Raw genomic sequence first — 144,179 nt, 5'->3', positions numbered from 1 at the left:
GATCGGCTAATTCAATTTGCAAAATTAACAAAATCCTAGACGAAAAAAACTAGACACATTTTGAATCTTCGCAGCTATAAACAGAAAACTGGAATAGAACGGAATACGAAAGGATTGGGAAAACCATTTAGAAAAAAATCCAATCCAAAAAATTAAAAAAGCAGTAAGAAATCAAAGTGAAATTGGCGCATTTGAACAAAAAACCACTAGCGAGAAAGCGAATTTTTCTTCAAACACTTTTTTATCACTCAACTTTAAAATTAGACTGAAAAAAATTCACGTCTCAAAACCACTCGCTTTTTCGCTCCACGTCCTGTTTCGGCGTGACCAAAAGAACTACTCCAATTTGCCTTCAAAATTCAAGAAAATGACTCGATCTTAAAAAAAGACAGCGCCCCAATACAATTCAAATTCTTTGAATTTGAACAAAAACAATTTTGTTGAAAATATTTCCACACATCTTTGTAAAAAAAAGTAATCAATCTTTAAAGCAATGGCAGATGTAGGCTGCCGAGCAGCACACACAAAATTTATATAACTTGAAAACAACGAAAAGTTTATTTACCTTTCTATTCAATGTGTCTTCAATTTCTTTCTGCCTTGTTTTTGATCGGCTAATTCAATTTGCAAAATTAACAAAATCCTAGACGAAAAAAACTAGACACATTTTGAATCTTCGCAGCTATAAACAGAAAACTGGAATAGAACGGAATACGAAAGGATTGGGAAAACCATTTAGAAAAAAATCCAATCCAAAAAATTAAAAAAGCAGTAAGAAATCAAAGTGAAATTGGCGCATTTGAACAAAAAACCACTAGCGAGAAAGCGAATTTTTCTTCAAACACTTTTTTATCACTCAACTTTAAAATTAGACTGAAAAAAATTCACGTCTCAAAACCACTCGCTATTTCGATCCACGTCCTGTTTCGGCGTGACCAAAAGAACTACTCCAATTTGCCTTCAAAATTCAAGAAAATGACTCGATCTTAAAAAAAGACAGCGCCCCAATACAATTCAAATTCTTTGAATTTGAACAAAAACCATTTTGTTGAAAATATTTCCACACATCTTTGTAAAAAAAAGTAATCAATCTTTAAAGCAATGGCAGATGTAGGCTGCCGAGCAGCACACACAAAATTTAGATAACTTGAAAACAACGAAAAGTTTATTTACCTTTCTATTCAATGTGTCTTCACTTTCTTTCTGCCTTGTTTTTGATCGGCTAATTCAATTTGCAAAATTAACAAAATCCTAGACGAAAAAAAACTAGACACATTTTGAATCTTCGCAGCTATAAACAGAAAACTGGAATAGAACGGAATACGAAAGGATTGGGAAAACCATTTAGAAAAAAATCCAATCCAAAAATTGAAAAAGCAGTAAGAACTCAAAGTGAAATTGGCGCATTTGAACACAAAACAACTAGCGAGAAAGCGAATTTTTCGTCAAACACCGTTTTCTCACTCTACCAGAGTTAAAAAAAATTTTACGCCGCAAAACCACTCGCTTTTTCGCTCCACTTCTGTTTCGGCGTGACCAAAATTACTACTGCAATTTGGCTTCAAAAATCAAGAAAATGTGTGAACAGATCTTAAAAAAAGACAGCGCCCCAATACAAATCAAATTCTTTGAATTGTAAAAAACCAAGACCACCGCTTAAAACTTCGCAGCTATAAACAAAAAACTGGAATAGAACGGAATACGAAAGGATTGGGAAAACCATTTAGAAAAAAATCCAACCCAAAAAATTGAAAAAGCAGTAAGAACTCAAAGTGAAATTGGCGCATTTGAACAAAAAACAACTAGCGAGAAAGCCAATTTTTCTTCAAACAGCTTTTTATCATTCAACTTTAAAATTAGACTGAAAAAAATTCACATCTCAAAACCACTCGCTTTTTCGCTCCACTTCCTGTTTCGGCGTGACCAAAAGAACTACTCCAATTTGCCTTCAAAATTCAAGAAAATGACTCGATCTTAAAAAAAGACAGCGCCCCAATACAATTAAAATTCTTTGAATTTGAACAAAAACCATTTTGTTGAAAATATTTCCACACATCTTTGTAAAAAAAGTAATCAATCTTTAAAGCAATGGCAGATGTAGGCTGCCGAACAGCACACAAAAAAGCTTATTTACCTTTCTATTCAGTGTGTCTTCATTTCTTTCTGCCTTGTTTTTGATCGGCTAATTCAATTTGCAAAATTAACAAAATCCTAGACACAAAAAACTAGACACATTTTGAATCTTCGCAGCTATAAACAGAAAACTGGAATAGAACGGAATACAAAAGGATTGGGAAAACCATTTAGAAAAAAATCCAATCCAAAAAATTAAAAAAGCAGTAAGAAATCAAAGTGAAATTGGCGCATTTGAACAAAAAACAACTAGCGAGAAAGCGAATTTTTCTTCAAACACTTTTTTATCACTCAACTTCAAAATTAGACTGAAAAAAATTCACGTCTCAAAACCACTCGCTTTTTCGCTCCACGTCCTGTTTCGGCGTGACCAAAAGAACTACTCCAATTTGCCTTCAAAATTCAAGAAAATGACTCGATCTTAAAAAAAGACAGCGCCCCAATACAATTCAAATTCTTTGAATTTGAACAAAAACCATTTTGTTGAAAATATTTCCACACATCTTTGTAAAAAAAAGTAATCAATCTTTAAAGCAATGGCAGATGTAGGCTGCCGAACAGCACACAAAAAGTTTATATAACTTGAAAACAACGAAAAGTTTATTTACCTTTCTATTCAATGTGTCTTCAATTTCTTTCTGCCTTGTTTTTGATCGGCTAATTCAATTTGCAAAATTAACAAAATCCTAGACGAAAAAAACTAGACACATTTTGAATCTTCGCAGCTATAAACAGTAAACTGGAATAGAACGAAATACGAAAGGATTGGGAAAACCATTTAGAAAAAAATCCAATCCAAAAAATTAAAAAAGCAGTAAGAAATCAAAGTGAAATTGGCGCATTTGAACAAAAAACCACTAGCGAGAAAGCGAATTTTTCTTCAAACACTTTTTTATCACTCAACTTTAAAATTAGACTGAAAAAAATTCACGTCTCAAAACCACTCGCTTTTTCGCTCCACGTCCTGTTTCGGCGTGACCAAAAGAACTACTCCAATTTGCCTTCAAAATTCAAGAAAATGACTCGATCTTAAAAAAAGACAGCGCCCCAATACAATTCAAATTCTTTGAATTTCAACAAAAACCATTTTGTTGAAAATATTTCCACACATCTTTGTATAAAAAGTAGTCAATCTTTAAAGCAATGGCGGATGTAGGCTGGCGAACAGCACACAAAAAATTTAGATAACTTGAAAACAACGCAAAGTTTATTTACCTTTCTATTCAATGTGTCTTCACTTTCTTTCTGCCTTGTTTTTGATCGGCTAATTCAATTTGCAAATTTACCAAAATCTAAGACGAAATAAACTAGACACATTTTGAATCATATCTCAAATCCAAGGTCAAAAGTTGGAGAGCATTAAATAAAACTTTCTGCATCTTTCAAAAACTGAGCGATGAACCATTGAAGGAATCTCATGAAACAATTTTGTTCAAGTGTGGCATTCCAGTGAAACCTAAAATCGTCAAGGAAAATAAGAAACCAATCAACAAAATTTCAAAAACGTGCACAATCTATAAAATAGCTCAATTTTCAGAAAACAGGTCGTGTCGAAGTCGTGATAAACGTTCGATATAAATACAAGTGATTGAGAACCGCCGAATATGACTCATTAAAGATTAAATATATCTAATGATGCTGAGACCATGAGATTGCGCCTAATTGGAGAGCCAGTGAAATCAATCATAAATGAGACTAAGCGACAGAACAACCAAAAAGTCTAAAAAGAGGCAAAATGTTTCGGTAATATTTTTGAAACAAGGAGTGTCAATTTCGAAACAACCATTATATATGAATCAAACAGCTCCAAATAGCAGCAACTGACAAAAAACAAAAAAAATAGCAAGAGCAACTAGTCGTTATTACAACACACTTACCGCCTTTTGAAAGTAGATGTGCAGAAAACGACGAGAAAAACAGCAAAATACAAGTCAAACTCGCATGTAAAACAAAAACTGCTCTGAAAAACCTGCATTAATCGACTGCAGCGAGGTTAAGAAGGAGGTTTTGTTCAAGTGTGGCATTCCAGTTAAACCTAAACTCCTAGTAATCTAAAAAAGCCAAATGTTCAAATTAGTTTTTCAACTTACTAGAAGACGGCTTTGAATTTTTTGACGAAATTCTCATTTTACACATATTAGTTGTCGTTTTCGGATTGCGAGTTGTCTGATTTTTTTGGTTCAGATTTCACGAAATACGTTAGTTTTATAGAAAATGTTAGTTTTATAGACTCGCTCATGAAATAGATTTCAAAAAAAAAAATTTTCCGTTCTTTATAGTTTCTCAAAAAATATTTACGCACCTACTTTTGTCTTTCATGTTTCAAATTAGGGAAAATTTAAAAGTTAATGGGTAGATTTATTTAATTTCTAAGATTTACTTAATAAAGCGTTATTTTGCCCCGGTACCACGCGGGGATCGATGCATTTTATCCTTTTGAATATTTCCTTCAAAACTGATTCCCTGCCCAAAGTTAACTGCAAGATGGACTTTTTTATATGAATCAAGACTAGACTCTAAGCGCTACAAAATGACGTTTCTAGTTTTTCTCCACATGCAAAAACAAAATTTTTGGAAAAACTGTTGGAGAAACTAGGAAAATAACACACCGAATGCAAATTTCTTGCATCTTATCCCACCCACTCACTTCCAAAATTTTTCCTATGCTTTTTAACTATGCACATGCGTATTGAATTTGCAAAAAATTGCACCAAATAAGATGAGGGGAATTAAGGGAATAATTCTATTAATCCAGAAACGTCTGAAACAGGCATGATCCAGTACTCACCCCATCAACGATGGCAACGACTCGAAAATAATAACGACTCGAACCGGAAAAGAATAACGTCCTGAGAACGAATAATTCACCGGCAATGCAAGAGAAAAAATCTTGATAATAATAAATCTATTTCGAAGCTAGCATATTTAAAACGGGGTTGAAACAGATTTCTTGCATGCAATAACATTGTTGACATCAATAACACAAAAGTAGTTGAATAAATATTCAAATCTCGAGTTTGATCCACCGAAAGTTGTAGCTTGGCTTGATTTTTAAATAAAAACTGATTGCACATTTAACGACTAAAGTCTTCATTACAACTTGAGTTACACACGGAATGACATTTACAAACAGATTCAACAATAAATAATTTTTATGTAAAAAATTGCAGTAAAATTGAATATTACTTCCGAAATTGAAAACTGCAGCATAATTAGCTAACTGCTAATTGTAACTTTTTGTAAATATAAAACCGATTTATACTATACTGCACAGTCTGATTGCAACTAACTAAACTGCTAAATTATAGGGAACTTAACCCCTCAGAGAAAAGGAACAGTTCCAATTATAGGACAAGTAAAGATCAAATCTCCACAGGCAAATCGGTCATTTGATATAATCGGCTTATTGTTTACTTGAAAAGCAGTCTCGCTCTTGATGAGAAAAAAACAAAATTTCGTAAATTCATAGATAACCTCGGTTTCAAATATCCTCTTAATCAGTCAAAAGTTCATCCTCAACTCATTTCACTATGAAACAAGTTTTATGAAGACAAGATATGGTCTGTCTTCAAATCGGCGCTCCAAATTTCAGGGCTCCGCTTACATGGTAAAAATTAGGCCGAGATTTTGAGGTGGTGTACCTTGACCAAATCTACTGACCGATTACTTATCAACCTCAATCAGATCTTTCAGTTTTGATGAGAACGATCAACTGACTTTTTTCACGATGGAGACAACCAAATCGACTACACATATTCCGTATCTTGCTGTATCGCTTTCAACACACAGCATGAAATCAGAAACTGAGCAACGTGCGTGACCAAAAGTGACAAGTACGACACTTGCAGCACAACCAACTGTGCATCGATAGCTTCCATTGTTGCGTCCAGACATCCGGTCATGTACAGTCCCGTTGGTGCACAGACACCAGGGGCAGTGTATCGTCGGCAGCAGGATGCAGGGGGTGTGAATGTGTGTGGTACCCAGTCAAGAGGTGCGACCACACCACAACATTCCATTTTGGACTGGTATTCGTCCCACATAAGAGCCACTGTCTTGTCAGATTTGTATCTAAATAATGAAAATTTTGACGGTTGAGAGCTTCACCTAATGAAATTTTGCATATAAGATAAGCTTGCATATCATGACAAGATGCCCTACTTGTTCAACGTATATTTGGCTAGATAGATTAAGCTTCGACGAAGGAAGAACAAAAGAAATGATTAAAGAATTCCAACCAAGGTCAAAATTCTATGAAAGCCATGAGGGCAAATCCTTTCTGAAAATTCAAAAAGCATTATAGTTTGGAAAAAAGATGAATATGACCGAACTTTCTACCAGCCAACTCAACGACACACTATAGGCCTATCAAAAAATTTTGAGTTATTGATAAGACCACAAAACTGTTTGTGACCCATTTGTAAAATGATCACATCGACGTAAAATTACAATATTTCCATCAAGTAAATGCTTTTGTGATCATCCACTCCTGTCTATCATTACTTACTAGACAAGTTTTTTTTAGGCAAATATATACATATACTAGCACATTTCACTATTCTGCTCTATAAACCTTAACGTGTTAAATATACCCGGAAGATTGCCGGAGTATAGCCCCAAATGATTCCCATAACCCAGGTTGACGATTGAAAGAAAATAAAACCAACTGAAACTGATTATAGTTCAGAAACATTTCAAAGTGCGAGCCAGTTTGATTTGATTTCGTATTCCACAGTTAGACATACTCCTTTTTCTCAATGAGAGGATATAGGGATTGATATCAATACATAAACAATCTACTTGATAAACAAAAACCTGATACTAAATAAGACGAATTAGAAGAGAGTGCAAAAATAACCCAGGTCCTCATGGTTTTAGCCCGTTTCTATATTTGAATAAGTTTTCCAAAACTGATTCTGCGCATTTTAAGCGGCTTTGCTGTTTTAATGTTGCTTAATAGAACTTCGAGCAGAATGAGCGAAGAATGAAACTAGCCTAAACAAGTCAAAGATTTCACGCAAAATGTTGAACAAGCTATAAACCAAAGTAAAGTGAAACATTGACGAATTAAAAAAAGAGCAGGAGAAGTCCTGAAATAGAATACAAAAAATGAAGGAAAAACCTTGCAATCACTGATTTGACAAGCAGGACAATAGAAAATTACAAGCGAAACAAAATGTTCTACAATATTTAAAAGAATATCAAGATCACCATTCAAATTGGTGATATAGTTTGTAAAACAACGTATTGAAAACCAATGTTTCTTATTCAAAGTAGAACTCATGACTAGACGGTTGAATTGCCAACATAAATATTTCTTGACAAGGAAGCAAACAGGAAAGAATAAGAAAAATATAAACTGCAACATAAAATACCAAAAAACTTGAAGCTAATATCACCTGAAAGCCAATGTCTTCAAAAGCAATATTTTGCGTTGATGAAAAAAGCGCCACAAAAATTCAAACTAAAAACATTCTCTTCAAAATTTCTTTGACAATGTCCTCAATTCATAGGTAAAAATGTCTTCAAATTCAACTCGTTTTCACAAAAAACCTACATAATCTATTTTGAAATTAGGCATTCCAAATATATTCAGAACACTAAGTGCTTGAAAAACTACAATCGCCGGCAACGTGACTCTAATGCAAATTAATTCCCTCTGGGATTCACTACTTTATCCCTTATTGAAAACTCAAAGTCATCAAAAAAAGCGTGGCCCCATTTTATTCAAAGTATTGATATCAAAAAAGAAGGAGTAACAAAAAAATGAAGTGCCTTATAATATTTAAAATGTTTTCAGAAAACGTAGATAGAATTCTTAATTTAGAGGTGTCAGTGGGAGGGAGAGGGTATGCAGGTATGGGGGTGGGGGTTAGATAGGTAGGAGTAGGTGTTTGAGCGTGTGAGTTATGCTTGGAATGAGGTAGCGGAGGGTGTAGATAGGTAGGCGCAGCGGTGGAGGGGGTTTGCAGTTTGAACAGGGAGGAGAGACAGTTATGGAACAAATATTTCTCAAAATGACCTGAAGCTGTTTATCTGGGGTCTCTCCTATAATCCTAGGACAAGCTGGTTGAATAGTTAGTACCCAATGCTACCAAATAAGCAGTCTCGGATACTGAAAACTGTTACGGAAGATTGTGTCAGGTAAACACGACTAGAAAAATTGGTAACTAACCGACAAACAGAAAAAATTCCTAACTTTGTTCGAGATCAATTACTAAGTGTAAAACATACGGGTAAAACGGCTAGATGCAGCTTAATTGAACAAGTGTGGGTTGAGGGCGTCGGGGGTCAAACTCTAAGAACCGCCCTTCGCTATCGTTCAGCGGCTTAAAACTGTGAACCAATTTAGATTACAGAAATTAGTTTATATATATACACTAGAACATTTGACTATTCTGCCTGACAAGTTTTAACGTGCTAAATATACCCGCAAAATTTCCGGAATATAGCCCCCAATGATTCGCATAACCCAGGTTGGCGATTGAAAGAACAGAAAGCCAACTGAAATTGATTGTAGTTCAGAAACATTTCAAAATGCGAGCCATTTTGATTTGATTTCGTATTCAGTACTTAGAAATACTGCTTTTTCTCTATGAGAGAATATATGGATTGACATCAATACATAAAAAATCTACTTGATAAACAATAACCCTGATACTAAATAAGACTAAAAGGAACAGATTTTAAATCTAACCCAGGTCCTTATGATTTTATCCGTTTCTGTTTCTATATTTGAAAGCGTTTTCCAATACTGATTCTGCTCATTTTAGGCAGCTTTGCTGTTTTAGTGTTGCTTAAGAGCATTTCGAGCAAAGTGAGCGAAGAATGAAACTAGCCTAAACATGTCAAAGATTTAAGGGAGGAGGGACTATTATGCGACAAATATTTCTCACAATGACCTTAAGATGTTGCTCTAGGGTCTCTCCTATAATCCTAGGACAAGCTGTTCGAGTAGTTAGTACTGAATGATACCAAGTCAGCAGGCTTGAATACTGAAAACTGGTGCGGAAGATTGTGTCAGGTAAACAAGACTAGAATAAAAATTGGTAAAACTAAAAGACCAACAGTAATGAAATAATTGCGAAGTTTCTTTGAGATCAATTACTAAGTGTAAAACATACGGGTAAGGAGGCTAAATGTAGCTTAATTGAAGAGGTGTGGGGTGAGCGCGTCGGGGGTCAAACTCTAAGAACCGCCCTTCGCTATCGTTCAGCTGCTTAAAAGTGTGAATCAGTTCAGATTACAGAAAATAGTTTAGATCCCATTGGTCAAGCGAAAACTTGCTTTAAGACACATAATATCACATATCGGTTGGGATCAATTAATTTCAACTTTGTAGTGCAATGAAGACTGCGATAACGGTTAACGCAGGACTTCGTTCACTTATATCTGTTTTGGCTACCCAATGTTTTTATGACTGAACATTCACATTTCCAGCGACGAAAAATGATTCAAGACACAACCGCTGAACCAACCCTATTAACGACCAGCTCATCTGTTAAAACACACTTAAATGTGCGCGAATTTTGTGTTTTGTTGCCCCATACCGTGTTATCAACAAAGTATTTGTAGGGTTGATAAAGCCATATTCAACAGAAAACTAAGATCTTCAGACAGGCTGGAATAACCGTTAGCACATGGTGTTTTGTATTTTCTAAAACGACCGGCGAGCGGTTGGCTTCGTCAGTAGCTAGCCACAGTTTAGTGAGGCTAGCTTAAGCTTAAGTGAAGGGGCGTGAGGTGACCGCAGCGGGGGGGGGCAACAGTGTGTGTGTGTGTGTGTGTGTGTGTGTGTGTGTGTGTGTGTGTGTGTGGGGGGGGGGGGGGGGGGGACAGTGGGATGGATATGGGGGGGGGGGTTGGAAGTTAGTGAGCTTAAAGGAAAGGCTCTAAAGAACCTAATGTCCTTAATTACTCAACTATTTATTGAAATCTATATATTAATTCTAACTCGAATGCTATGTCACCATGTTTAAGCTCCTAATCTTCACGTTTTACCGTCCCTTAAACATGCAGCCCAGCGTTTTGCATGCATTTTGAGCGCTGCGAGGTGGATTCGAACCGGGGTCTGTTGAATTCGATCAGGGTATAAAAACTTTTGCTAACCACTGAGCTAAATCCCTTGCTGTGAAGCAGAGCTATATCACCACCTTTAAGCTCCTAGTCTTCACATGTTGTCAGGCCCCTGAGACATGCACCACATCATTTTGCATGCATTTTGATAAAGGTCAATGACCGAAAATTTGCCATTGCCAGAATAGTCTTTGACCGAAAGGTTACCTATGCCGTAATGGTCAATGACTGATTAGCCGTGGATGCAAAAATTGGTCATTGAACGAAAAGCTGCCAATGTCCGAAAAGCTGCCTGTGCCAAAAAGTTCAACGACCGAAAAACGATGCAAGAATAGGTCAATGACTGAAAAGCTACCTATGCCGTAAAGGTCAATGAATGATTAGCCGTGGATGCAAAAATAGGGCATTGACCGAAAAGCCACCAATGTCCGAAAACCCGCCTGTGCCAAAAAGCTCAATGACCGAAAAACTGCGGATGCAAAAATAGGTCAATGACTGAAAACCTGCTTATAAAAAAATATTCCATCGCCGAAATATTTGTCACACGAAAACAGTCCTTGACATATGCGATGCATCACAGATATTGACAGAATAAAGATTATTTAAGTAGAAGTCACAAGTGTAATCGGAGATAAAAAATTGTCCACTGATAACAAAAATGATAAAGAAATTTAAATCACCTAGATAGAAATGCAACACTGTCAAGATTTTGTGTAGCGTTTTTAAATTCTCAACCAAGGTTGCGATTTCTTTTCTCTTTCTTCTGTCTTTTTCTGTATATCTTCTCTCTTTCGTTTTTCTTTTTCTTTCTGTATTTCGCTCTTTTTTTCTCCGCCCTCTGTTTGGCTTTTCTTTTTCTTTTCTGTCTTCCTTTTCTGTCTTTTCTCTCTTTTGTCTTTTTCTTTTCTATCTTTTTTCTCGCTCTTTCTTTTCTGTTCTTTTTATCTGTCGTTCTTTTTCATTCTTTTTTTCTCTTTGTGCCTCTTCCGCTTGTCTGTAGTTTATCATGTCTTTTTTCCTTTCTGTTTTTTTTTGCTTTTCTGATTCTTTTCTGTCGTTCCTTTCTCTGTTTTATTTTCTGTCGTTTTTTTCTCTTGCTTTTGTTTTTCTTTTCTGAATTTTTCTCCCTTCTGTTTCTTTCTTTTCTTTTTCTATTTCTTTTTTCTATTTTTGTCTTTCTGTCTACCTCTTGCTTTTCTCTCATGCTTTTTTTCTTTTCTGTTTTTCCTGTATGTGTTTTTTGACTTTCTTTCCCTTTCTTTTGTTTTTCTCTCTTCCGTCTCTCTTTTCTTGCTTTCTTTTATGTCTTTCGTTTCTTTCTTTCTTTTCTCCCTTCTGTTGCTTTCTTTTCTCACTCTATTCGCTTTTTTTGTTTTCTTCTGTTTGTCTGTTCTCTTATTTCTTTTCGCTCTTTCGTTTATCTCTTGCTTTTCTCTCTTGCTATTTCTCTTTTCTGTATTTCCTGTCTGTTTTTTTTCTCTTTTCCCTTTCTTTTGTTTTTTCTCTTCCGTCTTTCTTTTCTTGCTTTCTTTTCTGTCTTTCGTTTCGTTCTTTCTTTTCTACCTCCTGCTGCTCTCTTTTCTCTCTCTATTCGCTTTTTCTCCGTTTTCTTCTGTCTGTCTGTTCTCTTCTTTCTTTTCTCTCTTTCGTTTTCTCTTTCTTTTCTCTCTTTCGCTTTTCTTTCTTTTGTCTTTTTCTGTATATCTTTTCTCTCTGTCCGTTTTTCTTTTTTCTGTATCTCGTTTCTCTCTTTCGCTCGTTTTGTTTATTTCTTTTCTGTCTTCTATTTTTTGTTTTTTTAAATATTTCTTTTCTGTTGTCTTTCTTTTCTCCTTTCTTTTTCTTTCTTCTCTCTTTTTTTCCAGTTTTCTCCTGTCTGTCTTTTCTCTCTTTCGTTTATCTCCTGCTTTTCTGTCTTGCTTCTCTCTCTTTTCAGTATTTCCTGTCTGTCTTTTTTGGTCTTTGCTTTGTTTATTTTCTTCCGTCCTTCTTTGCTCGCTTTCTTTTCTGTTCTTTTTTCTGCCTTTTTCATTCTTTTCGCCCTCTTTTGTTCTTCTCTCTCGTTCCTCTCTTCAGTTTCTGGTTCTTTCTCATTTTTCTCCCTTCTCTCGCTTTCTTTTTTTGTTTTTCTTTTCTGTCTTTCTTTTTCTCTCTTTTTTCTGTCTTTCTTTTCTGCCTTTCCTCTTTTTGTTTCTTTTGCTATCTTTCTTTTGTCTTTCTTTTCCGTCTTTAGTCTCTTTTCTGATCTCTTTTTTTCTCTTCTTCTGCCTCCTTTTATCTCTTGTTTTTTCTCGCTCTCATTTCTGTTTTTCTATTTTTTGTGCCTTTCCTCTGCTTTTTCTTTTCTTGTTTTTTTCTTTTTTCTTTATCTTTTGTTTCTTTTTCTTTTCTCTGTCTTTTCTGGATTTTTTTTCTTTCCTTTTGCATCCTGCTTTTCTCTTCTTTTTTCCTTCTTTTCTGATTTGCTCGGTTTCTTTTATCTCCTCATCTTCTTTTTTTAGTTTCTGTCTTTTCTCTCTTTTCTGTCTTGTTCTGTATTTTTTCTCTCCTCTCTCATTCCTTTCTCTCTTTATTATCTGTCTCTCTTCTCTTTGGCTTCTTTCTTTCTTTTCGCTTTCTTTTCTCTTTCCTTACTGTCTATCTCTTTATCTCTTTCCTTTCTCTTCCTCTCTTTTCTCTATTGTTTCTTTTCTCTTTTCTGTTTCTTTTTCTGCCTTTCTTCTCTCTTTGGTTTCTTTGTTTTTTCCTTTTTTTCTTTTTTCTATTCTTTTTTGCCCTTTTTTATAATCCTTCTCTCTTGTTCTTTCTCTTGCTTTTCTCTTCCTGTTCTGACTTTCTTCTGCCTTTTTCATTTCCCTTTCTTCTTTATCTTTCGTTTCTGTCTCTTTTCTCTGTATCGTTTCCTTTTCTGTTTGTTTTCTGTCTTTTTTTCTCTTTTTTCTTTCTTTTCTCTTTCTATTCTCTTTTTTCAGTTTTATGTCTATCTTTTCTCAGTTTTCTTTTCTGTCTTTCGTTTATCTCTTGCTTTTCTGTCTTGCTTGTCTCTTTTCTGTATTTTCTGTCTGTCTTTCTTTTGTCTTGTTCTCTTCCGTTTTTCTTTTCTCGCTTTGTTTTCTGTTCTTTTTTCTGCCTTTGTCATTCTTTTTGCCCTCTTTTGTTCTTCTCTCTCGTTTCTCGCTTCAGTTTCTCGTTCTTTCTCATTTTTCTTGCTCTTCTCTCTCGCTTCTCTCTTTCTTTTCTGTCTTTCGTTACTGTCTTTCTTTTGGTCTTTCTCTTTTTTCCTGTCCTTCTTTTCCGCTTTTCCTTTCTTTTGTTTCTTTCTTTTCTCTCTTGCTTTTCCTTCTTTTCTGTCTTTTGTATCTTTCTGTTCTCTTTTTCTCTTCTACCTTTCTTTTATCTCTTTCTTCTCTTTTTTCTCGCTCTCATTTGTTTTTCTCCTTTATTCTGCCGTTCTGCTTTTTGTTTTCTCGCTTTTCTCTTCGTTCACTATCTTTCGTTTCTTTCTCTTTTCTCTATTGTTTCTTTTTCTCTTTCTTTTCTGTCTTTTTTCTCGCCATTTGTATCCTTATTTTCTCTTCTTTTTCTTTTCTCCTTTTCTGATTTGCTTTTTTTGCTTTGTTTTCTCTCCTGATCTTCTTTGTATTTTTTTTTAGTTTCTGACTTCTCTTTTCTGTTTTCTTTATGTGTTTTTTCTCTCCTCTCTCTCTCAAACCTTTCTCGTTCTTTTCTGTCTCTTCGCTTTTGCTTCTTTCTTTTTTTTCGCTTTTTCTCTTTGCTCTCTGTCTTTCTCTTTATCTCTTTCTTCTCTCTTTTTTTCTCTTTTGTTTCTTTTCTCTTTCTGTTCTTTTTTCTGCCTCTCTTCTCTCGTTTGTTTCTTTATTTTTTCTTTCTTTTTATTTTTTTAACTCTCTTTCTAATCCTTCTCTCTTTTTGTTCTTCTCTTCCATTTTCTTCTTCAGTTTTTCGTTCTTTTTGCTTTCCTTTCCCTTTGTTCGTTTTCTTGCTTTTCTCTTTCTGTTCTGAATTTCTTCGGCCGTTTCTTTTCTCTTTCTTCTTTCTCTATTCTCTTCATTTCTCATTTGCTTTTCTCGCTTTCTTTACCCTCTTTAACTTTATATTTTCTTTCGTTTCGCTGCTTTTCTATTTTTTCTGTCTTTTTTCTCTCGTTTTCTCTTTTTCCGTTTTCTTTTCTCTTTCGTTTTTGTCTATCTTTTTACCTTTTTCTTTGCTCTTTCTTTGCTGTCTTTCTATTCTCTTTCTTTTCTCTCTTGCGTTTCTCTTTCTTTTCTGCCCTTCTTCTTCGTTTTCTCTCTTTTCTGTCTTGCTTTTCAATTTCTTTTCTGTCCTTCGTTTCCGTCCTTGTTTTCTTTTTCTTTTTTTGTTCTTTTAAGCTTTTCTTTTTGTTTGTTTCCCTCTTTTCTCCATATCTCTTTCTTTTCTGCCTCTTTTTCTTTTCTTTCTTTCACTTCTCTCCTGCTTTTCTCTTTTTTCTTTTCAGATTTGCTTTTGCTTTCATTTCTCCGTTTCTCCTCATTTTTGTATTTTCTTTTTCACTCCTTGTCTGCCTTTTCTTTTCTGTCTTTTTCTGTCCTTTTCTCTCACGTTTTTTCTCTTTCCTTTCGGTCTTTCTTTTCCGTTTCTTTTCTATTTTGTTTCTCTACTTCTTTTTGCTTTCTTTTCTCTTTTCTTTCTTTCTCTTTATCTCTTGCTTTTCTTTCATTTCTGTCTTTCTTCTCTCTCTCTCTCTCTCTTTTGCTTTTCTTTCATCGTTTTTCTCTTTTGTGTCTTTTTTTCTGTCTTCTTTTTTCCCTCTCACTTTTCTGCTCTTTTCTCCTTACTTTTTTCTTTTGTTTCTTCTCTCTTTTTTCTTTTCTTTTTTCTGCCTTTCCCTTTTTTTGTTTCTTTTTCTCATTTTTTCATTCCTCTCTTTTTTCTTCTGTTCTTTTTTGCCTTTCTCTTTGATTCTTCTCTCTTTTGTTCCTCTCATTGGTACCTCTCTTTCACTCTTTCATTTTTTCTTTAGATTTTTGTTCTTTTCTCTTTCTGTTTTTTGTCGTTTCTCTCACGTTTTTTCTTTTCTGCTTTTATTCTTTCTTTTCTCGCTTTGTTTTTTGTCTTGCTTTCCTTTCTATCGTTTTCGTCTCTTTTGTCTCTCTATCTCTTTTCTCTTTTCTTTCTGTTCTTCTTTTCTGCTTTTCTTTTTTCTGTTATTTCTTTTTTCTCTTCTTTTCTCTTCTTTTTCTGCCTTCCATTTTCTTTCTTTCTTTTTTCTTTAGTTTCTTTCTCTTCTCTGTATCGTTTCTTTTCTGTTTTCCTATATTTTTTATCTCCTGATCTTCATTGTGTTTTTTAAGTTTCTGTCTACTCTTTTCTGTTTTTTTCTGTGTTTTTCTTCTCTGTTTTATTCCTGCTCTTTTCTGTTTTTTTTTCTGTGTTTTTTCTCTCCTCTCTCTCTCTCGGTCCTTTCTCGTTCTTTTCTGTCCCTCTTTGCTTTTGCTTCTTTCTTTTCCTTTTTTTTCTCTTTGCTTTCTGTCTTTCTCTTTATCTCTTTCTTTTCTCTTCTTTTCCTTTTGTTTCTTCTTTTCTGTTCTTTTTTCTGCCTTTCTTGTCTCTTTTGTTTCTTTGTTTTTTTCTTTTTCTTCTATTCTTTTTTTCTTTTTTTTGCCTCTCTTTCTAATCCTTCTCTCTTTTTGTTCTTCTCTTCCATTTTCTCCTTCAGTTTTTTGTTCTTTTTGCTTTCTTTTCCCTTCTTTCTTTCTCTTGCTTTTCTCTTTCTGTTCTGAGTTTCTTCTGCGGCTCTTTCTTTTCTCTTTCTCTATCTCTCGTTTCTGTCTCTTTTCTCTGTATCGTTTCGTTTTCTCATTCTTTTCTGTCTTTTATCTCTTTTATCTTTCTTCTTTCTCTATTCTCTTCACTTCTCAGTTGCTTTTCTCGCTTTCTTTACCCTCTTTATCTTTATATTTTCTTTAGTTTTCTATATTTTCTGTCTTTTTTCTCTCCTTTTCTCTTTTTTCGCTTTCTTTTCTCTTTTGTTTTCGTCTATCGTTTTATCTTTTTCTTTGCTCTTTCTTTGCTGTCTTTCTTTTTTCTTTTTTTTTCTCTTTTGCTTTCCGCTTTCTTTTCTGTCCTTCGTTTTTTCTTTTTCTTTTTTTGTTCGTTTAAGCCTTTCTTTTTTCTCTTGTTTCCTTCTTTTCTCTTCTTTTTTCTGTTCTTTTCAGAATTGCTTTCGCTTTCATTTCTCCGTTTCTCCTCATTTTTGTAATTTCTTTTTCATTCTTTGTCTGCCTTTTCTTTTCTGTCTTTTTTCTTTCCTTTTTTCTCTTGTTTTTTCTCTTTTCTTTCGGTCTTTCTTTTCGGGTTTCTTCTCTTTTTCGTTTCTCTACTTCTTTTCGCTTTCTTTTCTCTTTTCTTTCTTTTTTTATCTCTTGCTTTTCTCTTTCATTTCTTTTTCTCTCTATCTCTCTCTCTCTCTTGCTTTTCTTTCATCGTTTTTCTCTTTTGTGTCTTTTTTTCTGTCTTCTTTTTTCCCTCTCACTTTTCTGCTCTTTTCTCCTTACTTTTTTCTTTTGTTTCTTCTCTTTCTTTTTTCTGCCTTTCCCTTTTTTTGTTTCTTTTTCTCATTTTTTCATTCCTCTCTTTTTTCTTCTGTTCTTTTTTGCCTTTCTCTTTGATTCTTCTCTCTTTTGTTCCTCTCATTGGTACCTCTCTTTCACTCTTTCATTTTTTCTTTAGATTTTTGTTCTTTTCTCTTTCTGTTTTTTGTCGTTTCTCTCACGTTTTTTCTTTTCTGCTTTTATTCTTTCTTTTCTCGCTTTGTTTTTTGTCTTGCTTTCCTTTCTATCGTTTTCGTCTCTTTTGTCTCTCTATCTCTTTTCTCTTTTCTTTCTGTTCTTCTTTTCTGCTTTTCTTTTTTCTGTTATTTCTTTTTTCTCTTCTTTTCTCTTCTTTTTCTGCCTTCCATTTTCTTTCTTTCTTTTTTCTTTAGTTTCTTTCTCTTCTCTGTATCGTTTCTTTTCTGTTTTCCTATATTTTTTATCTCCTGATCTTCATTGTGTTTTTTAAGTTTCTGTCTACTCTTTTCTGTTTTTTTCTGTGTTTTTCTTCTCTGTTTTATTCCTGCTCTTTTCTGTTTTTTTTTCTGTGTTTTTTCTCTCCTCTCTCTCTCTCGGTCCTTTCTCGTTCTTTTCTGTCCCTCTTTGCTTTTGCTTCTTTCTTTTCCTTTTTTTTCTCTTTGCTTTCTGTCTTTCTCTTTATCTCTTTCTTTTCTCTTCTTTTCCTTTTGTTTCTTCTTTTCTGTTCTTTTTTCTGCCTTTCTTGTCTCTTTTGTTTCTTTGTTTTTTTCTTTTTCTTCTATTCTTTTTTTCTTTTTTTTGCCTCTCTTTCTAATCCTTCTCTCTTTTTGTTCTTCTCTTCCATTTTCTCCTTCAGTTTTTTGTTCTTTTTGCTTTCTTTTCCCTTCTTTCTTTCTCTTGCTTTTCTCTTTCTGTTCTGAGTTTCTTCTGCGGCTCTTTCTTTTCTCTTTCTCTATCTCTCGTTTCTGTCTCTTTTCTCTGTATCGTTTCGTTTTCTCATTCTTTTCTGTCTTTTATCTCTTTTATCTTTCTTCTTTCTCTATTCTCTTCACTTCTCAGTTGCTTTTCTCGCTTTCTTTACCCTCTTTATCTTTATATTTTCTTTAGTTTTCTATATTTTCTGTCTTTTTTCTCTCCTTTTCTCTTTTTTCGCTTTCTTTTCTCTTTTGTTTTCGTCTATCGTTTTATCTTTTTCTTTGCTCTTTCTTTGCTGTCTTTCTTTTTTCTTTTTTTTTCTCTTTTGCTTTCCGCTTTCTTTTCTGTCCTTCGTTTTTTCTTTTTCTTTTTTTGTTCAATTAAGCCTTTCTTTTTTCTCTTGTTTCCTTCTTTTCTCTTCTTTTTTCTGTTCTTTTCAGAATTGCTTTCGCTTTCATTTCTCCGTTTCTCCTCATTTTTGTAATTTCTTTTTCATTCTTTGTCTGCCTTTTCTTTTCTGTCTTTTTTCTTTCCTTTTTTCTCTTGTTTTTTCTCTTTTCTTTCGGTCTTTCTTTTCGGGTTTCTTCTCTTTTTCGTTTCTCTACTTCTTTTCGCTTTCTTTTCTCTTTTCTTTCTTTTTTTATCTCTTGCTTTTCTCTTTCATTTCTTTTTCTCTCTATCTCTCTCTCTCTTGCTTTTCTTTCATCGTTTTTCTCTTTTGTGTCTTTTTTTCTGTCTTCTTTTTTCTCCTCTCTCTTTTCTGCTATTTTTTCCTTACTTTTTTCTTTCGTTTCTTCTCTTTCTTTTTTCTGCCTTTCTTTTTTGTTTCTTTCTCATTTTTTTTATTCTTCTCTTTTTCTCTTCTGTTTTTTTGCCTTTCTTTCTGATTCTTCTCTCTTTTGTTCCTCTCATTGGTTCCTCTCTTTGACTCTTTCATTTTTTCTTTAGATTTTTGTTCTTTTCTCTTTCCTTTCTGTTTTTTGTCGTTTCTCTCACGTTTTTTTCTTTTCTGCTTTTATTCTTTCTTTTCTCGCTTTGTTTTTTGTCTTGCTTTTCTATCTATCGTTTTCGTCTCTTTTGTCTCTCTATATTTTTTCTCTTTTCTTTCTGTTCTTCTGTTCTGCTTTTCTTTTTTCTGTTGTTTCTTTTTTCTTTTCTTTTTCTTCTGCCTTCCGTTTTCTTCCTTTCTTTCATTAGTTTCTTTCTCTTTTTTCTGTATCGTTTCTTTTCTGTTTTTCTATTTTTTTCTCTCTTTTTTCTCTTTTCTCTCTTTCTTCTCTCTTTTCTTTGTTTTTCTCTTTTTTTCTTTATTGCTTTTGTCTGTGTCTTTTCTCTCTTTTGTTTTTCTATTTCTTTTCCTGTTCTTTTTCCGCATTTCGTTTTTTCTGTCTTCTTTCCTTTTCTCTCGCTTTTCTCTATTTTCTCTTTTGCTTTTCTCTGTTTTTGCTTTTCTTTTCTTTCATTTCTGTCTTTCGTTTCTCGAGTTCTTTTCTCTCTTTCTGTACTCTTTTTTTTCTGTCTTGGTTTTCTTTTGTTTTCGTTTCTTTTTCTCTTTTCCCACTTTCATTTGACTTTTCTGTGTTTCGTTTCTATCTTTTCTCTTCTGTTCTGTTTTGTTATCTATTTCTTCTCCCCTTTTCTTTCTTTTGTTTATCTATTTCCTGTTCCTTTTTTTCTGCGTTCGTTTTCTCTCTTTCCTCTGTCTTTTCTTTTGTTTCTTCTCTTTTTTTCTTTCGCATGTTTAAGCTCCTTATCATCGCATGTTATAGATGCTCCTTAAACATGCAGCCTTATGTAGAACATGAGTTACACTATGCCACCATGTAGAATATCTGTACAAGTCTTAGCGCTCCTTAAATATGCAAAATGGTAAAGCAGAAAACGTGAATGGACAAAAAATTGTTGATACATAGGGTAATATACACAAACCAAACACATCGGTAACGAAACGTAATATCTATTGCTTTTGAACGAGGGGCATAGCTTCCAGCCCCAGGTGGTGCAAAATAACTGATTTTTTAACCTTCTATCATTTCTTCTAAATGATTTCCTTGTGAAGCTTTTGCGGGCCTGCTAGTTTAAATTAAATCAAAACCGCGAGCTATCATAAGTAAAGTTGATTAGTAATGTTTTATCTCTTTAGGCAGTTAACCACTTAGAGTTTCTCAACGTCAAGCCCTCCTCCGCTTTCTTAAACGTTCCTCGACACCTTTGACGAATGGTTTAATCAAAGCCTACGAAATCTCGAAGAGATCTGCTCAGAAAGTCAACTTAAATCGGTCAAGCGAGCGAAAGAATGTGCTATCTTAAAAGTCGTAACGGTCAAACAAAAATTTAGCATAAAAACAAAAAGACACACGTTTTATAATTGGTTCAAGCTTCGTTCGACAAAAATTAAAAACTGAAGACAGGAAAAAGATAAGTTCCTACATAAAACTGCTTTTCAATTCAGACAAAATTACTTTTATTCAGAACTAACCTCTCCATAGAATCGCGCATCAACTCCCCGCCAACATCCTTGACTTCCCCATTTGTGTAATATCTGAAGAGAACATAGCCAGTTGCCAACTCGAACGTAATTGTCACAGCCAAAAACGACATGTAGAGAAACATGCACTGTTTGCTGGACTTCCAAGCGCCACAAAACCCAAACAAAGCTGCCAAAATCACAACCAACAGGAACCCGAGCAGAATGTAGACCAGGTAGTTTTGGGTTGATGGTGATGCCAGCCAATCCAGCTCATTTCTGTTCGAGTAGACAATGATACCCACTATGGCGACAAATATTGCTGTCAGGGTCAGTAAGAGGCAGTTTGTACATATTAGTAGTTGACGCAAAAGGTGCATGATCTAAATCTAAAGAAAGTCACCTTGATCGACATTGACACCTTTCATGCCATTTGGTTGAACTCACAATGATCAACACGTGATCAAGTCACAATGAAAACAATGATCAAGTCCAAATATTGACCTCTTAATAAAAATTAGAGAAAAGCAAAGGCCGTGAAATTGAAATTTGCAGCAGTTTAGATCGAAGTTGAAATCAAACATCTTAAGGATCAGTAAAATGAAAACAAGAAAAAACGGTTCAAGAAGGATATATACGAAAATTTTACAGCTAATTAATATGCAGGATTAATTGTTTGAACTTAAATTCGAGGATGAATATCAAAAGTAAATTCAAAAAAAGAATTCAGAAGTTTTATTAATGCTCGAAAGCCCATCATTAGCCTGATAACTCACGCAATTGAGAACATAGCCTGAAGACTCCTGAAACATTCTACGGGTTCTTAATAAGCAAAAAAAACTTACTTGTGCCCAACATTGATGGTCAAAAGACGATACGAATAAACTATTTGTGAATCCATGATTGAAGTTGCCAGTTGCACAATTATTGTAACAAAGCTAACAAATATCATTGAGCGTACAATTGACTTAAAAATTGAAGACTTCATTTGAGGTATCATACGTTGACATTCAACAAAACTTGAGATAGTAAAGTAAGAGTCAGTGTTTCAAACATAAATCGACCAACTTCGGGCGAATTGCTCTCAAACGAGCAGCTGGCTTCGCCTTGTTTGAGAGCAATTATTTGAAGATACGCCCATTCAACTGAAGTCGTTGGCCCTTAACACGTGAGCAAAAACGATTGTTTGATGCTAACTGGTTATTAGAACTTATATAGGCCCCATTTAGTAGTAAACTTCCACAAACGGAGTTCAACTGCTTTAAATTGTGAATGAGAGAGAAATGAATGAGAAGAAAATTTCTAGAATAAGAAATGTTTACAACATTCGAATGAAAAATTTGCATAAAAAAAGACCGACACCACTACAATAACTGCTCCAAATTTTGTCCGAAAGAAATTAAACAATTTTTGCTGGTTTTTGAACTAGCCACGGGTCCTCATGTAACAACTTTACTCAACTCAACTCAATACTTTGAAATCGACACAAGCAGCGATGATGTGTCATTTCGACAAATTTCAGCAATGAAAAACAACCAGCATTATAAAAATTTTAACATCAAGCAAAACGAAACTAAAACATAGCCGGCAGATTGCCGAAAATAGCCGCCGTTGACACGCTTGATGCACATCGGGATTTAAACAGAAAAGCAGATAAAAATTGACAGACTTCCTAAGTGTCAAAAAAGTGTTCTGATTGGGTGTGCAGTTTCAGTTAGATTCTAAAACTGTACATAATTCAGCTAATAAGCTGAATATCAATGTTAGGTAGCGAACACTCTAATGAACTTTGATAACCTATTTCTCAATGACTTACAGACCGGGCTTTATCTGCTTATCCCATCTCTTTTGATTTGGCTCTTTTGACCTTCACTGTATTCACTATCTTGCGTAATTCATTGAGTGAATGGATTTAAAAACCATTCAGTTGAAACAGTGCGTGAGGTAAGTCAGAAGTCAAACGTGAAAGTCATTACTTATGTAAAACGAAGAACGTGATGAAAAGGTAAAGCGAATAACAAAACATAGAACGACAAGTCCTGATGTACAATTCAAAGAATTCTCATTGACTAAACAAACAAACAACTAGACCTAGAACGGACTATGAGTGAATTGGGAAAACCATTTCAAAAAAATCTGGTAAAAAATAAAAACAAAATCAACGTCAAAATGCCGCATGTGAACAAAAAAGCACTAGCAAGAAATGGAAATTCGGTTCAAACAATAAATTAGGCCTAGAATGAACTATGAATGGATTTGGAAAAACCATTTAGAAACAAATAGGATACTTTAAAATTAAACCGAAAAAATTTCACACCGCAAAACCACTTGCTTTTTCGTTCCACTTCCTGTTTCGGCGTGACCAAAAACACTACTTCAATTTGACTTCAAAAATCATGAAAATGTGTGAACAGATCTTAAAAAAAGACAGCGCCCCAATACAATTCAAATTCTTTGAATTGTAAAAAAGGAGAGCTTCTAAATAATAGAGGCTGACGGCGGCTATTGAACAAACGACAAACAAAAGTGAAGGATAACCACGTACTTTTTAGTCTAGTCTGTAGGAATCATCCTTTCACACCTTGAGTTTATGTCTCATCGACAGTTTCAGTGAATCACAAACATAGAGACTGGTAAATCGTAAAACTCTAGGAGAACTAAATGCCCTGGGCTTTACCTGTCTATCCCGTTTTTGAGGACGCAAAGCAAGATGGTCAGACAAAAAAAAACTACACGATAAAAAGTCGGCAGTACGAAAAATCGTAAAAAGACCATGAGGACTAATAAAATCACTGCAAATTTTGTTGGAGAGCAATTAAATACAAACTATACATATGAAAAGGAAGAAAATAGAATCACTAATTCTAAATTACTGAATAGCATAGCTCTATCGCACAATTTGTAGTAACTGTTTAATTGTCAATCGAGGGAAGGATTGATTATTATTGTACATTAGAATGGAAAATAAACATTCCTCATTTTCATTGACATATAATAATATACTTCTATGTTGCTACTAAGTAAGATGCGCTTATTCTATCAAATAGATATTTTACAGTCTTTTACATTAGGAGTGGATGAACTAACAACACTGACATGTCAGGGAGAGAAAATGGCTTGATTAGTATTCATTTGCAAACAAAAATAGCTTCTCTATGTCATAGCGGACCCACACACCCTATAGAGTCAAAATAGTTACCTTTTGAATGAATATATTTACTTACATAATGGACTGGCTAAAATTTGAGAGCTCAAAGACTTACTTGGTATTAAAAAATTCGAAGTAAGAGTTGAAGAACAAGAGCCCATCTGCAATCAAGAATGCCCAAAATACAGGGCTATGATTTAATTCACCAGTCGACATTTTAAACCATTTGGGATGGAAGTTGGCTATGACGAGGAAAAAATAGCCGCTGAAACAAATCGAAGAGTCCTGTTTCCCCATAATTTTTATTTTGATCAATTTTTGCGGAGAAGTTGTAACGTTCTACTATGGCTTCAATGCTCTTTCTACATTTTCAATAGGATTAAAAACGCAAATGCGTTCTTTTAATTTGAAATACTATCAAAAATAACTGGGGAGGAAACAGCAAAGCTGCAACGCAACACAATGGCGCAAATATAATCGAATTTCACAGCAAAACTAAGCTAGTTAAAATTACAGTCAAGTGATATCATGATGATGGCTATTATGAGCATTGGGTGTTGAGCTATTCGGAACAGAATTGCGAGACAAGAAATTTGGCGTTCTTTTCAACAGCCATTGGGCCGCTGAAGACGCGCTCTGATTGGCCGACGCGCTCATAGCCGACACCATTTGTTTCAATTCGGCAACTTCGTGTTCTAATTGCTGATTGTGGCTCTGTTCTTCGACTAAACGCAACTTTGTCAGAGCCAGTTCCTGTTCCATAGCTAAAGAATCTGATTCTGATGTTTGAGAGGCGTCTGGGTTCTGAGAGTGGCTTTGGGCTGAGTTGGTAGATCCATTTGCTACGTGGGAGGATCGTGATTCTTGTGACGAGATTAGATCGTTGCACGAGTCTTTACAACTTTGGCACTGTGACAGCGTTTCCTGTAAACATACATTTGACTTCTTCAAGGGTACTAGTATAGGTTACGCCACTCTGATTAAATCATTGAAAACTTCTGCCATTAATTGAGAACAGCGTACAGATAAGAGATGTTAAGGAAGAACCTCACAGTAACTTCTGTAGAGCCATGTATTATTGTTTGAAAAACGAACTTGCGATTCTGAAAATGACGAAAGTTCATGGAGTGAGCTATATAGAAACTTCTGGCATTTTATCGCCACAGAGTACCGATCGCCATCTAGAAGTATTCGAGGCGGTCGATGACAACCGGAGGGGGGCTATAACTGAATAGACCGCAATTTTTGCCTAAACCACGGCACACAACAACTGGTTGCTCTTTCCCTTCACAGGCCCGCCTCAAAAAAAGCCACAGAACTGAAGTAAATTTGCGGTAGGTAATTAGCGGCGCACAAAAAAAGGCAAGTCAGTTAGGGGGCTATAATGTGAACGAACCTCCTAAAAACATCGACAGACTACGACGTAAATTGTTGTATTTCTAAGACAAAAAACTTTTGTTGGTTTGCTTACTTTCAGTTTGGCAACCAGATCAGTCTGGGTATCTCTCTCCTGTTCAAGTCGTGAACACAACTTCCTGTACTCTGCCACAATGTCCCTCTGTTGGTTAGTATCATTTGACTTACTCGTCACAAGCTGCTTCAACTGAAATAACACAACAGTGGTCCATGGTGCTAACTTACTTCCAAAAACTCTTAATACTTGATTTTTTGGAACTAATTCCTAACCACCTCCCTTCCCCTTAGGGTGGAATATGACCTTATATTCTTTGTTAACTTTGTTACTCTGTTAACTTGTATTTTAAGCCTTTTTAATGGTATATGAAAAATGCTACGGATAGTCCCAATTCTTATGAGGTCATTATAAGAGCAAAATACCCAGACTGCTGAAGGAAAAAAAATTGAGCACGGGGTCCCATCTGCAGAATATCATAACTGAATAATTTCAAATCTTAACCCAAAACATAACCGACTAGACGTCGGAAGAATTGCTCTCGAACGACTAGCGGGAGCTCTAATGGATTGCAGGCTAAATGGAGAGGGAGCCTAAATGGGACTAAAAACTTCAATAGTTGGCTTCAAATAACTACGTTAGAGGTTAACATATACCACTATTAGGATTTAATATAAAAAATGGCACCAGTTTCGGCGCACTTTTCATTTGACTTTTAGTATTAAATTGCCGCCAATTGAGTTCAGCTGCTTGAAATTGTGATTGAGAGAGAATTTTAGATCAAGCGAAACGCAAAAATTCAAGCGCGTAAAAGTCACTCGAAAAGTCAAAACTGTCAAGCGAAAATTTTGCATAAAAAAAGACACACGTTTACAATAATTGCTATGAACTTCGTTCAAGAGCAATTAATCACAATTTCTCATCACATCACAACAGATCTGCTTCATGTTTCATTTTCACAAAGTGCAAAGATTTTTTGAAACTGTACCCGCTCACCTGTAGCATATAGCCAGTTGTCACTACATTTTCAAAACCTCGAAATCAAATACTAGTGCAAAAAGGTTAGAGTCAGCTCTTATTAGGCTATAAAAACCGTTGTGGAAACTACAAACAAGAAGGCTCAGTAAAGTGCGCACGCTCGCAAAACCTTTCAACCCCGCGCATCGCCGTTCTTGGACAAACTAAGAAACAAGCACAGATAAAGATCTTTATTTCATTATTTTTATTTCAAATAAGATTATTTCTTCACATCAGTATAAAAAAATAACTGGACCTACACCTTTAAAGCCAGACATCTTTTGGCCGAAAAAACAGAAATCAACTTTAATACATTCTTAAAAGCAGAACCAAACAAACTTCAAGTATATCCCTACTTTCAGAAACAAAAAAGAACTAAAAAAATTTAAGACAAACTTTGCTAGTGTCAATTTAATTTCATAAACAAAACTCGTTTAATCGTCACGTTTTAACTTCTTGGGCAAATCATTCAAAATGATTATTGAGCTCCAACGTGTTTGTTGTATATTGTTCATCGCATCATTGGAGAAAAACGCAAAAAAAAATTGTGCCAGCGATTTCCAAAAACAAGATCTTTCTTCCTGCATTTTCAGTATTCCTGCCTTTATCAAATTGCCTTTATTTGCTGAACATTCATGGTTAACTACTTTCTAACTTCTGCTCAACTCTTATAAGACGCGCTTGACGCAAATCGGGATTGAAACAGAAAAAGAAAGAAGATATAAAAATTGAAGGACTTTTTTCCCTCAGTTTTAAAAAATATCGTATTGGGCGGGCAGTTTCAGATAGATTCTAAAATTATACCTAATTCGGCTTCTGAACTGAAAGCCACTAAGCTTAATAATAATTTCAGCTAGCAATCGCTCTGATGAACTTTGACAACATAATGCACTATGACTAAATGACCGGGCTTTATAGGTTTTTCCCGTTTCTTTTGATTTTGCTATTCTGACTTTGACCCTATTCACTATATCGCGTAATTCAATACATGAAAGAATTTAAAATCCATTCAGTTGAAACAGTGAGTGAAGTAAGCCAGAAGTCAAACGTGAAAATCGTGACTTCTGTAAAACCAAATATGCGATCAAAAGGTAAAGAGAATTTTGAAAAAAAAACATAGCAGGACAAGTCCTGAAAAACAATCTAAAGAATTGAATGAAAAAATTAGAAGTACTTTACCTGATCAGCAGATCAATTGAACAATGCCAGTCGAAACACAAACAAAATCATCAAAAAGTTGAGAAACTAAAACAATCGAACAACAAAAATATACTCATTGCTAAAACTCTTGACGCGTTTACCCCGAAGGCAAAAATTAATCCCTTTAAATACCTATTTCAAAAAAATGTTTAAAACCAATTTTTAGCTTTTCGGCCAAGTATTATATCTGCAAGAAGTGAAAAAAATAATTGGCCATTGAAGATCGATGAACTCAGAAAATGCTAACCGTGATATTAATACCTTCAGAATCATTTCTGTGATTCTAGAGTCTATACAGTAACCCATTTCCAAGCCTTAAAAAATTCATTGGCTCGAAGATCGCGAGGCAAAAATTTTTGAAATTTCAAATTCCAAAAAATAGAAATTCGGTCTATTAAAATGTTGCCATTCTACTGCCCCCCGTGAAACTATGCACTGACATACTTTCAAACCCTGGAGGACGACACCTGGCTACTGAGGCAAGAAAATCTTATGACAATATTTTCAAAAAACTTGCAAGGTTTTATCAAAAAATTTCCAAAACTCGACATGTTACATTGTTGAAAACAATTCCATGGACACTAACGAACATGCAGTATTTCCTTATCAAATCGTGGAATAGGTTTTCTGGCACTTCAGACTGGACAAAATTCGGAAATTGACAAAAATTTTAGAAACTTAAAATTGCAGATTTCATAAAAAAAATGCTATTGTTACTAGAAACTATATAGTGTCCTATTATCAAACCTTAAAGGAGATTCTCTGGCCCCTGAGGCTGGGAAAAGTCAAAAAATGACAAACACTTTTTTTTTAAAAAAAACTTGAAAAAAATTGTGAAAATTAGTATCATTTTGCGTGTTTGTGTTTGTAGTACCAAACTTATAGCTCATAAAATGGTCATAACAAATAATTTTCGTCTCGCAAAAGATCTCATCAACGTTTAAAAGCTTCAACCTAAGACTAATCAAACAAAAAATTCAAAATCACAAAAAAAAACATGAAAAATTCCACATTTTTGAGCCTAAAAACTCCTAAAAATGGCCTTTTAACCTTAAATTAAGGCCATCCCAGCAGCTGCACCACTCTAAGCACCTGAAGGACTATTAAAGCTAACTTTGTGCCTCTAATAAAACAGCGCCCCATTACATATCAAATTCTTTGAATTGAAAAAAAATGAGACGCCTAAATAATAGCCGTTTGAGAGGCTGACGGCGGCTATTATTAATCATGGACGAGAGTTTATATTAACTTTTGTCTCGTAACCTAGCTGAGCACAAATTCACGCCAATCTCAATACAGCCAATCTTTTATGATGACAATAACGTGGGCCAAACATTTGAATTCAACTTACGTAATTTAACCTATTACAAGATGAATTCAAAAGTTCGACCTCGAATAGTGTCATCATATAAATACCCGCACGACTTACATCAGTATTGCATTAAATATTGAAAGAAGCAAACCACAGCCAGCAAAAGCTTGATAAAGCGGGGGTGATTTAACCCAAATAACCTATTTAAAACCCCACCATAAAACACAGTTTACATTATAATCAGAATGTTTAACTCTACATTACCAAAGTTAACTAAACATAGAATGAAATCATTTTCCCAACTTTGGTTTCTCAATTGAGACAATGTTGAATTACAGCTGCACCGAAAGCATATTTTCTCATGTTTTTAGACATCGTTGTAAAAAAAACAGCTAATTGGTGGTAAACAGATTTTAACACTAGACAGATTAGAAGCCAGTTAGGTTTGAACAAAAACAACAGCAAATGTTTTATTGTTTAATTACGCTCACTGATGAAATCGACACCTTCTTTTGCCGCTTCAGTCGGCTTTTCTTCTGAAATAGCGATTCCATTTCAAACAATGAAAAGCATGGCAACAAACACATCTGCATGATGGTTACTATCTAAATTTAAGTAACAATCTGAACAGAAGCCACTACTATGGATATATGGACCAAAAACAGATGAAAATGTCCTCATTTTCGTATATCAGCTTATCCCATTTTTACATATGAGCTTATTTCCTAAGCCCACTATGCCCGTTTTTTTTTTTTAAAAAAAAGCAGCAATTAACGTTTTGGTCTTACATTACCTGCACTCTGTAGACTTTCAGTTGGAGTCAAAATCTTGAACCTCAATGGTCTCAAGAAACGTAGATTGCATTAAAAAACAATATTCCTCACCTCGCTAAAAGTCTACAAAATAAGAAAGTCAAGTTAGTCGTCCAAAGTGGTATCACAGACGACTAAGACAACAATTCTTGAAACGTCAACAATTTTTTGCTGGCTTTTGCTCCAATAAAACCGTCATTATATACAAAAAGCTATAAACTAACGCTCCTGCTGTTCAGAAGCAAAAACAAACAGACAAAACTACTTAAAAAATCGTTCTCGGCAACGTTCTAAAATCTGTGCAAACTCGCAATACGCAGCCGAAAAAATTTTATTTTAAGTTTGAGGCGATGTCGTGGACTATTTCAAATTAATCTCCTGGGTTTCATAGGTAATTAGGCATAATGGATTTATATGGGATCAAAAAATAGAAAAAACCTTTTCACCTTGAATTTTAACAACTAAGCTGCTGCTAAAGCTCAACGTTAAAAAACAAATCAACACGCAGAAAACGAGGTTAATGTAGGAAAACATGTGTAATACAAATACTCCTCTTCTAGTCGAAGAAACAACAATCCAAACAATTGTATTAACTGATGAACCCAATATAAGCATTTGTGCAGCAGCATCAAACTTTGACAGAAAACAAAGCATAGGACACTAGATACAGAAAAATAAACAAAAATTATCTGACTAAATTTATCTGAAAATTAATTAAAACAATTTCATTCTCAAAGCTAATGATTAATACAAAAAATAGATAACTAGAGATACAACGCATGTTTCTTAGAATGCACACACTAACTTTACAGAAACCAATGAGAAACAGAATGAAAAAATTGTCAAAAATCAGAATCGATTTGAAAATGAGTACTGTCAACATTAAAAAAGCACCAAACAATAAACTAAAATCTTTACAACAGTATACCATACAGTTTTGGAATTCATACAACATCATCGAAAAAAAAGACCGACAGGACTAATTTAATTGCTACAAACTTAGACAGTTCTTAAAAAATACCTGTTGAGAGGCTAATAACAATTAAAAGCAACTGCAGGAGTGTGCGGGTTAACTAGAATAATTCAAGTGCTTTCTATTGGACACAACTCTACAACAATAGAAATTCTCATCACTTTGGAGCATTCTATTGGATGTACAACAGTAAACTACCACTGATTAACTAAAGCTGCATGAAACTAAGTCTGAATAGAACAAATTAACACACAGAAATGAAGAAGCCTAGAAAGAAAGTCTCAAAAAATTGGAAGTACAGGAAACCGCAGAAAAAGACCACCAGGAATAAATAAAATTGCTGAACGAAGTAAGGAGACCAGTTCTTAAAAGCAAAAAAAATGTTCAAATCGCGTTCAACGATCTTTTCCGTTTGCGCCCCCTCTATGTTTTGCAATTTATTTATATTGCTATCATTTACTAGCAATATCAGTTCATAGAACAACATAGCCGACAGATTTCCGGTAAAGAGCCACCGTTGACGCGCTTGCCGCACATCGGGATTGAAAGAGAAAAGAATAAGGAGATCGAAAATGACAGAAATTTTCTCTAAGTTTCAAAAAGTGTTCTAATTCGATGCAGTTTCTGTTACATTCTAAAAGCATACTTAATTCAACTTCTAAGCTGAAAGCTATAGAGCTTAAAACTAATGTTGACTAGCGATCGCTTTAATGAACTTTGATAACCTAATGCATTATGACTTAAGTAACGGCCTTTAAATGTTTATCCGGTTTCTTTTTAATTTGCTCTTTTGACAAAAACCGTATTCAGATTTCGTTAAATGCGCGCTCAAAATTAAAATCTAGAAAGTTGAAACGTAAAATGAGGTAAATCACGCGTCAAACGTGGACATCGACTGTAAAACGAAAAACGTGATCAAAAAGTAAATCCACATTAAAAAAAGGAGAGTACCTATATAATAGCCGTTGAGAAGCTGACAGCTTCTATTATTAAGGTGACTGGATTCGACGAAATCATTTTCGCAGAAATTACATCACAATATAAAACATACCCGGCAGATTGCTGGAAAATAGCTGCCATTGATTCCCATAATAAAGATTGGGATTGAAAGAAGAGAAAAAACAAGTGAAAAATGATTTTTGTAAACAATTTTAAAGTGCCAACTACTTTGATGTCATTTTGGAGCTGAACGTACTCCTGTTGCGTAGTGAGATCACACGGGTGCTAGTATCAAAACCAATAAGCATTAGAGATGGAAACTAAGCACAAAGTTTGAGTAAAGGGCATCTAAAATATGGGTTTATCCCATTTCTATTTCGGATTTAGTTTTTTGATACTGATTCTGTTCATTTTGAATTTCAATGCTTCGCAACTGCTGTCCAAAAACACTATTAGCAGAATGAGGGAAGAGTGAAACTAGCCAAGATAAGTCAAAAAGATTTCACGCAAAATGTTGAACAAGCTGTGAACTAATGTGAAAAGAAAAATTTTTATTCAACGATTTAAAAAACAACCGACTAACGTCGGGCGAATTGCTCTCAAACGACCGGCGAGCGGTTGGCTTTGTCAGTAGCTAGCCACGGTTTAGTGAGGCTAACTTTAGCTTGATTTGACTTTTCAACTTTTAGTTTTCTTTCCTTGTTAGTGAATAAATCAAAAAACTGATATTTAAAAAATTTGAAAAATATTGCAAAATTTAAAAGAAAAGCTTCAAGAAAATGTTCAAAACTACTTTTTGTCTCTGGAGTTATGTCAAAAACCAATCTGAAAGACTTGAAAAGCGTCGATGGCCAGTAATTATCGTTAAACTCAAAAAAGGACAAAATTAATCTTCATAATAAAATCCTCAAAACCATTTCATTATCTCAAGAGACTAACCAGTATCCCTATTTCAAGATTTAAATAATTTCACTGGCTCATAAAGATCCATAAACATAAAAGCTTTCCGAAAATTTGAAAAAAATTAAATTTTACCAAAACATTGGTGAAGCTGGAGTCATTAAAATACCGAAAAAATTCCATTAACTATAAAAACTACGCGACAGCTTACCATCAAACCTTGAAGGAGGTCCCAAGGACCCTGGTGCCGGAGAAAATGATTAAAAAAATTCAAAAAGATTAAAAAAAACCTGAAAAACTTGAGAAATTTTTTTTTTAAATTGCTGATATTAAAATCTTGAAGAACATTCCATTACATCTAGAAGCTATGCAGTAACCTATAATCGAACCCTAGAGGACGTTAAGTGGAACTTGAGACTGATAATACATAAAAAATGACCAAAAATATCATAAAACTTAAAAAGTTGAGAGTTGCATTAATAACAGCTAAAATTTGTGATAAAAGTTGAAAACTAATCCAGGGGCAAAGAACATTTTCTTACAACTTATTATCAAACCCTAACGGAGATTTTCTGTTAGGCTGAAAAACCTGAAGAAAGGCAATAAATATTTAATAATTTTTTTAAAAAATTGCAAATATTCTAAAAAAAATGCTTAAATTCATGGTATTGAAATCTTGAGAAACATTCCATTAGATTCAGAAACTGTACAGTAACCTATGGTCTTCGGTTCTTGAGGCGGGAGAAAACTAAAAACCGACGAAAAATTTTCACAAAAAACTTGAAAAAAAATTGAAAATGTTATCAAAAAATTGCTTAAATTTATGACAATAAAACTTAGAACTATTCAATGTACATTGAAGATTTTGCAGTGACTTATTATTAAACCCTTAAGAAGGTTTTCTGGCCAATGGGTCTGTAAAAACTTGAAATCAAATGTCAAAAAAAATAAAAAAAATTTGTCAAAAAAAGCTAAAATTCGTGATGTTAAAATGTTGAAACCATTCCACTACCACTAGAAACTATGCAGTAACCTATTATAAAAACCTAGATGAGTCTCCTTGACAGCTAGGGCTAAAAAACTCAAAAATGACAAACATTGTCAGAAAGCTTGAAAAAAAATTGTTAAAATTAGTATAAAATTGCGTGTTTTTAGCAATCGGTTGTTCGAACGGGTGCAACGGGGGGGGGGGGGGGGGCTGACGGAGAGGGAGGGGGTGGGCGACAGTAGAATGGGGGGCAACAGCGCGGTTGGGGCAATAGTTGCGGGGGGGTCAACAGTGGGGGTCTCTTCAACCTCTCTTCCGCCCTTCACACCATAAGTATAAGTATCCGAAACAGTTTGAGCCGAATTAGAGCTAAAAAGCTCAATGAGCACTTAATGCCCGCTGGACGCTACCTGTTTAACCAGTTTCTGAGGACGAAAAGTCAAAAGCGTCAGACGAAAAATTGCATAAAAAAGACCGACAGGACTAATATAATTGCTTTAATTCGTTTGAGAGCAATTAAAAATTAGGAGCGCTATAATAGCCGACAGAGAAGCTGAGGTGGCCATTAAAAACCATCTACAATTTGATTAGTAAATGCTAGATCTGATTCTGTCCACGTATGCATTTCAAGTTTTCAATGACAAAAAATCATACCGTAATGAAATTTCAGGAACCGGATTCCGGTTACACTGCGCGCAAAAAATCGAAAGTTGAATAATTTCGCTTTGAGATATTTGACAGCAATACTTCATGCATCAGCATACACAAGAATATATTTGCAGGAGATAAAAGCAAATAAATTTCGCTTCAATCTTCTGATGCTATTTTTTGGTAATTTTTGACTACTCTATCGTCTGAACTCAGATTTTGAAGCGTGTAACTATATCCTCTCAAATATGTTTTTTCTATCAAAAAGTCAAAACAACGCATTTGGGTATCGTACGGTAATCGGGCGTGAACATACTCATTTGTTAATTAAAATTCCCTAAGAAAGTTTATCTTGCAAAATGTAAGAAAAAAATACCATGCAGAATTTTGGAAGATTAAATTTTAAAATTGGCTACTGTGAATAAAATACAGATTCACTCTGTCTACTTGTTCAAACACAAGACAGGGCCGTAGCTGGCAAAATTATCTGAATACTTCAGATAATTTTTTAAAACGAGGACAAAAACGGTCAACCACTTGATAAGAAACTCGTTAATGCAGTTAGAGATTTTGCTAAATGGCTAAAAGAATAGTTAGGCAACTCCGAGGCGAAGCCGAGTTGTTGAAAACTTCAACAGTGCGCTAACAACCGTGTAGTAATGCGGGCGTAGGATAATAAGCGAAAGCTCGATTAGGCAGCGCCAATTATTGTAGCCATTTGGCAAAAAATTTCAATTTTTGTGGAAATTAGGCGAAAACCACTTAGAACACTTGGGAAATTAGGCGAAAACCACTTAAAACACTTGAAGAAAGTAGTTCAAAATCCGCATGATGCTATTAAGTACTCAAGTGTCAATTAAAATTGTCGTAACATAAGAGATGATGAAATTTATGTAAAATTATGTTATTTTCACACCATTCGGAATTATCCGAGAAGAGGAAAATTTCCTATGGAAAGAGACCACAAATTATTTCTTTTTCAAAAACAATTGCTTAATTCTTAAGTTTACAGCTATGTGACGAATGTAACTTCGAGAAAAAAGTTGGCACAGCTGTGGGATAGAAATAAATCGAAATTCTGCAAATTTTTAATATTTAAAAACATTTTTCTGTGTTTTGAAAGCCATTATCAAGTTAACAAAATTGTTAGGTACACTGGAGTACTTTGTAGCGTCAGCCAAATTTTGAAGTACCATCCATAAGAGTTTTCACCTAATTTCCACACAAAAAGTTAGTTTGAAAATTTTTGCCTGATGGCTACAAAAATTGGCTTTCCCCTAATATCCCATCCCCCATAATGATTGATGTTTGAATCCACTCTCGTTGCGATTACATCAGTGTCAGAACTTTATCGCACTGTTCCCGCGACTAGTTATTACTCTTTTTCGCCACTGTTTATATAGGTACAGTGCTGGTAAAAAGTGTGATAAACTCGCAGTCTAATTAAGCAGATTTCGTAGTTTTAATTAGATGGGCGTTAACGTGTTATTTCAACGACAAGATATGCATCCGTTGTTGTCGCAACGAGCGTAGATTAAATCAGATTCATGCTCGCATTCAAAATATCCTCAAACAAGTTCGAACTACTGAACTGAAAGGCTGACGCCCCCAGTTGAGCTTCTTCGACAACTTCTACTACTGCTCACATTATTGAACTCATCTTAAAGTCAAGTGAGATAACCCTCTGGCATATGAGCATAAAATAACATAGCCGGCAGATTGCCGGAATAGCTGCGAAAAAAGACCTGCGTGCCATATAATAGAGATGAAACAGATACAGATCTAAATTGAAAAATAAATCGAGTGTAACTTTGCTATTTTTTGAACTACGACATTTTCGCAATTTATCGAGCTTGGATTCGAATTCAATCGGGTAGACCACGGTTGCGTATCTTAATTGGGTCCTCTATTTATAGCTTTTAAAACCCCAAAAGGAAGCTTAGATTTCATTGAAGCTTGTGGTCAATTGGTCAAGCATACATACCCAGACCGATATCCCAAACCAAAATAAAAGCACCTGAGTAATGTCAAGCATTCAAAAAACACGAATGAACGCAGGGAAGTCGGGTAGAGAAAAAAAATATATTTTAACATAGCCGGCAGATTGCCGGAATAGCTGCGAAAGAATAGACCTGCGTGCCATATAATAGAGATAAAAACAGATACCGATCTAAATTGAAAAAATCGACGCCGCTCAAAAAACTAGGTGAAAAACATTCAGCGATAAATTAAAAAAGCTTGTTAAAATTTCATTCCGCAGAAGCCTCTTATTAGGGACCTTTACTGCACATAGGAGTTCCTTTGACCTTAAACAAATTCAAATTAAACTTAAGTTTTAAAGTGCAAAAGTCATTTTATTGAGTGAGGTAAGTCGAGTATGATCAAAATCTAATCACGCAAATAACCTAAACACTTTTGCTAAAGCGAGTGAGAAATGACGTCATGCGCGCAAATGCCGTTAGTGAGAGGAAGAAGTAATTCAGAAAATTTGACTTTCAGCTTTGCTGTATGTTGTTGTAATGTACATGTTGTTGTAATGTTGATGAACAAATGTAAAACGAAAAAGAGCGTCAGACGACGAAACAAGAAAAAACATAGCAGGACAAGTCCTGACGTACAATTCAAAGCATTTTCATTGACTAAAAAAACTAGACCTAAAACGGACTATAAATGGATTGGAAAAACCATTTCGAAAATCCGATCCAAAAAAAATAGAAAAAACTGTAAAAATCAAAGTGAAATTGCCGCATGTGAAAAAACCATTAGCGAGAAAGCCAATTTTTGTTCAAACACCGTTTTCTCACTCTACTTTAAATTTAGAGCGAAAAAATTTCACGCCGCAACACCACTCGCTTTTTCGCCCCATTTCCTGTTTCGGCGTGACCAAAATCACTACTCCAATTTGACTTCAAAAATCATGAAAATTTGTGAACAGATCTTAAAAAAAAAAAACATAGCGGGAAGAATTCCGGAAACGACTCGAAGTGAAACTCCAGTTAAACAGCCATCCAACTACTCATCAAACAAAACGTGCCTTCACTAATTTATGATTATCTTGAAACAAAGTCATGAAACAAAAAAGTAAAAACAATAAAATCAAATCTGTTAAAATATGATAAAAAATCTGATCAAATTTTGTTATAAATTGCGATCCCGAAAAAACTATCTCTGCCAAAATAACTTCATCAAAACAACTGGTACTTACAAAAACCACATATGTAAAACTTTAGGATAAATTATGAAAAAAGCTCTTAAAAACAACTTTCACTGAAAAACTGGAAAATGTTACTAAATTTTTTAATATTTCAAAAACCATATAAATCCAAAGAAAAATTCTCTTCAGCCAATAGGGTACCCAGATGTTCGCAAAACAATAGGCAAGTCACAATAGGCAAAGAAACTTAGCTAAAAACAGAAAAAAAACGAAAAACTGCAAAAAATTAAGAAAAATAGTTCCAATTTTCGCCATTTTTTTGTCATATTTCTCAACAAAAAAAAAGATTCTTAACACAAAACTGCAATTAAATGTTATCATAAATTTTCTCAAGTAGAAGGGGTTTCTTCAATACCCATTTGAGCCAGTAAAACAAAATAATCGTAAAAAAAGCAAAAATTAGCCCGAAAATCAGCAAAATACATTAAAAACCTCCGAATTATCATAAAATTCATATGAATTTCCAGAAACCTTCACACAACTACTGAAACCAGCCTAAAATTAAAACAAAATCATAACCAAACCTCTTAACCGAAATAAATGAAATAAAACTGCTTTAAAATGCCGCACGTGAACAAAAAAATTTCGCTCGCTTAGAGAAAATTTTTTCACACATCAATTTCTCGCTCTCTCAAAAACAGAGGTATGAACAAAAACCACTCTCTTTTCGCTCCGCTCTTCTTTTTTGTTCAGCACCAAAATCACTCCAAATTTTTTCACGCGTTTCATTTCCCGCTTCGAAAATCACTCCAATAAAATTGATTTTAAAAAAGGACTTCTCCAATACTCCTCTTCGAGTCGTAAAAAGACAGCGCCCCAATACAATTCAGATTCTTTGAATTGTAAAAAAAACCAAGAGCACCGCAATATAGCTACGCTCAGCTTACAGCTTCGCAGCTATAAAAAATGTTGGGAGAAAAATGCCTGTGTGTTAACGTGCAACAACCAACCTCTTCAACTTGTGCCTCTAAGTTTTGTTTCTGCTCTTGCATCTCAGCCAACTCGTGGTGTGTTTTTTCGAACATAGCCTGAATGTGGACCACTTTCTCCTCGACTGTCTCTAGTTTGCGCTGTGAGTCCATCTTGGCATTGACCAACTCGTTCGCCAAGTTCACTGCCTCTGCCTCTAATGCCATGATTTTAGAGTGACTTTCCTGCTGCTCCAGCTGAAATGACCCAACGTGATCTCTCATAAAACTCGAAGTTTAGATCGATTCTGTTTTCATGGCGCCCGTTACGAAATATGAAATGTCATAAAATGTTATGGCACTATGTAACACAGATAGCACATTCCCACACTACACTGTGTTCATCTCGCCCTTTCAGAGATATTCGACCACTCTGCTTGACCTCGGATTTCGATAAATTCTCGATAGCGACAAAAAGTGTGTGGTAATTTCAATACAGTATCAAGAATATAAATTAGCCAGGCACCAAAATCTCGAGGCAGCTCAACTTTCTTTTTGTAAATACACTTAGTTTGCAATGAACTCAGTGAAAAGCACGTGAAAATCGCCTACCCAATAGGAGTATGCTTTTCCCCCCGCCTATTTGAAGTTTTTTCATTTCTTAGTTGCTCTCCTTAGTTTCCCGTTCAACTTCAGTTTTTGACTTGTTCGATTAATAACAGAACGTCTGAATTGATTCTCTTAATAAGTTAGAACATAAATCCTAGTCCGCCTCACGCCTTGTAACAAGGCTTCGTGTGTAACCCCCCCCCCTCGCGTCATTTTACTAAATCTTTGAGGTGAAGGTTAATGTTAATCGATTATTGTAATGTTATATTTATATTCGGTTGCAAATATGGCCGAAATTTTTATCAAACTTGTACTTACTTTAAGTCTCTCCATTGGATCTTTGAGTCTCTCTTCTCTCTGCACCAGTTCATGGTACTCTTTTGCATACAGGGACAGTTTCTTCGGGTTGATCTAAACAATTTTTATACATACAGAGGGAGTTCTGACTAATCACCGAGACAGGCGTTTTCAGTCTTTCCGACAGAGTAAAATTTTGTTGTAAACAGCCGGTAAAATCGTTTTAAAATAGATAGAATTCCTTCAGATCCGGTGGTATGGAAAACAAATACGAAGAAAAGATGCAAGTTGATTGCCTTCCTTTCGATTGAAACGCCTCTCTCATAGAGGATGATGCCGGCAAATAAATTTTGCTCTATCATTTGCAGCAAAATTTACAATTGACCTCTAATGAAGCCCATAGAACAAAAATCGGGTCAAGATAGCGGAGAAATCAAAATCGACCACATGCATACAAGTTTGAGAAATCCCGTTGTAAATACAAACACACCAATGGACAATCTATCGAAGTGAAACTGCAAATATGAACACATAAAAGATGACAAAATAACTCTCCGTTATATCCGCTATTGAAAAATCGCTGACAAAAAATGGAACAATTTTGGACCTACAGAAAGAAACAACGATTTTTACAACCGACTTTTACTAATTTGCGAAAATGACAAACTGAAAGCAACTTTGACACACTTTTCATGTGACATTTAGCAGTAAAAAGCAGCCAATTGGACATCAACTGCTAAGATAATGAATGAGAGCACTTTAGATCACGCAAAACTCAAAAACTTCAAACATCAAAAAGTCAAAACAGCCAAGCAAAAACGTTGCCTAAAAAGACACCCGACTACAATAAGTACTTTAAACGGTCTGCTAGTAGTTAAAAAGCAGTCAACCTCGGGTACAGAATATAAGCATTTATTTAGAAGAAGGTTATTTAGAAGGTTTCTGGTTATTTAGAAGAATTTTAAATGCCGTTAATGGTCCAGATATGCGATGAGAAAGTCGTGGTTACCGGGTCTTATTTTAGTGAAAATAAAAGTGTGTATGAATACTTGTATTTTTTTCCTCTTAGTTGATGTCGCATTTGCAGATATATTTTAATTTTTTTTGGACTGAATTTTTTTTTATGTTTAAATGTACTTGAAACCAGTCTTAGAATATGTTTGCCAAGTGTCTTTTTGCCGTAAGATATTATTATTTTTTTAATGCAAGATTAAATTGTCATAAACTTAATTTGTTTATATGCAACGTTAGGATTTTTTTTTCATCTGCAGTAAATTGTTGTATTTAATTTAAATGTCTTTAAATGATCAATATTAATCATAATTCTCTTAGGGCAGGTTTTTTTTGCTGGCCTGACGGCCTCGTTGCCTGTCCCTTCTGGTGCTGAGTTTATTTTTACTTAATTCAATATTATTGTTTAACATAAGCTCACATCAGATAAATTTTAAAAAAAAGCAGCAAAAAAATGTAACAAACATAATTAACGATCGTTAACTTTTAAATATGACAGACTAACGCCGGACCAATTGCTCTAAACTAGACGGCGACTCTCTTCGGTAGTGGCCAGCGGGCGACTCTCTTCGGTAGAATTAGGGGGAGGGAGCAGAGTGGCCCTCTCAGGGGGCGTGACTAAGAAGGTAAACTAAGAAGATTAAGAACAAACCGCTTATCGCAACATGAATCTATATGTCATCAGAAGTTTTAGTGAATCGCATACTTGAGTTACATTTTTTCGGAGACTACTAATGCGTAGGTCTCTAAGATATCTGCTCAGTCACTTAATGCCCACCGATCGCTACCTGTTTATCCCCATTTTGAGGACCAAAAATAAAAGCGTCAGAAAGATCGGTCAAGCGAAGAATCGCATAAAAAAGACCACAGGAATAATATAATTGCTGAAACTTCGTTTGAGAGTAATTAATAAGAGCACTGATTACTGCAGTTTAACCTAAGTCTTCCAATTAAGGTCAGATGCAGCCATTTGCGACGCAGTTGCCACGTAAGAACGAAAAGACTAACAATAATAAGCAAAGTGTTGAGAGCAGAAGATACAGAAACTAGACAATACTTCCCCGATTTAGAGACCAAGCTTTCAGTAATTTCCTAATGCACATGTGAACGCTTGGCAAAACAATGATTAAATAAGAACTAACAGATAGAGCTGAAACTTGTAAATAGGTCGTGTGGGAAAAAAAACAAAACAGAAGACAGCTAAATACTAAACTTCACTTTCATCGTGAATTTAAAAAAGCTAAAAATTTAAATAAGCCATTTTGACACTGCAACACCACAGCACATTAGAACGAACACCGTTTCCTCACTCTACTTTAAAATCAGAGTGAAAAAATGTCACGCCGCAAAACCAATCCTTTTTTCGCTCCACTTCCTGTTTCGGTGTGCCCAAAACCAATACTCCAAATTGACTTCCGAAATCATGAAAATGTGTGAACAGATCTTAAAAAAAACAAAACCGGACAAGTCTCAAATAACTGCTCTCAAATAACCACAAGTAAATAAAAGTCAATTTCAAAGTGAGGAAGTTATTTTTGAGAGTGAGGTAAGTCAAAGGTGACCAAAAATTTAATCACGCGCATGAACAAAAAAAACTCGCTCCACTAAGAGCGAAAAATTACGTCACACACGCAATTCAATTGAAATTGCATGAACGAATGAACAAAAAGCAAATTTCAAGTGGTTGTGACGTCATATGGTTGTAACAAAAATCGCGACAACGAAATAAAAAAACATTGCAGGACAAGTCCCAACGTACAATTCAAAGAATTCTCATCGACTGAACAGAAAACTAGACCTAGAACGGACTATGAATGGATTGGGAAAACCGTTTAGAAAAACTATCCAAAAAATTGAAAAAACAGTAAAATCAAAGTGAAATTGCCGCATGTGAACAAAAACATACACGGCAGATTGCCGGAAAATAGCCGCCGTTGATTCCAATAAGCATGATATGGATTGAAAGAATAAAAGATAGTGAAAAAAAAGATTTTTGAAGGCGGCTATTAAAAACCACTAGCGAGAAAGAGAATTTTTGTTCAAACACCGTTTTCTCACTCTACTTTAAAAGTAGAGCGAAAAAAATTCACGCCGCAAAACCACTTGCTTTTTCGCTCCATTTCCTGTTTCGGTGTGACCAAAATCACTACTCCAATTTGACTTCGAAAATCATGAAAATGTGTGCACAGATCTTTAACAAAACATAGCCGGGAGAATTCCGGAAACGACTCGAATGAGAAAATCCAGTTAAACAGCCATCCAACTACTCATCAAACAAAACGTGCCTTCACTAATTTATGATTATCTTGAAACAAAGTCATGAAACAAAAAAGTAAAAACAATAAAATCAAATCTGTTAAAATATGATAAAAAATCTGATCAAATTTTGTTATAAATTGAGATCCCGAAAAAACTATTTCTGCCAAAATAACTTCATCAAAACAACTGGTACTTACAAAAACCACATATGTAAAACTTTAAATTTTCTCAAGTAGAAGGGGTTTCTTCAATACCCATTTGAGCCAGTAAAACAAAAAAATCGTCAAAAAACGCAAAAATCAGCCCGAAAATCAGCAAAATACATTAAAAACCTCCGACTTATCATAAAATTCATATTAATTTCCAAATACCAATGAATACCAACAAAACTGCAACCACTTGGTATCTCAGAACACCATAACTAATATGCGTCTATTCAAATCCCATACATAGCAGTATAAAAAAAAACAAAATGCAAAAAAAATTAAAATAAGCCTGCAAAATGGTATAAAACTAATATCATTGACCAGAAACCTAAAAACCCTTATCAAAACAACCCTAAAAATAGTACAATATCATAATCAAACTTCTAAACCAGAAAATAAACAAAAAATGTTTTTAAAAAGCCGCACGTGAACTCAAAATTTCTGTCGCTCACAGAAATTTTTTCACACCTCAATTTCTGGCTCTCTCGAAAATAGCGGAATGAACAAAAAACCACTCTCTTTTTGCTCCACTCTTCTATTTTGTTCAGCACCCAAACCACTCAAAATTTTTCACGCGTTTCATTTCCTGCTTCAAATTTTTTTCCAACTACACTGATTAAAAAAAAAGACTCCTCCAAAACTCGAGTCGTAAAAAGACAGCGCCCCCATACAATTCAAATTCTTTGAATTGTAAAAAATAGGCGCGCTATAATAGCCGGCTACGAAGCTGAGGCGGCTATTAAACATCTAATATAGTAGATAGAGTAGAAGAGCTAACCTTCATCTGCAAGGCCTTGCGGATGAGCTCTTCAGCAGCGGGTGGTTCTCTGTACTTTCTTGGGATGTTAGCCTTGATGTAAGTGTTGCACTCTTCAAATGATTTCCGACACAGCTCATCGCTCGCCTCTCTCAAAAGAGCGAGAGCAATGTTTAACAGGAATGCTAGGCCCTGAAACGCATTTATAATTGATTCGTCATTAACAGCAATTTTTTTAAGCGCCGCAGAAACAATTTCTTGATATTTTAGATAAATCGATATACACTTGATTTTTTATCTTAACTTCACTAACGAACATAAACCGACTTGACTTTCGGATGATTTGCTCTCGAACGATAGGCCCGTGTCAGCTTAATTTAGAGGGGGTGTAATTTAGAAATGTTTTATGGGTCAAAGGATGTTCTAGAACAAAAGCGCAAAAAGTGTCAAGTAAAAGTTTTGCATTAAAAAAGACCAACGTGTTTACAATAATTGCTTCAAACTTCGTTCGAGCGCAATTACAATTAATGACAACAATATTGCTTCTTTTAATGCTTACTATGACTTCGCAACAATCACGTTAGGGTTCTGGCTAGCACTGCGCATTTTAGAATAGCATTTGTTTTAAAGACCTTGTCAAGCTATCTCAAGCTTATCTCATGCGCAAATTACATTTTCTTTTCTAGAACTTCTCCATGTATATAGGAGTCGCTTTGTGGCCCCCGATCTGACCACCTAACCTTAATAAGAGGGACTTTTCACTTTTGCTTTTGACATTCTAACAATAATCGCAATTTTTACAGACAATTTTCACAATTTTTAATCGTAATTATACACAATTTTACGGCATATGATGTTGCAGTCCGAACAGGAATTGCAAAAAATTAGAATTTTATATCTCAAACAGCATTAACTCGCATTAAAGGAGCAATACGTGCCTATTCGGGAGCATTCCTGACAAAATTTTCAATTTTTTTAAACTAGTTTCCACGGTTAACGTAGGGCTTTTTCACCACGAAAGTCATGCTAAACGGATATTAATGACACGGATAATAAACGGATATTAATTAAGTATTGCCACTTCTGTCCCGAAAAGGCCTAAAATCCTTTAAAAACGGAGCAAATATTACTTTGCTTCAGATCAATTAACCACCCGTACCTATCTCTCAGCCGAATTCAGTACTGAGTCAGATTCTAATTCAGGTCACATTTTGCACTGAATTTGTCTGATTCAGAGCTATTTCAGCTATTCATTCTGAATTATCTTCTAATTTAGAAGAAAACAGAATATTTTCTCTGAATTTTTCTCTGTTTCAAAGAAACTCAGAAAGAACTTCACAGTTGGTTCTGAAATCCTTCTGAATCAGTACAAAAACTTCAAATTTCTCTGAAATTGCTCTGAATCATTACTGTTTGTCACTGAACTCTAGGTACCGGCAATCAGTATTCCCTATTATAATGTAATTTTTGTCAGACATACTTCACTGAATATGATGTCGTATATCCTGTAGACAAGGTAGAGAGGGAACTTGGCTGTGTATAGAGTGAGGAACCACTGGGATGAGAACATGTGTGACTTGAGTCCGATTGACTGGAAGTGGTAATACAGAGTGGGAATGTGGTCCTTCACTAAATTGTCCAGCTGGTACCATTTCAGCTTCAACTCATAGAAGTCCTGTTAACAAATACATCTTTTTTGTGGATTAATTTTTGATTTATTCTGCTCCGTTCCAAAGATGCTCCTTACGATTAGAAGGTGGTCGTATTGGCTATCAACCTGTTACTTTTTATATAAAGACTCGTTGTACAGCTCTATAGCATGTTGGTGTCGGAGTAGTAGTGCATACAAGCTCCACACAAGTGTAGGTGGCCGAAATACAACAAATGAGAAGTCTTTACAGTGTTTGTCCTCTTCGCATACACTTTTTGTCAATCAACCTATTCTCCATAAATCAATCAGTTTGTCAATCAACCTGATAATTTTTATTAAATTCTCCAAACTAGTCAAATTTTGTCTATCGGCACCGTATTTTTCATAAATCAGTGAGTTTATCCTTAGATTGCTCACCTGTTTGTACAATTCGCGTAGCTTGAATAGTCCCATGAGTCTGACAAAGACACAGAATGCCTGTTCTTCTGGCATGTGGAGTAACAGCACTGCTGCTATGTAAGTGAAGCCCTGACAGTATCCAATCTCTTGGTCATACTGTGCGTACGCCTGCAAACACCATCATTCTGATCTCACAATTGCACTACAAGGGCGTAAATAATCAATTCGAGGACTAGTAAGACAATAATGCATAACATAACCGACTAACGTCGGGCGAACTGCTCTCAAACAACCGGCGAGCGGTTGGCTTCGTCAGTAACTAGCAACGGTTTAGTGAAGCCAGCTTTAGATTAATTGAAGGGGCGTAAGGTGAGCGCAGCGGGGGTGCAAAAGTGGATTGGGGGCGGTGGGTGGGTGGGGGCGGTGGATGTGGGTGGGGGTGTGGGATCAATTTCTAAGAACCGCCCTTCACAACAGAGAACTCTAAGAGAACTTTATTCAAATTGGGCGCTACATCTTTATCCCGTTTATTAAGACGAAAATCAAATGGGTCAGACGAAAAATCGGCCAACTGAAAAATTGCAAAAAAGAGACCAACAGGATCATTATATTTGCTACAAATTGCATTTGAGAGCAATTAACAACGACTTCCTCAAAATTGCTGTTAAGTCATTTATGATACAAATATTTCTACTATAACTTATTGTTAATGAGGATCAGAGATGATGACATTACGCCACATAACAGCAGCATCAACAAAGAGAGAGAGAGAGAGAGAGAGAGAGAGAGAGAGAGAGAAAGATAACGTTAGAGAGAGAGAGAGAGGAAAAATGAAACGTGAACGAGAAAGAGCAGGAAAGAAAACGTAACCTACCAAGAGAGAAAGAGAGATAGGAATAGTTTTCATGATGGGATTTGACGCTGCGACTTCTAGTTTTCTAGCCTTGTTAGTAAATAAATCATATAGAATATAGAAAACTGAAAAAAGGCAAAATTAAAAACAAAAATTTACATCTTCGCAGTAAAACAGGTTCAAAAACAAGCTCTATCAGGTAACCCATCTCCAAGACCTAAAACGTTTCGTTGGCGGCCAGTAATGGTCGTTAAACTCAGAAAAGGAATAAAAATATTGAAAAATTTTGGAAACAATTGTAAATTTTAACCAAATCTTGCTAGAAATCAAGATATTAACATCTTAAGATCCATTTCATTATCCTAAGAGACTATCCAGTACTCCTGTTCTAAGCTTGCAATAGTTTCACTGCCTCATAAAGATCCATGCACTTGGAACATGATAAAATTTTCCCAAAATTTGAAATTTAAAATTTTTAAAATCCAAAAATTCCTAAAACTTAAGTTAAAAAAATTGATCACCATTCCATTATCTTTAGAAACTATGCAGTAGCTTATTATCAAACCTTAGAGGAGGTCCCAGGGCCCCGGTGTCGGAAAAAATTCAAACAAGAAGAAATGAAAATACATAAAATTGCTTAAATTCGTGATATTAATCATGAAAAACATTCCAGTACTTCTATAAACTATGCAGTAACATATTATCAAACCCTAGAAAAAGTTCGTTGGCTCTTGAGGCTAGAGAAATCTAAAAAAATGACAAAATTTCAAAAAACTTAAAAATGCAAGTTTTATAAAAAAAAATTGCTAAAACTTGTGATATTAAAAAGTTTAAAAACTAATCCATGGCCAAAAAATTTTGTCAGTTAACTTTTTATTAAACCCCTTAGGAGGTTTTTTGGCCCCTCGGTCTGGAAAGACCTGAAACAGAAAAAAAAAATTGCACGTTTTGTAAAAAAACGCTAAAATTGATGTTAAAATGTTGAAACCATTCCATTACCACTAGAAACAATGCAGTGTCCTATTATTAAAAAATAGAGGAGGTTCCCTGACACCTAGGGCTAATAAAAATCAAAAGAGGTTAAAAATTTTCAAAAAGCCTAAAAAGATTGTGCAACATAGTATAAATTTACGTGTTTTTAGCGAGCGGTTGTTCGTTAGCAGTTAGAAACGGGGGGGGAGGGGGTGTCACAGCGGGCGTGGAGGGGTCTTCAACCTATAAGAACCGCCCTTCATACCATAAGAATAAGTCTCCAAAACAGTTTGAGCTAACACAGAGCTGAAAGGCTCTCAAGAGAACTTAATGCCCGCTGGGCGCTACCTGTTTATCCCGTTTTTAAGGAAGAAAATGCAAAAAGCATGAGACGAAAAATTGGTCAAGCGAAAAATCGCATGAAAAAGACCGACAGGACTAACATAATTGCTACAAACTTCGTTTGAGAACAATTAAAAAGACCACTTTTACTCGCAATTCACTTAGGGACGGTCATTTTGATTGATGATATCTGCAATCCCTCGTGGACCTACTTAGCATAGTCCTAAAAACTTTATCATGAACTACAAAATGTATTGCAAAACTGTAACAACGCTTCTGATCAAAAATGTGCCAGAAAAGTATAAAATACCACCAGAAATCGAACAGCTAAACAAACTTCCGCTGAATTGCTCTTGAACGACTGGCGAGTCCAGGAAATTAACCTCTACGCCACACGCCTTTTCAAATTTCATCGCTCACAGTCGTTTTTATTTTGGCGTGACTTAATTTCTGAATGCACGCAATTCAAACACTCAGAGCTCACAAGATAAAGCGCGAAAAAATCACTAACGAAGTGAAATCGAAAGAAGTTTCTCAAAGAAAACGATCAAGAGAAATTTTGCAATAAAAAACGCACCCGACAGATTACCGGATAATAGCTGCCATTGATGCCAATAACCCTGATGCAGATTGACAGAAAAAGGAAAAATTGATAGATGTACCAGAAAAATTTTAAAAAGCGAACTATTTTGATGTCATTCAACTGCTGTTAGACATACTCCTGCTTTTTGTTGAGATGATACAAGGATTACTATCAAAACCAATAGGCATTAGAGATGGTAACTAAGACTTATAAGAAAAAAGTTCAAGTAGCGTGCATCTGGAATTGGGCATAAAAGGTTTATCCCGTTTCCAAGGGTTCATCCCGTTAACTGCTGTCAAAAAACACTTTGAGCAGAATGAGCGGAGAAAGAAACTATTCTGTAGAAGTCAAAAACATTTCCTGCAGTGTCGAAAAAACGACAAACTGAGGTAAAGCGAAACAAACTTTTGTTCAATGATGTAAAAAAAATAGCAGGACAAGTCCTGAAACAATTCAAAGACTAGAAACAATTCACTGACTAAAAAAAACTAGACCAAGAATGAACTACGAATGGATTGGCAAAACCATTTTTTGGGGAAAAATTAAAAATTGAAAAACATTAAAAATGAAAGTCAAATTGCAGCATCTTAGCAAAAAATAACCAAACGAGAGAAAGCAACTTTTTGTTCAAACAACGCTTCCTCACTCTAATTTAAAAACATACCCGGCAAGCATGATAGGGGTTGAAAGAATAGAAGGTATTGAAAAAAAAAAGATTTTTGTACAAAAACATTTTTTAAGTCCGATTTATTTCGATGGCATTTCGTAATTGAACATGATTCTGTTTATTAGAGAGCGGCTACAGGGGCTACTATCAATACCAATAAGCATTAGAGATGGTAACTAAGACTTTCAGGAACGAGGTTCAAATAGCGGGCATCTAAAATAGGGCTTTATGGGTTTATCCCGTTTCTATTTCTGACTTCAATTTTTCATACTGACTGTTCATTTTGAATTGCTTTGCTGAGCAACTGATGTTTAAAATAATCACTTTTAGCAGAATGAGAGAAGAGAGACACTAGCCTAGAGAATTCAAAAAGATTTCCCGCAAAATGTTGAAAAAGCGGCAAAATGAGGTAAAGCGAAACATTTTTTTGTTCGACGAAGTAAAAAAAAACATAGCAGGACAAGTCCTGACGTACAATTCAAAGCATTTTCATTGACTAAACAAAAAATTAGACCTAGAACGCACTATGAGTGAATTGGGAAAACCATTTTTTAAAAATCAGATAAAACAAAAAAACAGAAAATCAATGTCAAAATGCCGCTAGTGAGAACAAAAAACCACTAGCGAGAAATGTAAATTTCATTCTAACAAAACTCTAGGCCTAGAATGAACTATGAATGGATTGGGAAAATCATTTAGAAAAAACTCCGATCCAGAAAACTGAAAAAAAAACAGTAAAAACCAAAGCGAAATTGCTGCATGTGAACCAAAAACCACTAGCGGGAAAGCGAATTTTTGTTCAAACACCGTTTTCTCACTCTACGTTAAACTTAGAGCGAAAAATTTTCACACCGCAAAACCACTCGCTTTTTCGCTCCATTTCCTGTTTCGGCGTGTCCAAAATCACTATTCCAATTTGACTTCAAAAATCATGAAAATGTGTAAACAGATCTTTTAAAAAAGACAGCTCCCCCAATACAATTCAAATTCTCTGAATTGTTAAAAAAATAAGGAGCGCTATAATAGCCGGCTGAGAAGATGAGGTCGGCTGTTAATAAGAGTGAAAAAATTTCACGCCGCAAAGCCTGTTCACTCCACTTCCTGTTTCGGCGTGACAAAAATGATCACTTTAATTTGACTTCAAAAATCATGAAAATGAGTGGGCAGATCTTGAAAAAAGACAGCGCCTCAATACAAACTCTTTGAATTGTAAAAAATAGGAGCGCAATAATGGCCAGCTGAGAAGATGAGGGCTATTAAAAAGAGCTATTACACGTTTACAATAACCGCGTCAAACTTAGTTCGAGAGCAATTAATAATCTAAGAACGTTAATTTACAACCGTGATTTCCTGAACTAACATTTTCCTGGACCTAATGTGCTTATTCCTGGAAACTGCATCATTGTGATTTGAAAATGCACAAAAATGTAGCTCATGAAAAAATTATTATTACTATTTGGTCCTTACGATTATTACGACAGTAACGCATAAATGACTATCTGCACTCGCATAGTTAACAATCTAACGACGATCATTTTTACAGGAAACAACCAAAATCGTAATTCTGGACACACGACAAAAACGAACCACTTAAATGCATTAGCCTAATTTAATGATTAATCCGACTGTTATATCCGTGCCAATATATGGAATAAGACCATCATTAATATATGTTCCATATGAATTAAATATGAATTCCATATGAATTAAATTAAACCAAAACATCGATCGCATGAAATTAACCAGCTCAAAGGCAATTAATGATGCAACAATTTGAGTGCCTTGTGTGCCTGTACCGACCTTAGCAATTTTGAGGAGAGCTTCCTGGCCTGGTCCCTGGTCATCCTTGAAGAAGTCATTGGCTGGGAATGTCCTGTGGATGTCTCGCTTGATCTGGTCTTCGTTCGTGCATTCCTAACCAAATAAGAGATATCGACAAAACATAGCCGGCAGATTGCCGGAATAGCTGCGAAAGAATAGACCTGCGTGCCATATAATAGAGATAGAAACAGAAAGATCTAAATTGAAAAAAAAATCGACGCCGCTCAAAAAACTAGGTACAAAAAATTTAGCGATAAATTAATTAAGCTTGTTAAAATTCATTCCGCAGAAGCCTCTTATTAAGGACCTTTACTGCACATATGAGTTCCTTTGACCTTAAACAAATGCAAATTAAACTTGAAGTTTTAAAGTGCAAAAGTCATTTTATTGAGTGAGGTAAGTCACTTGTGATCAAAATCTAATCACGCAAAAAACTTTTGCTAAAGAGAGTGAGAAATGACGTCACGCGCGCAAACGCCGTTAGTGAGAGGAAGAAGTCATTCAGAAAATTTGACTTTTTCAGCTTTGCTGTGTGAACAAATGTAAAACGAAAAAAGAGCGTCAGACGACGAAACAAAAAACATAGCCGGAAGAATTCCGGAAGCGACTCGAAGCGTTCGAACTTCACAAACAAAACCGTAAATGCAGTGGAAGCCATTACCATTTGTATTAAACCATTAACTCATTACCTCCCCAGGTCTGATCTAGAATTTGGTGACTTAAACCACTGTAACCAAGAGAAACAAAACGCAACAAATTTTATTATTTTATATTATTGAAAACGTTTGGTAACGTTAAAAAAGTCAGAAATAATAAACAAGGTCAAAATACTGATAGACTGAAAAATTGATAGGGCTATCAATTGCCCTCAAATAATTAATTCATGTTTCCAATCTCAAAGATCGCGAAAGCAAACGGCAGATAATAATCTTAGAAACTAAGTTAAATCTTTTCAAAAAAAGATTGCTCGAAGTTAAGAATCAGAAAACTACTTAAAATACACTTCTAATCACTGCCTTTAAGAAAAAAGAGCATATACTTCTTTCTTGTAAATACGCTAGACAACATGATTTCATACTAATTCAAAAATTAAATTGATCATAGAAAAGACATAAGCAGCAGAGGAATATTCAAAGGCAAATAATCGTTTAAATTAAAACTAAGGCCGGAAGAAAGTTGCAGTGACCATTAATAAGTGGATGTTTTGGAAAGTCTTGCTAGCAGACTCTCAGTACTCTCTTATGTAGAATGAAATCAATGGAATGACGTCAATCAATGGAATCAATGAAATGAAATCAAGAGAAATGACGAAAATCTAGGAAAAAGCCGAAATCATTCAATTTTTTAACAACTGACAAAATCAATATACAGAAAATAAATGTAGGTGCCAGCTCGAAGCTAGAATGATACTAACTAGATTGTGAAGAAAATGGACACAATGTAAGGAACACCGTAACAAAATGACATTCTTGATTTTTGAAAGTTAAAAATCATATTTGAAAAAGTAAAAAAAAAACGAATACAATTTCATTATTAAGCATTCGAGACATAGAAAAGATAACGAGCCATCCGATACAAATATCTATCCTCTTGAAGAGAACTCTAAAAATGGAAAACAGAGAAAATACGAATCATCGGAACATTTTGCAAAAAAATGGTCAAAAAAATTTTAAGACTGCATTTGTGAAAAAGTTTTAACTATTTTTCAAAAACTTAACGCCAAAAAACGATTGAATTTTTATTGAAACGAAATTAAAGTCCATCATGTCTTACAAAAAGACTATTTCTAGTAATTAAAACCAAAATACAAACAAAAAAAACTGAAAAATCGGAAAAAATCTACCAAAATCGGATTCTCATATGTAAAATTTTATAAAAACAGAATTACATCGAGGTAGAAAGAGGCGTTGAGTATATGAGTTATCAAAAAGAAGCTGCCATATTAACGGATTTTTGACAAAAAGACGTTTAAAAGATCCAAAAATGAAGAAATTAATAGAAAAAAAGCCAAAAAATAACTAAAAAATCAAGAATTATGTGCCAATTTTGAACTTGAAACGCATCTTCAGGCTCTGTAAAACACTGTGCTATCAAATTCCGAGGTTGACATTTCAATATAGCATCGAATAGAAATTATTTCCCCAAAAAACCAAATTACAAGCAAAAAAACTGGGCCACTTAGACGAAAAAACGGCTAAAAACGGTTATCTATATGTACCATTCAGTCAAAAACTACTTTCCAAAGTCAAAAAGTCATTCACTAAACGAAGTGCATGATCAAAAAAACTTCTCTCGCTTAGCGAAAATCTGTTCACCGAGACAGCTTTTCCCACTTTCGCTTTTAGGTCAAAATGCCGCGTGAACAAATCTGCTTCCTGAAAAAAAAATCTTAAGAAAACCAATACTCCTCTTCGAGTCGTAAAAACGTCAAAAAGTCATTCACTAAACGCGGCGCATGATCAAAAAAGTTCTCTCGCTCAGAAAAAATTAGTTCACACTGCAATTTTACTCGCTTTCGCTTTTAGGTCAAAATAGGGTCTGAACGAATAGTACTTCCGGTAAAAAAAAACCTTAAGAAAACCAATACTCCTCTTCGAGTCGTAAAAAAAACCAAGAGCACCGCAATATAGCTACGCTCAGCTTACAGCTTCGCAGCTATAATAAGAATATCCAATCAGCTTAATGGAAGCATATTATTTGCACCCCCTCAATCACCCCAGAAAAGTCATGTGCCCTACTTTTAAATAATGATATACTAAGGTTCAGTATCAGTGAGGTGCATAACGTAAAGGGAGTGGCTCAAACAAAAGATCCGATTGGGGATTGAAACCAAGTAAAAAATTCATTAATTAAGAAGATTCCTCGCTAGCTCATTCTTGAACCAGAAAATACAGGAAATAAAACCTTGTTAACATACAATTTATGCTATTTAAATATCAAACAGGGTGGAACATTATTCCCGTATAAAACCAGTGCCCAACCACAACAAAGATTCATAGCTGAAAAGCCTGATGTTCTTGGGAAAAACTTTGTAAAAAGATGTCAGGAATGCGCACCGAAACTCCTTGATTCGCCATTTCTTTTGCCACATCGAGGATTCGATGAAAAGATTAATTGATTTTGTTTTACATAAAAATGAACTAGTCAAAGCTATTAATTAATTCTCACTTGATCGAGGAACTCTCGATATTTCGTGCAGAGTTCTTCCGAGTCCTCTGTTCCCACCTGTCGTACCCACACCTCACCTCTAAGGGCCTCGGGGACTCCTACAGTCCTGACCAGATGTCTCACTTTCTTCGGCTGTGGACGCCCCTGCAATTGACGAGAAACATTAACTGCGTTCATCCACTATCTACGGTTTGGGGGAAAATATCTACTCGTTTGATTATACTATACTAGCAGGCCCGCAAAACCATAAAGAAAATCGTTTGCACGAACAGAAGGTTTAAAAGAAGTAAAGTTTTCTGTTTCGAAACAACGCGGGATCGAACCGATGCCCCTCGTTTAATAGCCATAGGTCTCAACACTTAAGCTATCTATGTGTATTGCACTTGTCTTTTGTTCTTTCTACAGCAAAATTCTGGACAATGGCGTTTCTGACTTGCTTGTTTTTGCTATACCGCATGCTTAATCAGCGCAATGTGCATAATAGGAGCTGAAAAATGATGGTAAAGCGCGTCTCAAAACGCATCTATTAAGCTAGGTTGCGTTATTATGGAGCCCTAAAACATGTTAAGATAGGAGCGCTGTTGACCATTGTGCTCAATTGCGACTGATATTTACTATTAGAAAAGTTTAGACAATACGACTAAAACTGCTCAAAACATAACAAATTTATGAATAATGGTAATAGAAAAATACTTCAAACTTCAGATTAGCAGTTCTCCATCTTACGAACTGCGCTATAACCACTACAAATCACCGTTTCTCAATCACTTTTATCTATCAATAAACCTATTTCAGATTGAAAGTATCTGAGATTAAGCAAACATCAAAAATTAAAGCGTGAAAAACTTAGTTGAAAGCTAAGAGTGTCCTAGAATAGCGCAGAATCTGTACAGCTAGAATTTTGCAGAAAAAACACGTTTACAATATGAACTTTACACTTAGTTCGGGAGAAATTGAAAAACACGTAGTACCCAGGAGAGTAAATCCTCCCTCTGGGCGAGCATACTTTCAAACCCTCTTAGCCTCGTGGTAACTGCACCTGACTAACAGTCTTTTGTCCCAGTTTTGGTTCTTACCCATCTACTTTGAGCCATTTAGGTTATTGACTTCTCTCGATGTGTTCGCTTAACCATGCTGCTCAATGCGGCTCTTAAACATGCGCTTCGAGAGGCCCCTTAAAATTGCAAAAAAATTTAACCAAGTTTAGAGCTCACGCGTTTAATATAAAGGATTGCAGTATATATTTTATATATATATATAATATTGTTCAAAATTAACCCAAAAATACTTTAAATCATGAAATAACGCCTCCTCTGCAGTTTTGGTGAAATGTATACTTATAGACTAGTAGAGCTGTGAGAGCGCCGAACAGACAGTTAAGGCAATTGTCCTAAACCAGTCTATCCCGTTTTTGAAGAGAGTCAAGTGAAAAATCGCATAAAAAGACTAACAGCCCCCAGAATTGCTACAAACTTTGAGAGCATTCAAAAACTTGTTCCAACCCTCCATGATTAAAATACTTTGTTCGAAAGCAATGAAATAGTAGTCCGAAAACGGTGACTCAAACTCTGCTCCGTGATGAGATTAGTTTGATTGGGGAAATGTCAAGTAAAAAAGTAGCCTTATCAGCTGTCAAAACCGGGGTCTAAGTTACTTTAAAGTGGTAACTGCAACATCAGCTGATAAAAACGACAACACAAATGTTCTCGCTCTCTCAAAGTTGTTGGTATTTAATTTTTTTAAAAGAAAGTTCAAACGAACTTGAAATCAAATTGCCCAGATATGTTTTTCTCTTAAATCGAATAACAAAATCTCTTAAACCGGATAGCAAATTAGAAAACCAGTGTTCAACTACCTAGTGAACATAGCCCTCAAATTGCAGGTAGCCATCGTTGACCCGCTTGACGCATATTGGGATTGAAACAGAAAAAATAAGAGATAGAAATTGACAGAATTTTTCAATGTGTCAAAATGTTCTTATTTGGTGCGCAAATTCCGCATATTCGGTTAGATTCTAAATTTACACTTAATTCAGCTTCTGAACTGAGGGCTATTAGGCACAAAACTAATTCCAGCTAGTAATCACTTTAACGAACTTTGATAACCTAATGCAATATGACTTTATGGCTTATGTTTATCCCGTTTCTTTTGATTTGGTTATCTTGACTAGTATTCAATACATTACGTAACTCAACCCTAGAAAGAATTTCAAATCAATTCAGTTTAGACAATGAGTGAGTTAGGTCAGAACTCAAGCGTGAAAATCGTTGACTTATATAGAAAAAACGTGATCAAAAGGTAAAGTGAATTATTAAAAAAAGGAGCGCGCCTAAAAAATAGACATTGAGAGGCTAACGGCGGCTATTAATAACTAGGGGAAAAATTTTGTTTACATCTCATTGATTATATAAAGCCTATAATCAGAACACAATGATGAAAAACATTGAAACCTAGACAATAAGTACCCCCATAAGAAGATGATGGAAAAAAACATCACAAAAAGTTGCTCCTAAATAACAAGATGGCGCTCTAATATACCGCTGCCGTTACCAGTCTTCATTGGAAGCGGTCTTCATGTTACCGAAAACGATAGAAAAACTAATCAACTTCAAGCAAAAAGTTTGAACACTGCGAAGAATTGTTTATCAGGAGTTCGACTTCTGATTAACAATTTTTAACTGCAATGTTAGGCAGTCAATCAGGTATCGAGGAACTTAACGACACAATAGATTGAAATCAATTGGAATTTTTACGCTAGACATCAAATGAACTACTATTTAATAAACAATCACGAACTAACAAAATTTGTATTTGTGAAATAACCATAGAGGTGTCTCCAATTTAAAGAATTGGAGACAAGCAAAATTGAGCGTCTGCATAGAGGACACATGGATGCATCAATTGTAAAAATACTAAAACATAGCCGGCAGTTTGCCGGAATAGCTGCGAAAGAATAGACTTTCGTGCCATATAATAGAGATAGAAACAGATACAGATCTGAATTGAAAAAAAATCGACGCCGCTCAAAAAACTAGGTAAAACATTCAGCGATAAATTAATAACGCTTGTTAAAACTCATTCCGCAGAAGCCTTTTATTAAGCACCTTTACAGCACATATGGGTTCCTTTGACCTTAAACAAATTCAAACTAAACTTAAGTTTTAAAGTGCAAAAGTCATTTTATTGAGTGAGGTAAGTCACGTATGATCAAAATCTAATCACGCAAATAACCTAAAAACTTTTGCTAAAACGAGTGATGAATGACGTCACGCGCGCAAATGCCGTTATAGAGAGGAAGAAGTCATTCAGAAAATTTGACTTTTTCAGCTTTGCTGTGTGAAAAAATGTAAAACGAAAAAAGAGCGTCAGACGACGAAACAAAACATAGCCGTCAGATTGCCGGAATAGCTGCGAAAGAATAGACCTGCGTGCCATATAATAGAGATAGAAACAGATACAGATCTGAATTGAAAACAAAATCGACGCCGCTCAAAAAACTAGGTAAAACATTCAGCGATAAATTAATAACGCTTGTTAAAATTCATTCCGCCGAAGCCTCTTATTAATCACCTTTACAGCACATATGAGTTCCTTTGACCTTAAACAAATTCAAACTAAACTTAAGTTTTAAAGTGCAAAAGTCATTTTATTGAGTGAGGTAAGTCACGTATGATCAAAATCTAATCACGCAAATAACCTAAAAACTTTTGCTAAAGCGAATGAGAAATGACGTCACGCGCGCAAATGCCGTTAGTGAGAGGAAGAAGTCAATTAGAAGATTTTACTTTTTCAGCTTTGCTGTGTGAACAAAGGTAAAACGAAAAAGCGTCAGAAGACGAAACAAAAAAAAACATAGCAGGACAAGTCCTGACGTACAATTCAAAGAATTTTCACGGACTAAACAAAAAACTAGACATTGAATGCACTATGAGTGAATTGAGAAAATTATTTTTTAAAAAATTCAGATCAAAAAAATAAAAAATCAGATCAATGTCAAAATGCCGCATGTGAACATAAAAACCACTACCGAGAAATGAATATTTAATTCAAACAAAAAAAACGAGGCCTAGAATGAGCTGTGAATGGATTGGGAAAACCATCTAGAAAATCCGATCAAAAAAATCGAAAAAACAGTAAAAATCAGAGTGAAATTGCCGCATGTGAACAAAAAACCACTACCAAGAAACCGAAATTTTGTTCCAACACCATTTTCGCACTCTACTTTAAAATTAGAGCGAAAAAAGTTCACGCCAAAAAATCACTCGCTTTTTCGCTCCATTTCCTGTTTCGGCGTGACCAAAATCACTACTCCAATTTGACTTCAAAAATCATGAAAATGTGTGAACATATCTTAAAAAAAAGACAGCGCCCCAATACAATTCAAATTCTTTGAATTGTAAAAAGCCAAGAGCACCGCAATATAGCTTCCCTCAGCTTACAGCTTCGCAGCTACAAAAATGAAGTAATGATTTCTATTTTTTGAGTAAACTGAAATTTATATTCAGTACAGATTCAAATTGAAGATGCGGTGATCCCGCTATCTGTCCTCACTTATTGTTGATGTACTTCACAAAACCGAAATTTAACCCTTTTTTATTTATCGAACAACTCTGTTCACTTTGTAGTTTCATAAATACTTGATGGCCATAATTTCACAAACTACAGTACGTTTATGCGTTAGAGTTAACAATTTTGTAGTAAATTTTGTCACAATGTGCTCAGTTCTGTTCAGACGATGCTCTCTCGCAATGGAAACTGTGTATGCAGCAACCACAAAACCAAAACATGTAATAACCCATAAAAACCCAATAAAAAGGCGATTAGCGAAAGATGCGATGACATAGGAAGATTGATATGATGTAGGAATTCTTTACCGGTGTAGAATGCAATAATTGCTATCTCAATAGCGTCTAAATTTCAAAAGTGAAAACACTTGCCAGGAGGCTGTAGTTACCACTGAAATTGATTTGAATTGAATCGAAATGGTTTTAAAGAATATAAACAAAGCCAGCAGATTGCCGAAAAGACCGTTAACTAGACTGTTGGGGCCCTTAGTTTTAAAAAACTACTGCAATCGCAGAAAAAGTTGCAAACTAATTTTATCGAAAGTCCGCTTAAAATCATTCTTTAAAAGATCATGAAAAAAACAGAAGAAAAGTCAAATTGGCGCACGTGAAAAATTGGTTTCTACAAACCGAAAATCTACTCGAACACAAAAAACTCATTCCATTTTAAAAGCAGTTTGATAAATTTTCAAGGCCTAAACGAATTAAATTTTCGCTGTTTTTAGTACTGCGGCGCCATTTATATCACTACTCCAATTTGACAAAAAATTAACAAAGTAAAGAAAAAAGTTTGAACAGATCTGTGGGAAAAATCAGCGTCCCAAACAATGCAAATTCTTTGAATTAAAAAACTAAGATGAGACCAAAAATAGCCTCCAATGACCACTTCAAGGCTATTAAAAGAAATCAGTTCCCATCTTCATTTCGATATATAAATGACTGTTGTGGAAAATTTCCGTTTGAATGTTCTAATGAATGCACGACTGCATTTATACCTAGCCGGAAGATTGCCCGAATAGCCGCGAAAGAAAAGATTAAGTCAGCATTCAATACAAAATATACCCGGCGGAATGCCGGAAAATAGCCGCCGTTGCTTCCCATAACCAAAATTGGGATTGAAAGAAAAAACTTTTTAAAAGCTTTTTGTACACCAACAAATTTAACTCAGAACTATTTTGATGTCATTTTGAAGCTGAACATACTCCTGTTTCGTAGTAAGACGACACATGAGCTAATATCAAAACCAATAAGCATTAGAGATGGTAACTAAGAACGAAGTTCGAGTAGCGGTCATCTAAAATTGGACTTTATGAGTTTATCCGGTTTCAATTTCTGATTTCGTTTTTTATACTAACTCTGCCGAGCAACTGCTGTCTAAAAATACTTTAAGCAGAATGAGGGAAGAGTGAAACTAGCTTAGAGAAGTTGAAGATTTCACGCAAAATGCTGAACAAGCTGTCAAACTAAGGTAAAGCAAAAAGAAATTTATTCGACGAAGTAAAAAAGGAGCGCTATAATAGCCGGCTGAGAAGCTGGGGCGGTTATTAATAAACACTCATACAGTATCATAAACCCAAATAACTCACTTATGGCAAACAAATGTTTTGATTTTCAATGTTGATGACATATTGCAAACAAGTTGGACGGCTGAAGACGTCGAATCAATTTCTCCAGCTGCAGGCTTGGGGTGTCAATAGTAGCTTGATTCGAGCTTCATTAACAGTCATCACTATGCAGAGAACTCAAATCTTTTCATTATTGCATGTATAATTAAAATCATTACGTCAAATCGGTGGGTCTAAAATTTAGCAATCTAAAGTTTAGATTTCTTTAGTCTCGTCATCTGTCCGTGTTTTTTCACTTGCTCAAATTTTGTTCAAAGCGAAATAAAAACTCTTTCTTGCATGACTACAATAATCACTTAATACTTCATTTGATAGCAATTACTCGATTCAGATTTTGATCGGACCTAACATAGAGGTCCCAAGCATAATTCCCACTATGTGGACAAAAGCTGAAAAGATAGTAGTTGCTTTAATGAAGTAGTCATACCTTCATGGATGATCCGAATGAGAAGACGAGATTGTTATCTGGCGAGTCGATGGGCGAAGAAACAACAGGTGTTCCAGTGTTTGTCCACTCCTTCAACACCTGGTCCCATTTTTCCAGGATCTCTTGACTGCAGTCTTTGGACACGGATCCATAGCCGCTCATCAGAACCAAGTCCTCCGTTGATTCTGAGAGAACAAATAACCGAGTCATCGAATGCTGCAAAAACTTGAACAAAAAATTACAAATGAAGACTTCAAATTGTCTTTTGAATTTCAAATTGTCTTTTGAATAATTTCAACAAAATGCAAATTCATAGATTAGTTCGACAGATAGAATCCAGTGTAACTTTGCTATTTTTTCGACTACGACATTTTCGCAATTTATCGAGCTTGGATTCAAATTCAATCGGGTAGACCACGGTTGCGTAACTTAATTGGGTCCTCTATTTATTGCTTTTAAAACTCCAAAAGGAAGATTAGATTTCATTGAAGCTTGTGGTCAATTGGTCAAGCATACATACCCAGACCGATATTCCAAACCAAAATAAACGCACCTGAGGAATGTCAAGCGTTCAAAATTACACGGTCTCGAAAAAAAACATGAATGAACGCAGGGAAGTCGGGTAAAGATAAACATAGCTGGCAGATTGTCAGAAAATAGCCGCAATAGATTCGTAGATGGGCCGTCTAAAAAACAGTAAAAAAGACAGACCAAAAATATTCGTCTTTTCATTGAAGGCTGATCTGTTATATTTTGATTAAAAATCTGTATAAGTTATTGCTGCCTCTATTAGCTGATCTCAAATAACCTTCATTTAGAGTGACACACACCCATTTGACCTTATCTCTTTGAATTAAAGTAAATAAAAGTCAATTTCAAATTGAGGAAGTCATTTTTGAGAGTGAGGTAAGTCAAGTGTGACCAAAAATTTAATCACGCGCATGAACAAAAAAACTCGCTCCACTAAGAGCAAAAAATGACGTCACACATGCAATTCAGATGAAATTGCTCGAACGAGGAACAAAAAGTGGCTGTGACGTGATATGGTCGTAACAAAAATCATGACGAAATAAAAAAACATAGCAGGACAAGTCCTGACGTACAATTCAAAGAATTTTCATTGACTAAACAGAAAAACTAGACTTAGAATGGACTATGAGTGAATTGAGAAAACCATTTTAAAAAAAATCTGAACAAAAACAGAAAATCAATGTCAAAATGCCGCATGTGAACAAAAAAACCACTAGCGAGAAATGAAAATTTAATTCAAACAAAAAGCTAGGCCTAGAATGAGCTGTGAATGGATTGGGAAAACCATTTAGAAAAAAATCCGATCCAAAAAATTGAAAAAACAGTAAAAATCAGAGTGAAATTGCCGCATGTGAACAAAAAAACCACTACCGAGAAACCGAATTTTTGTTCAAACACCGTTTTCTCACTCTATTTTAAAATTAGAGCGAAAAAAATTCACGCCGCAAAACCACTCGCTTTTTCGCTATTTCCTGTTTCGGCGTGACCAAAATCACTACTCCAAATTGACTTCAAAAATCATGAAAATGTGTGAACAGATCTTAAAAAAAAGACAGCGCCCCAATACAATTCAAATTCTTTGAATTGTAAAAACCAAGAGAAGGCCAATAATAGCCCCAGCTATCGCTGTGCGGCTATTAAAAATATATTTTAAAAGTATATAATTAAGCATATGTTCAATTTTCCCTCCTTTTCTGCATACATCAGAGAAGTATCAATGAAAAATGATCAATTACTAACGATTCGGATCATCTTCGTTCACTTGATTCAAACTGTCCGCTTCCGATCCTCCGAAATAGTCTCCAGAGAAATCTCCCGCCCCATTCATATTTCCCCTTCCTTGGACTCCTTCCCCCTCATCACCGTCGTCATCAGTTGGGAATTCATAGCTGAGTGTGGATGAGCTGATTCTGAAGATGCTTCCCGCGATTCCAGTCGAGGAGCTCGTCTCACTCTCACATTTTAGAGACTCCACGCGGTAGGAACTGTCTGTATCAGGCTGAAAAAATGAAAATCAGTCATTCAAATTTTTATTGAGATTTTTTGGGCACCTTTTGAAGAGTCGTTTGACTTGTGTGATGCCCAATGCGCTGAACTGAAATAATGTTAGGCATTATTTGTTTTTATCTTCTGTCATGTGAATTCGAATCTAAATATTAAATTATCACAGTTCAAAATATTGGTCAATTACCAAAATTAGCAAACTGCGACGGCAAGAGAGTTTACATTGCTTCTACTAAGTAAACTTTGTCGATCTCTGAAAATTCAGGCCTTTTAACGCTAGCATCCAAGTGGCTTTTCATTGTTACCTTTCGAATCAGCTAATGGTTTGCTACATTAGAACAATGAATCGCAAATTGTGAGCAGTAGAACATTTATCTTTAAGCATATTTCATACTATTTTTCGATCAGATAATGACTAATGCCTTTACTTGAAGACCCATACATTCGACTAACAATGGCTTTGAGGTTTATGATGTAGTTAATGAGGAGTGGCCGTCTGTTTGGGTAGAAGAACCTCTCTCCCCTTCCCAACACACGACACACCACTGGAAGATGGAACCGCACCGGGGTCTCGATGCCCAGAAACACCACGTCCAGGGCAAATCGCACGTACAGCAAACCAGCTAAAATGAGACAAACACATGAGGCTTTTAATCAATTGGATAAATGGACAATTGAGGAGTAAAACATTTAAAACATAATGCAGAGAAGAGAAAAACATCAATACAATGTATAGATTAATGGTTGGGACTTTTGCTGATGGCTACAACTTGAAAAAAAAGTACATGAAAGATCAAACGCTTTTTCATAAGTCACTAGAATAAGCGTAACCGACTTACAACCTTCGAATTGCTCTTGACCGAAAGGCGGGGCTCTGTTCTTTTATAGCCTGCTTCAGCCGGGAACGGGGGATTATAAACTATACTGGGACATAGACACCAGACTGCCAAACATAGCTGCCAAAGACTGGGTGCCATAAAACTTAGAAGGAAAAAATGGATGAACTATATAGATAAAGATATCCATGCCGGAAAAATCATAGAAAAAAATGAGTTAGATTATAATTCTTCATTCTGCGCGTACAACCGTGAAATGAAGAAGAGCGTCAGAAAAAACACACCGAAAGAATTTGGAATTGATCCAACGTAGATATTCACTAACTCTCAAGCTAATCATGAGCTTGCAGAACTAAATACAAAACTTCTTGCATTATGCTATTTAAAAAAATAAAAAGTGATGGAACAAAAGTACGCACACTTTCAGAATAAAAAGCAGATTCCTTGCTTTAGACAGCAAAATTCTCCCAAAATAACCTAGTTTAAAAAAAACCACAAATAACGAAAAAATTCTGTTCAACAAAGTGAAATTCTGATTTCAATACTTTTTATTTCCAAACCCAAATTAAAACGGTAATTTCTTCCAAACAATGGAAAATTCTAACTATCTAGCTTGAGGGTGGCTCCTACTAAATTTCGATTATAATTTACATTCTCAATTTAGATAAAGTGAGTGAGTGCAGCAGTCAATTTTGTTGAGGGGGTAACTCATGTGTGCTAGGCAACTTATCACACTGACGACTAAAAAGCCGTTCAAAAAGCAGTAACATATACGTCACGCTAGCAAAAAAAGAAAAGACAACGAACGAAAAAAATCAGAAGACTGAAACCTAAATAAACCTGAAGGCCGGAATAAACTACCGTGAGAAAATCGTCTCATTCATGTTACGGAAGATTTGGAACTGAAAAAAGAAATTATAGCCTACAAATTGCCAGCAAAACGCCACCATCAACCCCTAACTGACGTTCGGATGTAAAAATTGACAGCCTAATTTTTTCTAAGCTTCGGAAAGTTCTAACTGGTCAGGCAGTTTTATTAGTTTCGACTAACATGGCTAACGCAGACTCAAATCGGAGGAAAATAAGATTGTTACTTAATCCAGTCAGCGATTTACTCTAGTCTTTATATATTAAGTCCTACTGTTCGGGCTTTATCGGTTTTTTATTTTCTTTTACCTTAAATTTATTTGCTGAATGAATACAAAATTCCATTCAGTTGAAACAGTGAGAAAGTCACAAGTTAAAAGTGAAAATCGTGAGTACTGTAAAACGAAAAGAAAAAAATTAAACTAATTCATAAAAGGAGAACACTTAAATAATAGCCGTTTTAGTAGATGGCGCTGCCATTAAAATTTAGCTCTTTCAAACAAACTAAGGACAAGCAAAACAAAAATAATCATAGCAGTACTCCGCAAACCTTTCAAAAACAAATGGTATCTCAGTGAATGAAAACTTTAGCTACAACTTGGAACCAACAAATTGACCAAAATTACGCCGCACTAGAATGTCAATAGGATATTATTTTTGTTTTTGAGAGTAAGTGAACAAAAACACTTAACACCCTAAAAAATCAACTTTTATTTTTTGAAAAGCAGGCGACAAAGTCTTATAATCGATTGCTGTGAGCTCAAGCGACTAATTAGATATACCTATTTCTCCGGAGCAATGAAATCTGCCATTTATGAGATTAAGTGGTAAAAGTAATAAGTACAACAAATACTAATCAATCTCGAAATGAGACGAAAAACAAATTTCAATGAATTTATTGAAAAAGAAGTGTACAAATCAAAGAAAAGCAGCCCAAACTAAAAACATTAATTTGCTTGGATAAAGCATCCTGAGCAACCAATGAGTCTTGTCATTAAGGAGATTAAGAGATAAGACAGCAAATTGAGCAATACAAACCCGTAAAACCTCAAAAATTCGATAATATTTCTTGAATAGTCAAAATCATAGAAAGAATTAATTTTGAGCTGCAAACATTTAAATCGGTTAATATAATTCACATTAGCAACTTATGAGACTTGTCTCCAATGAGAATAAACGATAAGACAAAAAAAGAACAACAAAAACACTCAAAACTCAAAAATCATTAAAACTCTTTGTGAACAAATATAGTCAAAGTATTGAAAACAACTAACCATAAACTCAAAAACTTAAATAGGTTAATGTATGCCTCATTAGCTACCAATGATACCGTTATTAATGATACTCGGTGAACAGACAGATAATATTGAAGGTGCAAAATCAAAATTTTCAATAATAATTTTTGACAACAAATAGCTTCAAAGAAAAAAGCATTAGCTTCAATTGCAAATAGGCGCCATTGGAAAACACAAGTATCACAATATGAGCACTGAAGAGAAGAAACACTGAAAACAGCAGTCAAATTGCCGCACGTGAAAGAAAACTCGTTTTCAAAAACCTAAAATTTGTTCAAATATCAACTTCTAACACCACTTTGAGGAACTTGACAAATCACGCTTCAAATCAACTCTCTATTTCGTTCCGTTTACTACTCCAGCGTGATTAAAATCACAAATCTAATTTGACTTGTCACTGACGAGAAAAAGCCGAAAAAAGCGTGAACACATCTTAAAAAAAGCACACCAATACAATCCAAGAACTTCGGATTGTAAAAAACCAAGATAAGGCCAAAAATAGTCTCAAGTATTGTTTTTCGGCTATTAAAAACAACCCGCTACCGTCGAACAAAATTTTCTCCGCAAGCATTTTTTATGGGTGTAACTAGCATGAGCCCCAGATTCCGCGTCCTCAACAGCTTCGATGAACCGTACAATTAAAGTCTTCTCGAAGAAAATTTTTGTATAAAAACGACACACATGATTACAAAAACTGCATCAAACTTTGATCAAGAGCACTTGATAAAATTGGAAACCATTTCAAACATAACCGACTAACATCGGGCGAATTGCTCTCAAACGAACAGCGGGCGGTTGGAATCGTCAGAATCTAGCCACAGTTTAATGAGGCTAGCTTTAGCTTGATTGAACTCAGCAACTTTTAGTTTTTTAGCATTGTTAGTAAATAAATCAAATAGTATTTCGATAATTTGCAAAATTTAAAAGAAAAGTTTCCAGATTTCGCAGTGAGAGAAAATGTTCAAAACAATTTGGTGCCTCTGGAGCTCTTTTAAGTAACCCATTTGCAAGATTTAAAAAGTTTCGTCGGCCAGTAATGATCGTTAAACTCAGAAAAGAACGAAAATATTCAAAAATTTTAAAAACAATTGCAATTTTTAACTTTTAACAAAATATTGCTAAAATGCCGGATATTGAAATCTTCAGTACACCATCATTGTCTCAAGACACTATCCAGTATCCCTATTAAATAGTTTTGCTGGCTCATAAAGATCCATAAACTTGGAACACGATAATTTTCAGAAAAATTGAAAATGGAAATTTTATCAAAAATTGCTTAAACTCGAGTCACTTTGTAACTTTGTAACCATTCCATTAACTTTAGCAACTACGCAGCAGCTTATGATCAAACCATGGAGGAGGTCCCTAGGACCCTGGAGCCGGAAAAAAAGGATAAAATTCAAAAACTGCAACTAAAAACTGCAACTATTTTTAAAAATTGCTGATATTAAAACCCTGAAAAACATTCCATTACACCTAAAAGCTACGCAGTAACCTATAATCAAACCATAGAGGTCGTTATGTGGCTCTTGAGTCTAGGGAAACCTAAAAAATGACAAAAGAAAATTTAAAAAAATTTGAAAATTGCAAATTTTACAAAAAATCTAAAAATTGCAATAAAAAACTATTCCATTGCCAAAAACAATTTCCAGTAACTCGTTATCAAATCATAACGGAGGCTTCTGGCCCCGGAGACTGAAGAAAACCTGAATAATAGCAATAAATGTCCAAAAATTGAAAGTTTTGTCAAAACAAGGCTAATAATCGTGATGTTAAAATCATGAAAAACATTTCATTGCATCTAAAAACTAAACAGTAATCTATTGTCAAACCCTTTCTAACTAAACAATAATCTATTGTCAAGGGAGTTTCTTTAATTTTTTCAAAAAATTTTCAAAACAAGAAAAAAATCAAGTTTTATAGAAAATTGCTAAAAATTTGTGATATTAAAAATTTGAAAACTATTCTATGGCCAACAAAAATTTGTCAGTAAATTTTTATTAAATCTCTTACGAGGTTTTTTGGCTCCTCAGTCTGGAAAGACCTGAAACAGGAAAAAAAGGTAAGAAAAAACTGCACGTTCTGTAAAAAAATGCTAAAATTGATGTTAAAATGTTGCAACTATTCCACTACCACTAGGAACTATGCAGTAACATACTATCAAATCCTAGAGGAGGTTCCCTGACAATTAGGTTCACTGTGAAAAGTAGTATAAATTTGCGTTTTTAGCGAGCGGTTGTTCGTCAGTAGCTAGCCACGGGGTAGGGGGTGCACCGGGGGCTGATGGGGGGGAGAAAGTGCAACAGTGGGTTGGGGGTAACAGCGCGGAGTGGGGAGGTAGGGCAACAGTGGGGGTGAGGGCAATAGCGGGGGGGAGGGGGTCAACAAAGGCTCTAAGAGCACTTAATGCTCGCTGGGCGCTACCTGCTTATCCCGTTTTTGAGGACGAAAAGTCAAATGGGTCAGACGACAATCCGGTCAAGCGAAAAATCGCATAAAAAAAGACCGACAGGACTAATATAACTGTTAAAAACGTTTGAGAGCAATTAAAAAATGAAAGTCAAATTGCAGCATCTGAGCAAAAAATAACCACACGAGAGAAAGCAACTTTTTGTTCAAACAACGCTTCCTCACTCTAATTTAAAAACATACACGGTAGATTGCCGGAAAATAGCCGCCGTTGATTCCAATAAGTATGATTGGGATTGAAAGAATACAAGATATTGAAAAAAAGATTTTTGTAATAAAAAACATTTTTAAGTCCGATTTATTTATCGGACTTTTGAAAGCAACTTTTTGTTCAAAAAACGCTTCCTCACTCTAATTTAAAAACATACACGGTAGATTGCCGGAAAATAGCCGCCGTTGATTCCAATAAGTATGATTGGGATTGAAAGAATACAAGATATTGAAAAAAAAAGATTTTTGTAAAAAAAAACATTTTTAAGTCCGATTTATTTTGATGGCATTTCGTAGTTGAACATAATTGAAAAAAGGCAAAAAATATCAAAAATATACTAAAACTCGTGATGTTAAAATACTGCAAGACATTTCATTTAATCTAGAAATTATTCTGTAACCTATTTTCAAAACCTAGAGGATGTTCGTTGGCTCTTAAGGCTGCAAAAATCTAAAAAACGACCAAAAATTTCAAAAAAAAACGAAAAAAAAGCAAGTTCTATAAAAAAAAATTGCAAACATTTGTGACATTAAAAAGTTGAAACACTATTCCATTGACATTATAAATTTGTCAGTAACTTATTATCAAACCCCATAGGATGTTTTCTGGCCTCTGGGTCTGGAAAGACCTGAATAAGGAAAAGATGTCAAAAAATTTAAGAAAATTGCACGTTTTGTCAAAAAATTTCTAAAATTCGTCATGTTAAAATGTTGAAAACATTCCATTACCACTAGAAACAATGCACAAAACTATTATCAAACCCCAGAGGAGGTTCCTTGACACCTACCGCTGATAAACAATAAATGCCAAAAATGTTCAAAAAGCTTGAAAAAAATTGCAAAATAGTATAAACTTGCGTTTTTAGCGAGCGGTTGTTCGTCAGTAGCTAGCCACGGGGTAGGGGGTGCACCGGGGGCTGATGGGGGGGGGGGGGGGTAGAAAGTGCAACAGCGGGTTGGGGGTAACAGCGCGGAGTGGGGAGGTAGGGCAACAGTGGGGGTGAGGGCAATAGCGGGGGGGAGGGGGTCAACAAAGGCTCTAAGAGCACTTAATGCTCGCTGGGCGCTACCTGCTTATCCCGTTTTTGAGGACGAAAAGTCAAATGGGTCAGACGACAATCCGGTCAAGCAAAAAAATCGCATAAAAAAAGACCGACAGGACTAATATAACTGTTAAAAACGTTTGAGAGCAATTAAAAAATGAAAGTCAAATTGCAGCATCTGAGCAAAAAATAACCACACGAGAGAAAGCAACTTTTTGTTCAAACAACGCTTCCTCACTCTAATTTAAAAACATACACGGTAGATTGCCGGAAAATAGCCGCCGTTGATTCCAATAAGTATGATTGGGATTGAAAGAATACAAGATATTGAAAAAAAGATTTTTGTAATAAAAAACATTTTTAAGTCCGATTTATTTATCGGACTTTTGAAAGCAACTTTTTGTTCAAACAACGCTTCCTCACTCTAATTTAAAAACATACACGGTAGATTGCCGGAAAATAGCCGCCGTTGATTCCAATAAGTATGATTGGGATTGAAAGAATACAAGATATTGAAAAAAAAGATTTTTGTAAAAAAAACATTTTTAAGTCCGATTTATTTTCATGGCATTTCGTAGTTGAACATAATTGAAAAAAGGCAAAAAATATCAAAAATATACTAAAACTCGTGATGTTAAAATACTGCAAGACATTTCATTTAATCTAGAAATTATTCTGTAACCTATTTTCAAAACCTAGAGGATGTTCGTTGGCTCTTAAGGCTGCAAAAATCTAAAAAACGACCAAAAATTTCAAAAAAAAAAACGAAAAAAAAAGCAAGTTCTATAAAAAAAAATTGCAAACATTTGTGACATTAAAAAGTTGAAACACTATTCCATTGACATTATAAATTTGTCAGTAACTTATTATCAAACCCCATAGGATGTTTTCTGGCCTCTGGGTCTGGAAAGACCTGAATAAGGAAAAGATGTCAAAAAATTTAAGAAAATTGCACGTTTTGTCAAAAAATTTCTAAAATTCGTCATGTTAAAATGTTGAAAACATTCCATTACCACTAGAAACAATGCACAAAACTATTATCAAACCCCAGAGGAGGTTCCTTGACACCTACCGCTGATAAACAATAAATGCCAAAAATGTTCAAAAAGCTTGAAAAAAATTGCAAAATAGTATAAACTTGCGTTTTTAGCGAGCGGTTGTTCGTCAGTAGCTAGCCACGGGGTAGGGGGTGCACCGGGGGCTGATGGGGGGGGGGGAGAAAGTGCAACAGTGGGTTGGGGGTAACAGCGCGGAGTGGGGAGGTAGGGCAACAGTGGGGGTGAGGGCAATAGCGGGGGGGAGGGGGTCAACAAAGGCTCTAAGAGCACTTAATGCTCGCTGGGCGCTACCTGCTTATCCCGTTTTTGAGGACGAAAAGTCAAATGGGTCAGACGACAATCCGGTCAAGCGAAAAATCGCATAAAAAAGACCGACAGGACTAATATAACTGTTAAAAACGTTTGAGAGCAATTAAAAAATGAAAGTCAAATTGCAGCATCTGAGCAAAAAATAACCACACGAGAGAAAGCAACTTTTTGTTCAAACAACGCTTCCTCACTCTAATTTAAAAACATACACGGTAGATTGCCGGAAAATAGCCGCCGTTGATTCCAATAAGTATGATTGGGATTGAAAGAATACAAGATATTGAAAAAAAGATTTTTGTAATAAAAAACATTTTTAAGTCCGATTTATTTATCGGACTTTTGAAAGCAACTTTTTGTTCAAACAACGCTTCCTCACTCTAATTTAAAAACATACACGGTAGATTGCCGGAAAATAGCCGCCGTTGATTCCAATAAGTATGATTGGGATTGAAAGAATACAAGATATTGAAAAAAAAAGATTTTTGTAAAAAAAAAAACATTTTTAAGTCCGATTTATTTTGATGGCATTTCGTAGTTGAACATAATTGAAAAAAGGCAAAAAATATCAAAAATATACTAAAACTCGTGATGTTAAAATACTGCAAGACATTTCATTTAATCTAGAAATTATTCTGTAACCTATTTTCAAAACCTAGAGGATGTTCGTTGGCTCTTAAGGCTGCAAAAATCTAAAAAACGACCAAAAATTTCAAAAAAAAACGAAAAAAAAGCAAGTTCTATAAAAAAAAATTGCAAACATTTGTGACATTAAAAAGTTGAAACACTATTCCATTGACATTATAAATTTGTCAGTAACTTATTATCAAACCCCATAGGATGTTTTCTGGCCTCTGGGTCTGGAAAGACCTGAATAAGGAAAAGATGTCAAAAAATTTAAGAAAATTGCACGTTTTGTCAAAAAATTTCTAAAATTCGTCATGTTAAAATGTTGAAAACATTCCATTACCACTAGAAACAATGCACAAAACTATTATCAAACCCCAGAGGAGGTTCCTTGACACCTACCGCTGATAAACAATAAATGCCAAAAATGTTCAAAAAGCTTGAAAAAAATTGCAAAATAGTATAAACTTGCGTTTTTAGCAAGCGGTTGTTCGTCAGTAGCTAGCAACGGGGGGCATGATTGGGGTGGTGCGGGGCAACAGCGCGGTGGGGGGGGGCAATAGGGGGGTCAACAGTGGGGGGTATCTTCAACCTCTAAGAACCGCCCTTCACACCATAAGTATAAGTATGAGTCTCCAAAACAGTTTGAGCTGAAACAGAGCTGAAAGGCTCTAAGAGCACTTAATGCCCGCTGGGCGCTACCTGTTTATACCGTTTTTGAGGACGAAAAGTCAAAAGCGTCAGACGAAAAATCGGTCAAGCGAAAAATCGCATAAAAAATACCGACAGGACTAATATACTTGGTACAAACTTCGTTTGAGAGCAATTAAAAAAATTTTGGCTTCAGGAGGTTAAGATATTCTTCGCATGATTTAATTGTCAGACAAAATGCTCTCGCGCGACAGACAAACGCTCAATTATTGTTATTAGTGCATATATATGTCATTGCAGCGATTAAAGTCATTAAAGGAAACAGTGTTAATGTCATTAAAGGAAAAGCGAGCGCCAATTTTGCGAGCGTTTCATTTGATTTGATTTTAAAGAGTTAACTAGCGCCAATTAAGTTCAGCAGCCTAACATTCTGTTAGATCACGCAAAATTGAAGAAACCGAGCGTGATATGAAAAACTCGAAAAATCAAAACGTTCAGGCGAAAACTGAGTAAAAAGACACACTTCGTTCGAGAGCAATTATAAATTAAAAGCCTTTCTTTACCGCTAATTCTCTTTAAAAGAATGCTGATGTAAATACCACTTTTATAGACGAAATTTTGATCACAGACGCAGTTCCCATACAAGCGATGAGATCATTGATAACTACTTGAGTCTAGCAGAACACAATTAGGAGAATCGTGGAAAGAAGACCAACTTTTCCCAGTTAATGAGTTGAACAAGGTGAACTGAGGGAGATCTGGGTCCAATATTCCAGATGCTGTGACCTCTCGACTTCCATCATCGTATTGTTTGAGAGAACTGTCCAGATGGTCCAACAACTCATAGTTGCGATTCTTCACACTGGACGGCGTCTCATCGAATTGAACGAAGAAACCACATGTCAACAAAGGGGGAGGGGGTCAACAAAGGCTCTAAGAGCACTTAATGCTCGCTGGGCGCTACCTGCTTATCCCGTTTTTGAGGACGAAAAGTCAAATGGGTCAGACGACAATCCGGTCAAGCGAAAAATCGCATAAAAAAGACCGACAGGACTAATATAACTGTTAAAAACGTTTGAGAGCAATTAAAAAATGAAAGTCAAATTGCAGCATCTGAGCAAAAAATAACCACACGAGAGAAAGCAACTTTTTGTTCAAACAACGCTTCCTCACTCTAATTTAAAAACATACACGGTAGATTGCCGGAAAATAGCCGCCGTTGATTCCAATAAGTATGATTGGGATTGAAAGAATACAAGATATTGAAAAAAAGATTTTTGTAATAAAAAACATTTTTAAGTCCGATTTATTTATCGGACTTTTGAAAGCAACTTTTTGTTCAAACAACGCTTCCTCACTCTAATTTAAAAACATACACGGTAGATTGCCGGAAAATAGCCGCCGTTGATTCCAATAAGTATGATTGGGATTGAAAGAATACAAGATATTGAAAAAAAAAGATTTTTGTAAAAAAAAACATTTTTAAGTCCGATTTATTTTGATGGCATTTCGTAGTTGAACATAATTGAAAAAAGGCAAAAAATATCAAAAATATACTAAAACTCGTGATGTTAAAATACTGAAGACATTTCATTTAATCTAGAAATTATTCTGTAACCTATTTTCAAAACCTAGAGGATGTTCGTTGGCTCTTAAGGCTGCAAAAATCTAAAAAACGACCAAAAATTTCAAAAAAAAAACGAAAAAAAAGCAAGTTCTATAAAAAAAAATTGCAAACATTTGTGACATTAAAAAGTTGAAACACTATTCCATTGACATTATAAATTTGTCAGTAACTTATTATCAAACCCCATAGGATGTTTTCTGGCCTCTGGGTCTGGAAAGACCTGAATAAGGAAAAGATGTCAAAAAATTTAAGAAAATTGCACGTTTTGTCAAAAAATTTCTAAAATTCGTCATGTTAAAATGTTGAAAACATTCCATTACCACTAGAAACAATGCACAAAACTATTATCAAACCCCAGAGGAGGTTCCTTGACACCTACCGCTGATAAACAATAAATGCCAAAAATGTTCAAAAAGCTTGAAAAAAATTGCAAAATAGTATAAACTTGCGTTTTTAGCAAGCGGTTGTTCGTCAGTAGCTAGCAACGGGGGGCATGATTGGGGTGGTGCGGGGCAACAGCGCGGTGGGGGGGGGCAATAGGGGGGTCAACAGTGGGGGGTATCTTCAACCTCTAAGAACCGCCCTTCACACCATAAGTATAAGTATGAGTCTCCAAAACAGTTTGAGCTGAAACAGAGCTGAAAGGCTCTAAGAGCACTTAATGCCCGCTGGGCGCTACCTGTTTATACCGTTTTTGAGGACGAAAAGTCAAAAGCGTCAGACGAAAAATCGGTCAAGCGAAAAATCGCATAAAAAATACCGACAGGACTAATATACTTGGTACAAACTTCGTTTGAGAGCAATTAAAAAAATTTTGGCTTCAGGAGGTTAAGATATTCTTCGCATGATTTAATTGTCAGACAAAATGCTCTCGCGCGACAGACAAACGCTCAATTATTGTTATTAGTGCATATATATGTCATTGCAGCGATTAAAGTCATTAAAGGAAACAGTGTTAATGTCATTAAAGGAAAAGCGAGCGCCAATTTTGCGAGCGTTTCATTTGATTTGATTTTAAAGAGTTAACTAGCGCCAATTAAGTTCAGCAGCCTAACATTCTGTTAGATCACGCAAAATTGAAGAAACCGAGCGTGATATGAAAAACTCGAAAAATCAAAACGTTCAGGCGAAAACTGAGTAAAAAGACACACTTCGTTCGAGAGCAATTATAAATTAAAAGCCTTTCTTTACCGCTAATTCTCTTTAAAAGAATGCTGATGTAAATACCACTTTTATAGACGAAATTTTGATCACAGACGCAGTTCCCATACAAGCGATGAGATCATTGATAACTACTTGAGTCTAGCAGAACACAATTAGGAGAATCGTGGAAAGAAGACCAACTTTTCCCAGTTAATGAGTTGAACAAGGTGAACTGAGGGAGATCTGGGTCCAATATTCCAGATGCTGTGACCTCTCGACTTCCATCATCGTATTGTTTGAGAGAACTGTCCAGATGGTCCAACAACTCATAGTTGCGATTCTTCACACTGGACGGCGTCTCATCGAATTGAACGAAGAAACCACATGTCCTAGAATTACAAATCAAGTTCCGTAATCACTACACGTATGCATATTAATAGCATGATAGATCTGTTCAAACTTTTGGAAATTACTGGCAGCTACTGGGAAAATACTGCAAATAGCGATTTAATCTTCTAAAAGAGAGAATGAGCTTTATACTATCACCAGTTCCAAAACAATTAACATAGCCGGCAGATTGCCGGAACAGCTGCGAAAGAATAGACCTGCGTGCCATATAATAGAGATAGAAACAGATACAGATCTAATTTGAAAAATAAATCGACGCCGCTCAAAAAACTAGGCTAAAAAACATTCGGCGATAAATTAATAAAGCTGGTTAAAATTCATTCCACAGAAGCCTCTTATTAGGGACCTTTACTGCACATATGAGTTCCTTTGACCTTAAACAAATTCAAATTAAACTTAAGTTTTAAAGTGCAAAAGTCATTTTATTGAGTGAGGTAAGTCACGTATGATCAAAATCAAATCACGCAAATAACCTAAAACTTTCGCTAAAGCGAGTGAGAAATGACGTCACGCGCGCAAATGCCGTTAGTGAGAGGAAGAAGTCATTCAGAAAATTTGTCCTTTTCAGCTTTGCTGTGTGAACAAATGTAAAACGAAAAAAGAGCGTCAGACGACGAAAAAAAAAAAAAACATAGCCGGAAGAATTCCGGAAGCGACTCGAAGCATCAAAACTTCACTAACAAAGCCTTAATTGCAGCGGAAGCCACTACTTTTTGTATAAAACCATTAACACACTACCTCTCCGGGTCTGCTCTAAAAATTGGTGAAAGTTAAACCACTGTCACCAAGAGAAACAAAATGCAGCAAAATTTTTTATCATTGAAAACGTTTGGTAACGTTAAAAAACCGAAATACTTAAAGTGGTCAAGAAAGTGATAGACTGAAAAAGCTGACAAGGTTATCAACTGCCCTCAAATAATTCATGATTTTAATCTGAAAAAGATCGCGAAAGCAAACGGCAGATAAAAATCTTAGAAACTAAGTTAAATCTTTTCAAAACAGAAAGCTCAAATTTAAGAACCAGAAAACACCTATAAATACACTTCTAATTACTGCAATTAAGACAAAAAACAACACACGCTTGTTCCTTGTTGTACAAATGCTAAACAACATGATTTCATTTTAATTCAAAAATTAAATTGATCATAGAAAAGATAAGCAGCAGAATATCCAAAGGCAAAAAATCTTTTAATTTAATACCAAGGCCGGAAGAAGGTTGCAGTAAATAGTCTTATGTGGAAATTACGGAAAAGGCTTGCTATCAAACTCTCAGTACTGTCTTATGTTGAATGCAATCAAATGCAAACCAAAGAAATGACGAAAATCTAAAAAGCATTTTCTGACGAAAATCATTCATTTTTAACAACTCAAAAAATCAATATAACAAAAATAAATGTAGGTGCCATGACAAAAATAGAAAGATACTAACTAGAATGTGAAGAATATGGGCACAATGTAAGGAACACCGTAACAAAAACACATTCTTGATTTTTGAAAGTTAAAAATCAATAAAAAATTCAAGAAAAACGAATGCATTTCATTGTTAGAGACTAATCATCCGATACAAAGATAACTAATCATCCGATACAAAAATTTATTCTCCTGAAGAGAACAAAAAATGAAAAAAGCAGAATTCATAAATACGAAAAATTGAAACATTTTGCAAAAAAATGGTCAAAAAGCTTTTAAGCCAGCATTTATGAAAAAGTTTTAAATGTTTTCAAAAACCTAACGCCAAAAAATGATTGAATTTTTATTGAAAGGAAATTAAAGTATCTCATGTTGCACAAAAAGACTATTTCTAGCAATTACAACCAAAAAAACAAACAAAAAAACTGACGAAAATCGAAAAAAACTACGAAAATCGGATTAGCATATGTAAATTTTATAAAACAAAATTACATCGAGGTAGAAAGAGGCGTGGAGTATATGAATTATCAAAGAGAAGTTGCCATATTAACTGATTTTTGATAAAAAGACGGTTGAAAGATCCAAAAATGAAGAAATTAATAGAAAAAAAGCCAAAAACTAACAAAAAAAATCAAGAAATATGTTCCAGTTTTGAACTTGAAACGCATTTTCGGGCTCTGCAAAACACTGTGGCATCAATTTCTGAGGTTGAAATTTCAATATATTATCGAATAAACTTTATTTCTCTAAGAAACCAAATTAAAAGCAAAAAATTGGGCCATTTAGTCCAAAAAACGGCTAAAAACGGTTATCTATGTGCCATTCAGTCAAAAACTACTTTTCAATGTCAAAAAGTCACTCACTAAACGAAGTGCATGATCAAAAAAACTTCTCTCGCTTAGCGAAAATCTGTTCAACGAGACAGCTTTTCTCACTTTTGCTTTTAGGTCAAAATGCCGCGTGAACAAATCTGCTTCCTGTAAAAAAAAACATAGCCGGAAGAATTCCGGAAGCGACTCGAAGCACTAAAACTTCAAAATAAGCTGAAGCCAATACCTTTTTGTATTAAACCATTAACTCATTACCTCCGCGGGTCTGATCTAAAAATCGGTGAAATTTAAGCCACTGTCACCAAGAGAAAGAAAATGCAGCAAAATTTTATTATTGAAAACGTTTGGTAACGTTAAAAAAGTCTGAAACATTTAGGATGGTCAAAAAACTGATAGCCTGACAAAGCTGACAGGGCCATCAATTGCCCTCAGATAATTAATGATTCTAATATCAAAAAGATCGCGAAAGCAAACGGCAGATAAAAACTTTTCAAAACAGACAGGAAAGTCAAAATTATTCAAAAAAGAGTGCTCAAACTTAATAATCAGAGAACCACTACAATTAGATTTCTAATCACGGCAATTAAGACAATATTAATACATGACTCTTCCTTGTTGTATATATGCTAGACAACATGATTTCATACTAATTCAAAAATTAAATTAATCATAGAAAAACAAAAGCAACAGAATAATATTCAAAGGCAAACAATCGTCTAAAAACAATACCCAGCCCAGAAAAAAATTGCAATGAATAGTAATAAGTCGAAATGTTGGAAAAAACTTTCTAGCAAACTCCCAGTACTGCCTTATTTTGAATTAAATCAATTGCAAACCGAAGAAACCAAGATCTAAGAAAAATATGAATTCATTCAATTTTTTAACAACTGAAAAAATCAATATAACGAAAACAAAAGTAGGTGCCAGGACAAAACTAGAATGATACAAACGAGAATGTGAAGAATATGGACACAATGTTAGGAACACCGTAACAAAAAGACCAATTCTTGATTTTTGAAAGTTAAAAATCAAATTTAAAAAAATCAAGAAAAACGAGTACATTTCATGGATCAGCATTCGAGACATAGAAAAGACAACGAGTCATTCGAGACAAAAATCCAGCTTGTTGAAAAGAATAAAATAAGAAAAAGCAGAATTCAGACATACGAAACAATGAAACATTTTGCAAAAAAGTGGTCAAAAAATATTTAAGACTGCATTTATGAAAAAAATTTATCTGTTTTTTCAAAAACTTAGCACCAAAAAATGATTGAATTTTTATTGAAACGAAATTAAAGTCCCTCATGTTCCCCAAAATACTATTTCTAGTAATTAAAAGCAAAATACAAACAAAAAACTGAAAAAAAAATTGCAAAAAACTACGAAAATCGGATTAGCAAATGTACAATTTTATGAAACAAAATTACATCGAGGTAGAAAGAGGCATTCAGTATATGAATTATCAAAGGGAAGTTGCCATATTAACTGATTTTGACAAAAAAACAGCTAAAAGATCCAAAAATGAAGAAATTAATAGAAAAAAAAGCCAAAAATTAACTAAAAAAATCAAGAAATATGTGCCCATTTCGTATTTGAAACGCAATTTCAGGCTATGTAAAAAACTGTGCTAACAATTTCCGGGGTTTCCGGGGTTCAACATAGCATCGATTAAATATTATTTCTAAAAAAAACAAAATTACAAGCAAAAAAAACTAGGCCACTTAGACGAAAAAACGGTTATCTATATGTGCCATTCAGTCAAAAACTACTTTTCAATGTCAAAAAGTCATTCACTAAACGCAGCGCATGATCAAAAAACTTCTCTCGCTCAGAAAAAATTAGTTCACACTGCAATTTTACTCGCTTTCGCTTTTAGGTCAAAACATCGTCTGAACGAATAGTACTTCCGGTAAAAAAAAAAAAACCTTAAGAAAACCAATACTCCTCTTCGAGTCGTAAAAACCTTAAGAAAACCAATACTCCTCTTCGAGTCGTAAAAACCAAGAGCACCGCAATATAGCTTCGTCGCTCAGCTTACAGCTTCGCAGCTATAAAAACAATTTAGCTTCAATACACATCCCCAAGATAATAATTAATGAAGACGTCAATACTTAGTTTAGGAGTGTACAGATAGGCTCGGTGATTCGTGTTAAATCTGGAAATATTATCTGTTTATTTCAACGTTTTTGAAAATTTACACTTCTCTTAAGACAGAGAAAATCTTTCAAACTCTCAACAATGTTGAGCAGAATTTAAAAGATCATTTATCTTACCAGAATCCTCTTTTGTTCATTCATACCTTTCAATTGGTAGTTGTGGTTCTGAGACAACCTTGACTGCGATTTCAATCTTCTTTAGCACCGACTGACGTAGCTTCAAGCACGTTTTGTCCCTAAATAATCAACTAGCCAATCAGCAGCCTTCAAATGCGCCATTTTTAATTTTCGAAGCAGATGATTATTTTATTTTTCATCAACCTATATCAAATAGATATGAATCAGGGGAACCCCAATACGAACAGCCAATGACGATGCAAATATTTTTCAGTGACTTTAAAAAGTCAAAAAGTAAAGCGACTTTTCCCTTCGCTTCCCATGTGAAACAACTTTTTTCTTTTACAACTGTGCTAACCAGAAACCTATGAAACATTTTCGTTTTCAGATGTTTCGTAATAGAAGTTGAGACTACCATTTATATTTTTGTTCCGACCCCTCTTGAGGGGGGGGGGAATTATATACTCAAATGGGTTTTTTTTGTTCAGTCAATTTTGGCCGATCGATATATTCATCGTAGAGAGTTGAGACTGGTATCATTAGAAAGCTTGTTCAGCGTAGACTATGGAATTAAAAAGATTTTTTGATTTTAGTTTTTTACAGGGAGTTATCGAGGTTTAAACTTTCGAGAAAATAGAGTGAATTCCGTTGATTTCATTCAAAGTTTCTTTAGTCCACTCTGATTAAATTTGCAGATAGTGCACACGCAAACACCACTAACACAATCTTTGTAGATTGGAAAGGGGGCTAATTCTACTTCAACTTCCGTTGAGAAGGCCCTGTAATTAAAACTATGCCGTTTTTTGCTAACTTTATTCGTTGATTATCAAAATTGCAGCATTTTTAAAAATTTTTATAACAAAATATCTACATCAATTACATTCGAAAAATTAAATATTCCGAAGGGACAATTATCAAATCATCATCAGCACGACTAGTTTTGTGCCAATCTTTGAGCGTTAAAATCCAAAAACAATTCGGATTGTCATCAGTCGGTTTTTTATATATAAAATATTCGATCTTTTTTATATTAATCAATTTATAACAGAACATTTCAAATCAATGCTCACTAGTGATAGGTCCTATTGGCTTCCTAATTAGCTCTAAATTCAATTATCTAGTTGATTGGTTGAAAACTTATGGTCGTTTTGAATTTTAAAACATTTGATTTTTAAATAAAAAATGGCTTATTGAAATTTGCCTCCATTTTTCTCTTAATTTGGTCATTCTGTAGCTTAGTGTCAGCAATCAAAGAGTTGTCCTTCTTTCTGCTGAATTCAAAATTAGTCTTTATTGCGGTTTTACGCCTTCAGTTATGGTGTTCTAACTTTGATACTACTAGATTCCACAATTTTTTTTTAATTTTTAGGTATTTGTCCATTTTTCATGTTTTCTAGTTTTGTCATATTATCACGTTATTGGCAGTTCACATATCACATTTTTTGCGTTCAAATTAACGCATAATTGATAATATTTAAATCCTTAAAAAATATAGATTGTGGTTCTTTACCGCTTCGACAATACTTTCTAGAAGAATTAAATTGAATTTTTTAATTTTGTCTTTAACTGTGGTTTTTACTTTGTCTTTTTAGTCGTATTTATTTTCCGTAAAATGACCCGGTTGGATTGGCTTTTCATGGAAGAGTTGATGAGTCGATGTTCTGATATTAGAAAATAGATGATGGCTTTCATGACGTTGAAAACAATTGTTTTCCAAAAAGAAAAAAAACACTTCAACTTCGCAATTTTGTTCCTTTTATTGTCTGTTTGTTACTGGTCTCGTTAAATAAAGGTTAAAGATGACATTATTGTTGTCAAGGGAAGGTTTCAAAAGGGATTGGTATCACAAAATTTTAAGTTTTAAGAGAATTCGTTATGATTTTACTGGCTTCCACACGGGTTTTTCACAACAAAAAGTAAACTAATTTTTGATTTTCGTCATATTTGACGTTCTTTTTGTAGACGTGAGACATATTCTGGATAATTGCAGGTCTCAATGATAGTGCACACGCAAACAACACTAACACAATCTTTGTAGATTGGAAAGGGGGCTAATTCTACTTCAACTTCCGTTGAGAAGGCTCTGTAATTAAAATTTTGCCGTTTTTTGCTAACTTTATTCGTTGATTATCAAAATTGCAGCATTTTTTAAAATTTTTATAACAAAATATCTATATCAATTACATTCAAAAAATTAAATATTCCTAAGGGAAAATTATCAAATCATCATCAGCACGACTAGTTTTGTGCCAATCTTGGAGCGTTAAAATCCAAAAACAATTCGGATTTTCATCAGTCGGTTTTTTATATAAAAAATTTGATCTTTTTTATATTAATCAAATAACAGAACATTTCAAATCAAAGCTCACTAGTGATAGGTCCTATTGGCTTCCTAATTAGCACCAAATTAATTTATCTAGTTGATTGGTTGAAAGCTTAAGGTCGTTTTGAATTTTAAAACATTTGATTTTTAAATAAAAAATGGCTTATTGAAATTTGCCTCCATTTTTCTCTTAATTTGGTCATTCTGTAGCTTAGTGTCAGCAATCAAAGAGTTGTCCTTCTTTCTGCTGAATTCAAAATTAGTCTTTATTGAGGTTTTACGCCTTCAGTTATGGTGTTCTAACTTTGATACTACTAGATTCCACAATTTTTTTTTAATTTTTAGGTATTTGTCCATTTTTCATGTTTTCTAGTTTTGTCATATTATCACGTTATTGGCAGTTCACATATCACATTTTTTGCGTTCAAATTAACGCATAATTGATAATATTTGAATCCTTAAAAAATATAGATTGTGGTTCTTCACCGCTTCGACAATACTTTCTCGAAGAATTAAATTGAATTTTTTAATTTTGTCTTTAACTGTCGTTTTTACTTTGTCCTTTTAGTCGTATTTATTTTCCGTAAAATGACCCGGTTGGATTGGCTTTTCATGGAAGAGTTGATGAGTCGATGTTCTGATATTAGAAGATAGATGATGGCTTTCATGACGTTGAAAACAATTGTTTTCCAAAAAGAAAAAAAAACACTTCAACTTCGCAATTTTGTTCCTTTTATTGTCTGTTTGTTACTGGTCTCGTTAAATAAAGGTTAAAGATGACATTATTGTTGTCAAGGGAAGGTTTCAAAAGGGATTGGTATCACAAAATTTTAAGTTTTAAGAGAATTCGTTATGATTTTACTGGCTTCCACACGGGTTTTTCACAACAAAAAGTAAACTAATTTTTGATTTTCGTCATAATTGACGTTCTTTTTGTAGACGTAAGACATGTTCTGGATAATTGCAGGTCTCAAAGGCTTCCTTTGCAAGAATGGACGAACCTATTCAAATTTTTCATTTTGTAATTAATGGCTTTTATGTCTTTGGAAATAAATTTTTTTTCGAAAAAAAAAACAAGTATTACATAATTTCGCATTTTTTTTCTTTTTTGTCTAATTGTTACCTAGTTTTATTGCTGAGCGGTCACATAATACATTATCGGTGTCCGACGAAGGTGCAATCGAACAATTTTTGTGGGCCAAATTATGGCTTTACGGCTTCCGAAGCATTTTCTGGCAAGTTTTGATTTTTTGTTTGTTGTCTATTTGTTCTTCTTTTTGTAACTGCATAAAAAATTGAATACCGAGAGCTCTTTATTCCCTTCTATAGAAGCGTTGGTAATTATAAACCTGTGGGATATTAGTTGATTCCTAATGGTTTTCAAGTTTCTCTTTAAAGTTTCTGTTCTTTTTTGTCTTTCTTGTTACCAAGCCTTATTATGAACTGGTGAATAACCAATTTTTTCTGTTGAATTACAAGTTATTTTGCTTATTTTCAGTTTTATCAGACGCTATTTTGACTTTGTTATTAAGATTTGTTTTTAAATCGGACATAAATTTTTTGATGTAATTAATGTTTGTTGTTGTTGTTTAATTTTGCCGTTCGTCTTCGCTCGCTTTCTTAATATCGGCATATCTCAACAACCTAATGCATCATTTTTTACTCCACTGAGTTATTTGCTTTGGAGGCTATCTTTTCGTTCATACACCAGTTTTTCTGAAAAATACTTGAATTTTTGTGTTTTTCTATCTGTTCCTCATTGGATAGACAATTATGCCAAAATTGTGGATGAGCGGGGTCGGAACCTTATGTGCGATCGCACATTACCGAGCCTCCTTGTTAATATATCGTGAGGGTTGAAAACGAATCATTGATGGACAGTCACATTCTTACACACAGCGGTGGGGTGGCTCAGTTGAAGTGAAGGTACCGTCGTTATATTCTGTTTTTGGACATGTTACCCTACCTAGGGACATTTTGTGAGAATTTAATCTCTGCTGAATTGGCACTTCCAATATTAGTATTATTACTTCCACCACCACTACTGGCACTAGCTTCGCCTTCTTTTACCGCCACTGAGAATTGAACCAGCAAGAGAGGCTCTTCACCCAGGATGGCATGCAGCCCCCCTGGAGGCATTGAGTTCATGCCGAATGCTCGGGAGAAACTGGTCAAGGCTGCTGAGATCTGAAAACAAAAAGGATGGAGCAAAAAGTTTTTTCATAAAGTCAGATTTCTCACATGTACAGAGAAAAACAAACCGACTAGAGTTGGACAGATTACTCTTCAACGGCAAGCGGGCCAATTTAACTCAGATGGCATTTTGACTAGATACATTTAGTTCAAAATTTTAATGCCTGCAAAAAATATTACTGGGGAGGAACTCGCGATCTCTGGTAAAATTCTGTAGAAAAAAAAGAGACCCACATTTACAAAAACTTCGTTCGAGAACAATTAATAAATTAAGTTCTTAAAATCTATGTCCACAATACAATAGCAAAAGCCATATTTCTTATTTCTTACTTGAAACACCGCACGTATATATTCAGAAAATTGAGTGACGCTTACCGTTTCAAGAGCAGCAAACTGGACAACGTGACACAAGTACGACTCGGTCGGTACACTAGAGGCACCAGGGTAAAGTTTATCGTCTTCTCCAGAGGCTGACCTCCGCGATGGTTGGCTCACCACAAAACCCAGACAATCTTGCATTTCTTGGGTTGTGCCGCGGGTGCAGCAGGCTATGTTGCGAACAGGTACTGCGAACTTGACTTCATCGGTTCCAGGAGTAATTAGCCTAAAAACAGGTAATTAATTAGGATGTTGCATTCACAGCATTGTTGTTCCAAAACAGAAATGAGATTTCCAAATCCAACAGTTGTGCCACTTAATTTATTAGCCGACAAATCACGTCACTTCACTAAAAATTGCAAAAAAAGCGCAGACTGAAAATCTGTCAAACGAACTAAATGCTGGAACTCATCACACCCGTTAATTGCTCCAAAACAACCTGCAAGATTGTGTTTTCATTGTAATTGGTAAGCCTTTAATTGGTAAACCTGGTAATCCTTGCAAACCTGGGCGAATTGAGCAGATTGGGGTTACGCGGGTTAATACTTACCGTACACTGCCTCCAATTAATTCACACCAAGGCGAGACCTAACTCTGAAGTTTAAAGATTTATCTTACGGAGGATGCCATCAATTAATTAAACTGACCTCAAATGTCCTGCAGAATTAGTTGGCACCACAAGTGTCACTGGTACAGCACTCATAGCTTCTCGTTTCAGATCCAACATCACCTCTAATGCACCCTTGTATCCCTGGGTGACGTCTACTGTCCCACAGCCCAGGTATGTAACTCCGTGTAGATAGGTACTGTCCACTTGGGATACCATCTCGGGAGCTCCAACTAACAGGCCGACCAGGTCTAAAGTTTTAATAAGTTTTGCTACTTTAACTTGTGTTGCAAATTTTTATTTGCATCATCGGATATGCTTCATTATTCTCTTTCCCACGTAAAAAGTTCATTTTCATTTGGAAGCCCACTTTCCCGACCCAACTCCTTGCAAATTCGAGAAATATTTGTGCCAAATTTCCATCTAGATCGCGAAGATATTTGTTGCAATAAATATTTCATAAAATTTTATAACCAAAAGATAAAGTGATAGCAGAAAAGGATTCAAAAGATTCGCGGAACACTTTCTGTAAGAATTATTATATTATCCAATAGAGTGATATAAATGAAACTGACTGCAAGAGTGATGTGTTATGGGTCTGAAAGTAATATCTACTATGTCGCCATAGTTAGAGAACAATCCCTCAACTTTGATCCGTTTCTAACCAAGTAAATTCATGACTATAGTTGCCCAGAATATCTGAAGACGTTAGTATATCATAGTATCATATGCATAAAGAGTGTATGTACTTGACTTCGAATCAGTAGTCGGCACCACTGACACAGTTTTAACATTATTCAAACAGAATTTTTTAGCGCAAGGTAGATCGACAACTCATTACAATTCTTTAGCTTCTGACAAAAGAATTTATTGAAATACTTAACAACATGCAGCACCAAAATCACGTATAGATTGTTCACGCAATTCTTATACTCTTCGAGACTATCCATTTTCAATATTTATTTCAACAGATATTAATTAATAGCAGCAAACGGGGGTCTTTCTCATTAAAGCTTCCCCCCCCCCCCCCCCCCCCAGCTTAGCGGTCAGATAACCTAAAGCCCCCCATCACGGTAATTATACCATAATGGGGGGCTATAAATTCATGGGGGGAGACCCCAGCAAACATTGGTAAAAGCATACTTTATAACTTACTTGTATTTTTAAAACTCAAATCAACGTGAACAGAATTCAAAGCTCGAGAGAAGTAACTGAAGAGAGAACCGTTACCATAGTCCGCTTCTGTATAAAGATAGTTGAAGTTGTATACTTGTAATGTATGTACGTATTTTTGCCCAAACAATGGATGCAAGAATGGAGTTAAACAAATTTAGTCTGCTTACCCACTTCCCTTCGTTTCTCACTGCCCATTGCTTGTTGACTGCCCCCACCGCTCATTCCACTACCAACAAGTGACCTACTGTCCTAAATCACAGAGACCCATTAACATAACTATATTAACATAACCGAATAACGTTGGACGAATTGCTCTAAAACGACAGGCCGGAGCTCTATTATATTTTCACGAAAAAGCTTTGAACCATGCAATAGCGTTCATTCATACCCCTATAATTAATTAAGCTCGGAATATGGAACCAATCCTGGCGGAAGAAAAATCAATAGAGAATATAAATCCGTCAGGTAACATTTTGCATTGATAAAACCATAACCACAAGACTGCGAAATCGACTCCAAGGAAGCTTGACACTGACCGCAGCCAAACTACCCGAAAAAGCTACATACTTCATTATACTTAAATTTGAAAAAAAAGATGAACAAAATGAAAAAATCAGAATATGAACTCTAATATTTTTTTGATCAGTTTACTAAGTTGCCACTTCAGATAGTTTAATTTCAACTGATCTTCAACTGTCTTTGTTTAATCAAAGACTTACAAAATAAAAAAAGACAACACACTAGATACAACTTTCCGAGATGAAGAAAAATACGAGATTCCAAATCTGTTACAATTTTTTTCTAACAAAATTCTATACAAGATGCGACATGGCAAAAATAGTACTCGAAAAAGCTTTGATAACGTCTAGTCTCAATCAAGCACCACGACCACGACTACAATGAAATCCCAGAAAGGAAAAAACCGTAAAAAATACAAAAGTATCTCAATTTTATCCAGTATAAAATTTGTCCACCATTCTTGTTTTTCAGCCTAGAAACAAAAATTTAAAAATAAAAAATTCTTAGACAAACACCTGTACTACGCTGACACAAAATAACTTATCAAAAAACATTAAAATGGTTGATAGGAAATTTTAAGTGGTCTTAATGTTCAGTTAAATTGATTCTTTCAGATCTCGACCGCTCTATGGGATAATACTGACTCTCGACCAGGTTTGATTCATCTTTATTGCTCTATGGCATAATTCAATTACACATCAAAACAGCGATTTTCGAATATTAAAAATCGATGCCACGAATTAGACTATAACTATTCGGGCACCATTTAATCTGCAACGTCTATTTCCATGTACATTCCTGATACAGTCACGATTTACAATTTTACAATCCTTTCTAAATGAGGAACAAAAACAAACTCATTTAAAAACGTACGAGATTTCTTGACAATAATCGATAAAGGAACAATTTCTAGTAAGAAATTTATATCAAAGGCCACACTTTATATCAAGGCAGAAGCTAAGCGCTATTGATATTGCAGAAAGCAACAAAACATAAATTAAAAATTGTCGCAATTCGGCTCAATTGTCAAAAGCCTGGAGAAATGTCTGTTTTTCTTGTATCTGATGGGTTTTGACCGTTATTTAAAACCGTTATTCACAGCTTGAAGTTGTTTGAGGACATCAAAAAGACAAACAAGATTGCCGGAAAATAGCCGCCGTTGATTCCCATAACTCCATTGGGATTGAAAGAAAAGAAAATATCAACAAAAAATGATTTTTGTATAAAAATATTTTTAAGTGGGATTATTTTGATGTCATTTCGTAATTGAACATACTCCTGTCTCTCAGTGAGAGACTACAGGGTCTAGTATCAATACCAATAAGCATTATAGATAGTAACTATAACTAATGAGAACAAAGTTCAAGTACCGGGCATCTAAAAATGGGCTTTATGGGTTTATCCCGTTTCTATTTATGACTTTGATTTTTTTATACTGACTCTTCATTTTGAATTGCTTTGCTGAGCAGCTGCTGTTTAAAAGGACTTTGAGCAGAATGACAGAAGATTCAAACTAGCCTAGAGAAGTCAAAAAATATTTCACGCAAAATGTCGAAACATACCCGGCAGATTGCCGGAAAATAGCCGCCGTTGATTCCAATAAGCATGATTGGGATTGAAAGAATAGAAGATATTGAAAAAAAAAGATTTTTGTACAAAAACATTTTTTAAGTCCGATTTATTTTGATGGCATTTCGTAGTTGAACATAACGTTCTTCTGTTTTTTGGAGAGAGGCTACAGGGGCTACTATCAATACCAATAGTCATTAGAGATGGTAACTAAGACTTATAGGAATGACTTCAAATAGCGGGCATCTAAAATTGGGCTTTATGGGTTTATCCCGTTTCTACTTCTGACTTCAATTTTTATACTGACTCTGTTCATTTTGAATTGCTTTGCTGAGCAACTGATGTTCAAAATCACTTTTGCAGAATGAGAAAAGAGAGAAACTAGCCCAGAGAAGTCAAAAAGATATCAAGCAAAATGTTGAAAAAGCGGCAAAATGAGGTAAAGCGAAACATTTTTTTTATTCTACGAAGTAAAAAACATAGCAGGACAAGTCCTGACGTACAATTCAAAGAATTTTCATTGACTAAACAGAAAAACTAGACCTAGAATGGACTATGAGTGAAATGAGAAAACCATTTTAGAAAAAAATCAGATAAAAACTAAGAAAAAACAGAAAATCAATGTCAAAATGCCGCATGTGAACCAAAAAAAAACACTAGCGAGAAATGAAAAATTAATTCAAACAAACTAGGTCTAGAATGAGCTGTGAATGGATTGGGAAAACCATTTAGAAAAAAATCCGATCCAAAAAATCAAAAAAACAGTAAAAATCAGAGTGAAATTGCCGCATGTGAACAAAAAACCACTACCGAGAAACCGAATTTTTGTTCAAACACCGTTTTCTCACTCTACTTTAAAGTTAGAGCAAAAAAAATTCACGCCTTAAAACCACTCGCTTTTTCGCTCCATTTCCATTTTCGGCGTGACCAAAATCACTACTCCAATTTGACTTCAAAAATCATGAAAATGTGTGAACAGATCTTTAAAAGACAGCGCCCCAATACAATTCAAATTCTTTGAATTGTAAAAAAAATAGGAGCGCTATATTAGCCGGCTGAGAAGATGAGGGCGGCTATTAAAAAGCGGCAAAATGGGTAAAGCGAAAAAAGTTCGACAAAGTAAAAAAAGGAGCGCTATAATAGCCGACTGACAAGATGAGGGCGGCTATTAATCAGAGCTAAGTTTGTTTTCGCCTACATTTTTGAATATTTTATAGCTTTTTGACTAGCTCCTCTGGCCTGTTGTTATCCATATTTTATCTCAAAGGCAAACGCCGCGAGCTATTGATAGCATGCAGCAAAAGCATAATTCCGAATAACGAGCAATATTGTTCGATTGTCAACAGTTTTGACAAAATTCTGTTCTCGTATCTGATGGGTTTTAAGTGACGAAAGAAGGTTAATCTCTGTAGGACTTGTTTGAGGTTGATAAGTTTAACTTGAAGTTACTGATTACAGATATGGATACTAAACATGAACGAGTCATTATCTTCCTGAAAATTATTCATTTGCTTTTCTAAATTTTCATACTACGCTACTTGAACCATGAACATTCATTTAATTTTCACTTTGTATGTACTAGTTAAATTAGTTTTATCCCACACTAGTCTCAAAAATATAAACAATTTTTGGGGTGCGCCAAAATAAAATAATTTTTACCAGATTGCAACTCGTATTCACGTTATAAGGTCATAGAAAGTTTTTAAGTAGCATAAATGTCAGGTTTGAAATTTTAATTGATTTTATCAGACATTAAACAAAAAATTGTTAGAAATTGCAGCACATTTTTCCGGGAAAACTCTAAAATGTGATTAATTGCCACAATTTTTGCCCTCTATTTGTAAACTAAAGATGGAATTAATGCCTCAATAACTATAGGACTGCCGTTCCAAGAAAAAACTGCAGTCTATACTGACATGTTTTTTTTAAAATCGGAAACAAAGCCAAGAGCCAAAAAATTTCAATTCATCATGCCTGATGCTTAGTTAATGAATGAATTCAGACCAACTGTCATTCGGGAGCAACCAGTCTAAGTTCTCTGTTATGTTCTGAAGGTCAAAACATAACCGAATAACGTGGGACGAATTGCTCTCAAAAACAAGCGAGGGGTTGACTTCGGTTTTAGCAAGCTAACAATTAGAAAGGATAGTCACATTGAGTTCCAAACAGCAAAATTGTTCATGAAGTTCTATTTCAACTTTGACGAACCGTGCACTTACAGCGTACAAACCAAGCTAAGGCTCCACAGCAGATTAACACTTTCGTGCTTTTCCTGTTTATCGCGTTTTTGAAAAAAAAATCAAACTACTTAAAAGAGAAAAAAAACATTCCAGAACAAAAACGTTCATGCAAAAATTTTTAATAGGAAAACTAACAACTACTACAATAAATGCTTCAAACTTCGTCTTACGCCAATGAAAAAAATGTTGGATCCCACATTAATGTTCGATATTCATTAATGGCGCTTCGGATTTGAAACCAAGTCTACCAAGTATAACTAACTGTCTGTCTGAGTTTTTAGAACGGCATAAAGAAGCAAATATACCTTTTTGTGAAATAACGAACAGATCAAGAAACATGCTTCATGGCGATTTATTCTGTTTTGACGATATCAAACTTTTGAATCATTCGGGACATTTCAAGGTAGCCATAAAGTTTACTAAACAACACAGCTTGAGAAGCGGTGTTCAATCACGACGGCAAACTATAACTGAAACAAATGGACCAATTGACAGCAAACCAATTAGTCTAACTGGACTGCTTATTGCAAATATGCTGGAACGAACTTTTAAAGTGGTTTAGGAGGTAAAAGTTTTAGAGAACTGACCACCAAGACTAACCTAAGATGCTGGAAAAATGAATAATTTGAGTGCAGCCACTTTTTCAGACAATAATACAGTAAAAACAGCAAGACAGTCGGATCTAATTAAAGAAACTTTTTTAACAAGCAAAAATTTGAACTATTGAGATTAATTACGCTCTAAAAATACTTCGAATTCTAAGAAAGAATTGAGATTTACGTTAGCTATAACATCTCTTATGTTATCATATACTGTTATAACTAGTAGAATGAGTAGGCGTAACTTTCTTTATAGACAGGTCATGTCAATAAACATTCACCGAAAGACATCAAATAAGATTCTTTAATGTCTAAATTTACACTAATCATTAACCTGAATATGGAACTGTTCGAATGACCGTTCGAATTCGTCGTTTTCTTTCGGAGGTCAAAATTTCTCGGCAGATTCTTCTTACACCTCTGAACTGTTTCTCTATTTTATGGTACAAACATTGCCATCTATACAAGATACTTTAATACACGAATAATATATTTAATAATATCTCTACTCCAACTTCTAATTAAACCGAATTATCAGTTTCAAGAAACTAGATATTCTTCTTAAACCAGTTGATTGTTTTCCTAAACTCATTTCAGAAAACATGAATTGGTATTTGATTCAGTAGATATCCCTTAAGGTATCATCCAACCATCGGTACAGATTATTGATATAAAGATCCCTATTTTCAAATCAATTTTTCCCCGCTGAATTGATTTCCCATATTACTAACAATGAGTGATAACCAATTTACCTCCAATTTAGTTTCATTTAACAAAAGGGAACACAGATTCAGGGCCGAGTCATTTCCAAAATAGTACACCCAGAGTTAAACTACCAATTTTAAAAAATGATTTTTACACCTGAAGTTTAAACAACTGAAAATTCACATTCAGAATTTCACAGTTCGCATGTCCCATTTTGCTTATTGATAGAACTAAAAAAGCCTTTGATACTGTTGATCGTGGAACTTTACTGTCTAAACTAAAATGTTTTGAATAAAATGGGCCTAGTTTCTCTTTGCTCCAAAGCTATCTCAAAAATAGACAACAGTGCTTATGTACAGAAAACATTTTCTCTGACACCAGAGAAGTACCACGAGGCTCAATTCTGGGCCCATTATTGTTCACTCTGTACATCAATGACTTGAACTTAATCTGTGATAAATTCAATGTACTCCCTTATGCTGACGATACAGCACTTACAGGCATCTGCAGCACCAATACGCAATTGCAAAGGGAGTTTCACAAAGTTTTATTGTGGCTACAAACTAACAAATTGACAATTAACGAAAAAAACTAACAAATGCCAGATAATAGTTTTCGATAAAAGGCCCCCGGCCTCTACAAATTAACGAAACTGGGAACAATGTAGCTAGACATTTCGGTATTCTTATATACCCAATGTTAACTTTTAAGTGGCACATTTACTACATTTGAGGGAAGATAGCAAAACTAATTGGGTTAACTTGTAGGCTTAGAAATTTTCTTGACCGCCCTCTTCTATTCAAGATTTGCGACTCTTACATTAGGCCAATCATTTAATATTGTGTTCTTAGTGCTGGTTGCGCACAGAAAACAGAATTAAATCGAATTAAGCTTCTACAAAACAAATTTCTGCATAATATTACTTTCAAAAGCAGGCATGCAACTGTTGATCATTGGTATATTGACTTCAAAATTTGGGATGTATTCCGATTTAATATTTACAACCTTCTGAAATTTGTTCAGCCTAGTAAGAACAAATTGAAAACGCAGAGTTTTCAAGAATATTTCCTTGATACATCTACCGCAGAAGCAACACGTGCAAAATGCCGCGGTGATCTCAATTGCCAGCGTACTCTCAATTGCACCTATGAGCCTTATTGATATTCAGGTGTTTGCTCACGGCATCAAAGATAACTATCTCATCTTTGATACTCAGTTAGAAAATTTACTATTCTAGAAGGTGTCCGCAATTCTTTTCGTTAGCTTCATACGCTACTCCATTGACCTTTCGTTGGAACTGATTACTTTGAGTTAAAAACTCATTTTTGGGTGAGATAAGTCATGCAAATTTCCAAAAAGCAGAAATGACGTCACGCACACAAATTTTAACTGCAAAGCAGTAGAAGTCACTGAAATTGAAAAAGTCAATGGTTGCAAGAATCATCGAAGGAGACGAAGTAGAAAACATAGTAGGACAAATCCTGACATACAAATCAAAGAAATTTCATTGACTAAACATAAAAGGAGACCTGGAAAGGACTGAGTAAATTGGGAATACCATTTCTAAAAAAACAAGATCAAAAAATTAAAAAAAATCTATGTCAAAATTCCGCATATGGACAAAAAACCACTAGCGAGAAATGGAAATTTGGATGAGACAAAAAAATAGTACTAAAATGAACTCTGAATGGATTGAGAAAACCATTCAGAAAAAAATCCATTCCACTCGAAAAAACTGTAAAAATCGAGGTGAAATTGCCGCATGTGAAAAAACCAGCAGCGAGAAAGCGAATTTTTGTTCACACACCGTTTTCTCACTCTACTTTAAACTTAGAGCGACAAAATTTCACGTCGCAAAACCACTCGCTTTTTCGCTCCACTTCCTGTTTTGGCGTGACCAAAATCACTACTCCAATTTGAGTTCAAAAATCATGAAAATGTGTGAACAGATCCTCAAAAGACAGCGCCCCAATACAATTCAAATTCTTTGAATTGTGAAAACCCACGATGTCCCCAATAATGACCGCTATCGCTTTGCGGCCAATAAAAAAGACACTTACGTTTACAATAGTTGCTTCAAATGTTCGAGAGCAGTTAAAAATATGAACCCAACGAATCAATTTTTATCGAGGAAAATTTCCTGGATAGTTTATTTAGAATAAATCTCTTCATTTAAACAAGCTTCATTTATACAAAAACTTTACTTCATCCGTCATTGAGAAACACTTAAGACCATCATCAGCTTGTGCCAATCAACACCGCAGATAACGCCAAAATATTATCTCAATCTACCTCAAAGTTGCGGAACATAATCAAAAAGCAAGTAATTTTTATACCAATTTTTTCGATACAATTTGATGCGTATAAAGGACACAACGGAGTGTATATAGCTGACCTTTTTTGATAGCTTTCTATGCTCAAAAACAACCACCAATCGAGCCTTCAGGATAAAAAATCTGCACGCAAAATACTGTAAAAGGCTGTGATTTTTCTACGCTTTCATTTGTATTCGTGCAATTCAGATATTTTAATGCCATATCCAACCAATTGATATTTAGTGAATAGCAAATAAGCTAAGCAGCTAAGGCCTGTATCTATTGCCAGTTGAATATGCTCGAAGAAGTCACGGCTCGACCATAAAACCTCTAATTAAAGCCTACTTAAAAAATTAGTTCTTAAAAACCTAAGTAATTTTATTTAGCTGGTGTCGCAGAAGAATAAACTTCTCCGATTCCAAAATTTATTTGAGAAGAGCTTAGATAAGTGCAGCTTATTCAAGTAGGTTTTACTTAGGCTCTGTAATGCTGAAATGTTGTTAATTCTTTTTCTTATGTTCAACAATTGACCGGCTCTCAATCAAACTTTGCATCAACCTGCTTGTTCAATTGTTGGGCACAGATACTTGTCCACGATCGTTGTCGTGTTGGTTTTCCACAAGCGATTAATTCGGTACCATTATCAATGCTTGGGATAAAAACTTGACTATCAATCCAGCTTTGAGATAAAGGCAGTAGATTATGGAATACAGAATACTTAAGAGTAACATTAAAGCCGTTGCGTTTCTTAGGCCTCAATAAATTTTAATTCCAATTTGCTGTCAAGCCACGCTTAGAATGCCTAGGAAATAATTAAATCATACCCCGTAAAAGCGTTTATTTTTGTTTATTGATTGCAAGCGAGTATACATTTCGATTCACGAAAAAGATTTCCAGTCTTTACTGCAGCGTTTTTTTGACATTTGGTTTTACGAGATTTTTGAAACTATCATCATTTCTAGAAGTCTCTGTTTATTTCTCGTTTCAAAAGTTTCGAATTAAGGTCAAATGGGCGCTCTTTCATTTTCTTATACTGGTAACCAATAGTGATCTGCATTGAAGTCATTTTATTCTCCATGATTTTTATTAAAATGGTTTCCTTCTGTATCAATTAGTGAGTTAGGGAAGAATTCAAAATCATTGGCATAACCAAAGGCTTGCTAATCAAGACTTCTGATAAATCATTGAAAAAACTGTAAAATAGGCGGGCTCTAATCATTGGTTGGCTCCACCTAAAAGACGGTTAAGGAGCAGTCAATGCAGTACGCTATCGAAGTCGATATCGAACTTGAAGATTTTCTCACACCAATTAACTTGTACAGATTCTATAGGCGGCTTTACATTTTAACAAGAGACAACTGATTTTTTCAATTAAAAAATGAACAAAAATTGACAGTGAACTTCCCAAATGACAAATATTCCCAAACAAAATTTTAAAGCTAAAAAAGCAGTCACAGCAAACCGTTAACAACGATTCCAAGTCTGCTTTTTAAAATATATATTAAACCTGGTTGGCGGATTGAATTGACTTGGTGTCTTCACTTTCGCAAGCTGCATCTCTCAACTCCTTCTCTATAAAACTGCGACTGACAGCCTCTGTGCTGTCGTTACACGGTGCTCCTCCCCCTCTGGAGGTAGAACCACCACTGCTCCCACTGGGAAGATCACCCTGTGTAATACAGATGTTACCGACATGACCTCAATTAATTGTTTAATTAATCATTAATCTTGAGATAGATTACAACGAAAACCTATTTTTAAAAAAATCTCAAGAAAGGCAGGCCAAAAAGCACCCTGTAAAAGGCTGCCAAATGAAAACAGGTAAGACATCAAGAAGATAGTAACGCACAAGAAATGTCTATGATCTACTCAAAAGCAACATACTTTTTTAATGATTAAGTTTATTGGGTTCTTCTTACGCATTTATCACAAAATACAAACTCAAAAAACAATTCGTCAAAAATTTAGGCATTGAAAATTGATATTTCGCTCAACAAGGATAAAAACATAGCTGGCACATTGCCAGAAAGAAGCCGCGATAACTGGATCTGAAGTCTCGAAAAACCTTCAATTAGAGTGACACACACCCAGTTGACCTACCTTATCGCTTCGAACTAAAGAAAAGTCATTTTGGAAGCAAGGAACGTTTTTTAAAGAGATGCACGTCACATGTGAAAAAAACACTTAATCATGCGAAAGAAAAAACTCACTCCACCAAGAGTGAAAAACGACACCACGCCCGCAATTCAGTCGAGATGACATGAATAAATGAACAGAAAGAGATGACAAAAAACAGAGATGAAAACATCGTGACATATGGTCGTAAAAAAATCCTGACAAAATAAAAAAAAACAGGACAATTTCTGGCCCACATATCAAATTCTCGTTGACTAAACAAAAAAACTAGACCTAGAAATGACTAAAAATGGTATCGGAAAATCATTTAGAAAAAAAATCCAATAAAAACGAAAAAAAAAACAAAAAAACCAATTCGAAATGAAAACTAGGAAGACAGCAAATTTTGTTGAAGCGCAATTATCTCGCTCAACTATTAAATTAGAGTGAAAGAATTTTACGCCGCAAAAATCAGGTGCTTCTTTGGCGACCAAAAACACTGCTCCAATTTGACTTCAAAACTCATCAAAATTTGTCAACAGAGCTTAGAAAAGACAGCGCCTTAATACAATTTTTATTCTTTGAATTGTAAAAACCAATAACAGGCTAAAGAAACCCAGCAATCGCTCTGCGGCTTTTTAAGTAAAATTAAGCGATTTGTAAAAACGCTTGGATTCAATTGTCCTCATTTATTTGTTCCGAACCCACTTTGTGAGGGAACGAAATGTATTTTCAAATGGGTTTCTTTGTTCAATCAATTTTGCACGATCGATATATTGATGTAAAAGGACATGAGACCATCATTAGAAAGCACATAAATTTTTTAAAAAATACAACAGTTTACTCAAATTTCGGTTTCTTCGAGGAGTTATCAGGTTTAATTTTTTTGTGAAAAGCTGACTGATAGTTCACACTTTCATTCACTTGTAGTAGGTCCTCTGACAAATTTCTCCTGTGTTGCTAATATATGACAAAAAATATCAACAGTAAAGTAAGGAAGCAGATTTTGAACTAAATCAATTGGTTCGACAATTGTTTGATAATTTAAACTTTTCTGGAGAAATCGAGGTCATTTCTGCAGTTTTTGGGCAATTTCGCGTAATACTTCTAACGTACACTGTCCTTCAATTAAAAAAACAAAAAACTTCAGAAATTAGACAACTATTCTGGCTTCCGCTATCTAGCATATTCATCTGAAAAATGCCCAAAATACTCCTGATAGAATCCTAAAAAAAATCAGATTGCCGTTGGGCTTCTACTACCTAGTTGTCAGGAGACTCTTCGTAAGGGACAAAATTGCGCAGCTGTTTTGCGGTTGCTGCCTGGTTCAAAATAACATAGGCAAATACGTTTTATTTTTTCACAAAAAGTAAAGATAAGGATTAGAGTAACAAAAATCATGTTATGTCATATCAACTTTCACTTGACCAAGTCGTTTCGGCACGGTTACATCTCCTTAAGGCGAGGACTGAGAACATTGAGAAAAATTTGAAATTTAATGTTTTTCTCAAAAACATGAAAACCTCACCTAATATTTTCGCTGGCCCGATTTTCACGTTTTTTGGGATCAAACATCTTTTGAAACTTTCCGACTTGAGCGTTTTCGGGAAAACTGGTTCAAAATTCATTTGACTTCCAAGGCAGCTTCCAGCAACTAATCCGAGCGAAAAAAAACAATTAAAACGAACCGAGTTGTATAAAAAGGTGAAACTTAACCCCACCCCTCGAGAAGCTTCTGCACCTCCCACCATGGGTGAATTGACTTTGAAAAGAAAGGCAATATCCTAGCATATTGGACTGGATCTAGAGGTGCCAGATTTTTTGATCATTTAGCATTTTTCAGACAAATTATTCCAGTAGCGCTAAAACTTAAACTTAGTGGGTGAAGGTTGGGGGAGTAAAGGGCAATAAAAATTAATCTTACTTCAGAAACGAGAAAGAAATCATTATTGGTTGACGAATTATCTGATCCTACAGTTATTGCATTCGGTTCCCCTCCATCTGCAGTTTCATTCGTATCCTAAAAACTTAGCTGACAGGTGAAATTCAAAGACATAATTCGACTATACGATTTAAAATTACTTACATCACCAGTACTAACAGACAAATTATTTGCCAAACCATCCATGTCACCTTCGCACGCCTGGGATTATTAAACGAACATGCATTTTAGACCTGAAATCAGAATTAAATTCTCGCACCCATTCAGTTGTCCAGGTTTGCAAGTTTCTGATTGCTGTTGCAGTTCAGACATTTCTCTATAATGCGCCAGGTACAGTTGTTTTCCTCTGTGTAGCGATTAAAAAATAATGCCAAAATAATTTGGAAACTGTATATTTACATAAAGATTTTCCATATTTTGAATACACTTTAAGAACTAGGCGATCCTTTTTGTTTGTGCCCCCCCCGTACGTTTGTTTGTGCCCCCACCCCCACCCCCCGTAAGGTTTGACAGCTCGACAGGATATTTTTACTTCATTGAAAGCAATAACGTACAGTAAGTCATGCATTTCAATAAAGACTCAGATGGAGTAATTTAAAACTTAAGTGGCTGTTTATAGTTCCGTTTTTTCATTAAAAATCCATGTTGTAGCAATTTTGCAGATTTAAAATCTTCTTTACTTGCTACTTGTTCTGTAACCATGCCTGTGAGCAGTAGGTAATTATCGGTACAACATAACACAAATTAGTGTTTAGTTTTGATTGTTGCTGACACTTTTGTGAAAATTTTTTGAGTATGAAAAGTGCTCAAATCCTTCCTGAACAAATTTTCAATCCAAAAAAGATTTGCTGAAACTTGGAGCCCAAAACCATGTTGCTTTTCCACTTGATCTAGCAGTTGGTGATCAAAAGACACCATCTAACTTCCTTTGACCTATGAGGGCTGATAAAATTTGATTTTCTTTACACCAACTTGACAGAATTGGTGTCACGTTTTCTGTATTATATGGACTCTCACTCGTTGGTTTCATATCAGCGAAACCAAAACAAATTACATCGTTTAGGTGTTCAAGTAAGTCATTGACAAAAATGATGAAGAAAACAGTTCCTCGTAACTTCTTGCAAACCAGATAATTTAATGTTATTTTTGAAATATTGTTTCCGGTTCGTTAGATAAGACGAAAGTAGCTCAATTAACCTTCTTCCAATGAAGATATAATATGAAGCTTTTTCTATCAGGACCTTATGTGGTAAGGTGTCGAAAGATTTTACAAAGTCAAGATACAAGATACTTTGGTCTTTGGCTGCTTCTTTGTCCAAATTTTTTATACGCTGTGTCCAGAAAGAGAAAGAGCTGTAATGTTGCCAATCGGTTCTTTCAGAAAGAAACTGATTTTCCTAGAAATGTTGTCCTACAAGTTCATAAACTTCATCAGAAAGATTGTTCTCGAGAAAATTGGTTTTGCAATTTAGAAGACTAAGTCACAATCGATTGGTTCGTCGTTAAATATTGGGCTTATCTGACTTACTTTCCAATATGTGGGATAGAAACCTTTGTTAATTATTGATTGAAAAAAAACTATGACCACAATCCTGAAAGATTTGCTGCAATTTTTAAAATAAAATTTTCCAATTTCATCTGGTCTAATAAACTTGCGAATTTTGAGACCACTAAAATTTAGCGGATGAATGTACCAGAAAACTTAGAATTTTTTTCGCAAGTTCTTGGAATTTTGGTTTTCTGATTAAAGATACTTAAAAAAGGTAAGTTGTCGGCTTTTCATTTAATAGTTGATAATTTAAGATCTTTGCAGATTACTATAGATCGTACTTATGGATTTTTACGGATAGATGAAAACATTTATGTATTTTGCTAAATCGTCAGCTTTCAAAAAGTTCAGCTTGATAATCTGAGAGATCAGTATCAATTAAGTTTCAAACCACAACCTCTTATTTTTGGAGACTCTTTGAAACAGACAAAAATTTTCTAATTTTTATTAGTATTCATGTTTTTAATCATATGGGGTGTTGCATTGGAATGCATGTTGCATATGGGATGTTGAACTGAGATCCATGGTTCCAAACTGGCTGGATATTTTTTGACAAGTATCATTTATTTTTGTTTTTTAGCCATGTGTAAAATTGGTGGATTGTTATATGGCAATCAGATTTGAAATGCTCAATTATCATGTTGTTATTGAAATTTTTCCAAACAGCATCTTTAAATACAAATCTTTTTGTTATGGTGTTTGATGCGACAAGTAAGAAATTTAGTTCAATTAAAATTAAAAAAAGATTGGTCTGCCATGCTAGATCCAACTAATCTTGCGTAAATTTCATTTGGATATATAGACTTTTAATCTCTTTTTGCATATAATCCAATGACAAGTTAGTTTGCTCTATAATATAAGCAAATTTTAAGATTTTTGTGGTATTCTTTGAGCTGCTCATTCGGAGCTGCTTTTTCAGATGATTCAACTTTTGCAGAAAGAGTAGATTTATCTCATAGTTAATAAGGACGTCGACAAAACTTTTATCGGATTTTGGATGTAAAGCTTTTTGACAAAGAAACAACAAAATTTTGTGTTCGCTTGTTTTGCTGTAACTGTTTTCGGGAATGGCGTGTTTTCATTGGATTTTGTATTTATTGAAAAGATTTGCGTTTTAAATAAGGCCGTGGATTTCAAATCTTTGTCACGCTGTAAGTTGCGGGTCACTTTGAATTGTAGTATTTTCTTAAAGTCTGTGTAATCTGTAGGTCACTGCGAGCAAGAAAAATACAATAAATTAGCATTTTGATAAAATGGTCATCATTTCTTCATGGCGTCTTCAATTTCTTTAATAAAACAAAAGAATTGGTAAGGCCCCCTCTGAGACAAAATATGACCACAAAGAACATTGAAAAGCAAAGAGAGGACATCAAAAATTTTAATTTTAACAAAAACATGGAGTTTAATTTTAACAAAAACATGCAAACAAGCAGATGATTTGAATTAACAGCCTCCACTTTTCGACAGCTGCTTCTTTCGAATCTTCAACAATTTCGCGCCACCTCAGCGTCCTAGAGCATCAGATCCAGAGTATGGAGTTCTTGAAAACAATGTTGATTTTTTTTCTCGGGTAAGTCAAATGAGCACTTCACTCTACACTGTGTTTTGAAGCAAATTTTAATAAATTTTTAATTTAAAAATCACCTCCACTCAAAGTGTATTCGCCCAACTCACTGTCGCAAGTCAACTGCTATATACATATACAAATTTTGACCGTATTCAAACGTCAAAGCATCATTAAATAAATGAAGCTTGAGTAGGAGAAAGAGGGTGAACAAAAAACTTTCAAAATGCAGATTTAAACACTAATAGTACTACATGGCTCCAAATGAAACTTTGACATTAATAGCGCGTCATTTGAGCAGAGTATGGAGCTACGCAACAATTCGAAGCTAAGTTTTATCCTAATGTACTTAACCACATCAGAATTTATATCTTTTTTGCTGTTTTGCTGATAACTGCTGCCAACCCTTTTATAGAATTGGCCACCAACAGCTTGACTCCCCTAGTGCAGGGGAAGATCGACGGATATAAGGCGACCTTCTTAATTTCATTTAGTGCGGGTTCACACTTCAAATTTGAGTAGTCTCATGATAGTTATATATTCTCGTCAGCTTCAGGACAATTCTTAGCAAACAGCCCATTTGCTTTGATATCTTATCAAGCTTCGTCATCTGTTGTTGTTTTTGTTTTGACTCTGGTTTAGGGTCAGCTTTCTTTTCGGCTTTACAGTTGTCTCTCTACCTGCAGTTGGTAAAATTGCCTGACAGTGTCCATGAACACATATCTTTCTCATCGTAGTTAAGACCTCTGTAATTTGTCCCAACTTTTCTTCAGATGAAGCAATTCTATACGCGAGGGCTTCTTCTCACAGAGTCAAGTCTGTGTTCCACTTCGACACACTGCATCGAGCAACTTGGCAGACGAATCGCGTAAATCTTAAGATCCCATTGAGAGTATTTAGTCCAATTATCATAAGTCCAAATTATCATATTTAGTCCAAAGTAGCAGGGTTTTTCGTCAAAATTGGGGCTCTTTACAAAGTTTGGATGCAAAATCAAAGATCACTTCCCAGACGTGGAATAGAAAATCTGTACTTTGAAAAACCTATACTCTGTCCCTGCAAAAGGTCAACACGCGCAAAGAACTCCCAAGTCCGAAATTAAAAAAAAACAGTACAGCTAGTAAGGGCAGATTGCATCAGTTTTGGGGACTTTCCCATTATAGCCCTTCACGAAATTGTGGCCCACATTATGGTAGGTTTACCATGATTGAGGGATAGAGTTTATCTGACCACTAATCTGGGGGAGCGGGCTATAATTGGCAAACCACAGACTGGGAATTGGCAAACCACAGACTGGGAGGACTCGATTCTCTTTTAAATATATACCGAATGCTTGTATTTTTTAGTTAGTCTTTCAATATTCTCCTCTAAGAGGTGTCTACCATTGACCAGAGCAATACTTCAACGTTGTCGTGATATTCATGTATGCCTTCAGTGGTTATTTAAATGGCGTTAGATCGGGTCTTTCCCAATACAGCCCCCCATGAAGTTATAGCCCCATTATGGTATAATTACCACGTTTGGGGACTAACCGTAAAGGAAGCCATTAACATTGCTCTGCGATCGCTTTATGCTAGGGACGATAAACCAGACATACCTAGAACAACAATGAAACGTCTGCTCGAATTAGCCGTCACAAACGTCCATTTAAAATGCAATAAAAGTTGGTTCTGTCAGAAAGACGGGTTGGCAATGGGTGCGCCCTTCGCAGTGATTTTGGATAACCTTTGGATGAAATCGTGGGAGCCACAATTGAAATAAAGGACAGCTAAATGTAAAACCAACGCACAGTGGAGCACATGTTCCAGGGGTGTTGAGTGTGAAATTTGCGATAGATGGTTCCACGCAAAATGTCAGCGAATCAGTAACACAGAAAATGATAGCATGGAAAACCAGTTCTGGATGTGCTTTTCTGCCTTGAAAATGATAAGACTGACGTTCACCATTCGTCCGAAACTAAGTTTCTCTAAGATATGTCGACGATATTGTGAGAACAGTTAGAGGTGACACAAAAGAGCTGTTAGATGCGTTCAGTAACAACATTCAAATCTTCAATTTACATTATAAACAACGCATGACAAAAACAGTTTACCATTTCTGGACATAACAATTAACTTACAACCAGAGAGGACAATTTTTTGCACATGAAATCAAAACCGTCAGATACAGGAACAATTCTGAGCTAACGCAGCTTAGCACCCCGTCAACATTGAAAAAGCATAATACACGGGATCAAAACACCGCCAGTTTCGCGCCAATAGCAATTGGGAAGCGTTCCATGAAGCATTGAAAAAAATGAAGAAATTTGGGAACTTAATCATTATCCTAGGCTTTGAAATGCTCAATTATCATGTTGTTATTGAAATTTTTCCAAACAGCATCTTTAAATACAAATCTTTTTGTTATGGTGTTTGATGCGACAAGTAAGAAATTTAGTTCAATTAAAATTAAAAAAAGATTGGTCTGCCATGCTAGATCCAACTAATCTTGCGTAAATTTCATTTGGATATATAGACTTTTAATCTCTTTTTGCATATAATCCAATGACAAGTTAGTTTGCTCTATAATATAAGCAAATTTTAAGATTTTTGTGGTATTCTTTGAGCTGCTCATTCGGAGCTGCTTTTTCAGATGATTCAACTTTTGCAGAAAGAGTAGATTTATCTCATAGTTAATAAGGACGTCGACAAAACTTTTATCGGATTTTGGATGTAAAGCTTTTTGACAAAGAAACAACAAAATTTTGTGTTCGCTTGTTTTGCTGTAACTGTTTTCGGGAATGGCGTGTTTTCATTGGATTTTGTATTTATTGAAAAGATTTGCTTTTTAAATAAGGCCGTGGATTTCAAATCTTTGTCACGCTGTAAGTTGCGGGTCACTTTGAATTGTAGTATTTTCTTAAAGTCTGTGTAATCTGTAGGTCACTGCGAGCAAGAAAAATACAATAAATTAGCATTTTGATAAAATGGTCATCATTTCTTCATGGCGTCTTCAATTTCTTTAATAAAACAAAAGAATTGGTAAGGCCCCCTCTGAGACAAAATATGACCACAAAGAACATTGAAAAGCAAAGAGAGGACATCAAAAATTTTAATTTTAACAAAAACATGGAGTTTAATTTTAACAAAAACATGCAAACAAGCAGATGATTTGAATTAACAGCCTCCACTTTTCGACAGCTGCTTCTTTCGAATCTTCAACAATTTCGCGCCACCTCAGCGTCCTAGAGCATCAGATCCAGAGTATGGAGTTCTTGAAAACAATGTTGATTTTTTTTCTCGGGTAAGTCAAATGAGCACTTCACTCTACACTGTGTTTTGAAGCAAATTTTAATAAATTTTTAATTTAAAAATCACCTCCACTCAAAGTGTATTCGCCCAACTCACTGTCGCAAGTCAACTGCTATATACATATACAAATTTTGACCGTATTCAAACGTCAAAGCATCATTAAATAAATGAAGCTTGAGTAGGAGAAAGAGGGTGAACAAAAAACTTTCAAAATGCAGATTTAAACACTAATAGTACTACATGGCTCCAAATGAAACTTTGACATTAATAGCGCGTCATTTGAGCAGAGTATGGAGCTACGCAACAATTCGAAGCTAAGTTTTATCCTAATGTACTTAACCACATCAGAATTTATATCTTTTTTGCTGTTTTGCTGATAACTGCTGCCAACCCTTTTATAGAATTGGCCACCAACAGCTTGACTCCCCTAGTGCAGGGGAAGATCGACGGATATAAGGCGACCTTCTTAATTTCATTTAGTGCGGGTTCACACTTCAAATTTGAGTAGTCTCATGATAGTTATATATTCTCGTCAGCTTCAGGACAATTCTTAGCAAACAGCCCATTTGCTTTGATATCTTATCAAGCTTCGTCATCTGTTGTTGTTTTTGTTTTGACTCTGGTTTAGGGTCAGCTTTCTTTTCGGCTTTACAGTTGTCTCTCTACCTGCAGTTGGTAAAATTGCCTGACAGTGTCCATGAACACATATCTTTCTCATCGTAGTTAAGACCTCTGTAATTTGTCCCAACTTTTCTTCAGATGAAGCAATTCTATACGCGAGGGCTTCTTCTCACAGAGTCAAGTCTGTGTTCCACTTCGACACACTGCATCGAGCAACTTGGCAGACGAATCGCGTAAATCTTAAGATCCCATTGAGAGTATTTAGTCCAATTATCAAAAGTAGCAGGGTTTTTCGTCAAAATTGAGGCTCTTTACAAAAGTTTGGATGCAAATCAAAGATCACTTCCCAGACGTGGAATAGAAAATCTGTACTTTGAAAAACCTATACTCTGTCCCTGCAAAAGGTCAACACGCGCAAAGAACTCCCAAGTCCGAAATTCAAAAAAAAACAGTACAGCTAGTAAGGGCAGATTGCATCAGTTTTGGTGACTTTCCCATTATAGCCCTCCACGAAATTGTGGCCCACATTATGGTAGGTTTACCATGATTGAGGGATAGAGTTTATCTGACCACTAATCTGGGGGAGCGGGCTATAATTGGCAAACCACAGACTGGGAGGACTCGATTCTCTTTTAAATATATACCGAATGCTTGTATTTTTTAGTTAGTCTTTCAATATTCTCCTCTAAGAGGTGTCTACCATTGACTACAGCAATACTTCAACGTTGTCGTGATATTCATGTATGCCTTCAGTGGTTATTTAAATGGCGTTAGATCGGGTCTTTCCCAATACAGCCCCCCATGAAGTTATAGCCCCATTATGGTATAATTACCACGTTTGGGGACTAACCGTAAAGGAAGCCATTAACATTGCCCTGCGATCGCTTTATGCTAGGGGAGATAAACAGACATACCTAGAACAACAATGAAACGTCTGCTCGAATTAGCCGTCACAAACGTCCATTTAAAATGCAATAAAAGTTGGTTCTGTCAGAAAGACGGGTTGGCAATGGGTGCGCCCTTGGCAGTGATTTTGGATAACCTTTGGATGAAATCGTGGGAGCCACAATTGAAATTAAGGACATTTAAATGTAAAACCAACGCACAGTGGAGCACATGTCGCAATTGCGAACACCGTGTGACCGCATGTTCCAGGGGTGTTGAGTGTGAAATTTGCGATAGATGGTTCCACGCAAAATGTCAGCGAATCAGTAACACAGAAAATGATAGCATGGAAAACCAGTTCTGGATGTGCTTTTCTGCCTTGAAAATGATAAGACTGACGTTCACCATTCGTCCGAAACTAAGTTTCTCTAAGATATGTCGACGATATTGTGAGAACAGTTAGAGGTGACACAAAAGAGCTGTTAGATGCGTTCAGTAACAACATTCAAATCTTCAATTTACATTATAAACAACGCATGACAAAAACAGTTTACCATTTCTGGACATAACAATTAACTTACAACCAGAGAGGACAATTTTTTGCACATGAAATCAAAACCGTCAGATACAGGAACAATTCTGAGCTAACGCAGCTTAGCACCCCGTCAACATTGAAAAAGCATAATACACGGGATCAAAACACCGCCAGTTTCGCGCCAATAGCAATTGGGAAGCGTTCCACGAATCATTGAAAATGAAGAAATTTGGGAACTTAATCATTTTCCTAGGCATTGGTTAGGGAATATTGTCAAGGATACAATAAACCAGCTGCGAAGGAAAGAAAAAAGAAAAGGATATATTGCTGGTGTAGCCATAAAACAACAAAAAACCAAGAAACAACAATTTGCATTACAGTACAGAGACAACATTTTTAATGAATTTGTAGAGAAGCTGAACAAAATTCATCCTGTACAGACAACTTTAATAACAGGAGGATTACCTAAGAGCTGTTTACTTAAGAGCTGTTTAGCTAATCTCAAATCTAGCTTTGATAAGGACCTCAAATCCCACGTGGTTTATGAACTCAATTATAATGGATGCAGATCCAACTGTGTAGGGCAGACATGTCGACATATTACCACAAGGGTTGCAGAGCATGCCAAGGCGGACTCACCAATGGGAATACATACAATTGAGTGCAATGGTCATAAAACAGCTTTCCAGTGGAAGATATTAGACCAGTGCTGCAACCAATCTAAGTTATTGGCACTAGAGGCGCTCAATAAAAGAACACTGAAACCAACCATCAACACGCGTTACGAATACCGAACACAAGAATTGACACTGAAAGCTTAGTTTGCAGATGAAAGTCCAATTAGCAAGAAAGACACCTTATGAAACGAAAATCTCAACTTGACAATTGAACAAAACCATAGTAAATTAGGTAATTTATGTAAGTTTTTTATATAAAAACATGTTTATATGCATCTGCTACATCAAATCGAAAATAAAAATTTGCCCAGATGTAAAATTATGTAGATAAGACTGTAGATATGTAAAATTTTGTTTTAAATTTCTTTGAATGAGAGGTTTTAATGACTTGAATTTTATATTTTGGCTTTTTATTTTAGCATTCTGTTTTGTTTATAACCTGACGATTAACTCAGAGTTCGAAAACGCTCGTAGGAAAGTTTTAAATTGACAATCTTTTTTTAACATATTGACTGTAGGATTTCTAGTCACGAATCCGGGGGACTAAATTGGCAAAAAACCCGTTAGCTCAATCTGTTTGAGCCTGAAATTAGGGAGCCCTGATTCTTTTCACGTTAAGGCAAGAAGAAATTCCCTTTACTGGATTTGCTTTAACTTTTGCGACCAGTCAATTAGAAAACTCAAACCATGAAAATATACAAGGTGTTTACTCGGTTCCTACAGAAACGGTCCTGCTTATAAAAAGTTAAGACTAGATAACACATGGGTGAAGACCTAAGAAGCACAGGTCCAAAAAAAACACATTACACTTACTCAAAATACAATAAAACTGTTTTTTCGACCACATAGTAGATTGGATTCCTCATATCCACGACAAAACAATACTCAATACGACAGTCTAGCAGACAAGAGCAACGATGATAACATTCACACTCTCATTCACAAAATCAATATCACCAGGGTAGAACAGAATTTCAATTTGAATTTAACCAGAACAGCAATATAAATATGTAAAATAATAGATGTTACTGCCTGGTGGTCATCCTAAAGATACTTATGTCTCATCGAGTGGGTAGCCCAGAAGTATATTGGAGTAGACTTAACGCATGTCCGTCAAACATATCTATTAATTTCTGAATTTCAAAAATATAAAGGAAAGTAAATTTTTTTGTCATAAAATGTACCTGATGGCGGTTCATTTTAGCTATATTTTCTGGGATTAGGTTGTTTTCAGCAGCATAATTGTAAGCCAATCCAAAAATTCGTTGTAATGATTTTTTCCTGTTTCTTTATGATATCGTTTGCTTGGTATAATTCCTTTAGTTGTATTCCGAGTTAGTCGTCTAGCTAGAAGTTCTTTCTTATTAAGAAATTTATGAACAGATTTGTCTAACATTTGCAAAAAAATTCTCTACAAACCTCTGATACTTACAGTTCAAAAATGTTGAGCAATTTCAATTTCCTCCTTATTGATTGAATGGAAAAAAATTGCTCAAAAAATTCACTTTTGCAGACTGAAAATTTCTTTCAGGTTTGTTTTAAGTGTACAACTATAAACAATAAGAACATAAATTATTACAGACTTGACATAGGTTTCATAGAAAATTAGTCAAGGATTTTTGAAGCTAAAATTAGTATCTTCCTTTTAAATTAGTATCTTGCTTTAATTACTGTCTAATGAAGTTAAAATTAGTATCTTGCTTTGTGCCAAAACTCCGCAAACCTTGGTCATCTGTTTCGCCATTTTGCGAACATGAGATTTGTAATTCAGTTTGTGGTCTATGATGATGCCTAGGTACGTAACTTCGTTTACATTTTGGACATTTTTCTTTAGACAATCTTTGTTCAAGTAATCAGATTTTCGGAAATTCATTATGCTGCGTTTATTGTCATTAATTGTCAATTTCTGCTCTTCAAACCAACTCTTTGTTCCCTTAGTTGATTATAGAAATAAACTAGTGTTCTGCTTTGCTGCAGGGCAAATTGTAGTATCATCTGCAAATAGAACAATTTTGTTCGACTTACAAACATTCTGGAGATCATTAACGTGTAACAGGAAAAATAGTGGACCCAAGAGTGACCCTTGCGGAACGCCATATTTTAACTTCAATTTTTGCGAGACTGAATTTTTTTTTTCAATTTACTGGTGGCGATTCTGGAGAAAACTCTTAATTAATTTCAAAAAATTCCCTCGGAAACCGTTTTTTCGAGCTTTTTAATCCTTGTTTTATAGCATATGGCATCAAATGCTTTTTTTAAATCAATGGAACATGCTAACCTTTTAAAATTTTGATCTATCGAATTCCTTAAAAATTCAGTAAGAGAGATCAAAGCGTTTTTGCACAGTTTTCCTTGTTGAAATATAAATTGAATTCTATTGATTAGTTTAAATTTTTTAAATTAAATGCATCATCCTATTAAATAAAAAAATTTCAAGCACTTTTGACAAGATCCTCTGAGATTGATGAGCCGGTAATAAATCGGGTCATGTCTTTGAATCATTTTTGAACAAAGGTTTTTTTTCGCCAATTCTTTTTCCGAAGAAAATAACAAACAAGGTTAATACATTAATTAAACACTTTTGTTAGTGGATGTGAAATGACTGAGATTGAAACTTTTACAATGTTGTTACTAATTCCATCATGACCAGACTATGCTTTGTTTTTCGGTGATCTAAAAGAAACTGAGACTTCTTTTTCAGTAACAGATGACATAACAAAGCTATTGATAATTTCCCTATCAAAACAAATATCAACTTCATTGAAATTCCAAGCTCAGTTTTTGCCTATGCCAGCAAAATAATCAGTGAAATCTTGGGATTAATGTTCAATTTGACGAATTTTTTCAGTGCAAATTTCACTCAGCGCATAAAAAAGGCTTTTGTTTGTTTTGTCTTTATTCATAGTAATATTATCGCAATAGCTCAGACGTTTGTTTTTGATAGCTTTGGTTAATAGGTTGCGTTGCTGCCGATACTTTCTATGGTTTTCTTCTGAAGAATTTTCTAACCATTTGTTGAAACCTTTTTTTTTCTCTTTGATCATGTTTTTCACTTGATTGGTCAACCTTTGACATTTGAGGTTAATACTGAAGGATCTTAAAAGTGCCAATTTTTCAATACAATCAGAAATAATTTCTGTTAATTCTTTGATTTGTCCATCTACTTTGTTCTGTTTCCAATTTTTTATTATGTTTTAGGAGAAACAAATAGTTAAAAACTTTTCACTCTCCGCCAATTTCTTAACTTTTCTGAACAATTTTTTGGGACACTGTTCTTCTCAGTACTGTTGTTAGCTCTGATCAAAAGAGCATAATGGTCCGAAATATCAGTTCTAACCGGGTTGCAAGTAAAAAAACTTTTCGCTGAACACATGATCAAGACACTTTTCACTGTTTACGGATACACTGTAAATGGTTCTGGAGATTTAAATTGAAGACTTTAATAAATTTAAAAAAATTGCGATCGTGTGAGCCTGTAAAATCAATGTCGAAATCTCCGCAGACAATGCGATCTCCTTTGAGATGATGAATAGTAGTCAAATAATTTTCGAAAAAATCTAAAAAACTTGAGATTGCAAATGTTGGTGGGCGGTAAAGAACAGTTATATTATGTAACTCCTGTTTTATTTTAATTGTTATTGTTAAGCCTTGTATTTGATCACCGAGATGTTTAACTGTAAATTCATCATTTCCTGTAACCAAAATAGCGCATCCTCCCCTTTTTTGGCCACTTCTATTATGCGTTGCTATTTCAGAAAAACCATTGATTTTATAAAGTGAGGTCGGGTCGTTATCTGATAACCATGTCTCACATAGTGCAACTACTAAAGGTTTGGTTGTGAAACTTTCTATGAAACTGTTCAACTGGTCAAAATAACATCGCAACGATCTTACATTCAAAAAAGTTAAAAGCGTTTGTTACATTTTCAAGCCCGTTCTCCTCCATATATGCCCCGTTATAAGCTTTCATCGTCATTATTAAATCTAGAACAAAAAATTTTGGGGCAAAAAGGATTTGTTGTTAACAGTTTTAAGCGTCACTCGCCCCTCGTCATCAACATGAGTATCAGAAATCGTATTGAATTTCTTTTCGCTGAATTTTGTTGCTGTTGTCTTTCGATGCACTCAATAGCCTTTAAGCGTAATTCATTAATTTGTCACTGTCATCTGACAACAAGCGAAGTTGTTGAAAAATATCATTACCTGATACATAACTTAATTGTGTTCGTTTTCGTGCTGATGTAGGCGGTGGTCTGTCCATTGATTTATAGTTCCCAGGAAACCTAATTAGCTTTTTCGGGAAAAAACTTTCGCGTTGAAAAATTGTTTTCTCAGTCCTGAGTATACCCTTTCCTGCTTTCAAGTAACCATCAACATCTTGCTTTCAATTTAATTTATTTGGTCGTACTTTCTCAACAACTTTTTTCAAAATTTGTGTTTGACTGTTACTTGTCTGCGTTTTGAGAATTTTTCAAATGCGTAATCTAAAGAAAACTTTATTAAGTTATTATTAAGTAAACTTTAGGTTTTTTAGCTATGATTGGGGGGCGGCTCGTTGATGTCCACTATCCGTCCTAGTTCATTACAGGCCACTAGTTCCCCTTGTGTATTTTCCACATATAGCATATTTCTTATGAACTCAATAACATCCGTGGTAACGTCCTTGTTTGACAATGAAGTCAAATTTCGAATAATATTAGTATCTTTCGAAGTATATCTTTCGACATCATTCACTTTCTCAGGGAGGTATTCAATCTCGTTTTGCAGTCGAATTAATTGCGCGTCCTCAGTTTTTAAGTTTTCAAATATCATGTAGAGAAACTCTTTTAATTCTAGGTCAGAGTTAGAACTCAATAGTTTATCCGTTAAAAGAGCAGTCGAAGATACAAAGATGTTCTTTTTGATTTCATAACACAAATGCTTTAACGAGAGAGAGAGAGAGAGAGAGAGAGAGAAGCGACTGAACTTCAGCTTTGCATAATGTTTGCAAATTTCTTTAAGAGAGAACAATCGTTCCAGAAAACAGCGTCGCCAATAGTTTCCACAATGTTCGAAACCATGAAAACACATTACAAAAGCAAGAAAACAGAAGCATGAAGCACAATTGAAAGAATATTAAAACTGAAACTCTAGAGGTGAATAGTCGTACAGAAGAGCGGTTATTAGATTAAATTTCACTAAGACTCATTCTGGACTTGGGCCAAGACCAACAAGATATTTTGAACTGTCAAAGAGATTGTAATTCCTTGACTTTTTTGTATACGAACTCCTCTCTGAACAAAATCTGAATAGCGTTTTTATTTTGTAGATCACTGTATTTGTAAATAACACTTTCTCACAACAGCTTACTCTTAGAAGAGGATAAATAGGTTTTGATCAACAAAATGTCTCTGTTTCATTCAATGACATTGACACAAATAAATAGTGTAAAAAAGTGTAAGAAAATCCATCATTAACAAGTAAAAACCTTAGTTTTTACACATAGATAATTCCAGTGACTTATTATTTCAGAAACAAATATCAAAAATTTTTTATAGTACGTCGCTTTGCAATACGGAAGCAAAAAAATTCTTGACTTTTTAACATTTTGAAAAATCAGAGAAGAACGCCCTCAGAAAATCGTATAACTTTAATTACATTACCCGGGCCGAGGAATTTGGCCAAAATTATGTAAGATCAGCGGCAACTAGCATTGACAAGTCGGAAAATTCACCGCAATTTTCTTACATAATTTTGCGTTGAATGCGTTGAATTTGAAGACAAAAATTCAACGCATTCAACGCAAAATTATGTAAGAAATGGCGGTGAATTTTCCAATTTGTCATTGCTAGTTGCCGCTGATCTTACATATTTAGCGTTGAATTTAGCGTAGATCTTACATATTTAGCGTAGAATTTAGCGTAGATCTTACATAAAAAGCGTTGAATTTAGCGTAGATCTTACATATTTTTGCGTTGAATTTAGCGTTGATCTTACATATTTAGCGTAGAATTTAGCGTAGATCTTACATAATTAGCGTTGAATTTAGCGTAGATCTTACATATTTTTGCGTTGAATTTAGCGTTGATCTTACAAAAAATCAACGCGTAGAACTCTGGGTATGGGACTCGAACCAATGACCTCCTGTTTACTTGTCGCCTCTTCTACCATTGCGCCACCGTACCTTGGTTTCCTTAAGAGCCGCAATCCTTATAAAGCGTAGATCTTACATATTTTGCGTTGAAATTAGCGTAGATCTTACATATTTTGCGTTGATTTTAGCGTAGATCTTACATATATTGCATTGAATTAAGCGTAGAACTTGCATATATTTCGTTGAATTTAGCCTATAAAAGAGCAATAAAAAAGTTTTTTTCTGACTTCTTGTTTCTCACCTTAGGAGTATAGGGTTCGAAATAGTGAAAAAATTAATTTTTCGAAAAAAAAACTTGAAAAAATTTTGAAATCGTAAAATGGTCTGAAACGGATTTTGCATTTTAAAAAAGCACTAAAAAGTGATTTTTCTCACCTGTGCAGTATAGGGTCGAAACACGAAACAGTTAAAAAATTGACTTTTTGAAAAAAAACTTGAAAAATTTGAAATCGTAAAATGCTCTCAATTGAATTTTTCACTATAAAAGAGCATTAAAAATGATTTTTCTCTGACTTCACGTTTCTCACCTTTTCAGCATAGGGGTCGAAACAGTAAAAAAATTGATTTTTCGAAAAAAAAACTTGAAAAAGTATTGAAATCGTAAAATGGTCTGAAACGGATTTTGCACTTTGAAAGAGCACTAAAAAGTAATTTTTCTCACCTGTGCAGTATAGGGTCGAAACACGAAACAGTTAAAAAATTGACTTTTTGAAAAAAAAAACTTGAAAAATTTTGAAATCGTAAAATGATCTCAAATGGATTTTGCACAATAAAAGAGCACAAAAAAGTGGTTTTTTGCTGACTTTGCTTTTCTCACCTGTGAAGTATAGGTATCGAAACAGTGAAAAAATTGACTTTTTGAAAAAAAAAACTTGAAAAACTTTTGAAATCATAAAGTGGTCTGAAACGGAATTCAAAAAGTTCAACCTTAATTTTGTAAGATCTACGCCAAAACTCTACGCAAAAATATGTAAGATTGGCGTTGAATGCGTTGAATTTATGTAAAATCTACGCTAAATTCAACGCTAAATATGTAAGATCTACGCTAAAATTCAACCCAAAATATGTAAGATTGGCGTTGAGTGCGTTGAAATTATGTAAGACCTACGCTGATTTCAACGCTAAATATGTAAGATCTACGCTAAAGTTCAACGCTAAATATGTAAGATCTACGCCAACTTTCAACGCAAAATATATAAGATTGGCGTGGAATGCGTTGAATTTATGTAAGATGTACGCTAAATTCAACGGTAAATATGAAAGAGCTACGCTAAATTCAACGCTAAATATGTAAGATCTACGCTAAAATTCAACGCTAAATATGTAAGATCTACGCCAAAACTCAACGCAAAATTATGTAAGATCTACGCTAAAATTCAACGCTAAATATGTAAGATCTACGCTAAAATTCAACGCTAAATATGTAAGATCTACACCAAAATTCAACGCAAAAATATGTAAGATTGGCGTTGAATGCGTTGAATTTATGTAAGATCTACGCTAAATTCAACGCTAAATATGTAATATCTACGCTAAAAATCAACGCTAAATATGTAAGATCTACGCCAAATATCAACGCAAAATATGTAAGATTGGCGTTGAATGCGTTGAATTTATGTAAGATCTACGCTAAATTCAACGCTGAATATGTAAGATCTAGGCTAAAATTCAACGCTAAATATGAAAGGTCTACGCCAAAATTCAACGCAAAATTATGTAAGATTAGCGTTGAATGCGTTGAATATATGTAAGATCTACGCTAAATTCAACGCTAAATATGTAAGATCTACGCTAAAGTTCAACGCTAAATATGTAAGATCTACGCCAACTTTCAACGCAAAATATATAAGATTGGCGTGGAATGCGTTGAATTTATGTAAGATGTACGCTAAATTCAACGGTAAATATGAAAGAGCTACGCTAAATTCAACGCTAAATATGTAAGATCTACGCTAAAATTCAACGCTAAATATGTAAGATCTACGCCAAAACTCAACGCAAAATTATGTAAGATCTACGCTAAAATTCAACGCTAAATATGTAAGATCTACGCTAAAATTCAACGCTAAATATGTAAGATCTACACCAAAATTCAACGCAAAAATATGTAAGATTGGCGTTGAATGCGTTGAATTTATGTAAGATCTACGCTAAATTCAACGCTAAATATGTAATATCTACGCTAAAAATCAACGCTAAATATGTAAGATCTACGCCAAATATCAACGCAAAATATGTAAGATTGGCGTTGAATGCGTTGAATTTATGTAAGATCTACGCTAAATTCAACGCTGAATATGTAAGATCTAGGCTAAAATTCAACGCTAAATATGAAAGGTCTACGCCAAAATTCAACGCAAAATTATGTAAGATTAGCGTTGAATGCGTTGAATATATGTAAGATCTACGCTAAATTCAACGCTAAATATGTAAGATCTCCGCCAAAATTCAACGCAAAATTATGTAAGATTAGCGTTGAATGCGTTGAATTTATGTAAGGTCTACGCTAAATTCAACGCTAAATATGTAAGATCTCCGCCAAAATTCAACGCAAAATTATGTAAGATTAGCGTTGAATGCGTTGAATTTATGTAAGATCTACGCTAATTTCAACGCTAAATATGTAAGATCTACGCTAAATTCAACGCTAAATATGTAATATCTACGCTAAAAATCAACGCTAAATATGTAAGATCTACGCGAAATTTCAACGCAAAATATGTAAGATTGGCGTTGAATGCGTTGAATTTATGTAAGATCTACGCTAAATTCAACGCTGAATATGTAAGATCTAGGCTAAAATTCAACGCTAAATATGTAAGATCTACGCCAAAATTCAACGCAAAATTATGTAAGATTAGCGTTGAATGCGTTGAATATATGTAAGATATACGCCAAATTCAACGCTAAATATGTAAGATCTCCGCCAAAATTCAACGCAAAATTATGTAAGATTAGCGTTGAATGCGTTGAATTTATGTAAGGTCTACGCTAAATTCAACGCTAAATATGTAAGATCTACGCCAAAATTCAACGCAAAATTATGTAAAATTAGCGTTGAATGCGTTGAATTTATGTAAGATCTACGCTAAAATTCAACGCTAAATATGTAAGATCTACGCTAAATTCAACGCTAAATATGTAAGATCTACTCTAAAATTCAACGCTAAATATGTAAGATCTACGCCAAAATTCAACGCAAAATTATGTAAGATTGGCGTTGAATGCGTTGAATTTATGTAAGATCTACGCTAAATTCAACGCTAAATATGTAAGATCTACGCTAAAATTCAACGCTAAATATGTAAGATCTACGCCAAAATTCAACGCAAAATTATGTAAGATTAGCGTTGAATGCGTTGAATTTATGTAAGATCTACGCTAAAATTCAACGCTAAATATGTAAGATCTACGTCAAAATTCAACGCAAAAATATGTAAGATTAGCGTTGAATGCGTTGAATTTATGTAAGATCTACGCTAAATTCAACGCTAAATATGTAAGATCTACGCTAAAATTCAACGCTAAATATGTAAGATCTACGCCAAAATTCAACGCAAAATTATGTAAGATTAGCGTTGAATGCGTTGAATTTATGTAAGATCTACGCTTAAGCGTAGATCTTACATAAATTCTACGCATTCAACGCCAATCTTACATAATTTTGCGTTTTTTAGCGTTGACACCTCGACCCGGGTATTAACAACGCTAAAGCTTGTCAAAACTTGACCGCAAAAAAATAGAACGATGTCTTCAGCTATAACCTTTAAAAACTAGCGCTCAACAATTATACTCTTTTAACTACAAGATAAAGTACCGCAATACTAGGAAATTCTCGCACAATTTGTAATTATGGCATCTGAGTAAAAAGATTCACTAATTAGTGTCTTGTTATTAAAACAAAATGATTTAAATATAAAAAAGAGATGAATAGCTCAAAATTGTTCTCTGGGTTCTACAATGATTGAAGAAACTAAATGTGGCTGGTCAGCAAAACAATTCAAACAACGTCAACACGAATTTGTGGCGTGATAGCCGAATGGTAAGGTGTGGGGATGAGCTTTTATTCAACCATAGCTTCAGGTTGACCATAGCCTGACCAATGTGGGCTGCAATTATGGTACCACGTGAGTAGTAAAGGAAAGTGACTAGAACCTCAACGGGGGGGGGGACGGACAATTTTTGCAATGCACATCTACAACGGGCTGGGACACTTAATAGGTTGCAAAAATTGTCCCCCTCCTTTTTTGACCAAAAATGGAAAACTTTTCGGTTGATTTTAACTTTGTTCAATTTGTTTACAGGCTTGACCCAGTTTTTGTTACGACTAACTGTTTGCTGCGGGGTCTGTTTGTTTGTTTAGAACAGTGATATAAATTAAGCACTGCTATTGCTTGGACAATTTTTGGAACGCCCGTCTACTACGGGGTGGGACACTTCCAAAAATTTTATAGATTGCAAAAATTGTCCCCCCCTCTTTTGACCGAAAATGGAAAACTTTTTGGTTGATTTTAACTTTTCAATTTGTTTACAAGCTTGACCCAGTTTTTGTTACGACTAACTGTTTGCTGCGGGGTCTGTTTGCTGCGGGGTCTGTTTGTTTGTTTAGAACAGTGATATAAATTAAGCACTGCTATTGCTAGCATTGCGATTACATGTTTTGTGTATGATAAAAGTATTCAGATCCAGTTTTTCATATTTGAGAATTTACCGCTAATGGGCGTCGACACTTGTAAAAATTTTTGAAAAATGGGGTCGAAAAATTTTTTTGCGTTTTTTCGGCTTTAATCAATGTCAAAATGTGTGAAACATGTTTTTTGAGTAAAAAAAGTTGTCGGAAAAAATTTTTTCAAATTTTGAAATTTTTGCCCTATAGGAGATCAGAACTTGTAAAAAATTTTGAAAAATGGGGTCGAAAAATTTTTTTGCGTTTTTTCGGCTTTAATCAATGTAAAAATGTGTGAAACATGTTTTTTGAGTAAAAAAAGTTGTCGGAAAAAATTTTTTCAAATTTTGAAATTTTTGCCCTATAGGAGATCAGAACTTGTAAAAATTTTTGAAAAATGGGGTCGAAAAATTTTGCGTTTTTTCGGCTTTAATCAATGTAAAAATGTGTGAAACATGTTTTTTGAGTAAAAAAAGTTGTCGGAAAAAATTTTTTTTCAAGTTTTGAAATTTTTGCCCTATAGGAGATCAGAACTTAAAAATTTTTGAAAAATGGGGTCGAAAAATTTTTTTTGCGTTTTTTCGGCTTTAATCAATGTAAAAATGTGTGAAACATGTTTTTTGAGTAAAAAAAGTTGTCGGAAAAATTTTTTTCAAATTTTGAAATTTTTGCCCTATAGGAGATCAGAACTTGTAAAAATTGTTGAAAATGGATTCGAAAAATTTTTTTTTGTGTTTTTTGGTTTGAATCAATGCAAATAGTTGTGAAACACGTTTTGTGAGTGATAAAAGTGGTCAGAAAAGATTTTAATGGAAATCGAATTTTTGTCCTATAGGAGGACAAGAACTTAAAAAATTTTTTGAGAAATAGAGTCCAAAATCTTTGTTGATTTTTTGTCTCTCTTAGATGTGATACGGTGTTAATCATGTTTTGTGCATCAACCACACCCCAACCAACACGCCCAACCCACCAACACACACCCGACCACACCCCAATCAACACGCCCAACCCACCAACACCCAACCACACCCCAACCAACACCCCAAACCCACGAACACACACGCCCAACCCACCAACACCCAACCACACCCCTACCAACACCCCCAACCCACGAACACACACGTCCAACCAACCAACACACATGCCCAACCCACACGCCCAGCCAACACACACACACACACACACGAGCGACGCACCTAAACCAACCACACCCAAACACAACCCCCAAACACACACAAACACGCGCCACCCACCTACACCAACCACACCCAAACACAACCTCCGATTTAAGCAAAATATTTCAACTGCAGTACATATATGAATACAAAAAAAATCTATAAATTCACGTAAAAAGGTTGAGCAGGAGATAGTTTTGATCTACCGACCTCTGGGTTATGGGCCCAGCGCCTTCCCCCTGCGCCATCCTGCTTTTTTATATATATATATATATATATATATATATATAATACATAAACACTTATATATAGCAACTTGCATGCATCATACAAAACTGCATATATGCATATACAACATGCATACACATATACATACATACATACATACATACATACATACATACATACATACACACATACATACATACATACATACATACATACATAAATACATACATACACAATGATAAAAAAACCCAGAGTTGTACAAGAAAACAAGTTTTTACCTAAGTATGTACACAATTATGGTCATAATCACTTATGTCCATAAATGCATACATAAATTTGTGAAAAAAACAGTAAAACAACTAACCTGTTAGTAGATGTATAAAATCATTAATGATATATCAACTGGAGAGTCATCAGATCATGCCCAAACATGTTCAGGGTCACAAAACTTTCCAAAATAAATTGACCAATCGCAGTGCTTGATTTATTATTCAAGTTGACAACCAATCAGAATTGAAAGAGTTATAAACAAAAACTCTAAACGCTCACGTTCAGTAAACAGTAAATAATGAACACAATAGGAACAAAAGACATCAAGCTCATTCATGAGAAAGTTTTATCACTGAGAGGTAACATAAATTATACACATATATCTTATCGACAATTATATTTCGTAGCTGCTTGTTCTTTGTTAGATCCAGAAGTTGACGGAGAAATAGCACTTAAATTTAGACCCTATGTTGGTTTCATTGGAATTGATAATTCAAGACTAGATCCTTTATTGAAACGGAGCAAAGTGCTACGACTTCACGCTGCATTACATGACGCCGCTGGATTTATAAAAGATTGCCGAAACAAAGGCCCTGGATGTGTTTACGCTTTCCGTTACTCACCAGTAAACAATTGTCTTTTTGGACACCTGACAGGAATATTATTCATTCTATCAGTGAAAATTTTTCATTCACAATTGTTTCGTGAATTGGAATGCTAGAAAATTTTGGCAGCAAAACCACAAATATTATTGTCCTTGATCTCGAAGGTTTCAAACTCAAGTCACTTGGATTCATTATAAAAGAACTCAGTTTGTGTTCCAGTTACAACGATACAATATTTTTCAAACCGCCGCTTCAATTCGCTGATTTACCCACACACGATAGACAAACTGTTATTTGGCTGACCAATAACTTACACGGTCTTGATTGGGACGAAGGTGATATACCTTACTGTGATTTGAAAACAATCTGTCTGAGTTTCAGTTTCCGATTCACACGAAAAATTTTTTTGCCAAAGGCATTGAAAAGTGTGAGCTCCTCAGTAAGCTTTTACAAAAAACTGTTTGTAATCTGGAGGATCTAATTTGTCCCCGAATCTCAGAGATAATATCAGAAGAACAAGTTCCTTCCTGTTATCATCATTCAAACTTTCGTTCAACAAACGATCAATTATCAAATCACTGCGCGGAACGTAAAGCAAGAATAATCTGGAGGATCTAAATTGTCCCCGAATCTCAGAGATAATATCAGAAGAACAAGTTCCTTCCTGTTATCATCATTCAAACTTTCGTTCAACAAACGATCAATTATCAAATCACTGCGCGGAACGTAAAGCAAGAATATTTTCACAGTGGACACAAAGTGATGCACAGAGAAGACACGGCCACCTTAACAACTTATCTGTCAGACAACTTGAAGATATTCAATTGCTTGACTCCACTTGACGATCAGCCGATTATAATATTCAACAGAGTTCAGGATCCCTCTCCACCAATACAGAATAATTTTTCAAGTGATCAACAGAACCGAACGAACTATCTCAACAATAAGCCAAACACAGCACAACAACCGCGTTACAACCCGCTTTATAGCGCAGCAGCAAAACGTTATTTTGCAACCAATACTCTTTCTCCCGACGAGCTAGACAGCTTTAGGGCTTTCCTGCCCGTGATAGATAATTTCTATCACTTCCAACTGTACGTAAAAAATAAACAGAGAGCTCGAGAACATCGGAATCAGTTCAATTATGGCTATGAACAAAACAAACCCGAAGCCTATGCAGTCCCCCAAAGAGCAGAGAATCCCACGTTGGAAGCAATGGGCGGACAAAAAAGTTCCTCAATTTAGATTGAAAAAATCACCACCAGAACGTGAGCTATCACTAAATGAGATGCCGAATGAGTTGCGGTTATATGTCTTGGAGCACCCCGAAGTTGAAAAAGTTTTCAATCAACCATCGTTCGAGGAAAATGACTCATCAACAGTTTGTTATAAACTAGAGATAAAAAGTCATATTAAAGGTTTCAATTTATTTGAGTTCTGGTACATGAAACAGTTGCCCAGTGAATAATTCAAAAAATTAACATTTTATATCATTCTTGTTTCATTTCACTTTTCAATTGATTTTTTTTCTCCAATGAATCAAAGAGACGAGGCTGACGCCGGTATCAGTAATTTAGTATTTGATGTGAACAACAAAGAGAGGCCCCCGTGGCGTTGTTGTTCAAATTCAACAGTACCAAGGTCCGAAGTAATATTTTTTGTTCAAGTTAGTATCATTGTCTTAATGATCATTCTTTGCTTCTCTATGCTCTTTCTATGATCAGAAAGCTGTGAAGAGAAATCAATTTGGATTGCTCTCTTATCGAGTTTAGTTGGTTACATTTTACCTAATCCCAAACTATGAACAAAATTATTCTTACACATGACAGGGTATTCATGTCTATTGTAGGACCAAGTGGTTGTGGTAAAACAGAACTCTTATTTCGAATGCTAAAAGGTTCGACCTTTTATCCACGCTTTGAAAAAATTTATTATTTTTACAAAGATTTCCAACCACTTTTCAAAGATATGCAACGAGTTATACCAGGGATTGAGTTTCTAAAATACTCAGGCTTTGATATAACAAAAAATCTATCACATTGTCTACTTATCTATGACGATTCATGTGAAGAAATCTTCAACGATAAAGAATTTGTAAAAATAGCTACCTCAGGACGTCATCGCAAATTAAATGTTATATACGTCAAGCATAATTTGTTCCATCAAAGCAAATGGTCCAGAACCATTGATCTGAATACAACACACATAATATTATTCAAGTCGCTTCGTGACATTCAACAAATTGAATATCTTGGAAAACATTTGAATTGTCTCCAACTGATAAAAGAAGCATACAAACTAGCAACTGCGGAGCCCTTTGGACATTTGATGATTGATCTCGACCCAAAAACCAGTCAGGGTTTACGTTTTTCATCGCAACTAATTGGACCGGATCCTTCTATTTTTTACATTTCGTCCCCTGAAGCAGTCATTACAACAATTACAAATGAAAAAGAAACATTTGCTTATGCTCAAGCAATGGGCAAATAAGAGGAATGAGAACACGGCTCAAATAGAAATATTACATCAGGGCGATTTCATTTGGTTCTTGAGTGACTGTGTGATGAACGTACTCTCTGGAGTTGTACCAATCAATAAAGTTGAATTAAAAAAATTCGAGAAACCACTACGTAAACTTGCAGACAGGCGAGTTGAAAAAAGTGAGAGAATCAAAATTTTTTGATCAGATTCTGGAATTCGTCTAATTAAACTGATTGCGTTACCTTGTATTGCTTTTCTGGAGCAAAATGCACACTGAAGAGTTTGTGCTAATTCCTCGTCAAATGTATGCCAATGAACAACCTCAAATTGCTCAACTTCTCAACAATGAAAATGTCCGAGAGAAAGCAAAACAAATATCACTGTTGCAAAGAAGCAAGTCTCCACCAGCACCTTCTACCACGCAACAAGACACGCAACAGCAGACCGATAATATTTTGGAGGATATCAAAGATGAGTTGAATGAGACTAGAGATGACAAAATTGATACAAAAATTTCAACTGAAATCAGGGAGCGAGTTTTGAGAGATATTAAACACCTTGACAGAAAAAAGTTTGAAAAAGCGAGCATAATATTGGAAAAAATAGAAGAGTCAGAATCTCTATCGCTTGATCAGACATCAAGACTAATGGTTAATAAGTCAAGCAAGGGAATTCTTGTCGCAGATTTTCTTTACGATCTACAACAAACATCATCTAAGCTTTCACTTGAACATTACAAAGTCCTGACCTTTCTAGATATCAGTTCACAATTAACTTGTAATACATACGCAAAGAAATTTCTTGCCTTATCACTAAACGAAAAGTTACAGTTGTTTTAGGATGAACCAGAAAACGAAGAATCAGGAGTCTCGAGAACAGAAGAATCAAAAGCTTCTGGCGACGATGAAGGAAGCTTTGAAGATGCAAAAGACGAAATCCAACCGTCTAGCTCGTAGACAAATTACTTCCTCTCACGTTAAACAATTGAACAAATTATACACAAAAGGTAGTGCAGCTTTTGTTAGCATAGCTAATTTGAAGAAAGCCAGTGGTTTACCAAGATCCAAAGTGGTTCAATACCTTCAGTCGAAAGCCCCATACACAAAATACAGACATTTCAGAAAAACTTTTCCGAGACTAAAAGCTGTTGCATACAGAATAAACGAAATCTGGTCTGTCGATGTGGCGTATATGGATAAAATTGTCCAACACAACAACGGAGTCATATATTTACTGGTGGCTGTTGATGTTTTATCGCGATACCTTAGAGTGCAACTAATGAAGGCTTTATATGCAAAAGACGCTGTTGAAGCGTTCAAAAAAATGATCAAACAGAAAAAACCAGAAAGAGTTTGGACAGACAAGGGATCCGAGTTTAAAAGTGAATTCAAAAAATTTTGTGAAAAGAAGGAGATTCATTTATATACAACCGAAAACGAAACCAAGTCGGCATTTGCTGAGAGGAATATTCGATCAATCAAAAACATTATTCACAAATACCTGGAGGAAAATTGGACTTGGACTTATATTAAGCAATTGCCCCAGTTTGTAAATACTATAAACAGTCGTGTTAATCGTGTTACCCAACTTGCGCCTAATAAAACTTTCAAAAAACATGAACCGTTTCTAATATCCCTCGCAATTAGCACAAAAAAGTACAAGCCAAAATACGAAGAAGGAGACCTGGTTCGGATTGCAAAGCCAGACGAAATATTTAGGAAAGGTTATAAACAAAATTACACAGACGAAGTCTTCACAGTATTCAAGGTTGCCACCCTTGGTCCACCAACATACAACCTTATAGACGCAAACAACGTTATAATTGAAGGTAAATTTTATGAACCAGAATTAGTCCAAGTGAACGTCCTTCCTGTCGAAGACTAAACATGAGTATTAATAAAGAATTTACTATTGATTTGATATCGAATGCATCAATGGGAATTTTTACCAATATAACTATGGCCAAGTTTCGAAATCAACTCGCCCAACCATTACAGTTAGATGGCGATTGGCTAGTTGCCCTTGCTTCAATATCATTTCCATCAAACATCAACAATATAAACTCAGCCGAAATATTTGCATATGTCAGTTCTGGCGCTGAACTTGATGCTCCACATAACCGCACTGGACAACTTCAAAGAATTCGCAAAGGTATATACAACAGTTCAGAAGAGCTTCTGGAAGAAATTTTTCGAATCGCTCAATTGAAAAACTTTGACTATGAGTTTGACACTGTAACGCAAAAGTTAGTTTTGAAATTTGGGCCTAACGAAGGTTTGTCATTTGAAGATGAAGAAGTCCCCAGTATTCTTGGTTTTAAAGGAATAAGAGATATTTCGAATCCTGGTTTTATTCATATTGGTTACAAGTCAGAAAAAGCAGGCAACACTTTGAACAGACATGTTGGAGATTTTCCAGTTGATATCACTTGCGGATCACAGCTAATATTTGTATACATTGATATAATTGAACATCAAAACGTTGGTGATGTGAGAGCTCCGGTAATAAAAATCATTGAGTCTGAAAGACGTTTGAGAAACGGTAGCATAAACACAGTGACACCCATACACCATAAGTCTTACATAAATTTGGATTACAAGCCAATATTATCAAACAATATTCAGAACATCCAGGTAGAGTTGAGAAACGAAACTGGAAAACTAATTCCTTTTACTGGTACCGGAAAAGTTATAGTCAGTTTAAAATTTCAAAAAATTATTTGATATGGAGACATACTACAGCAATCAAGCATCTCAATCAATGCCGCATTTTTCCGGACACTACAGACAAAGAGGCAGCGGTTTTGGAGCCCTTGCTGCAGGTATTGGAAGAGTTGCTCTGCCATTAGCACGCAAATTTCTCTGGCCCGCAGCAAAAAAGATTGGTCGTGATTTATTGGTTCAGGGAGCACCAGAGTTCGTAGAAGTTGCAACCAAAAGAAAGTCAGCAAAACAAGCACTGAAAAGTACAGTAGCAAACACAGCTCGCAAACAAATAGGTGGATCTCTTCAATCACGTATTGCATCAGGCCGTAAAATAATTAGACGAAAAAGGCGACAATACACGAAACCTCGTTCAAACCAAAAACGAAAAATCTCAACCAGAAGAATCATTTCTCAAAAACCCCGTCCGAAAAGGAGTCGTCTGGATTTTTTCTCGCGAGTGAAAAATGCGAACTAATATTGTGATACCATCTGAAGCCACTCACAGTTCTTTAGACTTATTTGAAAAACCACCTTTGCTGGTAACATTTGATCAATCATTCGAGCAAAAAACAGGACCCCTTTATTCGCCTTCAGGATCATCATTGGAATTTGAAGTTGTTGGTGATCGCAACAATTTTATTGACTTGCAAAAAATTTACCTGGAGATCAAGTGTCGAATACTTCAAACAGATGGAACGGATTTGCGCTACACAGCTGGTGACGCTAATGCCAGTGATCTTCCATATTTTGCTAATAATATCCTTCATTCACTTTTCGCCGACTGTACTGTTTCTGCAAATGGTATCAAAATTTCAACAGCTAATGGGCACTATGCACACAAAAGTTTCATAGAAACTGAATTCTCTCATGGGACAGACGCAAAGAAAACATGGCTGAAATGTCAGGGTTACGAGTATGAGGAAAACCCGGGCACTATTCCAACAGCATTATCAGATATAAGAAAAAGAACAGTGCGACAATCCGTACGCATAACATTATATGGAAAGTTGGCGGTTGATTTCTTTTCATGTGAGAAACATTTGGTTAGTGGAGTTACCTTACGCATTTCAATGAGAAGATCTCAAGACGACTTTGCCGTCATTAGTGAGGACCCCGCGAAACACTACAAGGTTAAAATAGATGAGTCTAATTTATTTATCAGGAAGATGACGGTGTCAGATAATGTTGTAGGTGCAATTGAGAAGACATTATTGAAAACTCCGGCAATTTACCGATACAATGAAGTAATTACCAAAACATTCTTGGCTACAACAGGCCAACAAAGCTGGAAACATGAGGATATTTTCACTAAAGAGCCAATCAGAAGAGTCATTGTTGCATTATGCGTTGGTACAGCATTCATCGGTACCAACACCGCTAATCCATTCCATTATCAAAAATTTGGTTTAAGAGAGATAACCATTTATCGAAATGGTTTTGCAACGGCTGGAACTCCAATGTCAACAACTGACAACAAGAGGTTGTACTACAATTCAATGAGTGCATTAGCTTATGTAGAAAATGGCCATGGAATACCTCTGAGTGAGTTCGCAAACCATTATATAATGGTATTTGATCTGACCAGCACTCAAGAGGCAACTCATGACTTTATTCATCCAGAGCTCACAAATTCATCATTGTCTGTTGAGCTCAAGTTCGATGCAGCGTTAGCTCATAATGTTGAAATATTTTTTCTTGGGGGAAAAGCCTCTACGATCTACATTGACTCTGCAAGAAACGCATCTAAAAACGCTCTTCCCATGATCACATACTAATGGACGAAGACCAAATTCAACTTCAAGTGAAAAAGTGTAAACACCTCAAATTCAAATTCAGAGGGGTTTATGCCGCTGATAATTTTCCTCTGAACTTGCAAACCAACACATTTATTATTGTTAATGCATCACGATCCAACTCTATTGGAACCCACTGGGTAGTGCTAGCTAAACGATATGCATACCCAATAATATAATTTGCGGATCCATTGGCTCTACCCTTGACTACCTACAAGGATATTTTCAACCGTTTACAACAGTGTAAAGACTTGGAGATAATGATGGATATCATGGAACATAGAAGAGACATTCAGTCTCCATTGCAATCATCAGACTCCCAGCTTTGTGGTTTATTTTGCATATATATTGTTCATTATTTTTATAGTGAGAAATTTCCATTCATACCTGATGTAAATGAATTAGAGTTGCTAGCTTTTGTAAAACATATGAAGTAAAAGTTAATTTAATTTTGAAACAACAACAACACTTTTTTGAGTATCAATTTTTACAAAATTGAAAGGTTATGAAAGAGTTTGAGGATTCTCGCACACAACTCCCATGGCCACTAAGCAGAATATCCATTATCTGATAAAGAGTTGAGGAGTGTTCACCTAGCATAAGCTGGCAAAATCGTTTTATAGTTACATCAGGGACTGTAGAAGAAAGTTTGTTGGCCGTAAAAGTACTAATAGATTTCGCTGTTGCCTCACTCAAAGGTGCTGGAAGTTGTCTCTGGTTCTTGGTAACTGAAGAAGAAGTTGATTTTGAAAGGTACTCAACAGCAACATGTAGTCGTGAAATTATTGCACCGCGCTTAACAAAGTCTTTTTGCGTAGGCTGAATAAGTAATTTGAAACAGTTAACGAGACACGGTATCACCGCAGGTACATAAAGAGAATCGAATAAATTATCATCCTGCGAACCAAATTCATACATAACATGATAATGATTGGAGCCAAATGTACAACATTCGATAACTGTAGCAGATGAATGATAACCATATGCATAATTTTCAATTGTTGTGTGTTCAAGTTTTGGTTCCGTCTCACAAATATTGTACTTGAAACGTTTTTGAAATTTCTTGAAATATGCGGGACTGTTCTCAAACATTGCCTCAACCATAACGATTGAAAAAGAAAAAGCTAATGAACTAACTATGAAAGCATAAACAATGACAGGAAGCAAAAGTAATAAGAGAAGTTATTCCGATTCCTCATTGACTGTTACAGATGTTTTTGGTATCTTCTTTTGGCGCTGAGTCGGTGTTTTGCCAGCCCGTTTTGCTGGACGCTTCGAGTCATCAGTTGAATCCGGTTTTAGAAGTGAGTCGATCAAGCCAACTGGTTGATCAAGCATTTGTTCTCGTTTTTCTATGTTCTGACATATCAACCGAAACTCTGGCGCCGAAAGTGTAATTTTTTGATTGAAATCCCAGTCGACCAGTTCACTATCACGTTTGAACAATTTCAAGGATAAATAGGTGCCAGTGGTATGATAATTCTTTACAGCAGTCCTAACAAGCCGTTTTTTATTGAGCGAGAGATCCAAATGAAAGTCACTGTACTCAGCATCCTTCGACAAAACATTACCCATAATGTTGCATATATTGAGACAAACTGTATCAAAGTAATCTGAAATGATGAATGACTAATAAGTTACTGTTTATTGGAATGTAAACAATTTCAAACCCCACGCCAACATGTCTAGACAAGATAACAGCTGAGCAAACAAACCCACCCACCCTAGCGTGTAAACAAATTTATACTCTTCTATATCAGCTATGACGTTTATACGAAATATGAAATTCAAAAGATCGGAAAAAATATACCCTGCTGAATCAAGACCCATTCAATGTCACAATTGTCCAAGGCAATTTAAAAATTTCCATTCACTAATGCAACATCGCCGGGCCAAGCATTATAAAGGCCATAGCGGAAAACAGTTTTACAAGTCCCGACCTTTAAATCTAAAAACTGACAAATTTTCATTAGCAATGGATAAATTAGCTCGCCTCCTCGAGTCTATTTATATTTCCCGAGAGCACCCCAATTCAACTTAGGTCAATATGACATAATTCTATTTATAGACATGACGGAATAATGACGAAATGATTAAGTCAAATAAACAAATCGGTCTGCAACAATTTTTTCAATCATTCCGCCATTGTTCTCTCTTGTTGATCAATATAAGTTTTGTGAAAATTCTTTAGTTCTTTGGCTCCTTATTACATTACTGCAAGTCTTTTGTTACTTAACCTTCTTCTAGAATTAGCTTTCATCCTGCTTTTCCATTCAGTTCCATACCATATAAAAACAAGTTTTCATTTCTCTTGTTCTCAGAATTGGTTTTAGACTCTGCTGTTAAGTCTTTATAAAACTTTCCTTCGAAAGAAAACTGTTTGCTTTGTTACCGCTTAAATCCGGAAAATCAGTAAAAACATCTCAATTGTTTATCCATCACCTGTAATATGGCTGCTGAATATTTAGAAATTGCCAAAAACAAGTGAGCGAGGTACTAGAACCCTTGTGCGAATGTGTCACAACTTCAAAAAAATTGTCCTTGTGAAGAAAAGCTTTGATGACAAGACTCAATTATGGCACACAAAAAACAGCTTTATTGTTCCAGTTAATTACATTGAACCAATACTTGAATACAAAAAACAAAACGATTTATTTCATCTTACAAAAACGCCAGAAAAATCACCAAGACAAGAAGAGTCTCCATATGCTCATCGGTATTATGGATGTATTACTCCCATTCAAACAAAAAAAGCAGGATGTCAAAAAATTGACAAAGCGAACAAGAAAACTTTTTGCAGACTACGATCATGATTGCATTGAAATTTGGGAAAATCAACTAGGACAGCTAGAAGAAGTTGAGCAGATATCAGATGTTTGGAGTTTCGATCAATCTCAATCGCCTAGTGACATGAAAACTCCGGAAAAAAGTCTCCCTTTACTTACCAATAACTTTTCGGATGACGTTAGCATCGAGGAAACTCCTCCGTTAAATCAGTGTTACGCTCCAGTCAAGAAGGTGATCAAGTTATCTCGGCTCTAAACAAAACAAACTTTCGTCAAACTCATTGTACATATTGAACTTTTTATTTTTGGCTGATTACTGTGTTTCAACGTATGAACTTTGTGTTTACTTCTTTAAACTAGTTCTTAATTTAATTTTCACTAATGATTCATCTCAGCATCAAACATAGCATGAATGTTTGGAAGAAGGAATTAAGCGTTGCAGAAAAATTCAGACATTGAACAAACAAGTGGATGAAAGATTGTATTAAACAAATAAACAAAAGTAAAAAGGGTAGAATTAAAACCAGCTGAAGCTTGGGTATTTTCATATCATGACAAAAAATCAGTAAACAATTTTCAGCAGATACTAGTACGCGATACTAGTGATAAAACAAAACTGGGGTAAACAAATAACCCCGCAGACTGACCTACCTGCACTGAGCAAACAAAAAGCAGGAAAGCAGGTAAACAGTTGAATCTCTGTTATTGGCACAACGGTCTGCGAGACTAGAGGCCCACTGTTTGCTCAGAAGTAGCTTTCAGTTGCAAAAGTAAACAAAACGTTTGCCGAGCAGTAGCTTTCAGTTACAAAATTAAATAAACAATACGCGCACTCTGATTGGGTTAGAGAGTTGTGAAAATGTGTGACAACCCAATACTAGATTTTGTCATTTGCTTTTTGCCTTAACTTTACAAACACACGACAACTATTTTCTTTAGCTTCTGATTCAAATATCTAAAACAAATTTAGTTTCGTTGTGTATGCAGAGCAAAGAAAACTGAGTCAATAAACAAATTGTAAACAAAACCACTTTCCAAAAGAATGACTCAACAGGAAATTGTAAATTGTGCTATACACAATTTTGCATTTGCCTTTTGCGTATTCACTCGTATTAGTTTGTTTTAATTCCCTCAATTTCGGCTTGCTTTAAAACATAAATTTAGAAACTTTTACTCTAACATATTATACGTTGTTTTAATGTCCTGCGCATTTTACTGACCAAACACGACTCAAAACGACTGACGGCACTAGCGGATTTTTTTAAATATCACAACTCAATTTAATTTTGAAACTAAGGAATATCAATGAGTACCGAAACTTGTACTATTTGCAACAAAAAACTTTCAGACAAGCGTAGTCTCAGACGTCACAAACAAACAGTCCATAAACAGTACAAAGAAAATAATTCCTTTGTATGCCATGCATGCGGTTATGAAAGAAGTGGGGTTATTGAAATGGAAAATCACATGAGAGAAAAGCATGAGAGAAAACTGTAGAGCTTACAAAACCAGTGGATGAAGAAACTTCACAAGCTGCAGTTCAACATATAACAATCTTTGCAAATTCGAAAGCGCAAAGGGTCGAGTTTCCTGGATTAAATAACGAATGTTTCTCTGAAATGACCGAGCAAATGATAATAGCGTTGAACAATTTTTCATCACATGGTAGCGGTTGGTCGATAAACCAAATCAAAAAGGTTGAAATGCGGCTTACGAAAACGAAACAAATCCGAGCATCCTCGAAGTAAATTTTGCTACCGAGTATTCAAAAACGCCAAGACAAGAAATGGTTTTGTCAAAGAAAAATTACGATCATCAGAGTAAAGAATCACTAAAATTGCAAAAGTGGCTCAGGAAACGAATAACAGAAGACAAACATATACAAACTTGTTGAAATACTCAAGGTTTAGCAAACACAATAACAAAGAATTACTCTAATTTTGACTTATGTTTCGTTATGTATTGACACTAATTGAAAACCAAGCCTTCGCTTTATTCATTTTTCATGAGGAAGGGTATGGGGTGCAAACTTGCAGTTATTATTTGGTATATGAAAGTGCATACGCACAAAATTTGCATAAAGATGCTGAAATATTTTACTTAATGACATCTCATTGGCTCTGCCATTTAAAAACAAAAATTAGAGCACTGATGTGTTCATGTTTATTTGCGAAACACACAAACTGATGAACAAGATTGAGCATGATATATAAAAGTTTATATATTCATATCTTTCAGTTATCAAGGAAGCAATTTATCTCCACCTGCAAGGTTGGTTCGTTCATGTTATTCCTCTTGGCTTTTTGCATATTTTTGTGCATATGTACTTTCATATATCTAGAATTTGACAGTGCTTATGCACAAAATTTGCATAAAGAATAATTTTTAGGTCATTATTGTGGCTATGTAATATTCAATTATTTTGCTTGATATGCAGTGATGGGTTTGGCGTGTGGGTTGAAGCTTGGTTGGGTGTGTGTGTGTGTGTTGGCTGGGCGTGTGGGTTGGGCATGTGTGTTGGTGGGTTGGACGTGTGTGTTCGTGGGTCGGGGGTGTTGGTTGGGGTGTGGTTGGGTGTTGGTGGTTTGGGCGTGTTGGTTGGGGTGTGTGTTGGTGGGTTGGGCGTGTGGGTTGGGCATGTGTGTTGGTGGGTTGGACGTGTGTGTTCGTGGGTTGGGGGTGTTGGTTGGGGTGTGGTTGGGTGTTGGTGGGTTGGGCGTGTGGGTTGGGGTGTGGTTGATGCACAAAACATGATTAACACCGTATCACATCTAATAGAGACAAAAAATCAACAAAGATTTTGGACTCTATTTCTCAAAAAGTTTTTTAAGTTCTTGTCCTCCTTTAGGACAAAAATTCGATTTCCATTAAAATCTTTTCTGACCACTTTTATCACTCACAAAACGTGTTTCACAACTATTTGCATTGATTCAAACCAAAAAACACAAAAAAAAAATTTTCGAATCCAATCCATTTTCAACAATTTTTACAAGTTCTGATCTCCTATAGGGCAAAAATTTCAAAATTTGAAAAAATTTTTTCCGACAACTTTTTTTACTCAAAAAACATGTTTCACACATTTTTACATTGATTAAAGCCGAAAAAACGCAAAAAAATTTTTCGACCCCATTTTTCAAAAATTTTTACAAGTTCTGATCTCCTATAGGGCAAAAATTTCAAAATTTGAAAAAAATTTTTCCGACAACTTTTTTTACTCAAAAAACATGTTTCACACATTTTTACATTGATTAAAGCCGAAAAAACGCAAAAAAATTTTTCGACCCCATTTTTCAAAAATTTTTACAAGTTCTGATCTCCTATAGGGCAAAAATTTCAAAATTTGAAAAAATTTTTTCCGACAACTTTTTTTACTCAAAAAACATGTTTCACACATTTTTACATTGATTAAAGCCGAAAAAACGCAAAAAAATTTTTCGACCCCATTTTTCAAAATTTTTTACAAGTTCTGATCTCCTATAGGGCAAAAATTTCAAAATTTGAAAAAATTTTTTCCGACAACTTTTTTTACTCAAAAAACATGTTTCACACATTTTGACATTGATTAAAGCCGAAAAAACGCAAAAAAATTTTTCGACCCCATTTTTCAAAAATTTTTAAGTTCTGATCTCCTATAGGGCAAAAATTTCAAAATTTGAAAAAATTTTTTCCGACAACTTTTTTTACTCAAAAAACATGTTTCACACATTTTGACATTGATTAAAGCCGAAAAAACGCAAAAAAATTTTTCGACCCCATTTTTCAAAAATTTTTAAGTTCTGATCTCCTATAGGGCAAAAATTTCAAAATTTGAAAAAATTTTTTCCGACAACTTTTTTTACTCAAAAAACATGTTTCACACATTTTTACATTGATTAAAGCCGAAAAAACGCAAAAAAATTTTTCGACCCCATTTTTCAAAAATTTTTACAAGTGTCGACGCCCATTAGCGGTAAATTCTCAAATATGAAAAACTGGATCTGAATACTTTTATCATACACAAAACATGTAATCGCAATGCTAGCAATAGCAGTGCTTAATTTATATCACTGTTCTAAACAAACAAACAGACCCCGCAGCAAACAGACCCCGCAGCAAACAGTTAGTCGTAACAAAAACTGGGTCAAGCTTGTAAACAAATTGAAAAGTTAAAATCAACCAAAAAGTTTTCCATTTTCGGTCAAAAGAGGGGGGGACAATTTTTGCAATCTATAAAATTTTTGGAAGTGTCCCACCCCGTAGTAGACGGGCGTTCCAAAAATTGTCCAAGCAATAGCAGTGCTTAATTTATATCACTGTTCTAAACAAACAAACAGACCCCGCAGCAAACAGTTAGTCGTAACAAAAACTGGGTCAAGCCTGTAAACAAATTGAACAAAGTTAAAATCAACCGAAAAGTTTTCCATTTTTGGTCAAAAAAGGAGGGGGACAATTTTTGCAACCTATAAAGTGTCCCACCCCGTTGTAGATGTGCATTGCAAAAATTGTCCGTCCCCCCCCCCCCGTTGAGGTTCTAGTCACTTTCCTTTACTACTCACGTGAAACATATGCAAAAAAGTGGCCAATGTCACCAAAAAAAGAGCAATGCTGCTCATAAAAGGCATAGTCTGAAATATGGGGAATAATAAGAAAAAGGGCAGCTGAACAGCCTCTGCATAGCCTAATGCTGTTCCACTGCGATTACGCCGGAACCAAAGTTATTCTTATTATTAATTAAACATTCGATTTTCTCAACAGTTGTGATGAATAGTGTATACAAACAAACGCCCTCAGATGAGCTTTCAACGGCTAACATATTTCGGTTTGATGAATGCAGCGATGAAACAACCTCTCTATATTTGTAAAATAGAACTCATTTTAGAAAATGTGATAGAAGAACTAATTTTTGATCATTTTCGACAACAGAACTGTAACTTTCAACCATCCCACCTAAATTCTCTGCCTTTTTTACGCCATATTGGCATACGAATTTCTTATACAGTCTTTTCTTACATTCAATCATCCTTTTACGGAGCACAACTCGATTCTTTTTCTATATACGCAAAAATAAACCAATCCACAGAATTGAAGAACTTCGACTCATATTAAGGAAAATCACAAATCTCCGTTTTTTAAGGAAAAGGGAAAGACATCAATCAGTTTTTTATCGTCAACAACACAAGATTAACATCGATGAAGAACGGTGCAAAAAACAGAAATTATAAACCCAACCTGACACTAAACAAGGTACCTTCAAAAATCAAAGTCAATCTTCTGTCTATAAAAACTATATTAACAACTCAACAATCTACTCTTATATTTTTAATCATATTTAGATTTAGCAGAAATTTGCGTCAAAAATAAAAGTGAAGGAAACCCGTTTTTGCATGTTTCTGGTCACGAAAACAAAACAAGAACAGCTTTTATATAGGCTCAAATCGTCATTGCTCTCAAGAGCTTGAGAATTGGTTCCACAGTCGATCATCAAAATTGCTGATGTCACACTTAACACCCTCACAACAGAATTTCGGTTTGGAGTAAACTCAGATAAAAACTATGCTTTATTAAGAAAGACAAAAATGTTCTCTTTTCCGGGTGCTGAAGACTTTGAAAGACAAAAAAATTCTTTCATGCGCAAAACTAAGGAACCGTCGTTTTGCTATAACTTTTATAATGATTTGAGATATAAAGGAGTGGCGATACAGTTTTTCTATTAAACTTCAGCCCATTTGATTTTTGGTTTTTAATTGCGTCTATATGGTTATGTATTAAACTGCCCAAAGTTTGTTTTTCCAATTTCATCTAGTAATTCCAGCATCTAATACTTGCTCTTATTTTTAAGCTCGTATCTAGCGCAGCAAAATTCATTCTCTTTATCTTAAAACAATTGATTTAGTTGTGCAAGTATTCCTAATGTCAAGTATTTTATCAGATCTAGATAGGCATAAATCTGCGTACTAGAGTTGCCTTGGTTCGCTTCACGAGAGCAGTGGGTTTTTGAAACAAAAATTAATTAGATATTCCGAGAATATCACCTTGCGCAATCAGCAGCTCCAGAAAAGACCTCCCTTATCCTTGGCCCTCTTTGCGAAATTCCTTAACAGACCCACCTGTAAGATTCTGTTTGCTCTCATCGCAAACAGTTTTTTCCTGGACAAATTTCTTCCTGCTCGAACTGATAGTGTAGTTTTGACGACACAAACCCAAAATGAAGAGATGATTGGTTGTTATTTAGCACAATCAGAACCGGCATGAACAGCACCTTATGCTCAGCTCAAAATGAACAGTAAAAACTGATTTCAGAAAATGACAGACCAAGGCGTACTTTGCGTAGAAAAACCCTGCATTCTATCTAAGCAGTAAACTACTTTTTTAAACCCGGAAGATGAGATATCGGAAGACGACGCTTTTTAAAAAGAAAAACCCAGAACAGCAAATTTGATCAATTAACTTTAACCGATTTGTTGCAGCGAAAAAAATACATCTTTTGTCCTCGAAACATAACATTTAACTTATTTCTTGTCTTGACCATGAAACAATCTGTGGTGAAGGCGCCAAACCCTTTTACAGGATAAAAAAATGAGCCGACAGAAAGTTGTCAGCTAGAAAATGGAGGAATTGCTGATCCGCGGCGTGCTTTTTACAAAAAGGCTGGATTTCAAAACGCAGTGCGATACTCAAAAACTGTTAGCTAAGAAAATGAACTGGAACCGTTGAATCACGATTTTATTGCATGTTTGCTGGCTGTTGACACGCATTGTTCCTTTCTTTCCCATTGATCAAATAACACGACAGGCACTGGAGGAACAAGTCAAAATTTTAAAAGCAAATCCAATAAATTGATTTAATTAAGGTCCATTGTGTCAAATATTGCACTGCAAAAGAAAACTTTTGCAACAGTTGTGGCAATCCAAACTATTACGCTGAAAACCGAAAGCGAAGAACTCAAAGAAAAGTAATCAAAAACGGTTAAAACTATTTCAACTGAGTTGGCGCTGGAAGTTAATTTCGTCCACTTTTTGCTCTTGTTGTTAGATATACATTCCATAACAATTTTTCTCATACAATTCAGAAGGACCCGTGCGTACCTATTAACTTGCAAGTTAACACATCTACAGAAATGAAAAAGTAATTAAAGAAGGACACATAGAACTTTTATTTAGACTTAGATTGTTTTCATTTGACCTACCGAATTAACAGTTAAACCCATCTATACTGTTAATTTTTTCAAAAGATTCTAATTAAATCAATTAAAAAAAACCTCCTAAAATTAAGACGATCGATGCGTACCTATTAAATTGCAAATAAAGTTATCTACAGAAATTAAAACATGAATTAAAGAAGGACACATAAAATTTTTATCACGTTGTTTTCTTTCGATCAGCAGTATTAACAGTTGAACGCGACCATTCTGTTAATTTTGAAATGCATTCCGAAGTTTTAAACAAATCAATTCGCAAAAATAATTTTTAAACTACTATTATTTAAACGCTCCTTGATTCCATCGCTCAAAATATACATTCATTCGCACTTCAATTGAACTAATGTTAAGTTCTAACCACCAATTGAGCGATGAAACACTCTTTCTAAATTTAATATAGAACTCAATTGAGGAAACGTGATAGAAGAACTTATTTTTCACCATTTTCGACAGCAAAATTTTTGAGAAGCGAATAACTTCAATTTTGCACCTAAATGTGTGGTTATTGAGGACGACGATATTTCAAGGAAGTGACCTCGTAGAGCAGATTTAATCAACTAACACGTAGAAATAGGGGGGTAATTTTTTTATTTTTACACTCTTTACACTCTTTTCCCCGTTATTTTCCGGGAAAATCCTCCCCCCGGGCTACTCTACGCCATCGCAAACAGACCAGCTGCTTCTTCTTCATTTATGAGCGGAATTATCAAACGTCATAGTTCATCTTGCCAACGTGTTCATAAATTACACCTCAATTGAACTAATGTTAACAGTTCTGTACACGAATGCAGCGATGAAACAATCTCTCTATATTTGTAAAATAGAACTCATTTTAGAAAATGTGATAGAAGAACTCTAATTTTTGATAATTTTGGACAACAGAACTGTAATTTTCAACCATCCCACATAAATTCTCTGCCGCTTTTTACGCCATATTGGCTTATGAATTTCTTATACAATCTTTTTTTTTATATCCAATCATCCTTTTACGGAGCACAACTCGATTCTTTTTCTATATACGCAAAAATAAACCAATCCACAGAATTGAAGAACTTCGACTCATATTAAGGAAAATCACAAATCTCCGTTTTTTAAGGAAAAGGGAAAGACATTAATCAGTTTTTTATCGTCAACAACACAAGATTAACATCGATGAAGAACGGTGCAAAAAACAGAAATTATAAACCCAACCTGACACTAAACAAGGTACCTTCAAAAATCAAAGTCAATCTTCTGTCTATAAAAACTATATTAACAACTCAACAATCTACTCTTATATTTTTAATCATATTTAGATTTAGCAGAAATTTGCGTCAAAAATAAAAGTGAAGGAAACCCGTTTTTGCATGTTTCTGGTCACGAAAACAAAACAAGAACAGCTTTTATATAGGCTCAAATCGTCATTGCTCTCAAGAGCTTGAGAATTGGTTCCACAGTCGATCATCAAAATTACTGATGTCACACTTAACACCCTCACAACAGAATTTCGGTTTGGAGTAAACTCAGATAAAAACTATGCTTTATTAAGAAAGACAAAAATGTTCTCTTTTCCGGGTGCTGAAGACTTTGAAAGACAAAAAAATTCTTTCTATGCGCAAAACTATGGAACCGTCATTTTGCTATAACAATCATAATGATTTGAGAATTAAAAGAGTGGCGATACAGTTTTTCTATTAAACTTCAGCTCATTTGATTTTCGGTTTTTAATTGCGTATATTGGGTTATGTATTAAACTGCCCAAAGTTTGTTTATCCAATTTCATATAGTAATTCCAGCATCTAATACTTGCTCTTATTTTTAAGCTCGTATCTAGCGCAGCAAAATTCATTCTCTTTATCTGAAAACACTTGATTCAGTTGTGCAAGTATTCTTAATGTCAAGTATTTTATCAGATCTAGATAGGCATAAATCTGCTTACTTGAGTTGCCGTGGTTCGCTTCACGAGAGCAGTGGTTATTCGAAACGAAAATTAATTAGATATTCCGAGAATATCACCTGGCACAGTCAGCAACTCCAGAAAAAAGACATCCCTCATCCTTGGCCCTTTTTGCGAAATTCCTTAACAGACACACCTGTAAGATTCTGTTTGCTCTCATCGCAAAAATTTTTTTTTCCTGGACAATTTTTTTCCTGCTCGAACTGATAGTGTAGTTTTGACGACACAAGCCCAAAATGAAGAGATGATTGGTTGTTATTTAGCACAATCAGAACGGGCATGAACAGCACCTTATACTCAGCTCAAAATGAAGAGTAAAAACTGATTTCAGAAAATGACAGACCAAGGCGTACTTTGCGTAGAAAAACCCTGCATTCTATCTAAGCAGTAAACTACTTCATTTTTTTAAACCCGGAAGATGAGATATCGGAAGACGACGCTTTTTAAAAGAAAAACCCAGAACAGTAAATTTGATCAATTAAATTTAACCGACTTGTTGCAGCGAAAAAAATACATCTTTCGTCCTCGAAACATAACATTTAACTTATTTCTTTTCTTGACCATGAAACAATCGTGTGGTGAAAGCGTCGAACCGTTTTACAGGATAAAAAAATGAGCCGACAGAAAGTTGTCAGCTAGAAAATGGAGAGGAATTGCTGATCCGCGGTGTGCTTTTTCACAAATAGGCTGGATTTCAAAACGCAGTGCGATACTCAAAAACTGTTAGCTAAGAAAATGAACTGGAACCGTTGAATTACGATTTTTTTGCACGCATTGTTCCTTTCTTTCCCATTGATCAAATAATACGACAGGCACTGGAGGCACAAGTCAAAAAGAGACAAGTTAAAAGCAAATCCAATAAATTGATTTAATTAAAGTCCATTGGGTCAAATAGTCATTTCGTCAAGATATTGCACTACAAAAAAAATTTTGCAACAGTTGTGGCAATCCAAACTATTTTATCTGATTACGCTGAAAACCGAAAGCGCAGAAATCAAAGAAAAGTAATCAAAAAAGATTAAAACTTTTTCAACTGAGTTAGCGCTGGAAATTAATTCTGTCAACTTTCTGCTCTTGTTGTTAGATCTACATTCCATAACAATTTTTCTCATACAATTCAGAAGGACCGGTGCGTACCTATTAACTTGCAAGTTAACACATCTACAGAAATGAAAAAATTATTTAAAGAAGGACACAAAGAACTTTTATTTAGACTTAGGTTGTTTTGATTTGACCTACCGAATTAACAGTTAAACCCATCTATACGGTTAATTTTTTCAAAAGATTCTAATTAAAGCAATTAGCAAAAAAACTTCCTAAAATTAAAAGGATAGATGCGTACCTACTAAATTGCAAATAAAGGTATCTACAGAAATTAAAACATGAATCAAAGAAGGACACATAAAATTTTTATCAGGTTGTTTTCTTTCGACCAGCAGTATTAACAGTTGAACGCGACCATTCTGTTAATTTTGAAATGCATTCCAAAGTTTTAAACAAATCAATTCGCAAAAACAATTTTTAAACTACTATTATTTAAACGCTCCTTGATTCCATCGCTCAAAATATACATTCATTCGCACTTCAATTGAACTAATGTTAAGTTCTAACCACCAATTGAGCGATGAAACAATCTTTCTAAATTTAATATAGAACTCAATTGAGGAAACGTGATAAAAGAACTTATTTTTCACCATTTTCGACAGCAAAATTTTTAAGGAGCGAATAACTTCAATTTGGCACCTAAATGTGCGGTTATTGAGGACGACGTTATTTCAAAGGAGTGACCTCGTAGAGCAGATTTAATCAACTAACAACAACCAAACTGTCGGAGCAAAAATCACTTCAATTTTTGTCCTCGAAACATAACGTTCAACGTATTTCATTTGTTGGCTATAAAACAAACAGGTGATGAAAGCGTCGAACTTTTTTGCAGGAGATAAAAGAACCTGCAGATAGTTGTCAGCTAAGAAACGGGATTCGGTGATAGAAGAATTTCTTTTTGACCATATTTGACAGCAGAATTGTAATTTAAAACCATCTTAGGTAAATTCTCTGCCGCTATCTACGCCATATTGGAAAACAAATTTTTGAAACAGTATCTTTACATCCAATCATTCTGATACGGAGCACAACCCAATTATTTTTCTATATAAGCAAAAAAAAACAATCCACAGAATTGAAGAACTTCGACTCATATTAATGAAAATCACAAATCTCCGTTTTTTAAGGAAAAACGAAAAAGCAAAGACATTAATTAGTTCTTTATCGTCATCGAAACAAGAATAAAACCAATTAAGGGCGGTAGAAAAAAACCAAAAACTATGAAACAGAACCTATCATTAAACAAGGTATTCTCAAAAATCAATGTCATTTGTCTGTCTAAAATACTATATTAACAACTGAACAACACACTTTTCATATTTTACAACAATTTTAGGTTTAGCAGAATTTTGCGTCGAAGTAGAAGTAGAAGGAAGCCAAATTTTTTCTTGTTTCTAGTTACAAAAACAAAAAAACGCAAAAACAGCTTTTACATACGCTCAAAAACAATCAATGGTCTCAAGAGCATGAAAATTGCACTTAGAGTTGATCATCAATATTGCTGATGCTACACTAAACACCCTCAAAACAGAGTTTCCGTCTGAGGTAAATTCAAATAAAAGCTATGCAGACTTAAGAAATAGAATAAAATTGTCTCTTCCGATTTTTTACTGAGCACTGCACAAACAATTTTTTTCATGAAATCTCTTAAAATGATGAATCATTTTGAGAAAAACGAAACCAAAAATGTCTTTCTATCCGCAAAACTAAGAGACTCTTATCTTGCTATAACCATCACCATGACTCAAGAATTAAAGGAGTGGTGATACAGTTTTTCTAGTATACTTCAGCTCATTTGATTTTTCGTGTTTAATGGTGTATATTTGATTATGTATTGAAATGCTCAAAATTTGTTTTCAAGTTCACCTGATACCTCCCGCAACTAAAACTTGCATTGATCTTTAATCACCTATCTCGCACAACAATATTCATTCTCTTTCTCTTACAAAACTTGGTTCAATTGTGCAAATTTTCCAGTTTTCTCAATGTTAGCTTTTTTTCAACAAGTCTAGATAAGCAAACATATTTTACTTGTGTTGTCGTTGGTCACTGCAATTAGAGTAAGTATTCAAAACAAAAACTCATTTCATACTCCCAGAATATCACTTTGCGCAGTCAGCTATACGGGAAAAAGACAACCGTAATCCTTGGCCTTTTTTGCGAAACTCCTAACCAGACCCACATGTAAGATCCCGTTTGCTCTCGTCTCAAAATTCTTGTCCTGGACAAATTTCTCTCTGCTCGAACTGATAGTGTAGTTTTGACGACACAAGCTCAAAATGAAGAGATCATTGGTGGTTATTTAGCACAATCAGAACGGGCATGAACAGCACCTTATTCTCAGCTCAAAATGAACAGTAAAAACAGATTTCAGAAAATGACAGACCAAGGCGTACTTTGCGTAGAAAAACCCTGCATTCTATCTAAGGAGTAAACTACTTCATTTTTTTTAACCCGGAAGATGAGATATTGCAGTGTCGATACTCAAAAAAATCAGCAAAGAAAATGAATTGAAATCGCTGAGTCACAACTTGGTCGCATATCTTTGGATTTCGACGCGCATTTTTCCTTTGTTTCCCAACGGTCAAATAACATGACAGGCACTAAAGGCAAAATGATTTTTTCAAAGAAAATCCAAAAAATTGATTTAGTTAAGATCAATTTGCTCTAATAGTCATTTGGTCAAGATATTGTGCCCTGCAAAAGTAAAACTTTGCAACATTTTTGGCATTTTAAATTATTTTGTCTGATAACACTGAATACCGAAAGGGAAGTACACAAAGAAAGTTAAAGTGCAAACGTCATAATTTTTAAGAAAAAAATAACAAAAATTTTTTTCTATCTGCAAAATTAAAGGACACACATTTTGATATAAATATCATTATGACCTGAGAATTAAAGGAGTTGTGATACAGTTTTTCTTGTAGAATTCCGTTTATTTGATTTTTTGTGTTTAATTATGGATATTTGATTATGTATTAAACTGCCCATAAATTTTTCTTTCATTTTCGTCTAGTAATTCCCGCATCTAATTCTCGCTCTTGTTTTTAAACACGAAATTCTTCAAGCTCCATCTGATATTGTAGTCTTGACGAGTTACGCCAACTATGAAGAGATGATTGGTGGTTAATTAGCACAATCAGAACGGGAATGAAAAGCACCTTATGCTCAGCTCAAAGTGAACAGGCAGAACTGATGTCAGAAAAGAGCAGACCAAGGGGTACTTTGCGTAGATAAGCCCTGCATTCATTTTGAGGAGAGAATAACGTCAATTTTGCACCTAAACGTGGGTTTATTGGAGGGTATTTCAAGGGAGTGACCTCGTAGAGCAAATTTGATCAGCTAACAATAACCAACTTCTCGAAGCAAAAACACTTACTTTTTCGTCCTCGAAACATAACGTTCAACATATTTACTTTGTTCGCTATAAAGCAAGCGCTTGGTGAAAGTGTCGAATCTTGTTACAGGAAAAAAGAGCCTGCAGAAAGTTGTCAGCTAGGAAACGGGAAGGAATTGCTGATCCGTGGCGTGCTTTCCGATGTTTTTTGATACGGAATTCAAAACGCAGTGTCCATGCTCAAAAATTGTCAGCTAAGAAAAAAACTGGGGCCGTTGAACCACAATTTTGTTGCATATCAGCTGGATGTCAACACGCATTGTTCTTTCGTTTCCGAAGGATCAAAAAACACGTCAGGAACTAGAGGCACAAATTAAAAATATAAAAGAAAATCCAAAAGATATTTTTAATTTATATCAGCTTGGTCAAATAGTCATCCCATCATCCTGATATGGAGCAGAGACAATTTTTTTTATATGCGCAACAAAAATCAATCCACAGAACTGATAAAACTTGGCTCTTATCTTCTTTATCGCATTAACACAAGGTCAACGCAGATTAAGAGCGGTAGAAAAAAAAACAAAAACTATGAAACAGAACCTTACACTAAACTAGGTTTTCTCCAAAATCATTCATATTTCGAAACAGTTTTAGATTTAGCAGAAGATTGCGTCAAAGGAAAAGTGGAAGGAAGACGAATCTTTACTTGTTTCCATTAACAAGAACAAAAAACGCAAGAACAGCTTTTACATAAACAAAAACAATCAATGCTCTCAAGAGCATGAAAATTGGACATAGAATTGATAAAAAAAACTCACTGATGCTACGCTAAACACCCTCAAAACAGAGTTTCTGTTTTAGGTAAATTCAAATAAAAACTTTGGAGACGTAAGAAGTAGAATAAAATTGTCTCTTAAAAAAAGGAGAAGTTTTCAAAGAGAGTTCTTACAGCAAATTTGATCAACTAGCTACAGCCGACATGTCGTAGAAAAAAAGACGCTTTTCGTTCTTGGAACATAAAGTTCATTATATTTCCTTTGTTCGCTATG

At 34.9% G+C, this 144,179-nt stretch overlaps 3 protein-coding genes across 3 annotated transcripts; all 3 read right to left on the bottom strand.

Annotated features, from left to right (window-relative positions):
• Positions 1–5,023: 5,023 nt before the first annotated feature.
• LOC142346038 (leukocyte surface antigen CD53-like) lies at positions 5,024–20,598 on the bottom strand. The gene is made up of 2 exons (XM_075398523.1): positions 20,176–20,598; positions 5,024–6,204 (listed from the first exon to the last, which is right to left on the bottom strand). Exons 1-2 carry the CDS (start codon positions 20,541–20,543, stop codon positions 5,880–5,882), a joined length of 693 nt encoding a protein of 230 aa, XP_075254638.1. The 5' UTR covers positions 20,544–20,598; the 3' UTR covers positions 5,024–5,879.
• A 3,080-nt stretch (positions 20,599–23,678) lies between these two features.
• Positions 23,679–72,139, bottom strand: LOC142345601 (rab GTPase-activating protein 1-like). The gene is made up of 14 exons (XM_075397733.1): positions 71,958–72,139; positions 62,333–62,502; positions 61,616–61,874; positions 59,846–60,030; positions 53,229–53,372; positions 50,040–50,153; positions 44,841–44,990; positions 44,253–44,447; positions 42,794–42,964; positions 38,561–38,653; positions 37,676–37,891; positions 28,743–28,787; positions 24,783–24,914; positions 23,679–24,235 (listed from the first exon to the last, which is right to left on the bottom strand). Exons 3-14 carry the CDS (start codon positions 61,701–61,703, stop codon positions 23,828–23,830), a joined length of 1,941 nt encoding a protein of 646 aa, XP_075253848.1. The 5' UTR covers positions 61,704–61,874; positions 62,333–62,502; positions 71,958–72,139; the 3' UTR covers positions 23,679–23,827.
• Positions 72,140–74,131: 1,992 nt separating this feature from the next.
• On the bottom strand, positions 74,132–97,901 carry LOC142346037 (rab GTPase-activating protein 1-like). Its single transcript, XM_075398522.1, has 9 exons — positions 97,758–97,901; positions 97,596–97,691; positions 95,064–95,225; positions 85,777–85,858; positions 84,474–84,684; positions 83,824–84,052; positions 83,222–83,442; positions 78,959–79,051; positions 74,132–74,400 (listed from the first exon to the last, which is right to left on the bottom strand). Exons 1-9 carry the CDS (start codon positions 97,797–97,799, stop codon positions 74,151–74,153), a joined length of 1,386 nt encoding a protein of 461 aa, XP_075254637.1. The 5' UTR covers positions 97,800–97,901; the 3' UTR covers positions 74,132–74,150.
• Positions 97,902–144,179: the final 46,278 nt, after the last annotated feature.

The sequence above is a fragment of the Convolutriloba macropyga genome, chromosome 9 (assembly GCF_964194025.1).
Source record: "Convolutriloba macropyga chromosome 9, txConMacr16.3, whole genome shotgun sequence".
NCBI lineage: Eukaryota > Metazoa > Xenacoelomorpha > Acoela > Convolutidae > Convolutriloba > Convolutriloba macropyga.
This window is presented reverse-complemented; position numbering and strand designations above follow the sequence as displayed.

Coding starts and splice junctions, on each gene's coding strand:
- LOC142346038 (XM_075398523.1), bottom strand. CDS start 20,543: ATGCACCTTTTGCGTCAACTACTAATATGTACAAACTGCCTCTTACTG. Junction 6,205..20,175: donor ATGCGCGATTCTATGGAGAG/GTTAGTTCTGAA, acceptor TTCATTATTTAG/ATACAAATCTGACAAGACAG.
- LOC142345601 (XM_075397733.1), bottom strand. CDS start 61,703: ATGAATGGGGCGGGAGATTTCTCTGGAGACTATTTCGGAGGATCGGAA. Junction 38,654..42,793: donor GCAAGGCCTTGCAGATGAAG/GTTAGCTCTTCT, acceptor AAAATTGTTTAG/ATCAACCCGAAGAAACTGTC. Junction 24,915..28,742: donor AGAAGGTGTCGATTTCATCA/GTGAGCGTAATT, acceptor GTGTTATTTCAG/TTGAAGCAGCTTGTGACGAG.
- LOC142346037 (XM_075398522.1), bottom strand. CDS start 97,799: ATGGATGGTTTGGCAAATAATTTGTCTGTTAGTACTGGTGAT. Junction 95,226..97,595: donor ATTTCTTTCTCGTTTCTGAA/GTAAGATTAATT, acceptor TGTATTACACAG/GGTGATCTTCCCAGTGGGAG. Junction 84,685..85,776: donor TGAGAAACGAAGGGAAGTGG/GTAAGCAGACTA, acceptor TTAAAACTTTAG/ACCTGGTCGGCCTGTTAGTT.